General features: G+C 44.9%; 1 protein-coding gene across 2 annotated transcripts; it reads right to left on the bottom strand.

The window, feature by feature from the left end:
- Positions 1-41723: 41723 nt before the first annotated feature.
- CNTN3 (contactin 3) lies at positions 41724-139804 on the bottom strand. Of its 2 annotated transcripts, none has more exons than XM_050979437.1 (21): positions 139693-139804; positions 117225-117360; positions 94651-94746; positions 80826-81029; positions 79655-79757; positions 78526-78710; positions 71598-71734; positions 69524-69653; positions 68248-68398; positions 59881-60008; positions 57855-58029; positions 55745-55863; positions 54487-54645; positions 54218-54367; positions 53315-53385; positions 51648-51882; positions 50734-50849; positions 49848-50034; positions 45866-45978; positions 44200-44368; positions 41724-43669 (listed from the first exon to the last, which is right to left on the bottom strand). In XM_050979437.1, the coding sequence occupies exons 2-21, from the start codon at positions 117280-117282 to the stop codon at positions 43566-43568; spliced, it is 2790 nt and encodes a 929-aa protein (XP_050835394.1). In that variant the 5' UTR covers positions 117283-117360; positions 139693-139804; the 3' UTR covers positions 41724-43565. The 2 variants fall into 2 exon arrangements, with proteins under 2 accessions (XP_050835394.1, XP_050835395.1); XM_050979438.1 differs by having other exon boundaries at positions 55745-55862; positions 57863-58029.
- Between the last annotated feature and the right edge of the window lie 4375 nt (positions 139805-144179).

The following is a 144179-nucleotide window of genomic DNA, read 5'->3' as shown; positions in this document are numbered from 1 at the left end:
GGGGGACAGAGGAGGGAATTGCCTCTTGGTGGAATTCTTTTATTTAAGCCTGCAAATAATATTTAAGAAAAAAATAAAATCCTTCACAGGTTTAAGTAATTTCAAATATTTTATGTCAAAGCTGGTGAGGGCCAGTCCTCTCTGCCCTTCTGCTCCTCAGACTTTCTGTTCTTCATGGGTTTCATTCAAACCTTGGGATTATCTTGGCCTCAGGGGGCTTTGGGTCATCATTTGGGGTCTCTTGCAACCTTTGGTCAGCTGTGCCACAGCTGGCTGTCCTGCCTGTGGCTGCCATCCCTCTTTTTCTGCTTTATTGTCCTTTAATTCCTGTTGCTCCATCCAGCTGGCCCCATTTGCTCCCATTATTGCTCCAATTCCTCCCTACTCCAAGCAGCTTTGAGGGATAAGCTTAAGAAACAAGCTAAGTACAAAAATGAAAATAAAATAATCAAGTAAACTCACCTCCACAATATTTTAAAGCCTTTTTGTCTATTCTTTAATTACATTTTGGTTAACAAATCCCTGAGCAGCTCCCTCAGTTATGTCTGCCTTGCTCCACGAGTATCATTGTGGAATAAATAAGAGTAAGGTTTCCTTTAAATGTTTCAAAGCCTTGTATCATCAGTCATAATTTTTTTCCTGCTTTTTGTCAGCAGCCCTAAATTCAATAAGGCTTTAGAGGGAGCCAGTCTGACCAGCACGTGATGCTTTAGCAGAGACATCTCAGTGCTCTGGCCATCCCTTTTCCACAGCACCTCCTGAAGTAGTTTTGGGTTGAGGATTACAGAATGCAGTTTCTTATATTTCCTAGGAATTCCTACCAATGATTTTGTGATACTTGACGGGAATATTTCACCTCTAAATTCCCAGGTTTCTCAGTCCCACCTACACTGAGTGCTGTGATGTAACAGTAGCAGAGATTTTTGAATATTTGATGCAAATTCTGGGCTTCTAATGGGCAAAAAATAATAATTGTTAAACACCAAATATTTTCAGCTGCTGCATTGTGAACTTCCATTGGCAGCTGTGGAAATGCAGATGTGCTCAGCCCAGGTTTATTTCTGTCAGCTCACTCACCAAACCACCTTAGGGCATGGATGAATGTTCAAAAATGAACTAGGGGATGTCATTCCAAATCTGCAATTTGTGGTGGGAATCCTGCTGCCACCTGCTGTCAGACAAGAAATTGGGTGGTTCCCTGCAGAATCCTGTCATTCTGAAGATTTTTTTAAAAGTTCCAACTTTTAATTTCCACATTTTTTGCTTATTGAATTTCAAGCTCTTTGCATTTCCTCCCTTAAGAAGACATTAGTTTCATAACTTCTAATTTGTTTTCTTATCGAAGCAGGTCTGTGGAACATCTGTTTGGCATTTCATTTTTAATATTTCCATAAACTGCAAGTGTGGGTAAATTGCAGGGTGTGATGTTGATGGCTTGCATTTACTGCAGGTGGGATGTGGGGAAGTGGAGGGCTCATCAGCAAGGGAATTTGTGTCTCTGATTTTGTATCCCAGAGCACTGAAACACAAAATGTAAGACTGCCAGATGTTGGTTTAGATGGAGCATTTCCTACATGACTCAGGAATGTTTCTGACTGCTGGTTGTGTCCTGGGCTGGAGCGTTGGCAGAGAGGGGGGGAGAAGGAAGGGGAGAAGGAAGAGCTGCTGCTGTGGCAAGGGGTGGATGATGGCATGTTTTCAGGAGCTTGGGCTTGATATCTGAGCCAAGGAATAACTGTGATACCTCTGATTTCAGGCCTGGGGTCAGCGTGGATGGGTGCAGAGAGCAGAGGGTGTTAGTTACCCTTTGTGTTCCTCCTTCAGACCCAATCCCAGTGATTTTACCTTGGCTTTTGTCTCTCAGCACTAACACCCACTGCCAGAGAGCACTCTGTCCTTTACACAGAGAAATGGGGCATAAATTCAGGAGATGAAAGGGCATGTGATCACAAGGGAGAGTCAGCACTGGCTTTGTGCATGGGGTGGATGGGGTGGAGGGGATGGATGGGATGGATGGATGGATGGATGTGGATGGATGGATGGATGGATGGATGGATGGATGGATGGATGGATGGATGGATGGATGTGGATGGATGGATGGATGGATGGATGGATGGATGGATGGATGGATGGATGGATGGATGGATGGATGGATGGATGGATGGATGGATGGATGGATGGATGGAGTGGTGGATGGAATTGTGGATGGATGGATGGATGGATGTGGATGGATGGATGGATGGATGGATGGATGGATGGATGGATGGATGGACGAATGGAATCATGGGTGGATGGAATCATGGGTGGATGGAATCATGGGTGGATGGATGTGTCGTAGTTGAGATGGTCACAATACAAAGCAGCACTCCATTTTCAGAAGTCTTCAAACCTGTTTTATTACAGCATTCCTGCTTTTTATACATTCTTACAAAAGTCTTAAGTTCACTCATTGGTCATGAGAGACAAGTGCTCAATGGAACAGGCAGTTGCAGATTTCTCTTATTTATCCTTCTTTCTTTCTTAGTTTCTCTGCCTATGACCTTGGTAGAAAATTCTTTCAGGAGTAAACATGGATCCTGTTATCAAACTTCTATCTGGCTGACAGAAGTTGCTGTAAAACCTTTTCCACAGGGATGGATGGATGGATGGATGGATGGATGGATGGATGGATGGATGGATGGATGGATGGATGGATGGATGGATGGATGGATGGATGGATGGATGGATGGATGGATGGATGGATGGATGGATGGATGGATGGATGGATGGATGGATGGATGGATGGATGGATGTCCCATTCTCCTCATGGCATCAGTGACTGTTGCAGCAGGACATCAGCCTGTTCCTGCACCGAGGGGTTTAAGCTAAAATGAGCTGCAAATTGCTGCAGATCTGTGCTGAATTCGTCTTTGAGGCAATACAGGCATGGTCTAGAGCTCCTTGAAGCCATTGAAAATGCTGCCTTTGGCTTCAGCAGATTTGGCTGAGACCCTGAAAGCTGGAGGAGCTCAGCTCTTTTGTGTGGTTATCTTAACAAGCAAAGCTGAAAGGAGAGGATCTGTCGGTGTTCGAGATGGAAGGTGCTATTTAAACACAGAAAGAATCTCCTTCCTCTTTGCCTTTTAGGCTCTGATTTCTGATGGTCACTATAGCAACAGGAAGCAAAGAGATGAAGAACTGGAAAACATGCACTTCACTATGACAAGTTCAATTTACAGCCAGCTCAGCAAGGTAACAAATCTGTGTCATATTTAATGAGAAGCTGTGCACAGGTAAGGGAGCAGCAAAGGTTGGGATGTGCTCTGAGGTGGGGAAACCTGAGTTTGACTACATACTAATGAGTCTTCCTCATTAAAGACCTCAGGATGAATGAAACGTTGTGATGGAGCCTGGACTTCTGTCAAAACGGCTCAGATTGGGCAGGGAGAACACAAATTTTACATTTTGGGATTTTTAACTCAGCGTTTTTGATGCTCTGGGTAGGGCAGCAGGAGGGCTGGGGGTTCTGGGCTGCAGCAGTGCCTTGGCACAGAGCTGGGCTCTCACTCTGTGTCAGGGGATCCCAGAGGCACCAGGGCATTTCAAAAAGTAATTTACTGGTACAAACAACTCATCTGTGGAAACGTGGCCTAAAGGCAGCTCTTGCTCTGGAGACAAAGGCACTTAAATCTTCCACCCTGGAGTGCTGGGAACTCCCAGTGCTGGGAACAGGACAGGACTTCCCAAGAGCAGGATAAAGAACTTGGAAAATCTGCCTTAAGTACATTTTGTATCTATCAAAACTGGATTTTTTGGGCTGTCTTATACCATGAGCTGTCAGGGGCTTTGTTGGAGAATGGTTCTGCTGACAGAAAATCAGATGTGTGTGTTGCAAGGGGGGGCACAGGATCCGTGCCCATGAGTGTGGGGTTCTGGTTAATGTGTCTCACCCAAAAGAAATTTATTATTTTTGGTTTTTTGCTTCATTTTTCTTTCTCCCTCCTGCCAACAGCCTGATTTTCTCTTTGCTGATTAGGCCATTCTGTGCATTTTTGACTGTTCTCTCCAGCACATCTCTCCTGCCTGTCCAACCCCCTTTTCCTTGTGCTCCCTGCTGTGATATGAGCACTACAGATCAAGAGGACAATCAGCTGGAGAACAATATGACAGCAGGTGGGGATTATTCTCTCCCTTCTGATGTGACTCAAATATGTGTCAGTCACCAAACAAAACCCTCTTTCAGTTTAGAGGCAAAAATAGATTAGTACATGGGTAAATCAGCAACAATAGATTTTTTTTTTCTCTCCACAAATCTGCATTTTTTTCCCCCCTAATGCTGCTTTTATGCATCTGACTTTTAGCAGCTGTGATTTCTGTTCCTGGTGAATGTACATGGACTTTATTCAGCTAGATCAAGCACTTTTGTGTCAGTAATTGCTGTGATGGAGCAGTTGAGAACTGGGCAAGGTTGTGCATGCTGTTAATATTGTGCCTTACTGGGAGGACTGTACTTGTGCAGAGTCTTTATAGGCTGAGGAGTATAATCAGAAGATAAAGTGGATTCTGTGTGAACACAAAAAGGGTTTAAAGGGTTTGCAGGAAAGCAAGCTTGCCTTCAAACCATCAGTGCAGCAGATGTGAGAGTGTGGGTGAACTGGATCAGCCTGAGCTCGTGTGTAACCTCTCCCCTGCTGTCCTGGCACTGCCAAGCTGAGCAGCACTGAGCTCTCTCTGGGGCTGAGGGAGCTTTCTCTCTGTGGGTCAGAAGGTGCACAGTGTGCAGCTGGGCTTGGGTGTTGGAGGCAGCAGCATCTCACCATCCCAGCGTTCCAGCATCCACACATCCCAGCATCCCATCATCCTATACATACCAGCATCCTATGCATCTCAGCATCCCATACATCCCAGCATCCCATACATCCCAGTGTCCCAAAAATCCCAGCATCCCATGCATCCCATACATCCAAACATCCCAGCATCCATGCATTCCAGTGTCCTAAAAATCCCAGCATCCCATCATCCCAACATTCCATACATCCCAGCATCCCATCATCCTATACATCTCAGCATCCCATAGATCCCGTACATCCTATGCATCCCACACATCCCAGCATCCCATACATCCCAGTATCCCATCATCCTATACATCTCAGCATCCCATAGATCCCGTACATCCTATGCATCCCACACATCCTATGCATCCCACACATCCTAGCATCCCATACATCCCAGCATCCCATCATCCTATACATCTCAGCATCCCATAGATCCCGTACATCCTATGCATCCCACACATCCCAGCATCCCATACATCCCAGCATCCCATCATCCTATACATCTCAGCATCCCATAGATCCCGTACATCCTATGCATCCCACACATCCTATGCATCCCACACATCCCAACATCCCATACATCCCAACATCCCATCATCCCAATATCCCATCATCCCAATATCCCATACATCCCAGCATCCCATATATCCCAACATCCCATCATCCCATATCCCCCATCCCAGTATCCCAGCACAGTCTGGTGCTGCTGTGCCCGTGGATGTTGCCCTCCTTTATGTGCCCTTTGTACCTCAGCCTCTTTCCACTTCCATGCCTTGTTTTTCCATGGAAGTGTTGCTGTTTCACCCAGTTTCTGCTCTGCTCTCTCTGCCGTGTCTCTGCAGCCTGCTCTTCCCCTGTGTTTGGGTGAGTGGCATTTCTCAGGAGCACTCCAGGTGTCACCTCCCTGTCCCACTCACTGGAGCTGCCAAGGTGCTCCTGACTCTGCCTGACTTTGCCACCTCGACTCTGCTCACTCACATTTTCCACTCCATCACGCTCAGATTCCTCACTCTCCCTTTTATTTCTTTCCAAAATTCTACTCTTTCCTATTTTAGCCATAGAAATTTTCACGTCTCCTGTTTCCTTTTTGTTCCTCTCCATCAGTGCTGCTGCCTTTCTCTCACAGAAGCTTCAGACCCTGCTCAGAAATGCTCCCCTTGCCCTTTGAATTAATAGTTTGATTTCCTTCCTCCTCTCTAGCCCTTGCCCTGGTGAATATTTGTTGATTTTACCTTACCTAATGAGCATTTGATGTACTTAAATAATCACTGGAGCACTGGTTGGGACCCCATGTGTGCCCTTTCCTGGATGAATGCTCTGAAGAGGGGACAGATGATGATGATGATAAAAAAAAAGTAAAATAAATTCACTCTAGGCAGCTCAACAAATCTTTAGCTGTCCTCTCCAAAGTGGAGCAGCTTCAGCACAGCCTGCAGGCTGGCAGCCAGGGCTGTCTTTTGGGAAACAGGAGATATTTTGACCCAGCAGCAGAGAGAACAGAACCCAAATTGCTGAGCTATTAGCTGAAGGCAGCTCTGCTGTAACACATCACTGATCTCCCTGGCTCTTTTTGTCTCTCAAGAAAAGGTCTTGGCTCTGTGCTGTGAGGAGTTGGCTCAGTTCTGCATGTCCTGAAGGGAGCAGTGAGCTCCCTGCACTCTGCATCCCCCCTTTCATCCCCTCTCCCTTCTCTGGGCTGGCTGCTGGCCCAGCAGCAGCTCCTCAGGTCACACTTTGGGTTCCAACCCACCCTGGTGTCCCCAGGGACCATCAGAGGGGCAGGTCCATCCCAGATCCAGCCTGGGGAGGATGCTGAGCTCAGGGTTGGTTTCAGGGCAGATCCATCCTGGATCCAGCCCAGGGAGGATGCTGAGCTCAGGGCTGGTTTCGGGGCAGGTCCATCCTGGATCCAGCCTGGGGAGGATGCTGAGCTCAGGGCTGGTTTCAGGGCAGGTCCATCCTGGATCCAGCCTGGGGAGGATGCTGAGCTCAGGGTTGGTTTTGGGGCAGGTCCATCCCAGATCCAGCCCAGGGAGGATGCTGAGCTCAGGGTTGGTTTTGGGGCAGGTCCATTCTGGATCCAGCCCAGGGAGGATGCTGAGCTCAGGGTTGGTTTCAGGGCAGGTCCATTCTGGACCCAGCCCAGGAAGGATGCTGAGCTCAGGGCTGGTTTCAGGGCAGGTCCATCCTGGACCCAGCCCAGGGAGGATGCTGAGCTCAGGGTTGGTTTTGGGGCAGGTCCATCCTGGACCCAGCCTGGGGAGGATGCTGAGCTCAGGGTTGGTTTCAGGGCAGGTCCATCCTGGATCCAGCCCAGGGAGGATGCTGAGCTCAGGGTTGGTTTTGGGGCAGGTCCATCCTGGATCCAGCCTGGGGAGGATGCTGAGCTCAGGGCTGGTTTCAGGGCAGGCTCAGTGCTGTCTGCGCCTCATGGGTTTGGGTTTGGATGTTTCTGGCACAGCAGGGATGTTCCTGGTGGCTCTCAGCTCCTGGAGCACTGGGCTGGACATCCCAAGGCTTGTCCATGTTCCAGCCTGTGCCATTCACATTCTCTGAACAGAGAGGGAGGGATAATTCTCTCTCCCAAGTTTTTTCCTGGAGAGGCACAGAGAGAGAAGAAGAGAAAACAATTTTTATCCCTATTCTCCTCTCCATGTAAAGACATGTTGTTTTTACACATGCAGAATGCCTTAGGAAGATTGTTTACCTGCAGGGACCTGGTAATTGAATTCTGGTGATAGTTATTTATATTAATTAACCAATCACTGTGTCCTGGCTGTAGCAGACAGTCACAGCTTTTTCTTTAGTTTGTAATTTAGTATATAGCATCTCTTTAATATAGTATAGTATAATGTAATATAATAAAGTTTTAATAAAGCAATTATTCAGCCTTCTGAATCAATAGAGTCAGATATCAATAATTTCCATTATCAGGGGTGCCTTGCCTTTCAGCACCATCCCCAGCAGTGCTCAGGACTGGCAGTGCTGCCTCTCCCTGTCCCCCCAGCCTTGGGACAGCTCTGTGCTCTTTGCCACTGTCCCTTCCCCCCATCAGGACCAAACTTTGCATCTCCTTTACATCTGCTGGGGCAGATCCCAGCACTGGGTTGGGGGTGAAGGCAGAGGCTCCTGGGGGGGAAATCCTCCTTCCTCTATCAATGTCTGCCCTGCTTTTATCTCTGCTTGACATTTTCTCTTTCCCACATTGTGATCTTCAGCCTGAAATAATTGAAAAGCAATATAAAGTGTCTTATTTATCTTTGCTCAAGATAGCAGCTTGTTCTACCTTTAGATTCTCCGAGGACTTGGGGGCAGATTTTTTCCAAGCCCTGCTTTATTTTTGGGTGAGCAGTACAAACTTTTCTAATGTCTATAAAACTTGGGATTGCTTTCTGCACACTCCAGACAGGTGATGGTGCAGCCCTCCAATCTTTCACTTCTTTATGGGGTTATCATCTTGTGCCTCTCCAATTTTAGGGATTTTTAAAGTGCTGCTTCTCTGCTGTACTTTCATTTTGTCAAAATCTCTTGTTTGCTGCAGGTTCAGGACTTGGCAGACCTTGTCTTCCTGCCACAACTTTTTGGGATCAAAGCAGCTTTGTCTTTAAAAATGCAATTGGTATTGAATTATTTTATTTTTATTAAGAGTGTTGAAAAAATAATCATCCCAGCAATAATCTAAATGGAACATTGCAGCTCAGTTATGTAAATATTTAAAATTTTTGTCTCATTTTAAGTAGAAAGAATCCAAAATGTCTCATTCTTGTGGAATGAGGACAGCTTTTAGGTATTCATTCCTGAAAAACCACATTACTGATTAATTGTGTGTTTTACTTTCCTTGATCTTTTTTTTTTATATCAGCAACAGGTTAACAATAATCTGTGACATTTTTTGGTTGCTCTTGAGCCTTGTCTTCTAGTTTTAGCAAGATACTTTAAATCATATATATACACACATACATCTATCTATATCTATGTCTATCTCTCTATATATATCTAATCTATATATATATATATTTCTATATCTATCTATATCTGTATCTAATCTATATCTGTATCTATCATCTATATCTATATCTATATAAGTATATCTTGGTATTTTGTGTCTGTAATTACAGCTTTACAATATTTACCAAACTAACTTGCCTTCTTACTAAAAATGAGACAAAGAATTGGCTGTGTCATGCCTCAAGGTCTGTGTGGTTTTTGGGTATTGTTTTTTGTTATGCCCTAAAAATGTGTGTGTGCCTCTGATCCCTTACAGGCTGCTGGTTTTGTTGTTTTTCTTTATAATTTTTGTTTGGAGATGGATGAGCAGGATCCTTGCCCCATAAAGTGCAGGTTAGGTAGAGAAGTTGAAGAGGAGCTGAGGAGCTGTGAAGTGGAATAGGGAAATGGTGAGGTTTGTTAATCCCAAATAAAAACCCTTAGCAGTGCAGGGAGAAGACAACTGTGTAAAATCAATCATTCAATCAACCCCAGCCCCACGTGCTCTGCTGGCACCACTTAATGCAGCCATAAAATTAACAGCTCAAATAATGAGCACGTCAGCTCCAGTGGGGGAGGCAGAGCAGGAGCAGACTGGTGGAGGAAGCTCAGCCCAAAGGGAACCTCCAGCCCTGAGCTGCTGGGAACTGGGTCTTGGAATGGTCTGCACAGAGCCTTGCAGTCCTGGGATGGGAGTTCTGTGCCCTGTGGAGCTGTGGAAATGGAGTGAGCTCTGAAGAAATGTCCAAGGAAAGGGCTGGAGGGCCCTGAGCAAAGCAGGAGGTGCAGAGCCAAGTCCTTGCAGGTGCTCCATGGTGCAGGTGTGGTCCCAGTCCTGTGTGGGGCTGGCATGTGGAGCAAGGATGGGTTTGGTGAGGGAAAAGCAATGGACATGTTGGGTCTGCCCTTTTGTCTGGCTGCTCCGTGCTGTGTGTCATGAAAACAGTTTAAAACCAGCTCAAAATGGTCTCAGATTCAAGAAGAGAACAAAAAGTCCTTTGGCTACTCTTGCTGGCACAGGTTCCTGCAAGGGGGATGAAAAGCCACAAGGTTTGGCAGAAAGAGGATGCAGTGATTTAAAGCAAGGGCTTAAAAACCAGGAGAGGGAAGAAGGGAGGGCTTCTGGCAGAAAATCAGTGGATTTGGTCAAAGTGTAGATAGCAGTGGACATGAACAAGGAGAGGTGGGGATCACCCTTGGTGACACCTCTTTGGAGCAGGGGAGCCTGTCAAAATGTCCGTGGGGTTGTGCTGCCAATTTCCAAAATGGAAATCTGAGCCATGTGATACCTTGCACATTCTCACTGCCTGTGTCCTCTGTCTCCTGTGATCTGGTGGGGAACTCAGGATCACTTTAAAGCACATTTCTAAGTCTCCTAATAAGCAAAAACCTGAATAAGGCAGTCTAAAGCCAGGAGGCAAAGCCATTGAAAAGCTTTTAGCTAAAATCCTCATAATTCAGGGGTTTCATTAATGTTTTTTTTTTAATTCTTCTCTCAAGTATTTAATTTCACCCTTTGGTCTTCCTGCAGCCATCATGTTTTAGCCATGCAGCATCCATTTGCCTGTAATTACAGTCATGTCATTCAGCTCTCAAACACCCCCTCAGACACTCTTCTGGCAAGTGGAATTTGAAATATAAAGGAGAGTTAATCAGCAGCCAGATTGAAGCGTTGCAGAAAGACAGAGGAGCTGCTTGATATTCCTGAGAACTCTGGTGGCTGTTTTATGTGTGCTTTAAAGCACGCTGTGCTCGATGACCTTGTAATGATGAAGTCTGAAGGGAAACAGGGACTGAATGATCCCTTCTGAGCCCGATGGTTTCAGCAGAGCCTGGTGCTCTGCGCACGGTCACGGAGAAAAAAAGCTGTTTTCAAAGGTCAGGACGTGGATTTGGCACCGGGCCCAGCTACCTAAAACATCTGCAGAGCTGCTGTGGTGCTGCTGATGAGCAGCAGGAGGTGAGATGCAGAGCCAGATGTGCTCATTAGCATTTGGGGACTGAGCTCCCCCAGTGCCTGCATTTCCCAGAGCTTTGCCAACCCCCAGCACTCCGGGGTGCCCCAGGAGTGACATTAGCACAAATCCAGAGTCACTGGCTGGGCACAGCTGCAGAAATTGAAGTTGTTGGTGGTGTTAGGTGGGGAGCAGAGTCCCACATCCTCAGGGATTCAGACCCCCCTGGCTCAGAACAGGCAGGTCCCAGCTCCTGAGAGCTTCACCTGCCCTTGCTCAAGAGCACAGCACATCCAGCACTGCTCCAGTGGCAGAGCATCGAGGCACTGGGGGAGCTCAACCCCAAATCCAGCCCTCGCTTCTGGCACCTTCGGTTGCCCCAGTGCCCTACCCCAGACTGCAGTGCCAGCCTCGACCTTTCCTGGCATCTCCCGTGCCCTGGCAGTGTCCAGCTCTTCCCCTGGAGCTGCCAGAACTGCCCGATGGCACCAGGCTGGCTCCAGGCTCTGTGCCATGCAGAGGGGTTGCCAGCCTCAGGTGTCTGCCTCCAGGCTGATTGCAGCTTTTCTATTTCCCATCCATCTGTAACCCTGCAGCTCTTTAGTGTGGAACTCCAAACCCCACACTCAGTGGGAGCTGCTGCTTCCCCATTTGGGGCAGACACAGCAATTCCTCTCCAGGCCTGGCAGCCAAGGACACCTCACTGCCCCAGGGCCAGAGATGGGAACAAAAGTGAGTTGGGGGAGCAAACCTGGGGTCAGTGACTGCATTCCCTGGAGCTGGAATTGGCAGATGAACCCCCAAAGTGCAAATGGACCAAACTTATCCAAGTGTGCAAACCCTGACCCATCATCCATTTCTGGGTGCAGCCCCTGGGGCTGCCCTAAATGTACCTGCAGGCCTTCAGTAAATAGAACAGCTTCAATAAATAGAACAGCTTTTTATTGCCTTAATTCTGCCTGGCCTCTGGTTTTAGATGGCCCAAAAGGCACCACTGCCAACCCCTCCATCCCAAACAGCTGTAGGCTCCTAAAACCAGTGCAGGGAAAGCTCTGATCCCTCTGTGTCTGCCCTGGGCCCCAGAGGAGCAGGTATTTGGGCAGGGGGATGATTGCTGCCGTGGTGAGGCAGAGCTGGCACTATCCCAGGGAAAAAGTGAGGGCAGGGAATTGGGAGCAGAGTGCCCCAAGCTGCCAGAACGTGCCTGGAGGGAGAGCAGCTGCTCCAGTGGGCAGCCAGTGCCTCCAGGGAAGGAGTCCAAGTCCCAGACAGCCTCTGGGAAAGGCAAAGATGCATCACCTTGAAGGCTTGTCCTTGGAGATGCTGGCTGCTCTCTGGTCTTGAAATGAAACAACCTGCTTTTCCTGTTTTTCAAAAGAGAGCTGAAATATTTTGGATACTTGATTATATAATTAGCTTTTAGCTGCTCTGAATACCGTGGCTTAATTATTCTGGGTTTCACTGTTAAATAATTAGAGCTGTCTTGTTTACTAGGAAATGTTCTGTTTGTTGCTCCAGGGTGATTTGTTTTATATTAATTTAAGTACCCAGGGCAAGTAGCATTTAAGTGTCCCAAATGCCAGCAAAGAGCTGGGTTGGTTTGTTTTGCCTCTGGGCAGGTTTGAGATGTTCTCAGAATGGACATAACTAACAAACTGTCTCTTGGTTTAAGATCCTTCTCTTTCCCAAAACCAAATCTTTCTTCTGGTTTGGTTTTTTGTCTTTTTTTTTTTTTTTTTCTTAATGTTTTGTCTTGAATTCTGTGTTGCCCGAATTGTACTTGGAGTTACTTCCAAGCTGAGGATTGACATAAAAACTTTGGCTTTGCCCCCTGCACCACTTGGATGAGTTGGGATGAGACTCTTCCCCCCTGGGACATGTGCTGTCAGCTCTTCTAGCAGTTCACTGAGTCTGCAATTTCTTTGTGTTTTGGGATCACCACTGCAGCCCCAGCTGGTCTGAAACACTTGGAGAAAACTTGTAGGGGAGAGAGGAGGATAAAGGGAGGGTCAGGATTCAAACTGTAAGGATCACAATAATTTTTTAATGAAGGTTGTGGGTGAGAGGAAAGTCAGGTGAGCTGATGGTTGACCAGCACCCCCAGGTCCTTTCCCAGAGGAGAATCACAGTCATTAAAACATGAGTGTGTTTTGGAGAGGCCAGGTTTTGTCACCCAGCCAGCTCTGACTGTGGCTCTCTGTTGACAAAACCTGTACAAATACACTTCATGTTTTATCTTAGATGAGGAGGAAAACAAATCAAGAGAAGCAATTGTCAGGAGAAAAGCCTCTGTCCCTCATTTATAAATGTCTGTGCAGAAAACAGGGTGAGAATAAAGCAGCCACCCTGCCCAGGTCAGGGGCTGGGTTTCATACCAGGTGCAATAAATGAACCAAAGGCAGAATATTGACACATTTTCAGGACCAAACCCATTGCAATGCCAGGTGAGACCTCCCTTCCCCCACAGTGGTCAGCAGCAGTGGCTTCTGAGAAAAACAGGGAAATCTACAGAGGATTTACATTTTTTCTCCTCCTACATGGAAATTTCTGTGTCACCTATTCAGCTGGGGTTTTTTCCAAGCCTCTGCAGTCTCTGTTTGCTGCCTGGAAGGGGGAGGAGTGTGTGTCCTGTGAGGCTTGGCAGGCAGTTTGGAGCTGTACAGGCAATGTGCTCACTCAGTTATTTTTAGCCCGTTATTACTGGGCTGCTTTGGATTATTTAATGTTTGCTATCGACCCCCAAAATCCTCCTCCCCTGCAGGCTGGACTGGCTGGGAGGAGCTGCCAGAGGGGAAGAGCATCACCCATCTCTCTGCCTTTTGCTGAGCCTGGAATTACAGAATCACAGAATCCCTGGGTTGGGAGAGACCTGCAAGATCATTGAGTCCACCCCAGCCCCAACACCCCAACTCACCCCTGGCCCCCAGTGCCACATCCAGGCTTTGTTAAACACACCCAGGGATGGGCACTCCACACCTCCCCGGGCAGAACATTCCAGAACTTATCACCTTTCTGTAAAACACTTTTTCCTGCTATCCAGCCTGTATTTCCCTTGGTGCAGCTGGAGGCTGTGAGCTCTGGTTGTGTCAGTCCCTGGAGACAGAGCCCAGCCCCAGCTGAGCACAGGCACCTTCCAGGAGCTGCAGATAAGGTTACCAAACCTTTTTGCAAAAATGCCTGTCTGAAAGAAGATCTTCACTTGTTGAAAGCCATGTGGACTCAGTGAATATTTTCAAACAAATGGGACTTGAAAATTAAGCCTTTAAATGCTGGATATATAGAAGAATTTAAAAGTTTAAGGATGCAGATAGTCACCTAGTAGGGTTTTTATTCTGATTGTTTCTGTCAGTATTTATCTATGAAAACCTCATCAAAGGCTTTAACAAAGCCTGGATGTGGCACTGGGAGCCAGGGTTGAGTTGGGGTGTTGGGGCTGGGTTGGACTCAATCTTGAAGGTTTCTTCCAAGCTGGTGATTCTGTGATTCTCTGATTCTAATCACTGTGATAAGACCCTAAATTTGAATTTATTTGAATGGAATTCAAGTTTGAATTTTCTTAGGAGTCTCCAGTGCCAATGGACCCATCCCAGGGCAGAGGGGGATGCACCTGTGGGGTGCTCCTGGTGGAGGAGCACCACAGGGCCCTGGCCCTGCCCAGGTGGGACCTGCTCCTGGACAAAGGTTTGAGTTTGGTGCCAGGAGAAGGATTCACCCCTGAGAGGGGAGAAAGCTCAGGTAGAAAACCCCAGGTGTTTGGGCAGTTTTACTTCTTTTCTGTCCTGTGGGGCAGGTGCAGGTCTCTCTCTGACTGCAGGCTGAAAACTTCTGCTCAGTTGTGCCTGTGAATTGCCATAAATTGTTACCAACACTAAGCAGAGAGAAATGTGACTTTTTTATTGTTTATTTTTTAATCAACCCTGTGTAAACCTGTACACACATCTGTCACCAGAGACCCTCTTCCTTTTGCCCTTAGTGACATTTCTGCTGCCAGCCTGCAGACTGACTGTCCTGGGCTGGCATTTATCCAGTGTCAGTTCTTCTTCTTGTCAGCTTTTCTCTTCTTTCTTTCCTTTTTTTTCCTTCTTCCTCCCTCTTTGGTGACAGAATTTCTCTGTTCAGCCTTTTTCTGTGCTAGACTCTTCCCCATGCTGGGATTTGGCTGCACGTGCTGAGGAGAGATAGCAAAGCCTGCTTGCAAGTGGCTTTGAATGCTCAAACACATGGGAGATGTCTGCTAGCAAAGGAAGTGTTTAACTGCAGAGAAATCTACACTTCAGTGGATTTATGGGAATCAATTTGACTGCTAGTCAGGCCTGGAAGGTGTAAAAGTGTGCTGGAAGGAGAGATTTGTCAGAGGGGAAGTGCATGGAATGGCTGTGCTGGAGAAGGAAGGGCAGGGCACGAGGATGTGGATTTGGGGCTTTGTTTTGTTGTGCTTTCATCCATCAGGGCCTGGACTCGTTATTTTTCCCTGTTCCACATGAATAGCAGTGTTTGCTCCTGGCCTGGCAGCCCCAGTGCCCAGCTCTGTGCCCCTCCTGCCTGGACCAGGAGCCTGACTTGTGCTTGCCCAGCCTGAGCCCTTCCTCCTGCTCTGCTCTTTATAGGGCAGGCCTGGGGCATGGAACACATCCACACAGGGGATGTGCTGCCTGTGTAAGTGATGTGGGAAGCTTTCAGGAGTGCACAGGGCTGGAGTGTGTCTGGCTTTCCTGCAGCCCCAGCCTGCCATGTCCTGGCACAGGGCACGGGCTTGTCGCGGAGGAGGAGAAGCTGCTGTGCTCCCCCTGCAGAGCCTGCTGAGGGTCAGGACAGCAGCTAGAAATGATCACAAGGTATCCAGGGAAATGGGGAGTGGGGAGCACCTTCCAGCTGTGAGGATGGAAGCCCTGAACATCTCTGGTAGCTGAGTTTTTTACCTGTGTCAGGCATGGCAGCGAGCGGAGCTCGGGCTGCACCGTGAGCTGTCAGCACCTTCATCTGCTCAGACCAAAACCAATCTGCCTTGGCCATTTGCTTCAGACCTTCCCGACTTTGCTTTACTCCTCAGGGCAGCCTGCAGGGATCCAGCCCTGCCTGTGCAGGCCCTGCTCAGCGTGAGCAGCTGCCTTGGCAGGGTTTGTGCTGTCCTGCGCTCAGGTTTCAGCCCCGTGCTGGGTGGGAGCTGCAGGCAGGAGCTGCCCCCCTGACACTGAGATGTTTTCTAGGAAAAGCACTGAGAAAAGTGCTAGCAGCCTAAGTGCATGAAATTCAGTGTGTATTGTACTAAATAATGAGGGTTTGTTGGTCTTTGCTTGGGCACATCATGGAATTTATGGGGTGTAAAACAGTCCCAGAACTGACAGTGCAGAGAGCAGAAAATGTTGTTGTGCATCTGGAAATGCAAAGCAGGGGGAGAGTTTTGTGCTGGGAGAGGGGTTGTGCTGTCAATCCCTTCCCCAGCTGAAAGCAGAATTGTGACAAAGAGTGACAGTCATGAAATCATCACAGAATGGGCTGGGTTGGGAAGAGCCTTAAAGTTCATCCCATTTCCATGGCAGGGACACCTCTCACTGTCCCAGGTGCTCCCAGCCCCATCCAGCCTGGCCTTGGGCACTGCCAGGGATCCACAGCTGCTCTGGACACCTGTGCCAGGGCCTGCCCACTCTCATGGTAAAGAATTCCTTCCTAAAATCTGATCTAAATCTCCTTTCCAGTGCTCCAAGTGGAGCAGCCTGCTCAGTGGCTGTGAATTTTCCAGTGGATGATGCCCTTTAATTGAGTTCAAATGTTTAATCACCTCTATGGAAATACCAGGTACACAAAACAGAGCTGCAGCAATCAGGTGGCAGCAGCAGCTCTTGCCTTTTCAGATTCTTTCCTGACTTGGTAATTTAGGGGAGAAAATCAATTATAAGCTGATGGAGATGATTTGAGTTTGGCCTTGGGGGGATGAGGTCTCTGCTGCAGGTGTTCTGGACACTGGGAATTTCTCTGTCCTGGTTCAGCTGATCAAGCAATGGTTCCTCCTTGTAGTAACCTTTATTTTAAACAATGTGAGTGATAAAATATTTGAAGTCTGGCAATTTAGGGGAGAAATGGGGCTGTTTAATCCAGGCAATGAGAACTGGCAGCAGTAAACTGAAATATTGGGCTGGTGTTTTCCTGCAGGTAAGGCTGTAGGTAAGAACAAAGACAAATTTGTGACTGTTGCAGTAAAACCCCTTTTCTCTGGAAGAATTCCTTACACTCTCAGAGCAATACCTCAGCAGAGATTCAGAGCTGCACCCCCAGCCCCAGCAGAGGGGAATGGGTGCTGGTAGGGCCAGGAAGAAGGGGGGATGTGGCAGAATGGGAATGCCTGATTTGGGAATGCCTGTGGGGTAATGATGTGAGCATTTCGCCTTTAATAGAGAATTCAAAGACTCTTGCTGGTGGAAAGAAACTTAAAATAGCCCAAACAGGTGAAATTAGCAACAGCAGGGGAAGCAGCAGAGATTTCCAAAGCAGGCACTTGGGAAGCAGGGACAATAAAACTCAGTAAACAAAATGCAAAGCTGTTTGGAAGGTGGGTATGCTCTTGAGAGGTGTTTCCACAGTGGAAAGGCTCATTCTGCATCTGCTTGTGCATTTCAGATGGCCCAGGGCAAGATTCAGAGGAGGATTTAAGTGCTGCAGCTTTGTTGAGTGCAGCAGAATTTAGGAAGCTCATCCTCACCTTGAGCCTGCTGGGTGCAGGGGAAGAGTTCTCTTTTGGTTAATTACCTGTAATTGTCATTAAAGGAATGAGCAGATCTCATGTTTTCCTTGGCTGTGCTGCAGAACACCTCCAGTCTTCCCCTCTCAGTGGCAGAGAGTCTGGAATATGGAAATATTCCATTTATTGTTCAGTGTTACCTCTCCTTCAACACTCCCTGCAGGAGCTTTTCCTGAGGGAAATTTCAGCCCAGTTTTATTTTCTCAGAATGCTCCATTACTGCAAGGATTTACCCTGCAGAAGAAGCTGAGGAACAGCTTTTTTTCAGCTTTTGGTAGTCAATAGATTCCCACATGCAGATTTTAAATGAAAATAAATTATTCTAGTAAACGATCCTGTCAGAAATTAAGTTGCTGCTAAATGTGGATGAATTATTATCTCATTTTAATCCTTGTTTAGGCTATGTAGGGAGGAGACTAGCAACCAAATGTGCAAAATCACATGTTTTCATGTATGTATTTTCATGATGGGCTTTAGCTGCTGCTCCCTTTTATAGGATGAAAGCTTTCACCTCTTCTCCACCCCAATATCTGCAGCTGTGTTTGATTTCCCAGGGCCAAGCATATCCCAGACCTTGCCACCCTCAGTCAGGCAGAACAGTCAGGCCTGGAGAGGAATTGCTGTGTCTGCCCCAAATGGGGAAGCAGCAGCTCCCACTGAGTGTGGGGTTTGGAGTTCCACACTAAAGAGCTGCAGGGTTACAGATGGATGGGAAATAGAAAAGCTGAAATCCTGAGGTATCACAATTAACACCCAGCCAGTTTTGGCCCAGCCAAGCAGGGGAGGTGACAGCTCTGCTGGCTCTTCCTGCCCCTGGGCTGGCACCAGGCTGGCCAGGAGGAGCTGTGGCACAGTGCCACCATGCCCTGCTCCTGCAGTGGCAGCCAGGCTCCTCACCAGAGTGGGACTGTGGCCAGGAGGAGCAGGGATGTGCAGACTGAACAGGCTGTGCCTGCCCAAACCCAGCAGTGCTGAGGTTGAGCTGGGCTCTGCTGGCTGTGTGGGCAGCCCCTGGCACTGCCCCAGAGCTGCATCTCCACACAGGCTCTCACTCCCTGCCACCATCTGTTGGGAAGGGCACTGGCTCCTCCTGCATGCCCTCAAGCCCAATTTGCACATGAAAAATTGTGACCCAGCTGCCCATATGCTCCTGCAGGTGAGACTCTGCCCTCAAGCTTCTGAAAACAAAGCAACAAATTCTGGTGGCCCTCCAAAAGCTGTGTTCTGGCTGTGCCACCTCAGTGCTGGGACTGTGGAGCTCTCCTGGTTCTGGGAATGCTGCTACAGCCAGCCCAGACATACAGAGCTTCATCCTGATCCCAAATGTTCTGGGAATGCTGCTGCAGCCAGCCTGGCCCTACAGAGCATCATCCTGATCCCAAATGTTCTGGGAATGCTGCTGCAGCCAGCCCAGCCATACAGAGCATCACTGGGATCCCAAATGTTCTGGGAATGCTGCTGCAGCCAGGCTGGCCCTACAGAGCATCACTGGGATCCCAAATCTTCTGGGAATGCTGCTGCAGCCAGGCTGGCCCTACAGAGCATCATCCTGATCCCAAATGTTCTGGGAATGCTGCTGCAGCCAGCCCAGCCATACAGAGCATCACTGGGATCCCAAATGTTCTGGGAATGCTGCTACAGCCAGCCCAGACATACAGAGCATCACTGGGATCCCAAATGTTCTGGGAATGCTGCTGCAGCCAGCCTGGCCCTACAGAGCATCATCCTGATCCCAAATGTTCTGGGAATGCTGCTGCAGCCAGCCCAGCCATACAGCATCACTGGGATCCCAAATGTTGTGGGAATGCTGCTGCAGCCAGGCTGGCCCTACAGAGCATCACTGGGATCCCAAATGTTGTGGGAATGCTGCTGCAGCCAGCCCAGCCATACAGCATCACTGGGATCCCAAATGTTCTGGGAATGCTGCTGCAGCCAGCCTGGCCCTACAGCATCACTGGGATCCCAAATGTTCTGGGAATGCTGCTGCAGCCAGCCTGGCCCTACAGAGCAGCACCCCAGCCCCCAAAGTGTGACTGGTGTTGAAAGCAGTGTCAATCAAAGTGGTGGTTTCTGCCATATTGTGTGATCCCCTTGGAAATAACCTGCTTGCTCCTAACTCAGAAGGGAGCAGAAGAAGGGACAGAAAATTGCCTTTGTGCTGGATTTAATATTTACATCTCCGACTTTGCCAAATGGGTTTGTTATTTATAGCAGGAGCAGCAGGAATATTCATCAGTTGCCATGGACATACTAAGCTCACCCAGTACAAGAGTGGAGCACAATCTGCACTGGAGTAATTTTAAAATGCTTTCATGCCGAGCGAAATAGTTTGTGTTAAATTTTAAGAGTTAAATGCTGGGTTCCTCCAGTGCTGTTTCTGGGGTTTCAGATATAAAAATGGAAATGCTTTATTGGAAATTTAATGGGAAGAGCAGTGCTGTACACAGGAACCCTAAAGAACTCCCTGTCACCAGGCAGCCTTCAGGATCCCAATTTACAGGGCTTAAAAAGCAGAATATGCAATGAGGGTGCCCAGAATCCCATTAATAGGGATATATTTTTGATGAGCTGAAATACTAAATGTAAAATAACATTTTGTAATTTAAATGGAAGCATATTTAGGGGCTGGGTACTGCCTGATTGCTGTGTTTGAAATGTTGGTTGGTGTGTCTGACCTGGGACAGCAATCACACATGACCAAATCCTCCTGCTCTGCTTTTGGGCAAGCAACCCTCATTTCTGACTTGCCAGGCTTCCAAAATATTGCTGGAGATGCAGCTTTTCCTTTCTTGGGCTAATTTAGGGAAAGAAAAGACAGAGAAATTACCCAAGGCTTTGTAGTCAGAGCCTGTGCAAGGGGTTAAATCTCAGCAGGTATTTACTGGTTCTGACTGAACCTGCCCTTGCCCAGCCCAAAGAACAAATCCAGCAGTAAAAGAACAGCTGAAATAAAAGCTGCCAGGCTTTAATACCCACAGATAAGGTCATTCCTTAGGGGAGACCTGCTCAAATGCATAATAATATAACCAGGAACTGTAAAAGACACCGAGATATATTAAAAGATAAAATAAAGCAGACTGAAGTTCAAACGTAGAGAAATCTAAGCTTTATGTGGTGAAAGGTAAAATATTCTCACATATAAGTGGAGGCTCTTGAGAGAAGTGTTTGAAAGGCCTGGAAGGCTGGGGAAATCCTTGGGGATGAGAATTTGAGGGCTGCCATGATCCAGATAATGCAGGAGAAGGGTTGGGAGGGGATCTGTGGGAGGCTGAACCCACCTGCCACAGTGGTCAGGGGGTCTGGAAGCACAGCAGGGGCTGGAGCAGCACTCTGGCCAACTGGGGGAGCAGCAGGAACCTGGGGAGAACACCCAGGTACAGAATAATAACTCTGAAAGCCAAGGAGTACAGAATAATAACCCTGAACTAAAGGAGTGGAGCCCCCCTCGTGGTGTGGCACAGGCACTGGAGGCCAGGGCTGTCTCCAGGGCTCTGGGATTTTCCTCTCCATTGTAGTTTGTAATTTTTCTGTTCAAACTGAGAGAGTCTGAATTGGATTGTGGGTATCTGTTTGGAAGGGATTCATCTCCTAAGCCTTTTTGGCTTCACGTTGGCACTTTTTTGTTGTTGCTTTTTGTCTTTAACGTGCAGTTTTTTTAACGCAGCATCATCCTGTAAATCCTCTCCGTGGGGCTCCAGGCTGGGCTGGAAGCTCCAGCTCAGAACACACCTTTGCTAAGGTGTCAATATTCCATCTGCCCTGGAAAGGAGCCTGCTGCTGCCTGGATTTAAACCCCTTCCCACCACACAGCTGAGGGGCAGCCCAGGGCTGGGTTCTCCTGCCTTTGGGGGGTTCAGTGCAAGCTGTGCCCTTGGACAGCATTTTCCACCTGGTGTTTGTGCAGGGACCAAGAAACTGGTGGTGGGATGGGGTTCAGCATCACTGGCTTTTGGGGGATGGTGCTGGGGGAATCCTCTGGTGTCTGGGAGAGCTGAAGGCAGCCTGGGTGCCTCAGCACCAGGGCTGGAGCAGGTTTTGCTTTGGGACTGCAGCACAGGGAGGAGCCAAGGATCAGTTTTGCCAATAAAATTACCTGCACTTGGTCCAACACTGTGGAGTTTTAACAATTCTGTACACAAAAGTGATTATGAGCTGGACTGGGGCAAAACGAGCTTCTGGAAAGTGATATTGCAAATGGAATTGCAGAGTTGGGAGTGTTACACCCTGTTAATTAAACTTTTGGTCCTTGTTAATTGAACTTTTGGTCCTGGCTAAGTGGTGCCCCGGTCCTTGCAGGCTGCAGGCTGCTCGTGTTCCTCTCCAAACCTTCCCTGCTGCCAGCACAGCCTGGAACCCTCCAGAGCAGGTTTCTCTTTTCTTTCTCAGCCAGACCAAGATGTGCTGCAGGTATTTGATGGTTTTAGCATGGATGGTTGTGCTCAATGTGCAGCTGTTATTTCCTTGCCAGCAGTACCCTGGAATGAGCAGCTCCCCACTGCTGCTGGGTTCCCCTCCCTCCCATACAACGAGGGTGGGAGGGATTACTCCCCTGAGGCAGACATGAAATCCCACACTGGGCTCTTCAATGTGTTTTTCTTACAAAGAAAACAAATATGAAGAAGAATGGGAAAAAAAAGAAATCGATGTTTCAGTTGTTCAGTTTTGTATTTTCTCAGGGAGTTTTTTCATCTACCATCTTTCAAGTGTGCAAAATGAAAGCAGAGGGAGAACTGCTCAAAAAACCTACTTATAAAATTCAGCATGTCTTGATCCTTCAAACACTATTCCTCCTCCCTGAAGTGCAGGGCAAAGGGGCTGAATTAACTCTCCAGATTATTAGGAAAAAATGATAAAACACAGTGCAAATGATCCCTCCTGGGTGTGCTCACTGCATCTCCTGAACTCCTCCTGCTGCCCTTCAGGGCCTCTTTGTGCAGCAGAGAACTCCAGCAGGACCAGCTTTCCTCCCTGCATTCTGTCTTTAGCTGTTCTCCCCAAATATGAGTACATTTTGTCTAGACAGCTCACTTTTTGCTCTAATTTTAGAGTTCACCTGATTTCAGCTGTCCTCCAATATTAAGCATGTCTTCCTGAAGGCTGGGAAATCCCAGCTGTGTGTGATTTAGTTAAAATGGCTCTTGTTTAAGCAGGAATGATCTGAATTGGGGAAAAAAAAATATTTATGAAACATCTGTGGAAGCAGGGAAGCCATCAGTGAGGTCTGTGTGTGTTCAGTTTCCATTTTGCATTCAATAGGCTTAGCCCCAGCTACTGCAGAAAAGTTGGGGAATTACCACTTGCAGATAAATCTTGTGTCTAAATTGTACTTCTTGGTTGCTAATTTTGCTAATTAAAATATCTATCACCCATGCAGGGCCTCAGACCAATTTCAGATAGGAGCATCACTGTCTGTAATTTAATGAGGAGCTGTACATGATCCTCAGTTCTTGCCTCTGCTGGATTTTATCCTTGTGCTGGGTGGATTTGGACAATAATCCACATTTTTGTGGAAGGGTTTGGTGGTGCCATCCCTGAGCCACAGGGAGCAGTGACAACAGGGCAAGGTTAAGGGTTTTAAATTCAAAGAAAGTAGATTTAAACTGGGTTTAAGGAGGAATTGTTTTATGTGACGGTGTTCACAGGGGTCCCAGGATGAGGGAAGAGATGAGAAAGTTGACTCCATGTTTAGAAGGTTTGATTTATTATTTTATGATCTATATTGTATTAGAACCATACTAAAAGAACAGAAGGAAGGATTCCAGCAGAAGGCTGGCTAAGAATAGAAAAGGAATGAATGACAAAGGTCTGGGACTGACCAGACAGTCTGGACAGCTGGGCTGGGATTGGCCATTGATCAGAAACAACCAGATGAGATCAATCCCAGATCCACCTGCTGCATCCCACAGCAGCACAGAATCCTTGTTTACCCTTTGTTCTTGAGGCCTCTCAGCTTCTCAGGAGGAAAAAATCTTAAAAAAGGGTTTTTTCATCAAACATGTCGGTGACAGCTCTACAGTGAGGGTTGTGAGGCACTGGAGCAGTTTCCCAGGCAGGTGGTGGATGCCCCATCCCTGGATCCATTCCCCATCCCTGGAAACGTGGAAGATGAGGTTGGGCAGCACACCCTGATCTGGTTGGAGCTGTCCCTGCCCATGGCAGGGGTTGGACTCAGTGGCCAGTAAAGTTCCTTCCCAAGCCAAGCCAAGATTCTCTGGTTCTGGTTCATGCTTTGGAGCTTCCAACAGCGACACCAAAATGTGTCACTGACTCTGCTTGCACAGCCTGGAGCCTCAGAGCAATGGCTTTGTGGGAGCTCTCATCAGATTCCTGCTGGATGTCTCCCGAGGGAGGAGGGCTGGACCCTGCTCCTGAGCAGGATCTGTTCACCTCAGGGGCACCCTGGGACACCTCTTCTCCCCCTGGGAATGTCCACACTGGAGCCCACCCTCTCACCCTCACTGCCCTGGGCACCAGGAAATGTTTTCTGCTCTGCCTTCAAATGGCAGCCAGCATTCCCAGTGCACTAATGTGCATCATCACTCTTTCAGAGATGCTTGATTTCTGTTTGATTCTTAATTATTATAATAGTTAAGGCACTTAACATGCTTTAGTGATTTACTCCATTTAATTGGATGTAGTGATTAGAATATCTTTTATATTGCCCTCGCTGCAGTTTTAATTTAAGATTATAATCTCGTGGTTCTTTTCAGCTCCTCTGGCTTTCATTTAGGTACTGCTTTTCTTTTCTGATTTCATTTTGTTTATTTGTTTTTCCTGCTGATTCAGTAAACATGCTGCTAGGATGATTTCTTGGGAAACCTGAGTGTGGTTATAAATTCTTTCATTCAGCCCAGACATTAATTAATTAAAAAAAGATATGAAAATGATGCATGAGCCTGTGCTCCGCCTCTGGAGTTGTCTGTTGCTTTTTGCAGTAATTTGCTAGAATTAAAAAAAAAAAAAAAAAAAAAAAGAAGAAAAATAAAAGAAATTATTCTGCTGATGGGGCATATGAAATGAGGAGCTGGAAAGGGGTAATGTGAGACACACTCTGTGTTGTGCCAGTGAGGCAAGCCCTGCCTCAGCAGGTTGTGACCCAGAGCCTGAGATTCTGGCATTGGTCCCCAGAGGAGGAGCTGCCCTGGTGAAGGAAATTCAAATCTGAGGCTGAGGGTTGAGGAAAGAGGGAGAGGGAGAGGAGATGAGAGTGCTGACCAAGCTCATTCTGTGTGATTTGAGGAGCAAACAAGCATTTCTCTGCAGGGACAGTGGCAGATTCTCCAAATGAGTCTGACATGCACAAAAAGCATGTTCATTTTTCCTCTTGGTGCTGCACAAAATCACACAGATATTCCAGCTGGTTTGTCACTGTACCAATATAGAGTATCTGTATTTTTTTCCCCTGCTCCAGTGCCAAATTCCAGGAGTCCTCCAAGGCTGTAGTGCTCCTGTCAGAGGGGAAGGGCCAGCACAGATTCACACATGGAACTCGGAGGAGCAGCAGGAGAGGAGTGGCTGCTTTGTGAGAAATTCCCACTTGCAATTAGGCTGAGAAAGCTGAGCCATCCATTTTAAGGGCTGCTCAGTGCTTGGGGCTTTGTCCAGCTGAAATCCATGGAGGTAGAGAAGTGTTTTATCTGCTTTCCCTCCTGGCAGCACAGCTACTGCAGCAGGAGCAGCAGGGTTTGCTTGAATCCTACCACAGACCTGAAATTACAAAACCCCCAAACCTTCTCTTTAAAACACACCAGGGATCTGTTCAAAGAGAATAAAGGATGGGGTGCCCTGTGCAGGGCTCCTGCTCCTGCCCAGCAGTGGCCACTCCAAGAGGGGAAGTTCCTCATCCCCCAGTCCCTCTGGCACTGGCAGTGCCCAGGGCTGGGAGCAGCTGCAAACACAGGGGCTCCTTTTCCTGCCAGGCCACCTAATGAGGTGAGAGCCAGTGATCCATGCAGGGCATGGAAGCAGCCTTTGATGAATTAGTGATTCAGCCTGGCTCAGCACACCTGTGTGCCCTGCTGGACTGTGGGAATGAACCTTCCCAGCCACAGCTCCCTGCCTTTCATCCCTGAGAGCTGAGCTCTGTTCTGGGAAGGTTCCCAGTGAAATCAATTAGGTTTTGTGCAGATCAAGGTGCACCTCAACATGATTTCAGGTACCTGGGCCTGGCCCTGGGCCACCACAGCGTCTGCTCTGACCGTGCTGGAGCATCCCAGGCACTGCCTTGCCATGAGCCATCAAAATAGCTCCGGTGCTTGGAGCTGCCAGCTGTCAGGCCTATGATACACAGCCTAAAGCACTTAAAGTGTTGTTATCAGGGCAGAAATATTAACAAATCGTTGGTTATTTAAAGGGAATCATTTAGGGCTCATCTGGCTAATGAGGAAGAAAAAAACAGAGCTGAGCACTTGCTCTGAGTTGTAGGGAGACGTCTGAGATCAGCTGTGGTGGGAAACCATCAGGGAGCACACCTCGTTAGCTCCCTTGTGGAAAACTCCTTATCTGCCTCCTATTAGTCTTTCATTAATTAAAGCTCCAGAATGCAGTATTTTTTGTTAGCTGTTCTCTCAGCATGAAATTCAGCTAATTCTTCTACAATTGGAAACAAAGCTCCCAGGATGAAGTTTATTCTTGCAGTGTTCTTGCAGTTATTTATTTCATAGTGCTGTCATGCATGGATGAATTTATATGATGCTCTGATGACCTTTAGAAATTCTTCTGATTAAATGCTGTTCTACTTCATTATGACATTTCTGTACTTGTAGTACCCGATTTGATGTGTACAGCTTAATAACACAACTAGACATGAATGCTAATAACTTTACAATTCATTGCATTGCTATTTTTTAATGTAGATGAATTTTAAAACAAGTTTCTCTTGCTGCAGGCTTACATGAATCATATAAATTAGAAGGTAACAAAAGAACATATTAGCATTTGTTAGCCTGGATGTACAAATTTTGTAGTAACCATTTTAATATGTACTACAACTTTTCCAGCCTCAAGTTTAATATGTACTACAACTTTTCACCCTCGATTTTTCAACCAACATCATAATTGAATTGGTTTCCTTCTTGCCTTAGGATAATGATTTTACACTGATGGAATCATTATTAGATTCTAAGGATTACACTGATGATGCCTGTTTTACATAGAGCTAAAAAAAAATTAAAATTATTCAACCGTAAAACACTTTTCTACACCAAGGCTACTGTAAGTTGGAGATAAATGAATTAATTATTGTGTTTAGAGTTGCTGTTAATATCCAGCATCCATAACTGGAGCCAGCTCCTGGCTGCAGCTCCGTGCAGGGGGTGTGGAGGACTTTTGAAAGCCTCATGCCAGGGCGTGCCCTTGAAGGGCTGCAGGTGGGAAGGGGCTGTGGTGGAGCTGCTGCTGGGCAGGCATGTGTTCATCGAGGCAGGAGAGGGCTCCTGCAGGGCAGGCAGAGCAGGCAGCAAACTCCTCATCCACAGCAGCAGCCTCCAGCAGCAGGAGGAGGGGCAGAGGAGGGGTGGGAGAGGGGAAGGAGGAGGCTTTGCCGAAGGGTTTTGTTGGGAGGGAGCTGGGTGTTGGTTTGGTGGGCTTTGGAAGAGCTGCCCCTGCCCCACCTCACCTTGCTGAGAGGTGAAATGGCTTGAATTGGTCCAGAGTGGGTGAGACCCAGCTCACCTGCATCCATCCCTTCTCCCTGAACATCCAAGCACTGCTTCTGGGATGGAGGGAGGGGAAAACAAGCCAGGTTAAGCATAAATGATGAATTTCTGCTATCCTGAAACCCATCAACATTTCATGGGTAATTACACTTCAGGCTGCAGAAATAGCTGTTGAATTAATTGATTTTGCAGTTCCATCCTGATGTGCTGAGTGGGTGTTGGTCTGCGTGGACGTGTCAAAATAACATCTTCAAAAGTCTCTGGGGTGAAAGACATTTGCCTCTGTCTGTTGATTCATCAGCAATTAGAATACAATATCTGAACAAGAGGAAGAAAAGCCTTTAAATGCATGAAATATTTTTTGCAATTTTTACCTGTCAAATATAAAAGTGCCTGGAACTGATATTCAGCAAGTAGTTCTTTTCCTCTGGCTTTTTTAGCTGGAGGTTAACCTCAGTTAAAAAAAATATTTTAAAATCATGTTTTTTAAAGCATCTGTTTAAAAGAATTTTAAATCACAGGTGAGAGAGAAGTCAGCATAACTCCAAGGGACTGCATGGTTTTAAAAAGCCTTTGTGCTTCATGATTGCTGCAGGATGTCACTGCTGAGGTCAGGGAACATGATTGCTTCCCTCACCTCAGCTTCAGTCAGTTTTATTCACTCCAAAAAACAAGAGCAAGGAGCTGCACCAGCTGTAAACCTGCACTTGCTCCACTAATTGTGTACAGAGTGATCAATACATGAATCAGATGCTCTGTCTGTGCTGCATTAAAGCATCATCCAACTCCTGTGCTCCCCAGCTCCTGAACGGGGCTCCAGGAGCAGCACTGAGCTCCTGGTGTGCCTGGTTCAATAGTTTCCCTAAGCTGAGATGTAAACTTGTCTCTAAAAGAAAAAACAAGCTGACCTACAGGTAACAGAGCTGCACTGAATTCATCTCGAGCACATGTTAAATTTTCTTGACACCATTACCCTTTTCCTTAGGAAACTTCAGAGTGCTTTTGATTAATAATGAAAATAAGGAAAAACAACCTGTAAAAGCAAACCAGGAGAACTCAGTGGCCCTTCTACTTTCAACCTTTTGCTCTTTGTATTCTCAGCAAAAGAAACAAAATCTCATCAAGCTTTCTTTTCAGCACGGCACAGGGCTTTAGACTTCTTCCTATGCTCAGCTCTTTGGAACAACAAAACAAAATAATTAAGGTGTTTTCAGCAATGTTAAATCAAGTCGATAACAGGAGACAAGATCTCCAGATCCCACCCCAGCTCTGCAAAGCACTTATTGAACAACCTGGGCTAAATTGTTTAACCTATTTGCTGCTGCTCCCCTGTCTTTAAAGTGAAGGCACACAAAACTTTCCCTGCCCTGGCATCCATCACTGGGGCTGTTGGATTTTGTTTTGGGGGCTTCTGCAAGCCCAGGGCCAGACACATCCCTGGAAAATCCTGGAGCTACTTCCAGCTGATGGAGGTTTTGACAAGGACCAGGCTCTGTGGCACAAGGCACAGGTGAGACACCCCTGAGCTCAGCTGAATTCACTCCTTTCAGCTCGAGGTGTGAACCCCTCCCTGCCTGGCTGCTGGGAGCAGGGCAGCCCAGAGGGCACAGCCCCACAGCTCTGTTGCTTCACCAGCTTCTTCAGCAGCATCACCTTTTTGGGGTTTTCTTGCTCCCCAGAGCTTGAATTAGTCTAAAAGTCGGCCAGATTTCTGTGGATCTCTAGAGGCAGAGTGAGATCTGTTGTTGCAGTAAAGCCTGGTTACAGATGTGGGGCTGTGTTTCATGAGGGCTCAGTTTGGGAGCATCTGTCATTGCTCTGCCACAGAAGGTGAAGAGTGGAGCTGCACAGGAGCTCCAGGTTGAGTTTGGGGGATTGGGCATGATCAGGGACTTGCTGAAAACTTGCTGTAATTAAAACTTGCTGTCAGAGGCCAAGCAGGCAGAAAAATGTTCCTTCCTCAGCTGCTGTGCTCTCTGGTGAGTTCATCCTGACTTCCAGCCTTTGATGGAGAATTAAATCTAGAGGTGGAGGAGGGGATGCCTTGTCTTAGGGATGCTGTGGTGACTTGTGAGGGTGTCCAGTGTGCACAGGCATGGAGGAAAGGAGCTGATCTCCCACCCAAACCCCAGATCATCCCAAAGGCTCTGCAGGGAGAGTGCTGTACCCCAGGCTCTGACTGGAACAGCCAAATCTGCTGCCCCACTAGAGAAATCCTGGCCCCCAGGCTTGGAGAAGAGCTTTTCCTTGGCACAGGTGATCCCAGTGGGATCTGTGTGGGGAATGCCCAAAGGCAGGAGGTGTTCCTGAGGACCTTGGGCACAGCAGATCCCTGTGTTGCTGTGGTTGGGATGTGTGGGACTGGCCAGGATGCTGCAGCTCCTGCAATGGCCACGGTTCAGCAGTTTCTGCATCCTGCAGCTGCCTGCTGGGGCAGGGAGAGCCATGCCCACCAAAATGCCCCAAAGTGGGCAGAGCTGGCACTGATTGCCCTCACGGAGTGACCCCAGCACAGAGATCTCCTGTCCCTCTCAGACCATGCCTTGAATCATTTGGGAGCATTCTGCTGGGCTTGTGGCCTCCCTCTTTGCATTTTTAAGAGAAAAGATTAATTCTCCTGGTGTTTCCTTTCCAATCATTTCCTTTGGTGCAAGAGTGACTGTTACCAAGTGGGGCTCAGAGTGTGGGAGCTCATGTTGGGCTGAGCTGGTGCCTTTAATGTACAATGCACACAGCTTGGATGGATGCATTAATCATATTCCTATTGCCTTTGTTATGGTAATGGCAGAAACAGGCTCTTGGGGTTTTTTTTAATTAAAAAAAAAGGAAAATGGGTTAGGTTTTTTTTTTTTTTTTAAATATGTGTTATATTTCAGCAGCTAATGAAGAGGAAATAATGATGACTGTGCACTGTAATGTGTATTAGAGCACTAATTAGACTCTAGCAGAACTGCTTACAGATATCTTTTAAACACCTGCCTGGTAATTCTCAGCCCCACGTGCTCCTCCACTCACCAGAGCAGGCGTGGTGGGAGGACTGAGGGAGCACTGGATCATGAAACAGAGCCCACATCAGCCTCCAGCCCTGCCTTTTGTTTGCCCTGCTCCCTGTACCTGTAAGAAAAGGATCAGGGGGTGGTCACTTTGTGTGGGCTGGGATCTGCACTGCCCGAGGCAGGTATTGGGAAAGGAGTCAGACACATCTTCTGACTTCCTTGGGACCACCCAAAGGCAGTGTGGTGTCAGGACAAGAATTCCCAGCTCAGACTCTGGTCCTGCTTGTCTGTTACTCCAGAATGTTCTGTGTTGTGCCTCCAACCTTGTCGTTGGTCTAGTTGTGAGTGTGTGTTTTTGAGTCCATTAAAAGCTCTAAATCTAGAAATAATGTTGGCCTCTGTTTTTAGGGCTGTTTTGAAGTTGTCTTTTACTGCCACGAGAAGCCAAGAATATTTTCACCCTGTTATCTTATTTGCTTTTACGTTTCTGTCAATTATGTAAATAGTTGAATTCTAAACATGAATTACAAATGTGCCCAAAGTCAAGCAGGCATTAGAGTTCCCAACTCAGCCATAGCTGTGATTCAGCTTGTTTCTCCCAACTCTTCCCAAAGGAAACCTTCCCTGGCTCCATGTTCAGGTGTTGGAGGATGTGGAGCTGTTGGTGCCTGAGATCTGAGCCCAGCCCAAGTGAGGGTGCTACAGGTGAGCAGTTCTCATTCAAAGCCTTTACATTTTTTTTATCTTTGCAATGAAAATTTCCAGCAGATGCACTAAATCCTGAGATAGTCACGTGTTTAAATGGATTATGACCACGTTTTTCATGGGATAATGCATTCAAATGTAACCAGCAATATTTTCATTCATATGTCAGACTTATTTTCTGTATTTTGAGATTTTTGGTAACTCCCTGCAATTTCATAAAAGCCCATTTCAGGTGGTCATTGAGAGCTACAACTGATCTCATCCCCTCTGAGGGATCAGCTCTTCCTTGCAGAGGTGCTGCTGCTTTATGTAACTTCTGCTCTGAACCCTGAATGCAGCAGGAAAATTTGGGTAACTTAATGCAAGCCCCACAGACAGGACAGAGCTGAGGAGGAGAAGAGTTCTGGGGAGTTCAGCTGTCCTTGGCAGGACTGGGGGCCCAGAAGAGGAAAAGACAAAAGGACCAGGTAAGAGGTGAATACAAATAGCATCAGATGCCATAGGCAGGTGTGGATTTGTGGAGAGAGCAAAGGAGAATCTCCTTTCCCCTTCCTCCCTCCTCAGCAGGGCCTGTCCAGGCTATGTGGCAGAGGTTGACATTTATACCTGCTGCAGTGCCTCTCTGGGAGGCAGACACCTGGAATTTCTCAAGGTGCTTTGGGGCTGGTGGCAGAGAAAATCCCCTGAGATTTGACAGCTTCCAGTATTGATTGTCCTGAAGGGATGCCCCAGGGACTGCAGGAATGGACAGGGCTGCCCTTGGCTGGGAGGGTTACAGGCAGAAAGTAGCAAAAAATTCACTCCAAAAATAAGACAAGGGACTCATTTGCATACAGCAAGTAGCTAAAAATCCCAGAACAAAGCCCCAGCAATTTTTGTCGTGTTCCTCACTGGAATAAGCGACGCTCTCAGCACCAGCAGTGCTTGTGGAGGCAGCAGAGCAAAGCACAAATGCATTCATGCAGGGTACCTGGGAGGCCAGGAGCCGAGTCTGGCAGAGCCCCAGGTGGCTGCTGTGCCTTGCTGAGGCTGCCTGGTGGCTCAGTGATGCCAGCTGCCTGTCCCTGGTGCCCGGGTGGCACTGGTGGCACCTGGGAGCCAGAGCCGAGCTCGCCCGCTGGGCAGGGACCTCCAGGGCTTCTGAGAAAGGCAAACTCATCTTTCAGTGGTGCTGCTGGGGCTTCCCTTCAGCTCTGGGGGAGGGGAAGGTGAGGGAACTTGAAAGGGGCCTTTTAAATGCCTCTGTGTGCAGCTGTGCTGGGAATCCGAGGGGGTTTTGCCTCCACTCTCAGTGCTGGGGTGTCACTGCCTGGGTGGATGTGAGACAAGTCTGTCCCCACCTCTCCCTCCCTCGTGGCATCAGAAGTCGTGTCCCCTCTCCAGAGGAGATGGAACCATGTGCCACCTCACCACCATGAGATAAATGACCAGTCCAGAAGAGCTGAACTAAAAACCCTCTGGAGGGTGTGCACTGCTTTCTGGGATCAGATCAGCTCCTCCAGGGGCCCTTCCGTACCAGCTCCCCAGTGCATTTCAGGTGAATCCAAGGATCTTGGCCTGTGTTGCTGTTTAATTGCTCACTTATTCTAAGACAGAGCCATATCAATCTAATCACAAACCCAAACAAAGCAGCAGTCACTCCAGCCCTTTATCTATTGGCAGGCAACAGCAAGCCCTCATCTCTTATCCACTCTGCATACACACAATTTTTCTGCAGCCTTCACCAGCACCAGGAATTCAACAGCTGAGACCAACATTTATCTCAGTAAATCCAGCATGTGTGTCTGCCCCTGCCCTGACTGTTCAAACACACAGCACATCAGAGCTGCTCGTTTGGAAGGCCATGACAAGGGTCATCATTTTCTTCTTTATCTCCAGCTCCTGGATGCCAAAGCAAGGCAGGAAACAGTATCCTGGAGAGCTCGGGGGTGTGGATGACAACCCTGCCATGCCTGGCTGTTCATCAGGGTGTCACAGGAGGATGAGGAGCAGCGGGAGGCAGAGCTGAGCATCCGCACCCGCAGCCCTGGTGCCAGCCCTGCCAGCCCCTCCAGCCACGTGGGGAGAAGCCAAAGGGCAGAATTGCCATGTCAGGTAGGAAAGCTTCAGCCTGGTCAAAAATCTGCTTAATTTCTGAAGATGAGACAGGTTTGAATTGAGTTTGAATGTCTCACACTCCCTTCAGGGCCGCGTTTTTGGGAAGAAGGCTTCGTTGGGCTGCTTTCCACTCACGCAGCATTTACGTGCCTGAAAGGATCCAGCTGTCAGAGCCTGACAAGGGCTGCAAAGCTCTTGTTAAGGTCACTGGTATCAGAGAAATGTCTCTCCTACAACATCCCAGTGAGCCAGGGCCACTGGCACTGGGAGACAGGGACTGATGTCGAGCACTGTGCTGCAGACAGGACCGTGCCCTGCTGTCCCGGCACGGCGCCTGCTCCCGAGCAGAGCCGTGGAACTCTGCTCCAGCTAAGTGCAAAAAATCCCCAGCTCTAAACATCCCTGACCTTTAAATTCAGGCTGCAGCGAACAGTTCTGCTGCTAACCAGCCATCCAGGCTTGCTTTCATGTGCCTGAGCGTTCAGGGAATAGATGTAGCTTAACATGCAAATGCAGGGCTTCCTGCAGCACGCCGCTGCTTTTCAAGCTCTCTCATTTCATGCTGTTACCTCCATCCCTGCTGTGTCTGTGAAAAGAGCCTCTCTGAGGAGAAGTTTCCCACAGACACAAAACCTGACTGAGGCTGTAAAAAAACCCAGCAACCAGTGACTAACAGTTTAATTTCTAAATGCAGTGTCCATCTGCAGCCTGGCAAGCGGCAGCATCTCTGCTGCTGGCGTGTGGAGAAACCAGCCCCTGGCTCCCTCAGGTTTCTGGGTGTGTGTTTTATATATCTGAGTGAAGAAGTCCTGAATCTGTGAGCCAGGAGTCCTGTCCTGCCACAGGTGTGCAGGGGAAGGTTTTTCTCTCTGGAGCAGTGATGCTCCAGTGCCCTTTGATCATCTGAGCATCTCTGTGTCCGAGCTCCCGTGCTCACAAAATTCAGTGTTCTACACAGAGTGGGAAATAGATGTCTCTTGTCCCAGGTAACGAGCCATAAGAGAGGGAAAATGGCTTCAAGTTGTGCCAGGGGAGGTTTAGATTGGATATTATGAAGTATTTCTTCCCTGAAAGGGTTGTTAAGCCCTGGAACAGGCTGCCCAGGGCAGTGGTGGGGTCACCAACCCTGGAGGGATTGAACAGAGGTGTAGATGTGGTGCCTGGGGACGTGGCTTAGTGGTGACCTTGGCAGGGCTGGGTTAATGGTTGGACTTGATGATCTTAAAAGTCTTTTCTCCCCTAAATGATTCTGTGGTTCTCTGTTCAAATGCTTTTTTTTCCTTATCACCACTGAAAAATGCCCTTCAAGCCCATGTACAGCAGCTGCTGGGCAGGTGGGACTCACCAACAAATAATGTTTTCTTGGCACTTCAAATATCTTCCTTCAACCTTTCTTGAATCCTTACAGCAACACAGGAGGCATTGTTGACAGGTGAAATAGACAAAATGTTCAATATTTCTCTAATGCTCTTTTTATTCTCATCTAATTTCAGCTTTTTCCCATTCTAAGCCACTACCATATAATCCAACATTTTAAGCATATTGTCCCTCATAGTGTCTGCTTAACTTTATAAGCTTGTCTGGTTATTTTGGCCACAGGAGACGTCATGAATTCCATCAGCAATTGCTCTCCTTGGGAGCTGGTCCCAGCCCTGTGCTGCCCCACAAAGAGCAGGGAGTCAGGAGCTGCTTTGGGAACAGCAGGACTGATGGGGCTGCACCTCAGCTGGGCTGGGACTGGAGAAAAGAGCACGTGGAATATTGGAAATCACCTGAAACGTCATAGAAATGGGGTAAAAGCCTGAGTTTAAACCTGATTTTCAGCAATTCAGTCTTGAAGTTGTGGCTGTATGTAAGGGAGCTCGTTAGCAGCTGGTCCAGGCCTAGAAATCAAAGAGTGGTCTCTGAAATCTGGGCTTCCATCCCAAACAGGCAGCTGGGTGTTCATGCTCCCCAGGTGTAAGGAGAATTCTGACCCACGAGCCTTCAAGAAAATCAAGAGAATTTTGGTTAAAAGCCCCTGAGGAGGGGCCTGACCCTGTCCCACACTTTCTAGCACAAATTCCAGTCAAGCAGGGAAGTGGCTCCGAGCTGCAGAAACTTCTCTTGAGCTCCTAGAGCAGGAGTGCCTTGCTCAAGGACAAGGAGGTGCTGGGGGCAATGCCTGGCTCTCAGGGGGCTTTTCTCAGGCTGTTCATGCTCACAGGGCAGCACTCTGACCCCTCAGTCACCTTTTCCATCTGAACAGCCACCATGGGCCCCTCCTGAGCTCTGGCAGCACTCACCCAGCACAGCCCCTGGCAGCTCCAAAGCATCCCAGAGCTCTCATCTTCTGAGGAAAGCCTTTCCCAAATGGCTCTGGTTTAAAGCATGGCCTTTCCCAGAGGACAGCTAATGAAGTGCAGAAGGGACAGCTCTGCTCCTCCCAGGGCAGGCACAAGTGGGTGTTTGATATCAGAACATTTATGGTTTGGGTTGGTTCCAGCACATCAGAGAGGAGAGATGATGAACTCAGCAGAAGAAACATCAATAAATGTTTTGAACTCCCCATTTTGTCTGAGTTAACCAGAGCTGGCCAGAAAGAGGTGAATTCTTGAGAAATATCTTGGGAAAAAATGTCTGTAATTTTTTACTGCAGAGGCCAGCCCCAGTTCAATCTGTGTTATCTCCCATGGGTTCTGTTAAAGTCTGCTGCCAAAATTGGTGCTTGCAGCTGAGGAGCTCAGAGGAGGTTGAAACAAAGCTCTTGTCTTTCTTCCCAAGCTCTGCCTGCTCCTATCCAGTTGTTTCTGGCTGCCATTTCCCAGCCAGTTCTCTGTGCTGGGAAACTTGATTCTTTTTTCCTCTTGTGCATCAAAATGGCTCCAAGAGATTCTTCTCCTCCAGGCAGGAAACCCTGCAAACTCTGGATCTGTTCAATTAGCTGCATCACAAACTGATTTCCAGCCTTGTCTCTCTTCTCTTACATGAGCTATAAAATCCCTTCTCTCCTCCCCAGCTGAACTAAAAATGGCCAATTTTTAACCTGCTTTTTACAGGCCTGTCCACACGGTAGAGATGAGGAGTTCTGGCTTATCTTGTGTTATGTAAATATTTCTGTGCTCCCCAAACAAAGTTTTTCTTTCCCTTTGATCTGGTTTTCTTGTAGCCAGTTTAACCTCCAGGAAGAGTCAGGGATTCACAGAGATTGCCACTGGCATTAGTCCTGAGGAAAACTGGAGAGAGAAAACTCCAAATTTCTGCAGTAAACAGCTCCTTTAGAAGTGGAAGCTCACCAAATGAAAAGGTTGTCTTTCAGTGTCCTTTTTAAGCAAAATTTTGCTTAAAATAGCTGTGACCAATATAAAAATAGCATTTGCTTGTGCTACAGGATGAAAGTGGTGCTTTTCCAGGGAGGTGGCTGTGCCCCAGACTTGTGCTGTGGGCAAGAGCTCAGAATTACTGGAGTTATTTTTATCCTTCCATCCTTTTTGTGCCTAAAGTTTTCCCTGATTGCTTTGGGCTGTGCTGCCAGGGGGGTGGAGCATTCCCAAAAGAAACTTTTATGGCAGCTTCAGACTCCTACAAGAAGGGGCTGACTCCAGTTTCAGTGATTTCACACTGTTATTTATTATCAGAGTTATTTCACAGAGGTACCATATAGAGTTATATTTCCTAATTACAAAACTAGCACCAAAGCAGCAGTACTAGAAGGAGGAAAAACAACATGTGCATTTCTATCTGTAGATAAAAATGTTCAATTCCACTTAAAAGTTGTTATTATACAGAAGATGTAACAGAAAGATTTTGGCAGCATTTTGGGTAGGATGACAGCAGGTCTGGCTGAACTCCTGGTTCTGTGTCAGTGGCCAGGACTACCAGACTGGTTTTTGTCATTCTAGTCTGTTTGCATCCTATATCCAAAGAGTAATGATGATCAGATGCTGCTGCTGAAATGATCTGCTCTCACTGCAGAACTCGTTCAATCAGCAGAGAGCTCTGCTATTCAAATAGATAATTAGTGTTGTGACAGGGGTGACTGTAAATGCCTCAGTTTGGTGGCAATGTTAGGAAGTGTGACAAAAATTAAATTATTTGTCTGCCTTAAGCATGGCCCTCCTTGGATTGCTAATGAGGGGAATTCTTGTTAAACACAAGTCCTGTTCAGACTCCTTCACAGGTGCTGGGAAAATGATTTATTCTTTGTATCATCAGGGAGGGATTTCCCCTGTTTTCTCTGACTCTTTTTTTGTGCTTTTACCTGATGGAAAAGATCATTGCTTGTGTTCCAGCCTGAAAGAGAGATCCCCAGGGACAGCAATGCCAAGGGACACCTTCCCTGCCCATCCAGAGCCCCTCTTGAGAAGGAATTGGCTCAGGGAGAGCCTTTGGGTGCTCCAGTCTCAGGGGAACAGCCACAGCAAACCAAAGCCACCTGCAGCTCTCTCTGCCCCAGAGTTCCTGCTCCTGCAAGTTCCTGCCCCATTTTGCAGGATCAGGTTCTTCCCAGAGAAAAGCAAGGCACAATTCTGCCCAAGAATGTTTCTGGGTTCCACATTCTCTGAACCTCAGAGAAAGAAAAAAAACAACTCTTGTCTCATTTGCTGTGCCTGTGTTTGCTCACAAGTGGAATGCATCGTGGAAGATTGTTTACCTGAAGGGAATTGATAATTAGATTCTGGTGTCAATGTTTTAATTCACTGACCAATGAAAGCCAGGTGTGTTTCAGCTGACAGTCACAGGATTCTGTGCAGTAGAGTTAGAGGGAGCTGAGTGCTTGGCAGATTCAGTTTAAATGTAATGTAATATAATATGGTATAGAATAATATAGTAGAATAAAATAATTAATTAGCCTTCTGATAAGATAAAGTCAAATGCATCATTCTCTCCCCCCTCGTCAGAGGCAAAAATATCCCCTACAATCAGGAGGCTCCCAAGGCCCCTGTTCCTGAGCAGGAGGATGCTGTGGAAGCAGGGAGCCCCTCTGGAGCTGCCCATGGCTCTTGTTCCAAGGAATCACTTTTATTATTTTATGCATTTTCATCAATGGCCACGTGCTTTGGCAGCTGGGTTTGGGTCCCACCTTTGCCCAGGGGGGTGCAAACCCTCCCTGTGTGCTGGGGCAGCCCAGTCCTGCACCCCTGGCTGATGATGGAGCAGATCCCTGTCCCTCCTCTGTCACATTCTCTGAGAAATCCCCTTGCCCAGGATTTATCTCCTGGGAAGCTGAGAAGCCTCAGAGAAAAAGAAAACAATATTATCTGATTGCTGCTCCTGTGTTTTGCTGCTTTGGGATGTGGCTTTTGGAGATTGTTTATCCACCAGGTGAATTGTTTTTACTCCTTGGCCAATGACAGCCAAGATGTGTCGAGGCTCTGCAGAGAGTTTTTCATTATCATCTTTCAGCCTTCTGTCTGTACCCCTTCTCTATTCTTTAGCATAGTTTAGTATTCTTTAATATAATATAGATCGTAAAATAATAAATTAGCCTTCTGAGAAATGGAGATTCATTAATTTCCTCCTCTGACAGGGGACCCAGAAAATACCACACTGCTCCTGCAGTTCTGCATCCCAAGGAGTGCAGGATTTGGGAGGATCAGGGCTGAGCAGGCAGCAAGGAGCTGGACTCCTCACAAATTTCTCATTCCCAATGGACATTTTTGGCTGTCCCAGCTGTCCCAGGAGCTGTTTTGAGTTTAAGTTGTCACGGGCTGAATGAACCTCCTGAAGTTGCATCCTTTCACAGGCTCCAGTGTGATGCTTTGGATTGTTCCTTTTCCAGCCTCTGCCAGTGCCTTGATGTTCTCCCCCGAAGGGAATTAATGGCTGGGAAGGAATGGAGAGCACAGCACGAAGAGCAGGCATGGCCCAGGCCTCACAGGACTAATTATGCTCTTCAAGGGTAAGAAAATAATCTTGGGTACATTGGGAAGAAAGTGTCTCAGTAATGCTGCATGAGGTTACAGGCTTGGCTCCTATTTTTGTGCATTTGAAAAAAAAGAAAAATAAGAGAGTTTCAAAGACACTTCTGACCTCAAAAAGATCAGTGAGGAGTTCAAGAAAAGAAATTTAATTCCAAGTTGAGTTTATCACGTTTTCTTGACCCTTAAGGATGGAAAAAGCAAAGGAAGGATGCACATGAAGGTCCTGTGAAATTCTAATACTAAAACACTCTCATGCACAAAGTGTGAAGTCAGAAAAGAGAGTTCAGACCCAAAGCAGGCGAGGAGCAGGGTCTGAATTCCAACGAGGGCACTGCAGACACTGCAGCCTGGCAGCTCAGGCTCTGCAAGAGCAGCCAAAGGAGAGCTGAGAGTCTCTCTACTGAAACACCAAACTCTGGGGGCAGCTCTGTGCTGCATCTGAGAGCCAGGGCAGAGGACTGGCACCCAGGGGAAAACAGGGAAATGGATCCCAGATTGGGGCAGGGTTATTTGGGAGGGACAGTGGGACGTATTTGTGACAAATACTCGTGCACAGACACACTGGTGCCCTCTGAGGGCATCTCCAGGGACAGTCCCCTGGCTCTGGCACCACCTGCCAGCAGGAGAAAGTGGCAGAGCTGGCACAGGACTGCCCTGGAGGGGATGCCCAGGGGTGCCAGCGGGGTGTCTCACCCTCAGCCACCTCTGGAAACACTTCCAAGCCAAAGGTAAGACTTCAGTGACTGCAACAGAGCTTGCTGAGGCTGCTGAGGAGTTCACAGAATGACCAAACTGAACTCACAGAATGACCAAACTGGAAGAGACCTTCAAGATCATTGAGCCCAGCCCAGCCCCAACCCCTCAGCTGGGGCTGGGCTCTGTCTCCAGGGACTGACAGAACCAGAGCTCACAGCCTCCAGCTGCACCAAGGGAAATACAGGTTGGATAGCAGGAAAAAGTTTTTTACAGAAAGAGTGATAAAGTTCTGGAATGTTCTGCCCGGGGAGGTGGTGGAGTGCCCATCCCTGGGTGTGTTTAACAAAGCCTGGATGTGGCACTGGGTGCCAGGGGTGAGTTGGGGTGTTGGGGCTGGGCTGGACTCGATGATCTTGAAGGTCTCTTCCAACCCAGGGATTCTGGGAATTCTGTGAGTTCAGCCTGGAAAATGAGACACTGTCCTCTGGGCTGCTCCCTCCTCCTCAGAGCCCCCGGCTGTGAGCTCTGGGATTGTCAGGAAATGCCTTTTCCCAGAGCTGCTGAAGATGCTCCACATCCACCCCTGGCAGCTCCCAGGTGCCTCTCTCCATCCATCAGCCCTGATAAAGGTGCAGAAGGTGCACTCAGGTCTGCCTGTGCTCCACACATCCCTTTTTATTGATTTGCAGGAGTTCACAGCATTAGCATAAAACAATCGAGGTGCTTGTTTCCCCTAAGAGAGCCAGGGCCTGTTTACAAACCCATTTTATTTTCACAGTTTTCCATTGTTATTTATTGCAGGCAGAGCTGTCAGATGCCTGCACTCCCTCATGCTGGACAGCTTGCTTTATTGCCTGTTATTAAGACATAACAGATATAACCTGACAGGCACTGCCCACATCTGCCTGCCACCACTGAAAGGCAAATTAAGTAGAAAATAGAGATCTCCAATATTTCTTTGGCCTGAAGTGATATTAGGTTTTAACTCATTTTGTATTCATAGAGGATCCTGCGTGTTTGTACCATATCCCCCAGTAAACTGTTCAAAGGGAAAGTTGGGTTTTAAAGAAATTCTTACTCCAAGCACCTCTGAGAAATTCAGGCTTGAGAATACAGCTCTGATGTTGGATGGGGAATTGAAAAGAATGCAATTTTGAAAACTGTGACTGAAGCCTACCATTGTTCCTTATGAGATTTCAAACATTAGATGTGACAAAGTGCTGGTTATTTGGGGAAGCCCAAGTCCAACGAGTGGCAGAACCACTTTCCCCACTACCTACAGTTCTTGTTGTGTAAATAATTCTAGTCACATTTTTCATTATTATTTCTCTTTTCTTTTTTTTTCACCCCAGGACTGAGTTGCTAATTTGGGATGGTCCCAGGAGCTGCTCTGGAAGTGCCTGCAAGAGGTAGGATTATCCCTTACTGCCTCTCCACCTTCTCCTCCTGCACTTTCCCAATGCCAGCTTGTTTTTTATCAACTCATGGGAGAACCAAGACACTTCTGTTAACGCAAACAACCCTGAGCTGCATTAACAGGATAGGAGGAAGAAAGAGAGATCAGTTTAAAGGAAGATTAATCTGGGCACTGGGGGAGGCAGAGCAAGGCAGGAGTGTCCACCTACAGCCATCTGACAGGAAAAACCTGATTTAAACCTGATTTACTCCAGAAAAATCCCTCCAGTCTTGTGTACACCCTTAGGATTTGTTGGGATCATTATTAACCCTAATTGCAACATCTGGATCAGCTCCCTGTTATGCAGGTAGAACCCTCACTTTTAAAGTTTAAAGTAAATAGCTGTGCTGCCCCTGTGTTCCCAAGGAAAAGGTTTTAGTGCTGGAAAATCCCAGGTTTTAAGGGAAGCTGCAGTGTGTGAGGAACAGGCAAATGCAGCAGCAAACAGGAGCTGCAATTTAATGCTAAACAGTGATACAGTGAATAAATTATTATAAAAAACTAACTCTAGTTCAGTATAATTACAGTGGGTTTTTTTTTCCCACTTTGGGGAAGGGGAAAGAGCCTGACTGGACAGATGGGAAATGGAGGTGGATTTTTGCCCATCCTGCTGCAAACCTAGGCAGAGGAGGAGCTCAGCAGCTTGAGCGCAACCATTTTTAGCTGTATTAAACCCCCAACGTGTGCAAAAATGTAACAGAACAAGCAATAACACTTTGAGATATTCTATTATCCCTCAACGTAATAAATATTTTATTAGAGCCATAGAAAAGAATGCATACAGATAACCATAGGATACACACACAACTGGAAGTTCAAGGATAAATCTCAACCTTTTCAATATGAAACAAGGTACTGGGTACATATCTCATGGAGATATAGAACTAGAAATCAAGTAAGAATACAATGTAAGTGCATGAAAAATGGGCAGGACAGGAACCTGGACTAGAATTTTGTGAAAGAAGAGAAAGAGTCACCCTTTGTTGCATGAAGTAGAACTATTTACTCACTAGGAACACCTGGATTTCCATGTCCCACCCACCCCCCTGTTTGCAAGTGTCTGAAAACAACACTGGTCAGCCACATGGAAAAGCAACTAATTTTGAACTCATTTATAGCTCTCTATGTACAGTATATACAGCTCCTGCTTTCCTCAGCAGCACTTTGTCTCATCTGGAGCTCATCTGCCAGCTGAATGCAGAATACCTGCAGATCCAGGTACTTTTCCAAAGTGCTACCCTCATTTTATTAATCCTGGTTCTCCCTTTGTACTTCTGTGTGCTGTAGTAGCATTGTGAAATTTAAAAACCCCAGTCTTTAAGAGGAGATGCTTTATGCCACGTGAAGAGGGATGCTGTGACCTCTCTAAAAGGCTGATTTGACTGAAGCCACAACTCCAGAAGTCAAATGGACCAGGCTGAATGTATCTTTCATTTACTGCCACGAAAGAAAGCACAGATTTCTCTTCAGCAGCAACTCTGAAGTGTTGTTGTATCATTTTTCTGATATCCCAATATTGCCATGAACTTCCCAGACTCATGTGACAGCACTGGGGTGCAGCTGAGAGCCAGAGCAGGTGAACAGTTCAGAACTGGTTCAAGAGCAGCAGGAAGGAGAGGTCTGACTGTAAGTCTGGATTCAGGGGGTTTGCAAGGCAGTGTGGCACAGAAAGGAGCAGGAGAATTTGGGGCTGCAGGTCTGGGAGCAGCAGGTCACAAGGGAAGGAGGGAGGGAGGGAGGGAGGGGGTGTCTGTCCCTGCTCCTAAGGCCATGGTGCCCCTGCCCCTCACCAGGGCTGCCAGCTGGGCACCTCAGCCCCTGGAACAGCGGCAGGAGGGCAAGCACAGCACCCTCAAGGTGGGAGAGCTGTGAACAAAGAGCCTGGTCAGGGAAGGCAGGCTGGGGAGATGAGGAGATGAATTTCAGAATTTACTGAGAAGGGGCAGGAGAACATCCTCGAAGCACAGCTGGGAGCTCCTTCCCCAGGAGCAGCAGGGGAGGCCCTGCCCCTGCCCTGCTCCAGATGGGACCTCTTGGAAGGAGATTTCTTTTGGGATTTCTTTCCACTCAGAGCAACTCCCACAAAGGGCAGCAGGGAAATGATCCAGACTCCTGGGTGATGGCACTGCCTAGGGAGCAGCCACGTGGTGGTCGTGTTCCCCTCCAGCTGGAACAGCCACAGCTCCCATTTCACCTTTTCCATGTCAAATGGTATTTTAGCAACGCAGAACAGACCCAGAACAACTCAGGGCTGCTGCAAAAATGTTGTTTCTCGCTCTCCCTCACGGCCCTGACCTCACAGTGCCATCCCTCCCCCTCTCTCTTACACTGGATCTGAAGTATGTAACATGTAAACTCCTTTGGTTCAAGTATTAAGGCATTTCAGATTCCTTTTTAAAGGATTTGCTAAACTTTACATGGTATTTTTACTCCAACTTACAGTGAAATATAAAGAATTTAAAAACACGTCAGGATAGAAGAAAAAACATGCATTAACCACTGCAGTTTTTTAAAAAAAAGCACTTTAGTAACCAATTTTTTTTCCCCCAGCAAATGCAAATATATCAGCACAACACAGAATTAAGGGTCAAGGAAAATATTGTTGCTAAGAAGCTGGAGACACTGAAGATACTCAAGACTGATGGGCCAGAACCTCTTGCATCCATACCTGTGACAAAGGAAAAAATGAATTTAGTGTTAAATGAGAGCAGAAGTATCTGCTGTGCCACATGATTACTCTTCCTAGACGCCAAGCAAAAATGACTGTAATTTTTTCTTACAAGCATTAGAGAGCTACAAAAACACAGGAAATATTTAAATATTACAGAGATGCTGTGATCATGAATGGTTTTGGGGCTCTGGTTTAGCTGACAAGGTGGTGTTTGGTCAAAGGTTGGACTCAACGATCTTGGAAGTCTTTTCCAACCTTAGTGATTCTGTGAGTACACCTTCAAGGTGATAGTTTTTTATAAAAAAAGGAGAAGAAGTAAAAAAAAGGTAACATTTTCAATACCAACTTCCATGGCAATTTACCAGTTGAGCAGAATGGAGTTTGCCATGCATGAGGGCATGAAGATTTAATTGCTTCCCTTTTATGACCTTATCACCACACAACCTCTAACCATTAATTTTAGCTTTTCCCCCCATCACCAAAGGAAGCACAGACAAGCTGGGACAAAGCAAAGTGGTTCAACCTACTGGCCAGCCTGGGGATGAGGATCTGCTGGCTGCTGCTGCCATCTCCCCCCTCGGTGGTGGCTCTGACCTCGATGAGATAATCGTCCTGCAGCTGCAGCCACAGCTCGGCCGTGGTGCTGGCCGTGGTCAGCACCTCCACCCCGCCCTGGCTGCTGGTCCTGTACAGCACCTGCAACACAGCCCGGCCTCAGCACGGCCCTCTCTGCCTCCCACTCACCAGGCTTCTGCTTTTGGAACTGATGGCTGAAGGAAAAGAGCTCATTTTTGGTGCATATTCCGGGGGGGAATTGTATTTAAGGGAAGAAGGGAACATCAGTCACTGCTCTGTTCTGAACGTTGACCCAAAATGTTCAAAAACATTTTTTGGAGTGTTTTTCGTTCAAAAAAAGAATGAATTTTTCATTCCTTTTCGAACATTTTTTCACCTTTTATTCCAGATTTAATTTCAAATGGCTCAAAGGATGCTAACACATCTGTATTGTATTATTATAAAATGTATATGCACATATAAAATGTATTCCAGATTTAATTTCAAATGGCACAACGGATGCTAACACATCCATACTGTATTATTATAAAATGCATATGTACATATAAAATGTATATGTACATATGAAAGGTATATGTACATGTAAACTGTATCTGTACATATAAAATGTATTCCAGATTTAATTTCAAATGGCACAATGGAGGCTAGCACATCCATACTGTATTATTATAAAATGTATCTGTACATATAAAATGTATCTATACATATAAAATGTATGTGTACATATAAAATGTATCTGTACATATAAAATGTATCTGTACATATAAAATGTATCTGTATATATAAAATATATTCCAGATTTAATTTCAAAGGGCACAACAGATGCTAACACATCCATATTGTATTATTATAAAATGTATCTGTACATATAAAATGTATCTGTACATATAAAAGGTATAAAATAATAAATATTATGTATTATTTTTATTACAATCATATGAAACAATGGGACATTGTACAAGCAGTAAACATGTACTTCTTGCCAATACAACTCTGGGTCATCAGATCTTCAGCCTAAATCTTTTATCCAGGATTTTATCACGTGGGATCCAGCATCCTCAGCAGGAGCATCCTCAGCTGCTCTTTTGGACACCCTTAGATGATAAATTTAAACACTTCTCCATTTGTGTGCTGATCTGATTTAGAGCAGGAGCAACTGGGTAATTTCTATCAGGGAAATGAGCATGGCCCACAGCAGGAAAGAGGAGAAAGTTTTAAAAATATCAGTTTAATATATGTGTTAATAAACTCTAAATATAATATATACACCTGGCCAGCAATGGAAGCTACATCCAGCAGGCTAAATGGTTTTGGTTTCTTTCAAAGTTTTATCCATGTGGTAAGTGTTACACATTTAAAATAAGAGTTATGGATGTGGTTGGTAGGTGTTTAAATGTTCTCAGATCCAGGTGTGGGTGGGATCCCAGGAGCTGAGCAGGGGAGGAAAGGGAACTGGGGGACATTAATGGTGAGACACTGTTAGAATACATATTTAAAATACTCAAACCCCTAAAGGGAGACCCCAGTGAAGTGGTTTAGGGGTGGGACTGTGCTCTGAACATGCAGACAGACAAGGAAATTCCAGCCCTGGGCTGTGCCCAGCTCTGTCCCACTGACCTTGTAGCCCGTGACCTCGGACTCGTTGTCCATGGCTCTGACCTCCTCCCAGCTCAGGACAACCCTGGAGTCTGTCACGTTCCACACCACGTTTCCTGGAGGCTGGCTGGGTGCTTCAAACACACAACAAAAGCAGGACTTTAATTTAACTGGTATTTTATTGGTGATGGATTCACCAGCTCAGGTGATTGGCTGCCATTGCATCTGGGATGCAGAGCCAGCTCCAGTGCAGGCTCCCCTCTCTGCCTGTTATGGTTCAGAGGCTAAATTTGAAAAACAGAAGGAAGGAAGAAGCCAGAATGGCACAAAAATGTTGTTTCTGAAGCTGAAATGTCTGTTGCTGGTCCTTCACTCAATACAGCCAGACAGAAGCATGTGCCTTAGGACAAGGGTGATTAATTAGAACAAGCTCTAATGATGGTAACTGACAATTTCTAGGTCAAGAATAAGAAAATTCTTCACAATAGATTTTTAGACAGATTTAGTGTCAGTGAATATTCATATTTACCCACTATGTTGATTTACTTTCAGATGTTTGTTATGGAAAATATTTGAAGGGTTTTTTTGTCTTTTGGCTCTTCCAACTCGAGTTGTGGTTCTGAACTGAGCCTGTGCCAAAAGTGGGCTTTGGCCATGGAAATCAGCTGGGATTTCTGGTTCATTAGCAGCCCAAGCCTGTCATTTGCAAAGCAGCTGCAAGCTTTGGGCTCTGCCCCTCTCATGTACCTTGGAGCTGCCAAGCTTTCAGGGAAGTACAAACCTCCTCAAATACCTCAGGTTGCTTTCCCAGAAAACAGGTCCTGCAGTGACACAAATCAATGATTAAAATCTTTCCTAAATGTGTTAAGGAAAACAATTTACTGTTGCTGTCACCTAGTGGAGGCAACTGCTGCTTAGGTGGGCTGAGCTGTGCTTTGAGACTGGAGGTTCCAGCTTTCAGCACTGAGAGTGGTTTTGAACACTTGTATCCATGCCCTAAAAGGGTTTTTCCTCTTTTTCCCCCCTCCTCTTTTCAATTTTCGCACACAGGAAGATCCCTGCCTTCTTTCCATAAGCAGTCAGATCAAAACCCACCTGATTATACTCAAAAAAACAGAAAAAAAAATCCCCTGAGACTTAAAAGAATTATTCCAAAGTCAACCAACCACCCACAGCTATTTTCTTTTACTATTTGTCTTGTTCTGTGTACTGAGGAAGGTTTAACCTGATGTTCTAATAATAACCACTCCTTGTAAATGTAAGAGGAGATTGTTTCACTCCTGAGAATGAGGTGTTACAGCGTGTAGGAATTGTTTTCACACTGAGCTATTACAGCTGAATTTCAAAGGAAATGAGTCATCCTTGAAATCCACAACAAAATATTAAGATGACACGTGGAAAAAAGATGAAGAGTAATTATCTCTAAAAACTGTGAGCCTCTGTCTGAGGGATTCAGAAGCTCCATTTGCTGCAGACACCAAAATCTGAACCAGAGTTCAGAACTTCCCTTGTGGCAGGTCCTGATCCATCAGTCACATCAGGACATGTCCCAGGAGCTGCAGGAATTTCTGAGCTGCTCAGGGCTGAGAGCTGCTCTCAGGCAGGAGCAATTCTCAGAATTAAAAGCTGATGGACAGAACGTTGGGTTGGATTTTAAGACTTTCAAAATATGAAATAACTGTCACAACTTAGGCAAGTCTTCCCCACCCACGTGGCATTTTACACAGCAACATCTAAACCTCCACTTGTTATTCTGGGCTGTAAACATGCATATTTCAAATTTTAAAGCAAAGATATTTTAATTGTCAAAGGCTTACTTTCAATTTTGAAATACCCACTGCCAACAGAACTGAGCTATTTGTATTCCTTGATATGGCAACAATTCCTGAGATGGACCTGGCAGGTCCTGTGGGGGAATGCAAATCCTTCCCAGTGAAAACCACACCAATCACAAATATTCAAATTAAACTACAATCCAGGATCGATGAAAAATTACAGATTTGAATGAAAAATCAGTTTTTACTGCAGCAGCACAGAGAATTATTTCTCTCAGCAACTCAACTAATTGATCAAAACCTGCAGACTGACAGTACATGGCTTTGCTCTCCTTATTCACCAGAAATATCCATAGCCATAATGCAATTAATTTTCCTTTTTAATTATTCCAAACAGCAGCATTTTGCTCAAGGGCCTGATCCTTATCCTGCTCACACCAGTGAGATCAGGGGCTTGTCCAGGTCTCAGCCACACACCCTAAAAGCAGGGGGCACAACAAAAAAAAAACCTCAAAATCCCTGAGCTGACCAGCCTGGCACCACCTCTAGTGAGCAGCCACAAAGATGATTAATTAGAAAAAAATTCCTCTTCCCATGTCCTGTCCAGGCTGCAGGCAGTGAGTCACTCCAGATCAGCCAGGTCATGGTAATTGTGCATATAATATATTTAAACTCAGGCAAATCTGAGTTGTTTTGGTCCTCAGTGACAGACTGACACTCATTTCTGCACAGAGTAATTTCTGATAAACCAGCTTATTTCATAATATTAATGCCACAACTCTGTCTGTTCGGGGGATGCTAATGACTATTGCAGGGAATTTGACCCTTCAGACAGATTTAATTGTCTGTTCTTGTGCCTCTGACAGAAACACTTCAAGACTGATGACCCTGATTCTGAGCTGTATTACAACAGAGGGGCACACTAAAAATATTTCCACTTGTAGAAAAAATTAGTGCAGCCTCTGACAATCTGTTCTCCAGCCTGATTTTGCCTGTGCAGCAGCAGAGTGGCCTCTTGTGCAATTTGTTCAAGGGGAAACAGTGGACATGAAGGATTGTTTTGCATGAACTCCAGGAGGTTCATTGCATTTCAAACCCCGTGCCCTAGAGAACTTATAAATATGTTATAGAACACTGAAAAATTCAACAAGTCTCTTCTTTTTTTTTTTTCTCTTCTAAGTAACAGAGATTTTTCTTTTCAATTTCTTCCACTCATTAGCAGCATGACAGAAGTTCAGTGCAGAAATTACAGATCTTCCCTGGGCTCCCCTGGCTTGGCTGGGTTTCACCCACCCTGCTGAAGGAGTGCTGGAAGCTCTGAGCTTGGTTCATGTGCTACACAGAAATTCAGGTCACTCAGACCGGGATTCCCAGCAATTCCACTGATTCCTTTCCCCTCCAAGGTCATATTTCCTGAAAAATCCTCTCTGCCCAGGATGCTCCTCCTGGCAAGCTGAGAAGCCTCAGAGAGGAATGAAAACAAGAATTATCTGATTGCTTCTCCTGCGTTTTGCTGCTCTGGAATGTGCTCTGGAGATGGTTTATCCAACAGGTGAATGTTTGATTGGTTCCATGTAAATTCTTTTTACTTAATGACCAATCACCATCAGCTGTGTCAGACTCTGGAGAGGAGTCACAAGTTTTCATTATCATTCTTGTTAAGCCTTGCCTGTATCTTTTCTCTATTATTTAGTATAATTTTAGTATAGCATTTTATAATATATTATACTATCATATACTATACTATAATATACTATACTATATTATAATATACTATAATATAATATAATATCATATCATATCCTGTAATATACTATACTATATTATAATATACTATACTATATTATAATATAGTATAAATAACGTTATAGTATATAATGCATACAATAAATGAATTATATATAAATATATAAAGATATACTGTAACTATATTATTTAATATAATATAAATACATTATCATATTATAGAGATAATATATAATTTCATAAATATTATATAATAAGATATAATAAAATATAAAATAATATATTAAATATAATATAATAGATATACTATAATAGAATAGAATAGAATAGAATAGAATATATAGAATATAATATTAAATGAGCCTTCCAAGAACACGGAGTCAGATTCAATCATTCCTCCTCTGTCCTGGGGACCCTGCAAACTCAGCCCTGCAGGTGCTGCCCCCTGTGTGCCTGTGTCCCCTGCCAGCTGAGGCACTCACGTGGCTTTTTGGTGGTGGCATTGACGGTGGCACTGAAGGGCCCTGCCCCAGCGCTGTTGTAGGCACGCACAGCTGTGTAATAATCCAGGTTGCTCCTCAACCCTGTGATTTTTATTGATGTTTCATTCCCTGCTGCTTTTACTCTGCTGGAAGATTCTTCTTTCTGGCCTTTATTCCAGTACCTAACCTAGGAGATAAAAACCAAAAGCATTTAAATCTTGCATGGAACGGGCTCTGTTCACCCACAGCGTTGAACTCGGCTCTTTTAAATGCTTTTTTTTTTTTCCCTTTCAGCTGAAAAAGGTAGAAATACATTAAAGTTTCAGAAATATGTTTACTGTGCAAAAAAAAAAAAAAAAACAAACCAAAAAACTCTTATCCATCTGCTTCTCATGCTTGCTGCTCTTTTCAGTGAGACTGCAGGAAAAAGACAATTGGAATATCAGATCTGGCTTGAACTACAGAATGTCAAGAGGAAAACCATTACTTCATTAAGAAGGAAACAAGTTAAGCTCAGAAAAATGTACCTTATAAAGAAGTTTCTTTGAAAGTAAATGTAATTCTGAAAAAACGTTAGTTTGGAGTTATGTCAGCCACGTGTTTATCAGCATAAGCAGCAAAACACAACTTCATTCTGTTTTTTAACAAAATCTTTTTAGCAAAGGGTTTTTTAACAGAGGATTTTTTTAACAAAGGATTTTTTTAACAAAGACAGAAAAAATTATCATTTTTCTGGCTATAGGTGGGACAGCAAGAGCAAGATTTGGGGTGAATCTCTGTGGCTGTGCTGCAGCCTGCACGACCCTTGGCCCTTCCAAAGAGGAGTGGATTGTATTTAATAAACAGGGTTGATTGGTTGAAATATTTTTTATTTCCACAGACTCACCTCATAGCCCAGCAGCCTTCCATTGCTCATCTTCCAGGGAATGGCTGTCCAGGACACCTGGATGGCCGAGGAGGACAGGCTGGTGGCAGACACTCCTGAGGGGGCTGTGCTGGGCTCTGTTGGGAAATCAACATGGGAGAGGAGATTGGGAATAAACCTGGGAATAAATAAATAAATCCTCATCCCAACCCCTCCCTGCATCGAGCTGCTGCTGCAACTGATGCCTTGGATTTTAGTTTTTGTATTTTTTAGGTTCTGCAGTGCACTGGTGTGTGACTGAGCTGCACACCCAGAGCCAGCAGCTCTCCTCCCAGCTCAGCCCCACAGAACAATCCACACCCAGCCCAGAGCCAAGCACAGCTCAGTCCCACAGAACAATCCACACCCAGCCCAGAACCAGCACCAAGCACAGCTCAGCCCCACAGAACAATCCACACCCAGCCCAGCAACCAAGGACAGCTCAGTCCCCACAATACAATCCCACACCCAGCCCAGCGCCAAGCACAGCTCAGTCCCACAGAACAATCCACACCCAGCCCAGAGCCAAGCACAGCTCAGCCCCACAGAACAATCCTTTCCTGCCCAGGACCAAGGACACCACTGCAGCTCCAGCCCAAACAGTGCAAACAGCAGGGGATGGAGGAGAGCAGCCTGGGAGGGTGGGACTGCATCCCCTGGAGCTGGAACTGGACACTGAACCCCACATGGAAATGGACCCAAACCAATCAAAGTGAGAACTCCTGACCCTCATCCACCTCGGGCGCAGCCCTGGCTGGACTTTGCAGTGCCCAAGGTGCATCCTGTGAAGGCCTTCAATAAATCCCTGCTCAATCCATTGACTCTGCCCATTCTGTGCTCCAGGGAGCCTCTCAAGAGCAGCTGGGGGAAGGCTCTGGGGCAGCCCAGGGCTGTACCTTCCTCAGCTGAGAACACCGTGGCCACGGCACTGAAGGGCCCCTCGCCCTTGTTGTTGTAGACGCCGACCTTGACCTCGTAGGGCGAGAAGGGCAGGATGCTCTCGTTCCTGAAGACATATCTGGGGGTGTCAGGGGACGTCACCACCGTCTGGATCCACGTCGTGGTGCCCGAGGGGCGGAAAGCCACCACGTAGCCAAATCCTTCCCCGTTCTGCAGCTCCTCAGGGACGGGCTGGGACAGACCAACATCTGTGAGCCAGTGGAGAACTGGGCAGGAGAAACTCAGGGACAGAACAACACCTGTGAGCCAGTGGAGAACTGGGCAGGAGAAAACTCAGGGACAGAACAACACCTGTGAGCCAGTGGAGAACTGGGCAGGAGAAAACTCAGGGACAGAACAACACCTGTGAGCCAGTGGAGAACTGGGCAGACAAAACTCAGGACATGATGCAGGTGCTGGCACTGCACTGGGCATCAAACCCTCACCCAATTAACTCAGGGACAGAACAGCAAAATGTGCTCCCTATAACCTAAATTAGGGTTTGCATTTCAATAAGAAAACAACTTTCAGGTTTTCACTAAGTATTCTGCTTCAAGATGCTCTGCAGTAAATACAGCTTTTCTTTCATCAATCCACTGTTCATAAAAAATGAATGATTGCTTGGTCAGCGGTTGGAGAATCCAATAGCACCTTCATACAGGGGTGAAACCTTCTTCTGATGTCATTCTGATCAGGTAACCACACAGAGTGGTCAGTGCTAGGAACAGAATATTAACAGTTCTTTAAATCATTGAAAAAGGGATACATAATATAAATGGCAATTGGTTAGCATGTGCATCCAGATTTGATGGTGGGAAAGCAAAAACTGCAAATCTGCACTGCAAAGCTCAAATCTTTGGCTCAGCCCTCTTGCCCTGCCCTCCTGCCTCCTTTTTAGCACCAACATTTGTTTGAGAACAGAAGCAATCCCAGCCAAGCTGAATTCCCTGGGGATTTCCATCCGGCCCAGGGAGGCGTGAGAGTTAAAAAAGGCAGGCCAGTGTGCAGGGCTCACATCACACAGGGCCCAGAGCACCTGCACATCCCAGAGGAGAAGCTGCTGCAGCCAGGGAAATTCAGAGAGAGAGAAGGAAAAGGAAAGGAAAGGAAAGGAAAAGGAAAGAAAAGGAAAAGGAAAGGAAGTGAAAGGAAATGAAAGGCAAGGAAAGAAAGAAACGGAAATGACAAGGAAAGCAAAGGAAAGGAAAAGGAACGAAATAAAGGAAAAGGAACGGATCATGCCGTGCCTGGACTTCCGTTATCTTTCATGTGCCGGACGTTCCTTTCCTGCCTTTCTTGGCCTTTCCTGTGTCCGTGCCTTTCCTTTCCCGTTCCGTTCCGGCTTCTCCTGTCTTTCGTTCCTGTCGTTCTTTCCTGGCCTGTCCTGCCGTGCTCCTTGCTGTTCCTGCCGGTCCCTTTCCTGTTCTCCGTCCTTCCTCCGCGCCGCTCCTGCTCCGCTCCCGTCTCGCTCTCCCTACTGCCTCTCCCGCTCCGTCTCACGCCTCGCCTCCCGCTCCTCTCCCACGCACCGCCCTGAAAGCACCATAGGAGCATACAAACAAGAGCAATGACAGAGAAGACAAGACGGATGTTCTGTGAGAGAAGCTCTCCCCAGCAAACTTACATCCCACGTTATGACCAGCTCAGACCTGCTGCCTCCTCCCCCACTGACCTCAGAGGGGGGAATTTCAGGAACTGTGGGAAGGAAATGCAGAGATGTCAGCACAGAGCAGAGACAGGAGCACACAGCACATCACCCTCATGCTCTGAGTTTAACCCACACTCATCAGGGGGATGGTTCTGGGGTAGGAAGTACTGGAGAGCCCCAGCCCTGACCCACACTGATCTCCCCTGGGCCAGGCTGGGGTTCCTCTGAGCTCTGAAGAACCTCAGCAGCTCACAGATTCTTTAATTATTTATTAAATAAAGAAATAATGCTGCTGTGTCTAGGAACTTCCAAAAACTGCAGACAAGCTTCGTTTTTCTAGAGTTAACTCTTCCTGGGTTGGAAGAGACCCCAAAAATCATCTTGTTCCAGGACACCTTCCACTGGACCACGCTGCTCAGAATTCCACATCCTTGGGATGTTATGGAGATAATTTGGGAAACAGCTTCATCCCAAGTGACCTGGGGTTATAACTGATGGGTTCTTCTGAGCCACATGCTTGTCTCATGGAAGGGTTTCACTGATCCAAGAGCAGGGATGAAAAATCCCTGTCCAAATGAACCTCTTTCCATCCATTAATACCTTCAGACTCTGCAGCACTGCCTGAACTGGCAGATTTTGCACAGTAAATGCAGTTTAAATGGATTTAGATGTTATGCTTCTGTGATGTTCAGTAATGCAACACAAACTGTCCTACAGCTAAATGGAAAAATATGAACACACTTGTTTCAGGCATATTTATATCCAATGGCAATTCCAAGCTTGTTTGCAAAGAGCCAATAAGATAAAGATATGAACACTCCTTTTCTTTGTTAACATTCAAGATTCTTGAATTAAAAACAAATAGAAGGACCCACTAACCTGCCTCTTCAGTTCTTACTTTTTCTGAGGGCAAACTAGGCTCTCCACCTCCTATTTTGTTAGTGGCAACTACACGAAATTCATATTCAACCCAAGGGTTTAAATCCACTACTGTGCTGGTGAAGGTTCTCCCGTCGATCACATCTGGAACTGGGGAAGAGAGAGGGAAAAGGGAGCTCAGGAACAGGAAAATAGGGAGCTCAGGAACAGGAAAAGAGCCCATGTGCCAGAGCCATTCCCACAGAGCCTGGGCTGGGAGCTGTGCTCACCTGTGGTGGCTCGCTGCCAGCCCACGGAGAAGGGAGTCCTGGCCTGGATGGTGTAGGTGGTGACGGGGCTGTGGTTGTCTGTGCCCTCCTGCCAGGAGATCTGGGCAGTGGTGTCCGTGATCTCGTCCACCCTCACGTGCTCAGGGGGCCCAGGAGAGCCTGGAATGGGGTGGGAAACCAGGCAGAGTCTGGTGAAGCCCTGGGAATCACTTCCCGTTTTCTTTTCTTCCTCAGGGAGGAGGAAAACAGTTCAGACTGGAATCAGAACGCTCAGAATTGTGGTTTTACACTCACTAACTCTGATAATTTCAACCTGAAATACTCTCAGGGGCAGAGCTGATGACTGGGTTTTGGTTTTCTCACCAAGAACCTTTGTTCAGCACATCCCTCTGTCTTTCCAATGCCTTTTCCTTTAGTCCTAAATGTCCTCTTTAATCTACAGACAAATCTCTTTAGTCTGGAGATTTTCTACCTAAAACTTCTTTACTGTACAAGGCACTGGGAAAAATTTCCAGCACATCTGACCAGCACCCCCAGCAGCAATTCAGTCACACAGACGTCCTGCTGCCTTCTGGACAATCCTCATTCTGGGCATTTCCTGGCCAAAACACTGGGTTCTGTCTCACCTGCACCAGCAAAGGAGGCTGGAATGAGTAACAGTGCATTAACAATGAGAAAATATCTGATATATTTTAAAATATATTGAATAAGTGCTGATCACACAATGTGCTTTTCTAGATCAAAGGTTTTACCTTGCAATGAATGGAGCTGTAACACCAGCAGAGAAAGCCACAGCTCTGGCTCAACTGTGAGCATTCCAGCTCGGAATGAAAAGGAATAATCCTGCATTATAGGCTTTAAACCCTAGGAGAAAACCTCTCCTGGGCTCTGGCAGAATTGCACATTTCACAGAAGGATTCTGGAGTCCCCAGCACTTCACTCTGCAGGGGCAGCAACTCCAGCTGCCTCAGAGCTGCCAGTGAGCTCCCTCTTGGCATTGACCTGAAGGAGTGGCAGTGAAAAAGGATGTGAAGTCACTATTACAACCTCCAGCTCCTCATTTCTCTGGGAAAAATCAGGCTTCACCCAAAAGCTGAGCTGTAACTCTCCCTAGCTGCAGGTCAGAGTGACAGAAATTCAACTCACAGCCATTCATCACCCCATTCAAACCATGCATTGGTTCTGTGACCTCCACCATCAGTTATTTCTGCAGCCTGCAATTTAAAAAGAGGTGGAAAACAAGGCTGTGGGGCTGTACCTCTCACGATGAGGTCGGCAGCAGAGGCCACGCTGTCCACCTCTGTCTTCACCATGCACACGTACTTCCCACTGTGCTTCAGCTGGATGTTCCTGATCATCAGATCCCCTGAGGCACTCTGGGGACACACAACATTCATTAATGCCAGCACTCCTCCCTTGATGTTTAAGGATTTTCTCTGAAAAGGGAAAAGAAATCCACCAAAAATGTGAAGTTGCTCAAAAGCTGCACTGCAGGACAGCAAATTCCTGCCCATCAGCAGCTCCAGGCTTGTCTGGGAGCACCTTCCCAAAAAACATGAGGTGTTCCTTTTTTGGGAGAAATGAGCTCCAGCATGGGGAGCTCACACTGGGAAGGCATCTCCTGCCTGGAACCCCCAGTTCCCTGTGATCATTTGTCTCAAAGCCCTAAAAAAGAGAAAAATGTGTTTTCTGTGGCCATTACCAGTTTGACTTGTAGACAGAATTCATGCAGTTTTTGTCTTGAACTTGTAAGTCAAGTCATGACAGATTGCTAAGGAGTTCAAATGTGTAAAAGACAAATTTCTCCCTTTTTTGGGAGAAATGAGCTCCAACATGGGGAACTCACACTGGGAAAGCATCTCCTGCCTGGAACCCCCAGTAACCTCAGTGCCCTGGGAGACCACTTGTCTCAAAGCCCTAAAAAGATAAAAATGTGTTTTCTGTGGCCATTACCAGTTTGACTTCTAGACAGAATTCATGGAGTTTTTATCTTGAACTTTTAAATCAAGTAATGAGAGATTTTTCAGGAGTTTAAATGTGTAGAAGGCAAAGTTGAATTCAGTCCATTCTCCAGGTTATTGTGAGCACTCTCATTTAAAGGTTGCACATTCCAGGCTCAATTTCCCATTTTACCCAAGCCCAAGTTCTGCTCTTTGCTATTCACTGAGTATTTAATCTTTACTCTTTTTTCCCTGTTGTTCTCTCTCAGATCACAGCATGTGGTTATTTCCTGGATCATGGCAAAAGAAATAAAACCTGAATGAAACTGTAACTTCCTATCACATTAGGGCTCTTTGTGCACTCTTTGTTTTCTACACCACTGAACAGAGAATTGACATTAAACCTTTGCTAAACAGTGTCCCTTAGCAAAAAAAAAACCAAAAAACAAAAAACTCCTCTTTGTGTGAGCTCAATTACTGCCTTAACTCAGTTCCAGTTGAATTTTCCAAGAGAAAAACGCCTCAGTCGGATATTTTAATTTTTAAATTACAATTTTTTGGACAAGCAGCATTTTCTTCAAGGACAGAACCCTAATTTGTGGGTGTTTTCAGCTACTTTGGCCACTGATTTGGGAGAAAGGCAAAGCCATGACTCTGAAGTTTATTTTAGTCTTGGAAAAGACATGAACCTTTGAAAACATTTTATTATTTTCCTTTGTTTCAGCATTACAATGTCTCAGTTCTTCACTCAACACAAGCTGAAGCCAATTCTGCCTGGTTCCCTTCCATGTGTGTGCCTGGTCTGCTGTGAAAGCACAGATGGAAGCTGTTTGCAGGACAATTCAGTGCTGATTGCTTACAATAAATTAAAAGTTGAGTCAAAAGCAATCTAAAATCCATCTCCTTGATTGGAAGTGGATATTCAGGGAATGCCCAACACCAGCAGAGGATGCAAGCAAATCACGTCCTACACAAATTTCAGCAAACTCAACTTGAGACTTCTCACCAGAGGGGAGGGGAGGGAGCTTCAAACAGAACAGTTTCGCTTGAAATAAACCTCAGCAAAATGTTAACTCTGCATTTCAGTAATCTGTGCATTTCAGTCATTTGTGGGGGTTTGGGAAGGGTCTCGAGGGACTGGGGGAGCAGCAGGGAGCTCCCCTGTGCTTCAGTAATCAGCTGGGACTCGGTTTGTCTGTGAGGGAAAAGCCAAATCTTGGAGGACTTTGTAGGGAAGGGAGAAGGGAAGGGAGAAGGGAAGGGAGAAGGGAAGGGAGAAGGGAAGAGAGAAGAGAAGAGAGGAAGAAGAGAGGAGAAGAGAAGAGAGAAGAGAAGAGAGAAGATGAATCGAGAGAAGAGAAGAGACGAAGAGAAAGAGAAGACGAAAGAGAAGAGAAGAGAAGAGCATAGGTTCTCGAGCTCATCCCCCCTCCAACCTTCTCGAAGTGGGAGGCATCCCTCTGGAAGTCTGTGAGGCTCCCGTTGAAATACCAGGTGAAGCTGATGTCCAGCAGGGGATCGTGCTGCACCTGGCAGGGCAGCACCACGCTCTCCCCCACGGTGACATCCAGGTTGGAAGGGGCCAAGGTGATCCTGGTTGGCTCTGCAGGGAGCACAGACACTGGCTATTGGATTTTTCTGCACTGCTGAGCTCTGCCTGCCACTGACATCCCCCATTCCTGGATGGGATCAGTGACAGCCGCTTTGGAAGGTGCAGCTGCACTGGGAATGCTGCCTGGAGCTTCGTGTCCTGGCATTTCCTTCACCATCACATTCTCTGAAAAATCCTCTCTGCCCAGGATTTCTCTCCTGGGAAGCTGAGGAGCCTCAGAGAAAAAGGAAAACAATAATTATCTGATTGCTTCTCCTGTGTTCTGCTGCTTTGGAATGTGGTTGGAGATTGTTTATCCAGCAGGTGGTTGTTTAATTGGTTTCATGTAAATTGTTTTAACTTAATGACCAATCACAGCCACCTGTGTCAGGACTCTGGAGGGAGAGTCACAAGTTTTCATGATCATTCTTTGTAGGCTTCTGTCTCTATCATTTCTCTATTCTTTAGTATAGCATAATAATGTAATGTAATATAATATAATATAATATAATATAATATAATATAATATAATATAATATAATATAATATAATATAATATAATAAATATAATATAATATAATATAATATAATATAATATAATATAATATAATATAATATTTTAGCCTTCTAAGAACATGGAGTCAGATTCATCTTTCCTCCCCACGACGAGGAGGAAAAAATCTCCAAAAATACCACAATTTCCCAGCAGGATCTGCTGGGCACTGGAAGGTGAATTGGAGCCTGCTGGCTGCAGCCAATCCACTGCACCAAGCTGGATCCACAGGCAGGAATTGCCAAGGGAGGCTCTCAGCAACCCCACTGGGTTTGAAGCAGCAGCAGCAGGCACTGGGCAGGTGAAGAGGGGGCAGTAAGGGAAGAACCTAAAAACCCCCAGAAACTGCAGGAAATCCACTGAAGGAGGAGCACACGGGGTACTTGGGTCCCTATATCACACAGAACATAAACAGTGTCACTAAGAACTGCTGTTTGTTCTCCCAGAATTACCATTAACAGAGAAAAACTTCAGCTACCATAAATACTGTAACAGTAAAATTTGATTCTAGGAATTCTCTGTATATAATTTCATTATTTGTATATACAGGGATATGAATAATATAAGGGCACAGGCTGAAAACATGAAGCTGTTAATTCACTGAACAAAATAATTGTGTTTGGAGCTATGAGATATACAGGATATGTAATGCAGTGGGATATTGGATAATTCTGAGTTTGGAAGATCTTTCAGGAATTAAAATCTTTCAGAAATATCATTACAAAAGAAGACATTTTTCAGATAAACTTCACAAACTCTTGGCTGTTTTTCATCCAGTATCTCAACCAGCAGCCAGGAATGGATGACTTGGAGGAAGGATCCCTCTGAACAACAATTCTGTAGGAAATTTGCTTTTCAAAGACTGTGTTCTGCTGCCCGTGGAGTCCCTGAATGCTCCCCTGCAGCTGGAGTTTCCACCACATCTTTTTCCATAAGCAAACAGCATTTAAACCACTTTTGGGCAAAAGATTTTCCACGGGAATACAAAATTACCTCCAAGATTTTTTTTTTTGATTGACATGTTTTTTTCATAACAAATTAAAAACCCCCACGAACTTAAAAGCATAATTGCACTATTTAGTGTTTAGAGAAGTGAGAGGAGGGAGAGAAGTGTTCAGAACTCCCTCACATCTGAGAAATATCTTTGTCAGAGACAGAAAAAATCCCTCAGCGTCTCTGACATGACTAAAAGAGCTGTAACAGCTATCCTTTTATCTTTGTACATTAAATAAATAACTTCTCACAGCCTTTACATTCTGCCACCCCACTGCAGGCTGCTGAGGCTGCAGTTTCATCCCCAGCTCACCCACCTGTAACCACCAGGCTGGTGGAGCCCCTGGCTGCTCCAAACTGGTTGGTGGCCAGGCAGGTGTAGGTGCCAGCATCCCCCTTGGTCACGTTGGCCACCCTCAGCCCTCCATCCTTTAACAGGCTGATCCTGGAAAACAACCAGGAGATTTGGGAAAGTCACAGCATCTGCAGGCAAAATTCTTTCCTGCTATGTCATCTCTGACATATCAAACTGTGTCAACAATCAGGGAGAAAATGAGCTCCATGCCAGCTGAAACCAGGACAATTACCAGCCTGGGGTTTGAAAACGTTGTGGCCATCCACAGATTTGAACCCAACCACTTTGGATTTGTATTGTATGAACATATCACTCTGGATTTGTATTATATGAACATATCACTCTGGATTTGTATTACTCTGGACACATCACTCTGGACACCACTGGAACCAATCTTTTAAGAGATGTGGGCACATGTAAGGGTGTGAAAGAGAGAAACCCCACGTGAGCTCCACCTTTTTTAGCTGCACCAATTGAAAGTGGAATAATTTTCAGCTCTTTTGTTGTTTAGCTCAAGAGATCTTGCACAGCAACTCTGAAGTAACTGTGATTGCCATGACAACTCCCTAGGGCTGTTCATGAACGTCCTTTGTGGAGGGACTTGCAGGACAGAAAATTCCCTTCACCCCCCCCAGTGAGAGCATGGAAAAGCAGGAAGGTGCTCAGTGAAGGTGTGGACAGAAGAAAACCCACAGAGGGACAGAGGAGCAGGGATGTCCCCAGAGCAGAGGTGACATCCCAGACTGCACAGCTAAGGCTGATTTCACTCCCTTTTCCCTATTTTTTGTCCTCCCATCTGTTCTGTCCTGCAGGGACTTTGACCCTAAGATAACCTGCAGCAGCAAAATAACTGAATATAAATAAAAATGTCCACAGTATTAACAAATTTGTAAAAAATCCCCATTTTCCTGATGTGCCCAAGTCAAAAGAGCTTCAGAGCTTTTCTCTCACAGCCCATCAACCCACCTGAGAGGCACCAAGCTGGAGCCCAGCACCTTGGCTGGATGCTGATTTGGAAAAGCCCTGAGCTGAGCTGCAGCGTGAACAGAGCAGCAAACACACACAAACCCTCTCCAGGCAAAGCCCTGCCTGCATTAGCTGAGTCTTGCTCCCTTTTAGGGGAAGTGCCAGCTGAAAAGGCAGCAGATGTCACCAAGCCTGACACTGCCACCAAGAGCTGGGAGGGCTCTGCCTGCTCACTTCCACCTGCTTCATTCAGAACTAAAGGAGTGAATCCAGCACACACCTCTGCCAATATTTTTATTTTCAGCACTCCTGAGGTCCAGCAATGCCAGTCCATCCCCACCACTCGTCCCAGCTGAGCTCTGCTGGGCTGGGATCTGCTCTCCACAAGGTGCCCGTCAGGGCTGGCTCAGTCCCCTCTCCCAGGTGACAAGTGACAAGGAATGGCCAGGGAGGCTTAGACTGGATTTTGGGGTAAATTTCTTCATGCAAGGGTTCAGTGATGTTATCCTGCACTCTGAACTCCTCTGACCCAAACCCACATTCCCCAAATGCACATCCCAGCAGTGGGACAACTCCAGGGCTCTGGAATTCCACTCCCTCCCTCCCTCAGCAGCAAACCCTCCTCATCCTCCAAACCTCCTGGAGGCTTTTCCACCCTCTGAAGGCTGCACTCTGCACTCTGCCACAGCTGCACGAGGAAAACAGAGCTTTTGGAATTGAAACACAGAAATACACACAACTTTTCAAGGCTTTTCTCTTGATCAGTCCAAATTGCATTCTGCATTTCCCTAAAAGGGGGTTTCAGCTCTCAGGGCTGTCTCTGAGCTGCTCCTCCTCTGGGCAGAGGTGGTGCAATAATGAAATTAGCAGATGCAAATTACAAGAGATAACAAGTCACCCTGCTAGAACAACAGACAAAAGCGGTTTATTGGGGTGAGAAAGAGAGCTATAAATAGGCAGTTTAATCCATTTACAGCCACACAAAGCATCCCGAGGTACCTCAGCCGCCGAGGTGGCATTTGAGGTGTTTTTTCAGTGACTTCCCCGGGGTTCATTAACTTGTTTTGGAAAATTCCTCAGTCGTATTTGGCTGCACTTCATGTTAGATGGAACATTTAAAATTAATTAAAGCGTGCCATATGGTTTATAGGTATTTTAAATGTGTTAAAGACATGAGCGATACATTTTACAGGTAATTAGAATGACATCAAAAAAAAGGTGTTAAAATATATCAATTATGGTTACAAGCAAGTGCTGTTGCACTTTCTAGCTGAGGCTTCATCTGCTTTGATGCAATTTCCAACAGAAAAAATACAAAACTAAAGAAACCCCAAGTGTTGACAAAGCCTAAGATCAAAGAGAAGAAAAAGCAGGATCAGGGAATAAACCTGAAAATGTCTATTGTTTAATTAAAATGAATCATTTTTAGAGTGCTCTGAGCTACCTGCAAGCCTAGCTTGGCCTAAAATAATTAAACAGAAAGCTTATTAAAACCCTGATATAATTAAGAATATTTTTTTTTCTAGAATGAAAAAACAAAAAGCAAACAACACATGGAAAAAAATCAATTAGAGAAAAATAATATACCTGGAATAAAATCTTCACTGGTAAATCAGAAAAAGAGCAATGCTCCACTTTTTCCAATTACAAACCAGTAAATACAGCTCAGAGCCTGTGGAAACCCCAACCCCAAAAAAGTCCTGAAGCAGGAGACAAACCCCAGCTTTTAGTTTAACTGGAATTATTCCATATTCACACGTGGTGCTGGAACAGTGCCAGGGAGAGACCCAGACCTGTGACACACACAAATAACAATCCAGCCCCTGGCACTCCTGTATCTACAGGTGTTTCCCAAAACATTTTGCTTAAGGGCAGCAACTTCCCATGGAAATTCCATTTTCCACCCCCAGCACCCTCCTGGCACCCTGGCAAAGGGCACAAAACCTTCAGCCCTGCAGAAGGGACCGTGGGGGGAGTGATGCTCCTAAATCCAGCTCAATTCCAGCTGGAGATGGATTCAGGGCCTGTTGGGAATCAGATCACAGCTCACTGACAAACTCATCATCTCTCACTGACTCCTGAGCAAAACTGGGGAAATTGATGTCTGGGGAGATTCTTTTCCTCTCCAGTCAAATCAAACCCCCTTAGCTCACCCCCACACCCTGCCACTGAGGTCAGCAGGATGGGGAGAAGGATTAAACACCTTCAGGAGTCTGGGGTTCCCAATGTGAGAGAAACTATAGCTCTTTATACACTGATTTTATAATTACACCTCTTTATATATCGATATTTAGAGAGAGAAGACAGACTGTGTCTGCACTGAAACTTGGGGTCATGAATGCAGCTGTTGATGGCTGCAATCCTGCCCATCCTCCCCAGGCAACTTCTTATCACTGAACTATCAAATAGCATCAAACTCAGGAATCACTGCCTGTTTCATTTCTCAGATTATTTAGGAAAAAAAACCAACAACTATTTCAGATCCCTATTGATGTGGTAATAACACAAACACATTCCTTCCCAGCTCATAACACCTCAGTGCCAAGGAACAGTGGAAAAGGGGGTCAAAAGTGTCTTTTAATGTATCAATCAAATTCCAAGTAAATTAGAGCAGATTAATTAACAGGCAAGTCAGCAAAATTAAATCCTCTGCAAGTACTGGTAAGGAACTGCATTACTTTTCACATCACAGCATTCCAAACTGTAACACAAAATGAATAAATATATTGAATCCAGATTGCAACAAGGCAAAACCATGAACTAACACTTCTAAGTACAGTGCCATTTTTTATCAGGAATTATTTCTTTCCTCTTTAATTTGCCATAATGGAAGCTGCTAAAACTGGAGTTTTCCTAAGGGAATCCCACTGGGAAGTATTTCAGTGAAGTTTGTGCAGCATCTTCTCATCTTTTTCTAGCCTTGGTACAGACCAGATGTAGAAACATCTAGGAAACACCTAGTGAGCTTGTTTAAAGGTGAATTATTTCTAAATGCAGCTCTGCATTTAGACAAAATCCTGGTTTTTAACCCTCTTCCAGTCAGGTGTCTGAGCCAGGAGTTCAGAGCCACTACAGCCCACAGGCAGTGACTGCCAAACTGAAAATTAAAAGTCACATATATACATAAAACATGAAGGAAACCTTGGGAGAGGTTATGTCTGGACAAGAGTTATTTTAATATTTATTCTGGTTTTGATGAGTCAAACCAGCATCAGGAGCATTTAACCTTGGTTAAGCATCTAATCCTCCTTTTCTGGAGGATAAAAAGACAACAAAAATTCATCCATGCAGAGGTGGAGGGGTCTCAGGCACTGAATTTAATTCCCATTTTCTGTCTTTCCTTCTGCATGTTATCCTGTGCTTTCACTGCTCTCTGCACTCCACTGCTCTTTCATGTTTAGCTCTCTTTATTAAAGATACTCTAGAAAAAAAAATATATAAATCACATACTTTGCAAAATTAACAAGAAACAAGATTGCTTTCTTCAGTGCTGAGTGATTTCTCAGCCCAGAGCTCATGAATCCATTTTGAATTACATTTTCTCCCCTCCACAAGACACACTATATTCAGCTCATTTAATTAAAATTTACTGAGTCATTATCCCAATCTTCAACATAGGGAAAAGGCAGCACCATTTAAAAATAAATTAAGAACAGAAGCAAGAGTGCCTCAAAATGAAACTCTCTCAAGCTTTGCCAAAGTGTTGTGGTCAGTACCTCAGAGAAACCCAAGTTCTCTGATGCCAGGAAATTCAAAATTTGTGCTTTATCTTTATGATTCAAATAGGAGTTTTCTTGAGACAATAAATTCTAGCTGTCACCATGATTTTTCCTGAAAAATCTTTGCCCCGGATTTTTCTCCTGAGAAGCTGAGAAGCCTCAGAAAAGAAATGTAAACAAGAATTATCTGATTGCTTGGGATGTGGGCTGGAGGCTGCTCACCAACAGGAGCAGCTTTGATTAGTTCCATGGGAATTGTTTTTAATTAATGACCAATTCCAGTCCAGCAGTGTCAGACTCTCTGGTCAGTGATGGGTTTTTATTATTCATTCCTGTCTAGCCTTCTGATGGCTCTTTTCTCTATAGTTTAGTACAGATTAATATGATATGATATAATATATATAATGATATAGTATATATGACATTTTATATATATAATATAATGTAATATAATGTAATATAATGTAATAATGGAATATAATGGAACATAATATAATATAATATAATATAATATAATATAATATAATATAATATAATATAATATAATATAATATAATATAATATAATATAATATAATATAATATAATATACTATAATATAATATAATATAATATAATATAATAATATCAGCCTTTTTAGAACTTGGAGTCAATTCTCATCTCTCACCTGGTCCTGGGGACCCTCACAACAACACCACAACATTTTAGCCATGCTGCTAGTTGTAATTAAATGTAATTAAAATTCAGGTCCTTTTGCCTCCCCACCTCTCCCAGGTGCTGCCCATGCTGGACCTCCCTGGTGGCAGGAACTCATTCCTCCTGCTTGCTGCAATTAAAGAAAGAGAAACCCTCCCCAGCAGAATTCTGCACTGGAAATGGAGTTCAGGGCTGAGAAATGTACTGCTAATTTGAAACCCTTTCCCTGAATTGCAGGAATTTGTAGAACTGCATGAAATCCAGGGGTTGCCATTATTCACAGCAGACAGTAATGAACTCCAGGGCTTTCTGCAAAGCACCTCCCTCTGCTCTTCTCCAAAGGCAAGTTTATTTCATTTAGATTAATTCAGGATTCCTGCCTTGTTCCTGTGCTTCCTCTGGAAGCATTTACAGGATGTTGTCAGAAGCACACGCTCTGGGTCACATTTTGGAATTACCTGCACTTGGCAGAAGCATCAGCTGTAATTTATGTTCATAAACCTAAGGCAGGCAGCATCACATTCAATTCATTTTTGCAAACTGAGGGTTGATTTCTTCAGCCTGGTACTATCACCCCAAATGAAACTGACACCATTCTGCTTTTTATGGAGATGGAACAGGACAAAAGCTGGGAATTTCCCTAAACAGACACCATCAGGTGCTGTGTGTTTTTTGCACACACCTCACAAAAGCAGTCATAAACATAAAACTGACTGAGATCCATCAAAAGGCAGCAAGTTTCACATAAATTTTAGAGGTCATTGTTTAATTTAATACATTAGGATTGTTTAATTGAAGGCTAGAAGGATTCCATAACCAAGCAATGCTGTTTTGAAAGGGATTTTGCTGGCCTGCTTGCAGGCAGGCAGCCAGTGAGGCTGTGGCAGCACGTCCAGCTCTGCAGCAACAGATGCCCCAACTTCTGCCAAATGGTCACATTTGACAACACTTAACACCAGAACTCATGAAAACTCTTGAGGCTCCCATGAGCCAAGAGCCAGGGCAGAGATGGCAGTGCCCAAAGCTGCTGGGTACAAGGAGGCAGCTCCAGCCCATGATGGCACAAATAGAGCTCTCCACTGGTGTTCTCCAGGCTTTGTTTATCTGGGAGCAACTTCTGAGTTTAAGAACTGCAGGAGAGAAGCAGAACGTGGTGTTTTACAGGAACAGGACCAGAAGAATTTTGTCTAATTGAGAAGCCAGGCTGAGCTTTGCACAAATCACCCCCAGTCCTAGAGGAGCAGGGACACACTCCTTAAATCACACCACCATGACAATCCTCCTTCAAACCCTCATGTTTGCTCTCCTCAGAGTCATGCCTGGCCCTCTGGACCCTGTCTGGCCGTGAATCATCCAGCCAAGCACAGTGTGACACCAGAGGAACGCACAGCCAGCCTGTCCCCTCTGCTCCCAGCACATACTGGGACCTCCAGAGCTGCTGCTGGCACGGCAGCCTGTGTCTAACCCAGGAACAAAGGCTGACCTGGCCCAGGGAGAGCTCCCAAAAACAACTCTGGCTCCTCTGGGCGAGCACAGCCTGTCCTGAGCACTGCAGTGCTGCAGCTGGGATGCCCAAAGTGCCACCCTGGCTGTGGCCATGGCAAATCACACCTGGAACCACCTCCATCACACCTGGAACCATCTGAATCACACCTGTGGAACCACCTCCATCACACCTGTGACCACCTCCATCACACCTGGAACCACCTCCATCACACCTGGAACCATCTGAATCACACCTGGAACCACCTCCATCACACCTGTGACCACCTCCATCACAGCTGGAACCACCTCCATCACAGCTGGAACCATCTCCAGCACACCTGTCACCACCTCCATCACAGCTGGAACCATCTCCAGCACACCTGTGACCACCTCCAGCACAGCTGGAACCATCTGAATCACACCTGGAACCACCTCCATCACAGCTGGAACCATCTCCAGCACACCTGTCACCACCTCCATCACAGCTGGAACCATCTCCAGCACACCTGTCACCACCTCCATCACAGCTGGAACCATCTCCAGCACACCTGTCACCACCTCCATCACAGCTGGAACCACCTCCATCACAGCTGGAACCATCTCCATCACAGCTGGAACCATCTCCATCACACCTGTCCTCCAAGGAGCTCCTGTGCTGCCCCAGCTCCCCGCCTGGAGCTCCCAGTCTGTAAATACTGAAATGCAGGAAGGCTGGGAGTCAGCAATGCCCAGTGTGGGAGAGCCCTGGGTTGTTTTTTTATACAGTTTCACCAGCACACTGGTGCAGTTTCAGTTTATGACTAATTCAATAAGGCTTTAATGGCTATTGCTGGAAACAAACATTTTTATGCTGTTGGAAATCAATAGCTGGGGGTGTGTGTGAATCCCAAACTGTCCCCTGAGAGTTACAATCCCAAAACACATCCCCTGTCACCCTAACCCTCACAAATAAACATAAACATGGCATCTGCTGTCCCTGGTAGGATCATGGCTGCTTGGAAAGAACCTGCAAGTGCATTTTCCTTTTCTTTTAATGCTTTCCTGTGCTACTGTTGCCCTCCAACTTAACTTTTCTTTCTTTTCTCAGCTATACCATCCCCATGGCTGTAACACACCTCACTGCCCCTTTGCCAGCATTTTCAGAGCACTCTGTTGAAGCCTTTTAGTATTTTTGTGCAGGCTTTGCATTCCCAGTTCCCTACCAGTACCTGGCTCTCTCTAAATCAGGCCTAACTCTGCATTAAACTGAAAACAAAATCTGACCCTTGACCTTAGAGAAGGCAGCACATTCACCCTCTCAGTGCTCTCATGCCATCACAACAAAAAAAAACAAGCAAAAAACCCCAGGCCAGCCAGACTTCAGAGACTTTACAGGTGTTGGATCTACAGCTGACAGCACTGCATAACAGGACACACAAAAGCTTTTTGTAAGATTAAAACAAATAAACCAATGTAAGGTGATACCTTGCATTTTCCTGTAGCTGCTCACCTCCCTTCTTCCAGGAACATTTGGCCTTAGGAAAAGCTTTGGGTTTGCACTCAAAATCAACTGTGCTGCCTATCTGAACCTGGATCAGTTTCTTCATTGGACTCTTGGAAAAATCTGGAGCAGAAGCTAAAAGAGAAGGGGTAGTAGCAGTGAAATAAAGCACTTTTAGTGACATTAATGACACCGCTAGTTAGCACTTACACGAGCACTTCTCAGACTCCAAACATAATTAACACCATTAATTAGTTCAGACAGATCTTCTATTGGGCAATTAGGCATTTTCTCCTTTTTTTGTACCTCATCCTGCTACCCAAGGTCTCAGCTGTGCAGCTGAGCACCCAGCAAGGAAAGCCCAGAAGATCAAAGCCACCAAAGCTCAAGGAGCCCAGCTTCAGGCTCAGCACCTGCCCAAGTGGATGCTGTGCTGAAGGGAGCAGATTTATGTAATTAATCTAATCAACATCACTCCAGGAGTCTCACTGAACCTCAGGGAACTGGAATGTTCCCAGTTCCATGTGCCAGTGCCTGTCAGAGGACAGGAAATGACAGTGCAGCTCATTCTGGGTGCACTTTCCATGAATTAAAGAGTTTTGAGAAGGCTCACGGCCTCTCCCTGTGTAACATCAACTTGGAAAGGAAATTCAGTGTTTGAGGAGAGCGAGGCTGAAGGAGCCTTGTGTGCTCATCCACACCACAAAGGGAATTACCTGTGTCCCCAGAACTCAGCTAGAGCTCAGGCTGGGCTGGGCTGGAGGGAGAAATGGCACGGGTGTGTCTGTCCCCAGCTGTGCTCCCTCCAACCAACAGCTGGGACTATTCCAGCCCCAGGCACAGGCTCAATGTCACAGCCTGTCCTCAACAGTGACAGGCTCAATGTCACTGCCTGTCCCTGGCTCCTCAAGGGCTGCACCCAGAGGTTTTTAACCCCAGGCTGTCCCTGAGCCCCCCACAGGAGTGAGAGCAGCTGATGGAGCCAGCAGCACCTCCACAGAGGTTTTAATCCCAAACCCCCATCCCTGCTCTTCCCCTTGTGAATAATTTATCCTGTTCTGCTTCAAATGAGTGATTGGCCTGAAAATCCTCTGGCAGCAGATGACTCAACTCCTCAGCTCTGCAGATAAAGACACCAGGTTGACAAAAATGTTTTATTTCAGCGACAGCAGCTGAGTGAGTTAAATCTGAGGTGCAATCTGAGGGGGTGTGGAGAGGGATAATGAGGTTTGTGTTTTAGTGAAAAAAGGAACATCTTACCTACAACCCTGAGCTCTGCACTCGAAGAGATGACACCATGTTTATTTTCAGCTATGCACTGGTATCTGCCAGAATCTGTCAGATTTAGATTTGATATTGTAAGTGCACCATTTTCAATTTGGATCCTTCCCTGAATATTAAGAAAAATATCTTTATTGATGATATATTTCCTGTGAAAAATTTAAAATCAGTAAGGAATAGAAATAGGACAGCATAAATACAATGAATAGGGTAAATGCAAAAGCAAAATCATGAGAACAGTTCTAAAAGGAGTGACAGGACTTCAGCATGGTGCAGCAATGGTGATCAGATATGGAGATTGATGCAGAGCATGAAGTAATTCTTCTAATTTGCCCACTTGCACTGAGGTCTGGCAATCTCAAATGCCCTTTTATTTCTCCAGAATCACTGTCAGAATCCTAGCAGCCCCCTCAGACAGACCAGAGTATCCAAACTGTGCAGATGGCCCTGGCATTTCACACTCTTTAAGGGATTTCACTTGTGCCACTTGCTAATGAGCTCCAACACTGCAGAAAAAAATTCCAGCAGCCATCAAACCACAGCCACAAACTGAAGGGCCTGGAGCCAGCACAGCCACTCAAGTACCTGGGGCTCCTCACCTGGCTTGTTTTGGAAAGCTCAGTTACAGCAGGAGTGACTGATCTGAGGGGCAGAGCTGGTGACAAAAGGGGAGAGACAAAACCAAAGGAGCAGCAGCAGCGCTGGGGAACAGCTCTGGGGGAAACCAGAGACCCAGGAATGCACAGAACCCCAAAGAGCCTGCCCAGAAGTGTTCTCTGAGGGATGCATTTTGCATCTGGGGTGACTCCAGGACAGCTCAGCTCCTTCCCTGGCAGCTCCTGAGTGCGAGGGGCTCAGACAGACAGACAGACAGACAGACAGACAGACAACAATCCCAAAGGGGAAAGAGCTGAGTGCCCACGCCCAGATCCCCCCTGCACATCCCAAGGTGCTGCTCCTAGGGAAGATCTGCTCCTGAGTGGAAGATGTTTGTGGAGGAGACCCAAGGAGCAGAGGACAGCTGATCACTGCACACACAGAACCCCTCTGCTCCCCTGCTCCCCAAAGAGCTCCCCCCTGCTCCAAGGGAAGGCACAGCCAAGAGGCTGCACAGCAACACTCCAAACTGGAGAAACAGGATTCTGAATGATTCCAAGGTATTTCTGTGCTCCCTGAGGTAAAAGGAGCCCCTTGCCTCAGTGACTCTGTGTGGCACAGCAACAATGCTCTTAAACCTGCCAGAGACTTTGTGCTCCCTCATTTAGCCTGTCCACACAACACCAGCACTCATTTTAGCCAGCACAGACCTCAGAAAGGCTTTCCAGTGCTCTGCTCACTGCTCAGAACCACCCAGTGAATTCACCTGAGCAGGCCCTTTCTCCCCCAAAATCCAGTGCTGAGCACAAGGCACTGGCCAAGGGCAGAAGGGCCTGAGTTCATATTCCTGATAACCTGAAAGGGGCTGCTTTCCAAAGGAGCAGTGAGATTTAAAATCAGTAAATAAGGGGTACCAGATCCTGTTCTGCATTTCTGACCTTTCCCCTTCTGAGTTCAACCTCTCTTCCCTGTTACCAAATGCATTCCTTTCAATTAATTTACTGCATTAAAGCAAATATCTATGTAATGCTGCTGTTTGTATTCCATTCTTTGCAACAAGGAGTGGTAAACCCCTGAAGCTTCAGGAGTTTTGCCAAGAAGTTGGAAAATATTTTCTTACTACCTTTAATGAAATGCCAGCTGCAAATATAGTAAAATAATTCAAGCTCTGCATCCCTTATTTATAGTTATTTATAACATTATTAAACTTCTTCTGCAGTCATTCCTTCCATGTTTCTTTCTGTGGTTCTGTTGGTTTTCAATCTGCTTTTAGCTGGAATATTTTTGTACAGCAAAATTTGTCTTTGCAGCTATTGAGGCTTCATCAGGATGCTCTCAAAAAATACAAACCCAGTGTCAAAACTTCTCTTGGCTAAGCCCAGGGAACTCTGGACTCTCCTCTTTGCATGGACATTGTTAATTTGACACAGCTCCACTTTTCCCCACAGGATGTTACCTCGATTGCCAGCTGCTCTCCATTCTTCAGCCACCTGTAGGAGGGTTTGGGCTTCCCACTGGCTCTGCAGTCCCAGGACAAGGTGTCCTCCACAGCCACTTCCACATCCTGTATGGGCTGCACCCAGTGAGGCTTTGCTGCAGGTGAAGCACACAGCAAACACCCCCAAGTTACTGCTCCAGATCACAACCAGAGGGTTAATGGGCACACAACTCATCCTCATCTGCACAGCCTCATCTGCACCCACACAGCTTCCCACTGGTTCTGCTCAGAGCCCCCTGATGAAATAAATCACTTATTACTCCTCTTACACATTTTTATTATGAGCACTGAGCCAGAAGGAAACTGAGAGTACAGATCACTGCAGCTGGACTGGGGAAACCAATATTAAAATCACTAATGATTAAACAACATCACTTTGCAATTGAGGCAAATGTGAGAGAAAGACTTTAATGGGAGGACTGAAATTAAATAAGTGATGTGGCTAAATCATCAAATTAATGCTGGAGAGAATCCTTTCAGTCCTAAAAAAAAATAATGGTATGTCAGTCTTAGTGCTAAATACCATTTAAATTGCTTTCTAATGCAAGGCAGCACTTAACTGGATGAACACATGGATAGATGAGATTGTTTTTGAAAGCAGAAGTCCTGGCAGAGAATTTGGGTAATGTAAACCAGTAGAATAAAGTCCATAAAAATCACTATTTTTTAAAGCCAAAATTTGAAGCAATATAACCAGACATCCTTCAGAATTACCCAAAATACAGTTAAAACTGTAAAGATATTTAAAACATCCATTACAGCTTTCACAGGAAGTAGAAAGCTCACTTGGAAAATAAACATCAGTGCATGAAAGACAACAGTAATTTATTTTTATTCCTTTAGTGCTGTTTCACACATCAGTTCCACACTATCTTATAGGTAATTTGTGCATTTTTTTTGAATTTATTTAATTTACTAGAAGGTTCATCATCTCAGCCTATGCTGTTTCTCCAAGAAAAGATAAATTCTGGATATGGCCTATGGAAACAAACAAAAAAAAACAGATGAAAGAGCAGGGTGAAACTTGGCTGCAAACATTTAGCTAGAATTTTCCAGAGTCAATTTGCTTCTCTTAAGTCAGTAATTCAGGAAAATCTCCTACCACCCTCAGTGAAAGCAGCAGGGAGAAAACAAGACCCTGGTGATGTAGGAAAACATTGTTTACTCCATGAGCTGAGGAAGGACAGAAGGTCAGATTGATTCCCACTGAACTCCCCCTACCATGGAGCTCAGCAGCAATTAACTCAGGCCAGGAAATTAATGAATTGCCCCTGGGCACGAGGGAAGTGGGCACAGCTGAGAGCTGGAGCTTCCCCTGCCCCAGCACCAGCCCAGCACGGCTGGCACCAATTCCATTTGAAAAGATTCCTTCTTTCCTAGCATGGACATTTCCTCTCAATGCTCTGCAATGCAGTGAAAAGACCTCAGCACCACCATGTACAGCACCAGGCTTTTATAACAATGATTGTTAATCTAGTTATGATTTATGGATCCATATTTAGGGTTAACTTCTAACAGAAAACTTCCTAAAATGTATTCACTGAGGTTTGAACTACTAATAAATACTGGAATTCAATCAGTATTTGCTAAAAACCTCTGAATATTTCTTTTTTTTGTTTGTTTTCTCATCAACACCTTTCACAGATTTGGGGATAATTTGTTTTTTGCACCCTCTTTATCAAGGTCAGCTGCCAAAGACAGGATGACCTTTGTGTCACATGGATGCACATTTTCACTGGTGTTAACTGGGGTTAAATCCTCAAAGCCCATGTCACAACACTGGAGCTGAAGCCAGCCCTTGCTTCACCCCACATTGTCACTGGGGGAATTTGCCCCACATGTGTCAAGGGAATGAAAGCTCAGGGCTCCTTGCAATGAGCTCTGTGCACACCTAAATATTTCTGCAACACTCAGCAGTGCTTCAATTACTGCTGGATCCATACATGAGGATATTCAACATCTGCTGCCCATCTCCACTTGAAAGCAGGGAAAATATAAACTATTTTCAAGTTAAAATAGACATTGTCCTGTAAGCTGAGAGGGTGGAAGTTAATTTTAAAGGAGTTCACAGTGCAGGGTTGGAGGCTGTGACGGGAATCTGTATTTTAGGATAATATTAAGAATTCTTGGGAACTTGCTGTGCAATCTTCATGAAAGGTTCATCTGGAGCTCCCCCAGGACGAGATGCTCGTAGGGAAGTGATTTTCTGAAGCAGGTTAGCCATCAGCTCCATGGCCAGTCACTTGGAAAAGCACCAGCCTGGATTGTGCTTCAGCTGTTTTAGCCTAAAATATTCCTTGCAGAGCTCGTGGTCCCAGAGGCAGGGAGGGAACAAGTGTGTAACTTCATCAAAAGCATCCCAGGGAGAGGCTTCTCATCTCTCTTGGTGCTTAGCACCACCCTGCTCTTCCAGCCAGGATACAACTGCTGCTCCATTACACTCCAGGCCTCCCCTGTAGGCCAGAAGGGAAGGAAAACCCAATTTTTCAGATTTTACAAAGTCCTTTGTGATGTCCTGGGGGTTGATGTGAAGGAAGAACAACCGCCAGGATGCTTTTGGCTGAAGAAGTGACACCTTCCAGAGGCTGTGCTGGGATTTGGGAATTATTTGTGGGCTAACCATGCACAGTGCATCACAACATGAGTGAGAGAATCCAACAAAAATCTGGTTTTAATTCTACAGGAATGGAGTGAAGGGAAGGCAGAACTTCAGGGCCAAGATTCCTGCTGGGGGCCAAAGCCCCTGGGGAGCTCCTCCAGAACAGCATTCACACAAAATCTTCCCTTCTTACACTTGCAATTTTGCTCTGCCATTTCCACTATAAAAGCTGGGCTGGAACTCTCTGGAACACATCTGGGGAGCTCAGCAGCTGGGCAAGAAAGTCAGAGCAGAAAGAACTTCCCAGAGCAGAAGAGGGGGTGATGTGAAGGAACCAGGAGAGAAAAACCCACCCCAAAAGAAACCCCCAGTTTTCCTGTCTCAAAGTCAGGCCTGGCACTGATGGCTGCAGCAGGGATGAACCCTTATTTCACCTCAAACTCCAAGGATTCAAGCACAAATCACTTCTGTTCTGCTGAAACAGCTGGGCCTGGAGAAGCAGCTGAGACACCTCTAAAATATCCATTTTTTGGCTCCCACTGGAAAATAAGAATGCCCTCAAGCACCAGGTAATTCCAAATCACTGGGAAAAGCTTTGGTATGTAAAAGAAGAAAAACTATTTGTCTGGGCAGCAAGAAAATTCTATTGTTTGACAGCATTAGCAATTAAACTCCAGGTGATCAAACTCAGCAACTCATTGATATTATTCAGTCATGTGTAACTTTGAAGACATGTCAAGCACAAGACCATCAGATCCAAACTTTGAACAGAGATATTCTTCCACATACACAAATAACTGCTTCAGTTTAGTTTTGCTGATAGATTATTAAAAAAAAAAAAAAAGCCCAAAATACACCAACATTTGTTAACAAACTAAAAAATGAGGTAGATTCTGCTGATTCCTGGGGGATTTTGTCTTTGTTACCACAGACCAGCACTGCAGAGCAAAAGGAGAACAGCAGCAGAATTTCTTTCTCCCTGTCAAACACTTTTACCTTGGTACTGCCAAGCAGGACTTTTGGTATATCAGCATGGGCTAATTAAGAATATATTTCCTTCAATTATACCTTAAATTAATTGCTTTACATATCTTTCCTGTGCTTCATGTTTAACCGCATCCTAAAAGACAAAACCACAATTGTTTCCTCTCCTCTCATGTTTCTCTGCCATGAAACACCTCTGTGGATCCTTTTTTTCCCCTGTTATCTCTTTATGGGAAGCTAAAAGCGATGACAAACGAACACGCTAATAAAGGGAAAGCAAATTATTTAAATCTTCAGGTTCTACATTCAATCAAAGCTGGATAATCTGCTCCTATTTTTAGCACAATCTGAGCTCTCCTGAGCAGAAAACTGGCATTTAACAAATGTTGGAACTGTAAAAAGGACAAAAAACCTGAACATTTGATGTCAGGCTTTTCCTGATAAAATCCTTCAGGAGAGAAAAGGAAGATTAATGGTCTGTGAGTATTGCACTGAACCCAGAATATCTGGTCTAGAATATCTATTTTAATTATCAACTCCAACTATGGGTTGAGAGCTATATTTAAAACACACCATTATTACAATAAAACAGACTCATTTCATTTCTTTCAGGAGCTACAGATGTGACAGATTTATAGGAATTCTTGGGAAACTGGCTGTGGACAGGAGTGAAGGTGTTCAAGGGCTTTGTGGCTTCAAGGCTGTGACTCATTAATGGATGAAAAAGGAATGCTTTTAACCAAACTATTTATGAACTGGAAAACCTGATTTTCAGATTTTAAACTTTGCAGTTGCAGCTCATAAAACCAATCAGAATGGGAATGTTTCACTTCATAGCAGAGCAATGAATGTTTCAAGCTTTGGCTTAGGACCAGCTTCATGTTACATTTAAAAAGAATCCTTAAAGTTTGCAAAGAAAGAAAAACCTGTTTTTCAGGCACATGAACGATTTTTATCAGTATTTTTTCTGCCTAAAGATTTCTTTTCCATATTATTTCACCACGACAACTTGCAAAACATTAACCCCAATCCTTCTCATACTGGGTTTTTTTTTTTTTTTTGGGTCAGGCAGAAATGTGCTTTGTTCTGCCCAGAGGAAAATGAATGTTGTCACTATTGAAATAAAAAGACATTTGTACTTTTGCAGTGTTTCTATTTTTCTACGTTTGATAAGCAGACACACCTTAAACTTCTAAATGTTCTAAGAGCAGCCACCATTCCCTAAAAGCAGCAGATTTGTGCATTTTTGACAGTATTGGTACTTTCTGGCAGATGGCTGTTTTTTTACTCTATGTCTTCAGTTTATTGCATTAATTTCCCCCAAATCCTCATCTGCTTTTAGAACAACTTCCTGAAATATTGATTTTTTACTGGAATCTGAGTGGGATGTGGTTAGATTTCTTCACCAGACAGATAGAGGAGGTGGCAGCCCATCAGAAGAAATTATCTTCAGTAATAAAACTTTGAATGATCAAAAGAAGTTATAAATGCTCTTATCCTGAATCCAGGCTTGTTGGAATTCCAAGTGCAGCAACAAAGCAAGCACCAAAATAAGAAGGATTACTTAAATCTGTTTAATTCTGCAGAATGGGTTCCATGAAGCAGAACAAATGAAAAAAAACAGTTGGAGTGCCATTACTGCCACTACAGCTCTCATTATTCTTCTCAAGATAAACATCCCTATCAGGGATGGCTCCAAACAGGGGCAGCCACTCCTCCTGGAACAGGAACTCCCATCTGAGGGCTCAAATCCCTGTCCAGATTTGCACTGGAAACGTTCTCAGTGACTCCACTGTCACAGGACTGCAGCTGGGTTGCTTTTGTTCATTAGCAACATCCTTTATTTCAGCTCTGTGGCCCCTTAATGAGCAAAGAAGATCTGGGGCAGCAGGGCAGGAACCCCAGGAATGGCACTGCTGGAATTACAAGGCCTGATGAACAAATCCACTCTATTTTATACCTAATTTTTCTATCTATTTTTATCTATTCTAATTTATATCTAATTTCCAGTGATGTATCTCCCAACTGCCCTGATGTAACACTGCCATAGGAATGTTGAAACAAAATCATGTACAGACCCTAACTCTGGAACTTTCAAGCAAAAAAAAAAAAAAAGGTCACTTAATAAAAAATTTTAAATTTTATTTAAAAATAAAATGCACAGTGCCAAGTTTGGCAGGGCAGGGGGCACTGGCAGGTGAAGCAGCTTGGATTTACTGCCCGGTGTCAAGCACAGGATTTCTCAAAAAGTCGTAATTACAATCAGTGCCTGGAAAATTTGTGTTGCTTCAAGCCCCCTGCCCAACTTGACCTTGGACATTCCCAACAGCAGGGCCTTCATTCAGTGTAAAGATTAATTTGGAAGTTGGCAAGGAGAGAACTTTCCCTTCCTCCTTACAAAATCTATTGTGCCTTAAAGTAAAATGTTCAAGGAGCAGAGTGTGTGTGCTCCAGCAGCCAGCTGCTCCCCGTGGAGAGGCACTAAAGAACTTGCTCCCAGCTGCAGAGGAGCTGTGCTCTGTGCCTGTCTCCAACTCAAAATCCATCTCCTTGCTCAAATATTCCTCCATGAGGGAAACATTCCCAGGCAGAGTCAGAATCACTGTTTAAATTGCCATTGAAGTAAAGAAAATGATATTTGCTGAGATCTGGCTTTAACAAAAATTGCCAATTACCACTTTGTTGCAAATCACTCTCGCTTTACACCACCACCACCAGTGTGCTTTGCTGATACTCATTTCATTCTATAGCCTCAAATGCACAAGAGACTGCTTTTTTTCCAGCTATAAAATTTCATATTATTTCATTTCCTATACTGGATTATATCCTCCCATTTATTTACTCATTTTAAAATAAAATTGGCTGTTTTGAAAGCACAGGATTGAGAATATCCATCAGTAATCTTTTCACAAAGCAAGACAAAATTTGTACTTCCCACAAATGGGAGGCCTAAATGATCCCCCAAATAAATCCAATTGACTGAAAATTGAAGGTTTCACCAATGGACCAAGAAGAAATGTTCTTTAAAAAAAAAAAAAGTCTTTCCATCAGAGAAAAAAACCAAGCAGAAGCACACTGTGCTTTACTCTCAGCAATCCTTGTGAGCTTTTAAGCCATTTCTTAGAGACTTTACCAAGAAACTGCTGCAGAAATTCTCGTTTTCTGGAGGCACTTAAAATGCCATGGATTTTTAAGCCCAAATGCCCGATGGAAGTGCAGAAAGTGGAAATTCCAGAGTACCCCAGAGCAGTTTGTGTTTCATGAGTGAAGAAAGGTGGGAGAGACAAACCAGAGGTCTCCTACCATAGTAAGTGAGACGTCCTCTTGCAATGTTTTTGCCCCTGGAGTTTTCAGTAATGCATTCATAGAGCCCTGCATCCTCCTGCTGGAAATTAGGGATTTCAATCATGCCATTGGATTTCCTCAGCTTTATTTTACTTGGAAATGGCAGCCCGTCAGTTCTTCTCCAGTTAATCTGAGGCACGGGGCTAAAGAGAGAGTAATGAGATTTTAAACAGTTTTGCTTAAAGTCCTTGATTGTCATAATGAGACACTTAAAGCAAACCAAATTCAGCAGTGACTTCCAGGCTGTGTAAAAAGCAGGAACCACACTGCACATGACAGATGGTCAGACACTCAGGCACCTGATTTGCATTCCCTGCTGATTCCTATGCTGAATTTGTGGTCCCAGATTTGTCAGGAATAACTCTGTGAATGCCCAATAATTCCAACATTTCTTGTACTGGCCTCCCCAGAGGATGGGTGAGATTCACCAGTGGCTTCCAACGAGGAGGAATCCAGGCAAGTCTTTTGGAACTGCCATCCTCCAGCAGCCTTTAATTCTCTGATTTGCAAACTTTCCCTCCCCTCTCCAGGAGCCAAGGCAATTGTGTGTGATCAAGTTATCAACCTGACATGGGCACCTGACAAACTGCCTGCAAACAAACCCCACACTGGTAAATAAATACATTTACAGAAACACAAATGCATTCTCAGATCATCTGGGAAAGAGAAAAGGTATCAGCTGCCAGTGAAGCATCACTCAGAGGAGAAATGCATTTCAATCTTTATTTTGCCTATAAAGAAAGAACAATATTATGAAAGCATCGAGTGCATTTAAGGGGAAAATTCAGACAACATTCTCACAGGCTTCAGCACCATATCCTTGCACAAAGAAAAGAGACTTAGCTCAAAGGTCATATGCAAAACCACACTGAATCTACTAATCTGAAATGAAATGTGAATTCCTGTGCTGCCAACAGACATCCTAATTCTATACAAAATCAAAATACACTCCAAGAGTCTTTGCCCTCTCATTCCAAGGCAGGAGCTGTGATGACCAAAATCAGGTGCTGGGGAAACACCAGAGTCCCACAGCTCTTGTGCAGGTGAACCCAAAGTGCTTCAGCTTTCAGTGAAGATGAACACTTACTTTCCCAGTGCAAAGCACTCCAGCTTCACAGTGGAGCCTTTGGCTGCTGCCAGGGTCTCAGGGAACTGAACTTCTATTTTGGGCTCGTATTCCCCCATCACACCTGTGAGAGACAATTGAGAAGGTCAAATTTCCAAGGTGATTTTCAAAGGGTTTTCTTTCTGTCTTTTGCAATTCAAGATTATTTCTCCGACAATCTGCTTATAAAGGGAAGCACAGTGATATCAGGGACAGAGATAGGATGCAACAGAGTTTATCTTAGAAGAAAGCTTGAATGTGGGAATTGGAAAAACAGAAACTTCCACAGACACTGAAGGGTTTGATCTGCAGCCTTGAGAGACGCTTGGATTGATGCAAAAATGAAACACACAGACATTAGGCAGAAAAATCATAAAGTTATGTTTCTATAGCTATAGGTGAGAATATGCCATTAGTAAGTGAGAAACTGGTAAGATGGTGAAGGGTTTATAATTTAGGGGTGGGGTTGTATGGAATAAACTAAGAGAAGTTCTGACAGAAGCACAGGTGTGTGCATGTGATAATTGCCCACTGCATAAAAGTATCCCCAGTGCAGCAGAAGTCAGTAAAGGTGATGGGTCAGAAAAGCAAAATAAACCCTGTGGCAACTGTGTATTGGGTTAGAAAGTTCTCTACTGCCTTGTAACAAAGAACTTGTGACTACTCTGAGCTGTGGCCGAGTTCTTGCTCCCCTAAAACCTCTCAGCCTCTGAGACTGATGTTTATCTGAGCAATAAATCGTTCTTAGCCCCATGGCGGTCCCATCCCTTCATCACAAAGGTGACAACGACAGGACAACACAGGAGAATTTATGCTGCAAGAGCCAAGAACTCTGGGAACTGAGTGATGCTGGGAATGCTCCCAGGCTCCTGGTGGTTCCCTGTCACCCTGTTCCTCTAAAGTTCTCTTAAACCTTCTGATGTTTACATTTTTGTAACAGAGTGTAAATAACAATCGCTTTGATTCCTTTCTGGAGGAGGAGAGAACTGATGGACTGCTGGCTGGACCAGTGTGCTTGGAGAGGTGCCAATTTCCTCCTCCAACCCACGCTCACTTCTGGAACTCTAAGAACACCGAGGTCCAGAAATGCATCCCCTTTCTGCCCAGGACACCCCAGCACGTGCGCGTCACTCGTGTCCCCTGGCTCTCGTACCGTCCGTGCGCAGCACCAGCGGCGTGGGGGAGCCCAGCACGGGGCTCCTGCTGGCCCTGCTGGTCACCACACAGCTGTAGTTGCCCACGTCCGAGGGCTCCACCTTGGCTATGTACAGGTGTCCTGTCTCCTGGGACACGAAGCGCCGGCTGTCCTCCTGCACGAACGACGGGTACTCGTTGAAGATCCAGGCAAACGACAGCTCTGGGTGGGGAAAAACAACACAAGCAGAGGGGTTTGGTAGGATTATTCCACGTTTTTTGCCTTCAAAGAGCGCTTTATTGCTGTATTTGACAGCATTGCTGTGGCATTCACATTCTCTGAACATTCCCTTTGCCCAGGGTTTTTCTCCTGGGAAGCTGAGAAGCCTCAGAGAAAAGGAAAACAATTCTTATCTCATTTGCTTCTCCTGTGTTGTGCCCATGTGGAATGTGTTTGGAGATTGTTCACCCACAGGTGATTGTTCCATTGCATTCTGTGGGAGTTGTTTTCACTCTTTGGCCAACCAGGGCCAAGCTGTGTCAGGGCTCTGGAGAGAGTCACGAATTTTCATTATTATCTTGTTAGCCTTTTCTGTATTCTTTAGTATAATTTAGCATAGTATTCTTTAATATAATATATTCTCACAAAATAATACATTAGCCTTCTGAGAACACAGAGTCAGATTCATCATTCCTCCCTGCCACGGGGATCCCTGCAAACACAACACCCTGCATGATTTACAGTTCTGTACTGTGCAACAAAGAGCCAAGGACTGAGAAAAACACAGTTTAAAAAGTACCAGAAACCAGCAAAACCCCCCAGGTTTTTTCACCATCTCTGGTGTGGGGAAAAACACACATGCAAAGGTGGTTGGTAGGATTTTTCCACCTTTTTTCACTTCAAAGAGCACTTTATTGCTATATTTGACAGCACTGCATTATTTACAGTACTGTACTGTGTAATAAACAGAGCCACTGACAGAGAAAAATACATCTTAAAAAGTACCAGAAACTAGCAAAACCCCCATTTTTTTCACCATCTCCTCCAGCAGATGAAAAAAAGGCAAAAGAAATCCAGAATATTAGCAGGTTTGCTTAAATCTCCTTCTTTTCTCTCTTTTATTTTTAATTTAATATGCACGGAAATAGGAGCAGACAGCAAAAACGAGAGCAAACTTTGCTAAAATGGAAAGATTATTCATTCAGTAGCTGCTCAACTGCTCAGCCAGATGATTAGCAGGTAGAAACAGGACAGCAGAATCCATGTGATAAGAATGTCAGAAGAAGCCTAAATTCCCAGTAGGGCTCATCACTCAGCAAAACTATTTTTTTCATACAAAAATCCATAAAAACTCCATTAAAACCATTTCTGTGTGATGTGGCAAAGTAGCCCTGGCTACCAGTCATTATGATTATTTGAAAGGGAAAAAACCAAACCCACACCTCAAAAGAGAAACCAAGAGATTTGGCAAAAAAAAAATCCACTGAATTGGTTTTGTTTCCTGAGCATCACTCTGAGCCTTTTTTAATTGGCAAAAGCCCCTTCCTGTGCCAGGCCACGTGTTGGTCTCATTCACTTCCTACAGGATCAAAGGAAAATAAATTTTTAATGGGGTTCTAAGCAAGGAATAATTTTTTCACCCACGTGGCACTTACACAAAGATTACAGCTTCTGGAAGTGCTAATTAGCAATGATTACAGCTTGATTGACCCCTCTTGTGTTGCAGTGTCTGCAGCACTGGCACTGCCCCCACGGAATGGAGATCAGCCCTTCCTGCACAGCTTTAATTTGAGGGTGCACAAATCTGGGTGCACCATGAAATGAGAAGGTGACACAAGCTGAGCCCTCCACCCCTCCCCAGGCTGCCAAAGCCAACGGGACAATTTAACACAAGGTAACACTGTGCAGGTGAAAAAAACCACTCAATAAATGAAATTATTAAGATATGTATAGGCTGCCTGCTGCAAAAAAGGCATCAAATGAAATGGCTGATCATTAACCTGCATTTAATTTTCTTCTATCAATATTTAAACCTCCTCCATTATAATAATTTTGCAGCAGTGGCCTGGGCCAACCATTAACAGGCTCAGGAGTTAAACTTCGGTCATATTTAGAAATATTAGAAAGAAAGGAAAATAAAAAACTAAAAATAAATATTTTAAATAGTATTTACAAACAAATAAATATTAGGAGTATTTACTGCCAAAACCAGAACCATAAGGAGGAAAAGACCTGCAAAGCCATCACCCTGTGGACCTGCAGGATCACCGATGGCTTTCACCACAATTCCTTCCTCCAGAGCTCAGGGGTGCAATTAATTCATGGAAAGGAAGGCAGCAAGGATTCATCAGGAAACAATGGGGGAATCAGTGCAGTGGGAAGCTTTAAATGATTCCAAAACTAAAGAAAAAAGAGAGCACACCTGAGGAGGGTGAAGGGGACCACATGGTCTGAGGGAGCAAGGAGTGTGGGGTCTTTCCAAATGGGAAAGGCAGGGAACAGAGGGGAACTCTTTCTGCAGAGGAGCTGGGGGGTCACAGTGATCACAGGGCTGATGGAAGGGCTGCACACCAAGGTAGGGACCAAAAAACCCCAATTTTCACCTCCACACCAAACTCAGACACCCACGAGGCAGCCGTGGGGGACACCAGGCTTGACTGCTTCTGGTATTTACTGAACCACCTGCTCAAAAATATTATTTTCCTTGCTCAAAATATTATTTCATGCTTTAAAAAAGGAGAAAATAAAAGGAAAAAAGTTGTCCAGGACAGTGTGGAGATCTGGAGATGCAGCAGGAAAAGAAGCAGCTTCATTTTCTTGCTGGGATGTGGGGTTAAGTCCAGAATAAAGCCCCTGAAATCAGTCACTGGGATTCTGGCAGCCATGCAGAGTGAGTTCCAGTTTAATTGAGTCCTTCAACCCATGAATAAACACTCTTAATTCCCCATTCAACACTTATTTTCACTGACTCCCTTAAAAAAGTGGGGTATTTCTGGCCCCGTGCCCCACCACCTCATTTTATATTTATTGTCCTTAAAAAATTGCACTCTTATTTTCCAAAAAAAAAAAAAAAAAAATCATATTAAACAACTTGTGGTGTGATTTATTATGTTTACACCATTTGCCTGTTGCTGATCTTAGGGCACCTCCAGGGACACAAACTCACTCCCTTTCTGTCAATTACAAGTTTTCAGTTGATTTTCTGTTATAAATGGAAGTAATATGTCTCTCCTGGGCTTCCTCTGAGTTCCAAGCCTTTGCTTTCCAATGCATTTTTTCCTTATTTGGCGACCATACATGGATAAGGTATTGGAAATTACAGTTATTACTCAATTTTTATTTGTTTACTACGGCTTGGTTGGCGGCTTCTCTTTATTTTGCATTATTTGATTATTATTTACTGAGCAGTTTCCAACACACTCAGCATGTTCACACTGTTCCAGGCCTTTTGTGCACCTAAGTGCTCAATTAAAAAAATGCTCATGAAATTACCTGTCATTTTTAAACCTGAATTCTTTGTGAAATTCAACAATTAAATCACCACGGCCTTTGGGGTTTACCAGGGTCATTTCCTGCTACTTATGAACCTGAAAAAAACCCAAATTACTCTTGGCTGAAGGAACACAATGGGGTAAAACCCACACATTTATTGGTTTTTAACTATGTTCAAAGTCAAGGCTGAAGTTTATGCACATCCTTTTGAAAATTTGGTTTTAAATAACATTTAAAGAATTTTAGAAATATAGAACTTAAAGAAATTGCACATTTCTTCTGAGTGAGACAAACACGTCACTGGAAGATCACTTACAGAACCAGGGTGATTTGACTTCTTGTAAACAGAATTTAAGTGACAACAGCAGTGGTGGAAACCCCAAACTGTAATTAAATTCAGGAAGTTGGAAAAGCAGAATTTAGGGGGGGAAAAAGGCACGCAGACCCATAATCAAAAGGAGAAAAATAATTCAAAAAGTTCATTTTATTCACTATTTGCATAAATAATGCCAGCTTTTGCTCCTTGTCTTCTGGGCCATCACTTCTTTACACCTGCTTAATACCTGCCAGCCCCATAATTCACACAAAACTGAGACTTCTAAAATAGCCCCAAGTCAGGGAAGTGAACAATGTTCTTCTGAAACACATTTAAAATCCTCCAAACTGATGGGATTTGAATTAGCCAAGTGGGAGTTTCCAGAAATAAAACTGGCAAGAAATGAAAATTCTTGATTTTGGGGAGCATGGAGCTGACTGAACAATACTTCAAGGTTAAAAACCCCCCAAAATAAAAAAAACAAAAAAAACCCAAACACACAAAAAACCAACCACCAAAACATAAAGAAGTTTCTTGTCCATCTCTGATACCCAAATCCCAATTATTTGGGATTATGCACTTCTCCAGCTCTGATCTGACAATATTCTGTAGCAGAAACACCAGGAGAAGCTGAAATATCCTGGAATTTTTTGTCCCCCAGTGGCTCTCTGCCTATCCCACAGGATGGCACGTGGCTCCTGGAGAACTGTTTCCAAGAAAGTCATCAGACAGAATTTAGCAATGACAGAAACTGCAATTAAAACCACGGAAATCTGCAGCAAAACAGCTATTGGGAATGATCTACCTTAGGTGGAAAGGGATGGAAAAGTAACACTGATTTGGAGAGGATAATAACAGACTCCCTAATTAAGGCAGAAACCAATTAGTTCATCATTAGTTCATCATTTCAGCTGCAAGTGTGATGGAGTGGCAGAAAAGGGAGCAGTTTGGGGATGAGCACCCCTCACTCTCTCAGGAGGAGCTCTGAGTGCTCACACTGAGCATTCAGGCTGGGCTTTGGGGGACAATCCCCCACAAAAATGTCCTTTTTTCACCCTGCTGCAGCTCTGGCTGTCTGCACAGCAACCTCTGGGAAAGTGCAAACAGACCACCCCAAAAGCAGGAGATTAATTAATGGGGTAAAAGTGCATTAAGGTCCCAGAGGAGGCTCTGGGGTGCAAAGTGCCCTCACCTCCCTGCAGGCAAATCCTTGGATTACACTGCTGTGGGACTGGGATAATGGAATGTCAGTGCTCCCAGGGGTAGAACTACTTTTATTTTACATAAATTAATTCAAGCTGCTCCTCAATACTTTTCCTTCCTGACTTGGGCCAATTTTCCTGCACTCAGTTCAGCAGCCCATCCTCCCCTGGTCTGCCCCCACCACCAGCTGCTCTTGGTGTCACCTTCCCTGTGCCACAAACCAAGCAACATCTCCCTCATTTCTCCTGGAAAACATTAAAAATTGCTTTCCAAATAAAAATCTCCTGCTCTGGAGGACAAGGTGTTCGTGTGCTCCCATAACATTTGTGTAAACTGGAGCTTAAGATGTCACAAGGTGCCTCTGTGAGGAATGGCAGCATTTTGGCAATGAAAAACCAGTTTAGAATATTATTTGAGAGAAACTGTAGATAATTTCAAGGATTTGGGGCACATTCCTGCACACAATCACTGCTCAGAAATTAAAAACTACCCTAGGCTTGTGCAGCTGGGGAAAAGAAACCAAACCAAGGTTTGCATTTCCAGGGGGATCCTGGGCATTCAGGTAGCTCCATCACTGATAATGAAAAAGTCTTTAGCTGCAGTCACACTTCAGAGAACAAATGGGGCTGGTATTTACTTTTGGTTCATGTTCTCTCTATAAAAATAATGACAATTACAAAACCTCTGTGCCAGGCTTGACCTGTGGCCTGCAGGAGTGCCATGAGACAGTGAGATCTGCTCAAAATAGGTGCAGTGTGCTCCCAGCCACTGGGATTTCACAGGAACTCTGCAGGAGAACTCTTCTGGCTGAATTTCTGTTTGCACCAAATGCAAACTGCGTGATGGGAATGCAAGCCCAGCTACCAAAAGTGAAAAATGTATCCCCAGAAATTAATTTTATATTCCAGAGTCTAATGGCAACACTCTGATTTGAAACTAATGTATAACATTAATTGTTTTGGCATAAAAGGTGAATTATTTCATAGCTAAAATATACCAGATCAATTTTCAGCCTGCTGTGCAGGTAATCAGGCATGCAACTTGTGTGTGTGGAACAGCCCAGAACAATGAGAGCAGTGAGACACAAACACACACAATATCTTGCCATTCCAATCTACTCACTTAATGAGAATATTGAAATGTTTCAGCTGAAGCTGCAAGGTTCCCACTTCAGGCCAAAACCTGATTTTCATTTTTAAACGAAACAGGGTAAGAGTCCACTTGTTATTTTGATTTTGGAATGAGCTTTAGTTTGATGCAAAACCAGATGGAGTTCTTCAAAAATACTGAATTGTCCTTTTTTCTGCTGTCCCCCAGCCACAGGGGAGGTAACTGCACACAAGGATGTGTCACCCATGCTCAGCTGCCACAGGGATGTCACACAGACACTGAAGGTGGCTGAAGCCCCTGAATAATTCTGGAGCTTTTCTAAATCATCCCAAGCAGTGCCACAAGCAAGGCTCACCACTGTAATTAAAGCACCAGCATTTCCCAGCTCATCCTTGGGAAACAGATGCTCCAGACTGGCAGCTGATTTCTTTCCTAACACCAACCCTCTCCTGGTCAGTCCCACCCCAAAGTCTCCTGGCACTGTCACATTTTCTGGAAAAATCCCTTCCCCAGGATTTCTTCTCCTGGGAAGCTGAGAAGCCTCAGAGAGGAATGAAACCAATAATTATCTCATTTGCTTCTCCTGTGTTCTGCTGCTTTGGAATGTGGTTTGGAGATGGTTTATCCAGCAGGTGGTTGTTTGATTGTTTAGTGTGAATTGTTTTAACTTAATGACCAATCACTGTGTTGGGACTCTGGAAGGAGTCACAAGTTTTCATGACCATTCCTTGTAGCCTTCTGGCTGTATCCTTTCTCTATTCTTTAGTACAGTTTAGTATACGATTCTTAATATAATATCATAAAATAATAAATTGGCCTTCTAAGAACATGGAGTCAGATTCATCTTTCCTCCCCATGACTTCTGTCTGTATCCTTTTTCCATTCTTTAGTACAGTTTAGTATAGAATATAGAATAGAATATAGAATAGAATATAGAATAGAATAGAATATAGAATAGAATAGAATAGAATAGAATAGAATAGAATAGAATAGAATAGAATAGAATAGAATAGAATAGAATAATAAATTGGCCTTCTAAGAACATGGAGTCAGATTCATCTTTCCTCCCCACGACTTCTGTCTGTATCCTTTTTCCATTCTTTAGTACAGTTTAATATAGCACTTAATACAATATAATTAATATTATATCATAATAAATTGGCCTTCTAAGAACATGGAGTCAGATTCTCATTTCCTCCTCTGTCTGGGGGGCCCCAAAAATCCCACGGATTCCCTGGAGAAGGGCTGAGCACGTGGGACCATCATGTGGCCAGGGACCATCAGCCTGAGCTGATGCTGGCCAGGGACCATCAGCCAGGAGCCTGACCATGACTTTGCACCCCCAGGTGCTCCTCAGCTGGCAGGGAACCACCCCTGAGTGCTCCCAGGGCAGCCCAGATGTTGATGAGAGCCTGACAGAACAGCTCTGCTGCTCTGGGCTCCCAGTGCTGAATTAAAATCCCCGTTTTGCTCCCCCTGGAGCTGTGCAGGGCATGGACTGGTTCCTCCTCATCACATTTCTGCACTAATTGTTCCAGACTGGCTGTGTCATTGCAGAGCCCCAGCTCTGGAGGCAGGCAGAGAAGTAAGAAAGTGCTTTAGGAAGCAATATGTAAATACATCCCCATTAGCCACATCCATTCCAAGTGACAAACTGTTCTTTTAATCACCTCCCTAGAACTTTACATTTAATTGCTGAGAGCATTTCCAGAACTCTGTTGTGCTTTTTCAATAGCTGGAAGTATTTTAAAATTGCTTCCTGCCTGTAATAATTTTGAGGATAAAAAAGGCGATCGTTGAGTTTATTGCTGAACTAAAATAAATCTGATTTCTTGTGAATGTTAAATATTAGGGACATAAACCAAGGGAAACTAATGGAAATAACCCAGGAGTCAATTTTCAAAGTAAAGCACCAATATTTATATGTGGAAGCAGTACTTAGTGACACTTTCATTTGGTACTTTGCACTCTTTTAGGAGAAGGTGCTTGATAAAACCCTCGTGTAAAACAAAAATTCCCTTCAGTACTCTTGTTCTGAGTGCTGGGACTGCAGCCACCTCCCTCCTGCCTCCTCCTAATCAATTATCCTCTTTGCAAAGAAAAACCCAAATATTTCAGTAGAGAAGATAATAAAGAGTTGGAGGAGAAACACCCCACAGTCACAATTTAGGGATAAAAATAAACTTGGTGGAGAGCCAAATGCAGTTATTGTCTCCAGTTTTCTCCTTTTCCCCCCAGGCAGAACTGAGATACCTGGCACTGGGAAAGTGAAAAGCTTCAACCTGAATTTTTTTCTTGCAATTTGGTTCCTCCTAATCAACTTCTCCCTTTTTCTTTCCATCCCTCCATTCTTCCAAGAGATATTCCACACTGGAATGTGGAGCTCAAGAGCTCTGTAAGGTTTTGGGGTAAGAAACTGCTAAAAGCTTCTAAGGTCATTTATCCACCTCTCTGTCAGCTTAAAAACATGCACTATAAAGCAACTGAAGACAGTGTACAAATGTATAAATATATAAATATATATTAATCATAATATTATAGTATTTTTAATAATAATAATTCTATAAAATTACTATATATTTAAAAATAAATTTAAAAGTTTATATATTTATAAATTCCTATACATTTATAAATAAGATGTACTAATTTCAGCCTGGACTACCTGTCAGCTTAAAACAAGCACTATAAAGCAAATGAAGATGGTGCACAAACATATATATATATATATATAATTAAAATATTATAATATTTATAGTAATAATAATAAATCTATAAAATAGATATTAATTTATAATTTATAAATAAGATGTACCAATTTCAGCCTGGATTACCTCAGCCTGGAAAACAGGTTTATCAAAAGAAAAAGGTGCTTTAGAATGACTGCATATGACAAAGTGCCCAGCAGAGTGTCTCTGCAGCACTGGTTTGGTACTGGTGGTGAAAATAATGCTCTGGCAGACAGAAATCACTGGAAGATCCAGCTGTGAGCATGTATTATTTCCCCTCATATGGACAAACATAAGGGTCTCTCAGGTACCATTTGATTTCAAACTGTCAGCTGAAATTTGTGCAGATGATGATGATGACACCAGCAGGACTATTGAAAAATATGTTTTTAAATAAAAATGCCATTTCTCCTTGGCAGATTGAAACAGCACAGGAACACTGTGGAGCCATTTCTAAGGGCAAAGCTCTTACAATATTCCAGGTACCACTCTCCTCAAAATGCATTTTTGTGCAGGAAGCTTTCCAAGTGTGATTTATTCCTGATGCCCAGGCGTGTGTCATCCACAGGCTGCAATGACAGCAGGAAGCAGAGCTGCAAACCAGGATGGGGAAGGGCAGTTTAGATGGGATACTGGGAATTGTAACCTGTGAGAGGTGGGCAGCCCTGGCACAGGTGCCCAGAGCAGCTGGGGCTGCCCTGGATCCCTGGCAGTGCCCAAGGCCAGGTTGGACACTGGGGCTGGAGCACCTGGGACAGGGGGAGGTGTCCCTGCCATGGCAGGGGTGCAATCAGACCTTTAAGGTCTCTTCCAACCCAAAACACTGCTGTGCACTGTGGTGCTGCTCACAGGGGTCCCAGGACGAGGGAAGAGATGAGAATCTTGACTCCATGCTTCAGAAGGCAGATTTATTATTTTATGATATATATTATATTAAAAGGAAATGATATATTAAAACTATACTAAAGAACAGAAGAAGGGATTTCATCAGAAGGCTTGAAAGGAAGAGAAAAGAATGATGATAAAATCTTGTGACTGCTCACAGCCTCAATACAGGTGCTGTCATTGGTCATTGAGTAAAAACAATTTCACATGCTGGGTCAACAATTCTCCAAATCACATTCCAAAGCGGCAAAACATGGAGAAACTGAAGCTTCTCAGGAAAAAAGATCCTAATGAAAGGATTTTTCATAAAATATGTTTGTGACAGTGCAGTGGGACAGAAATCCTATTCTGGAGTTGCACCTGTTTAACTTCACTTTGCTTTAAAGGTATAGAACATTTCCAAATTCAAACACATACAATTAATTCAGCTTATAGCTCCCTGAAAGAACAGCATGCTGCTATTCAAGAGTTGCAGGAGAGAAGCAATCAGAGCATCCAAATATTTCTGGCATCTGAGACTCTTTCCATGCCATGTTATTCATGAAGCAGAGCCCTGCTGGAACTTGCAGGTCTCCAAATGGCAATGCAAGAGGCACGAGCACAAATTTGCAAGTCTAAGCACTCATTTGGAACAGACATGGCATTATTCAGTGAAGGATTTGTCACAGCAAACAGTGAGCAATAAACTGGGATCTATTTCTCCATGATCTAATATAATTTCCTATCAGCATGTCACAACTCTGACACAATATGCTGTGAGCTGAATTGATCCCTGCCCTTCAAATCCTGCCTCATCTATGGATTAAACCTCCACTGATCAGGGAGTTACACGAAGAGGGAGGACAAATCCTTGCTGCTTTATCCATGTAGGAACAGCCCTGCCATACTGCATGAAAAGGAGCACAGAGCACACATGGCTAATTAGGGATAAAGCAGAATTTCCTTGCAATTTCTCCAAGCAACAGCTCCACAAAATTATTGTTATTTATTTAAGTTCTCCTGGGTTATGGTCACATTTCCCACGGGAATAATGCAGCAGGAAGAACACCCATGTAAAACTAATGTAGGGTTTTTCCAGGCAAACCAAAATTTGTTGAAGTGTTCAAATAACCACCAAGCAAATCTTCACTTCTACCATTAAAAATCATCTTTTTCTCTGTGTATAAAGCAGCTTTAAACCCCCCCAGACAACACAAAAGGACCATGCCTCATTGCCTGCTCCTCTCTCAAAGAGCAGAAACACCTCATAAATCCAAAATCAATGTCAGCTGAGGAAAACTGACTGTACTAACCAAATATAAATCACAATACACAGGAACAGAAATAACAGCTGAAGACAAGCTACACAATAATCACAACACAGTACAGTGGTACCAGGAGGTAAAACCCTGCAGGAACTCAGCTCTGCTTTACTGAGGGCTTTGTCACTCGTTAGATACCAATTTTGGAACAAAATCAGTAGCAGAGAAAAATCATTTTTAGATCTCCATATGTCTCGCTTTTCCCATTCTTGGCAGAATTGGCAAAAATTAGCATCCCATGAATGTTTTTTAACCAGCTGCACATTAACTGTGTCCAACATCAAGTCTGGGATATTGAGATGTTTGTTGGATCGACAGCCCTTTAAAACCATTAAAGACATCACAGTAACACAGCAGAAAGTCAAAAGAGCTGCAGAGATTTCAGTGCAATTTAAAGGTTGTAACAACTGGAAAAGTAGCAGGAGAGCTACTTAAATCCATTTTTGACATTATGTTACCTTTGGAGCATGTGGGTGAGACGAATTTCTGATTTTTGGTGGCAAAAAAAAAGGGAATTTTAACAGGTTCCCTGCAACAGAATTCAAAGTTGCAGAAGTATGGCCATGCAGAATGATGACAGATGAGCATCTTAATTATCCAAACATCACTGCTCAATTATGAGACAACTCAGGGTATTTAACATAAAACCAGCCTGGATCAGAAAAATATTTGGGGGAAAAAGTCTTCACACTCAAATCCAGTCATTTACCAAATCTTCCAGTCAGTAAATCCCAAACAAGACTGCTAAAAAAGGGAATTTTATTTAACTTCCAGAAAGGGGAAATGTGGTAACTCTAAATAAAGTACTGGAGTGGTTTGTGATTCACAAATGGAGTTTCATTGCTGGTTCAATGCTGGATGTCCAGAGCCCAGAGGAGCTGGAACTGCACACTCAGAAGGACAAAACCACTGCTCACTGCAGGAATAATTTGCTCCCTGTTGAAAAGGGACATTCATATGACTTATGCAAATATCTGTGCCTAAGATAAGCAAGGAAAAAAATATGATAAATTGCAGAAGGGAAGCAATTTTCTTTTTCCATACTATGAGCTGGCATTTCTTTGGGGATGAGCACTGGTTTCTATTGTAACTGGGATGCTGTACATGGAGGAATAATCACTATTTAATCAAGGCTCTTCTTGCAGAGAATGCAAGAAATAAGTGCAATTAAGTTAGCAAGATCTTAGGAACTGCACAACACACCAGAAAACAAAAGCAGAGTATTTTGGGGGCTGCAGGGGGAGAGGAAACAAGCTGGTGGAGCACGTTTTTAGAATTAGTATTGTCTGGAATCATTTGATAGCTCAGCGCAATAAATACAGACTCCAAGTTAAAAAAAAGAGTCAGATCACTGATCTGGAAAGGGCTGAACATCCCTCAGGCCAGGTCAGCTGGTCCTAAACCATCCCTGCTCTTCCTAACAAACCACTTCTGCTTCCTGGCTGGATGTTTTATCCCAGACCTCCTGCCCTGCATCCCACCCTGAGTGTTTTGTGTCACCTTGCTACAGCTTTACTTCAGTGCAGAAAGGAGAGGGGTTTTTTTAGCACCTTGCTCCACGTCTCCTGAAAATTTTAACAGTTAATCCTCCAACTCTCAGAGAGATCCAAAGATTTGAAATAATTCTGGTACCAGTTCTCAACCCCATTTGGTAATTGTGGGAGAGCTCAGCTCTGTGTTTGCATGAGCACCCCAATTAGTGTGGGGGTGTCAATCACCTCCCATCTGCTGCCTGCAGGAGGAATTCTCACCTCTTCCAACCACTGTTCTCAGCACCATGAGCACGTCTGGCATCACCTCCTGTTCCACACCTCCAATTTAAACCCTGCCAGAGGCAGGCAGCGTTGCCTCAGCTTGGCCATCACCTCTGGGTGCAAAGCCACACACAGGGCACAGCTGTAGGCACAGCTGGACCAGTTCAGGCCTTGGGCTGCATCTAGAAGGAAAATTTAATCATTCTAATTCTTATAGATAGCTGGGAGAATGACCCATTTCCTCAGCTGCTGAAAGACAAAGCTGTTGCAAGGCTATAAAGATGATTTAAGAGTATGTATCAGTTTAGAGGGGAAAAAATTCTGCAAGCTCAGACAGTTGTAAAATTGCCACTTTATGGCTGTGTCTGCTTGGACTCTGCCAAATTTATGAGGCCACAACACCTATATTATTGAATATAATGTCTAGCTTTTATTACCTTGTCTTTGCAATCAGATCTAATGTTGAACATCACAGCCCTTCAATAACGACACACCGTATCAATTAAAAACAATAAAACCAGTTCCTTCCAGATACTACTTGAGGCTCAATAGCAATTAGTCAAAGCCTGAAGATGCAGAATGAGGGAAGAAATGTACTTGCAACTTTTGGTCCACCAAGAATCCATATATCCCCTTTTCTCCCCCCCTGAGTGCAGGTTTAAATTACACAGCATCATTCCACCCCACCACAGAATGTCTTGATTGCAAGAACACAGGCAGACACCAGCACTGCTCAAGACAACCTGCAATTCTCTGCTCACAGGGAAAACTGGATTCACTGAGGCTCAGCAATTGTGAAATTGGGCAGAAAGTAACTCTAGAAGATACTCCATTAATTACAGGAAATCCCATAAAAACCAGACACATTAAGTGCATAGGAATTACTAGGAATGAGAAAGGCATTCCAAGATAAAAGTAAATCCTCCTCAATACCTCCCTCCCCCCTCCTCTGCCTCTGGTTTCTTTCTCCCTGCTTTTACTCAGATTTTGTTATAATTCTGATTTTCAGCATTGCAGGGATGCTGCCCAGCCCCACCACCCCGAGGTCCCCCTTACCTCCAGCCCGGGGCGGGGTCCCACAGAGCAGCACGACCCCCTGGCCCTCGCGCACCGACACCGCGCTCCTCATCCTCGTCCTGGAGCTCTCCACATCTGCCAGGGAACACCAACAGACAGGACAGTGACACTCTGAAATCCTGACACTCTCAAACCATTCCCAAACCCTGACCTCCCCTCTCTCGGTCTGCAGCGGAGCCCGGCAGACTCAGCGCAGCCCCTGCAGAAACAAAGCCTGCCTGGCACCAGGGGGGGTGACAGAATCAGGGCTGAAGGGACCCAATCTGCACTGAGATCATTCAACAGATCCTGTGGCTAATTCTGTTCTCATGCCTGGCTTCTGCTGCCCTGACTCTGATCACCAAAAAGGAGCCAATGACCTAAAAATAGGTCCTTCATCAACTCTTTCTTTGGAAGGGAAAGCTGTGATGAACACAGCATCAAGCTCCCATGTCCAGTGTAAAATAATATGAATAACAGCTATTCAGAAAACAGACATGGATCTTTCCTAAGAGCAAGGAACCTTCTGGACCATATTCCTGCAGGAGAATCCCCTGGAGCATCACTGAGCCAGAGCTTTGCACCTCGGTGTGCTGACCCAGTGCTCTGCTCTGGCTGGCCTCGGGTCTCTGGGGTTATTTTAAACTGTGTTAGGATCACAGGGCACCCCAAAGTGGAAGGGATTATTGAGTCCATCTTCTGGTCTTGCACAGAACACCCCAAAAATCACACACAGCATTGTCCAGCACTTCTTGGGGGGAAGCAAACGCTACAGCCTCCACTGATGTAAATATTTTATCATAAATTTATACTGGCTTTCCCTCTAACTGGCGAGTCAAGACCCAAGAAAGTTGGGCCTCATTATACCCTAAACTAATCTAAATACAACCTGTAATACAAGCCAAGATCAAAGTCCTACACTCCCAAAGGCTTTTCCATAAATAAGCCATACATTTTTCCATAACAGAAGACATTTAAAAAAGAAAAATTTGTTTATAACCTTGCATAGGATGCTGAACTAATACAGCCTTTAAATGAGGCTGTCTTTATAACCAAGCATAATAGGAGCAGTGAGTTGACCAACAGCAGCTATTTCCCCAAAATACAGCATTTTTTATTACTGCAAAGCAACAGCTGTGACAGTGAGAGAACACTGAATAAGAGCTATCAGAATTTCAATGCTTCCTTTAAAAAAAGCTGCAGTAAGAGAGTGTTGTACAATCCTTTGTTAGTGCACATAAAGCTCACGGAATATTTCTTAGGCTGTTTTCAGCTCTCCAAGTGAATTTCCACACAGGTATTCTCAGAATAAACTCAGATCCTTTTGCAGGACATGATGGAGAAGTCACACAAAACCCCAGCCAAGGTGATTTCACTCAGGGATCAAAACAGCACAGCCTTCAATTGTTGTTTCAGGCCCTTCCAGCACCTTGCTCTTTCCCCACAACATTATACATTCATCAGCTGCCCCAACACCATTCCTGAGAGCCATGCAAGGAAAAGCCAGGAGCTGACAGCACCTCTGAGAACACACACTGCTCTGCTCCAGGATGAATCACACGCACAGCATTAATATTTTACATAAAAAATTCATTGAGAACACATTTTGCCCTCTTACATCACAACCATCAGAAGTCATATATCTTAAATGATACAATTTCCAGAACTGGAATGGGTTTTAAGCCCATGTGCTCAATTTATTGCAACTACAGACCTTCAGAACCTTCCTTGTCTTTGTGTTGTCCAACAAAGGGCAGGATGGGACTGGGTGGGAGCACCTTGGGAAGGGATGTGGGACATGCTGGAGGACTGGGAAGGCCATCAGCCCAGAGGTACCCAGACAAGACCCACCACAGTCCTGCAGTGTGAGTGCTGCAATGTTGTAAAATTGGAATTACTAACCACTGATTGCAGGTGAAGACTGTTGTCACAGATAAACAGTTTTTGGGGGAACAAGAAGCAATGCACACCCATCCAAAAATGGAGGATATCAGCCATGCTACAACAAAAGAATCATCTCCCAAGAATTAGCAGGAAGCTCCCCATCCCACCTTCCAGAGCAGCTCAACCCCCAGACTCATCACACAGCTGCCAAAATACCAGCACTCAATTTCTCCACAAACTTCTGAATTCTCTTGTCTGGCACAGCTTTGATAAAGGAAAATCAGCATGCAGAACAGGAGCAGGGCTCTTTGTTAGCATGACACAGTGGAGTGCCCAGCTCTGACCCTGGAGAGCACTGGCTGCTCCTGAGCACGGTGCTGCTCTGAGTTTCAGGTGCTCTGCAGCAGATTCAGAGCACTGAAGGTCAAATCCAGGCTTGTCTGGAAGTGAATCAAGAGTGATTGTTTATCTTTGAGCTTCTTGGTAAGGTTTTTGTTTGATTTTTAATAAAGCCACTATTCCAAGCACAGTAACACCAGGGAGGAGAGCTGTGTCTTCTGACAAAACTCATTATTACATGAACTCATTGGGAAGGGACATTAGGTCCTCAGGGTAAATAAAATCCCTTAAAAGGTGGACTAATAATGGCAAAGCTTGTTTACTTTTACAGATTGAACTGCATCCCTCTGAAATCAGAGGCTCTCATCCTGCTGAACTGTCTGTCTTGGCAGATAAAATATAACTGCAAACAAAGACCAGAGATCAGGACAGAAGATGCTTTTGAGGAGTGGTGAGTCAGAACAGGATTCACTTTCCAGCACCCATGGGATGACAATATCCCACTGACCAGTAAAAGAAAAGGCCAGAAACAGTCAAAGTGTTTCTGCATTTTATCTGCTGGACTCAAGACTGGTTTATCCATCAGCAGATCTTTAAAACTCCCTCAAACTGGTCACCAAACTGAAGTGCTTTTATTAGTTTCTCCTGCCTTAATCTTTTCACTTCTTCCTTGCATTTATTACACCTCACTTCTAATCTCCTTTCATCTGAGAAGCAACTATTCATGGAAAAAATTAACAATTTAATAACTTAACCCTACCAGGCAAAGGCTCTAATCCGGCCACTGAAAATAGTTTGGTAACAATGTTACAAAAACCCTGACTGCAAGGGAAAAAAATCCAACATAAAACCAAGCTAGAACTGTAATTTGCAAATTAAATGTTTTTATTGCCTGTTTATAGTTTGCCATATAGAAGGAAGTTTAAAATTAGCAGCTGAGACTTTTGACTCCTGAAGCAGCATTTTCTTCTCCTTTCCCCTGCTAATACATGTATTTTCCTAATTGCTTTAGTACCAAGCCCATAAAGTTGTACCAACTGAAATATACCCACCATTGCAATCAAAAGGAGAAAAACCCCACAATTCAGCTTTGTTGAAGTCTTTGATTCTACCCAAAGTGAGAACAACAAAACAAGTTCCTACCCATGCAAACAGGATGGGAAAACTGCACACTCCACTGGGTTCCCTCCTTTTAAGGAGTTCATTAAGTTCATTAAGCCAAGTTCTCAATTTCAAGCATTGAGACTGCAAGGGGCTGAGAAAGATTCCAAAATGTGGAGTGACAGTGATGTGAATATCAAACCTGTAACAGCTGCACTGGAACACTCCTGGGATCCTCAGGACAATTAAAAGATAAAATAAAAATCTGTGGATTCGTGATGGGAAAACAGGACCTGGAGCATCTCTGTGAGGTGAATGAGATTGAGAACAGTGACATTTTGATAGAAGAATAAATCAGAACCCATCCCAGAGCCTGCTGACCACGCTCACTGCAATCACCTCCCAGAGGTTTCTGTTTGACGATCTAGTGTAATTGAGAAAGGAAATGCCAAGATGACATCAAACAGCACAGCCTTGCTCTGGAGGGACACAGAACACGGTGCTATGAAAAATCCAGAGTGTTTCTGGTGACAAAGCTGCTCCACACACACACACACACACAGAGCTGCTGGCGTGGGGCACTGCTGAGTTATGTGGTGTTTTGTCAAGAGACCTGGGTGATATTTCACCCCCAGACATCAGCTCTGTACACGCGAACTCTGTCAGATTTGCAGGCACTGCTAGAACTTGCACCAAATCCTGTTTATTTTTTTCAGTAATACACAGAACACATTCACTGGGAGAGGAGCAGGTTTCAGTTTTCCAACTAGTTTTTTTGTTAAATTCAGGTTTCCAACTCCAAGTCCAGCAACACCCAAGCATCCCATCACGCTCAGATCAATTGCTCTTTATTGCCAACGTGCTTGTTAGCAATTCTACCATGTTCTGAAAACTGCAGAACAAGGATTCAAGCTCTACAAACATAATTGTGCCTTAATAGCCATGAAAATATTTATTGTATTGCTGCATCAGACCCACTGTTATTCAAAGGAGCAGAACTTGTTAAATGTACTTTAGGTATAATTCTGTATTGGATGTTCAAGTGCCTAAATGAGTCAGACAAGCAAATCTAAGCTGTTTTCTTGAGTGGGTAATTCTGAAGTGGGGACTCTGTTTGATGTCAGCCCATAATGAAGCACTAATTCTCAGCCCACTCACCCTGGTAAAAGTCACATTATTAAAGAGAACGGAAATTCCACTCCCTCAGCTCTTGAGGGCAAATAACAGCCTCAGCATGCTGTAATAGCTATGTTGGTGATGAGAACTGCTGGAGAAAACAGAGTCACACCAATTTGTTTCTTTAAAAAGATAAAAACAAACACAAAACCCATCAACCTTCAGCAGCATCCCTTAACTCACCTGTGTGCATGAACAAACCTTCTTCCCTACCCCCTAAACCCCAAAATTGGCTATACCCAGGCACTGCTGTGATCATGAACTTGGTATTTCTTTAGACAGACACCCAAAACGAAATGTGCATTTGGCATAATTAATTGCCACCAGGATATTTGGGATACACAGCCTGTTAACCCCAACAGGAATCACCACACCAGGTGAAAAGCCAGTGAAAAACCTTCTGCTGCCTTCCCAGGGCCTGGATGGAGCCTGGCAGAATCACACTGAGCTAGAAGGGAGGGGATGAGACCAAAAATTACCTCTCTAATCGATTTCTGCTGGGCAGAAGGAGAGGACAAAAATACCAACAGTGCAGGAGTGAACATTGCTCAAAGCAGGCAGGGTGGGGGGGATTTGTCACTTGAGGAGAGATTCAGAGGCATCTCCAGGGTTTCCCTTGGTCAGGCTACAGAGCAATCACAGAATTCCACACCAACAAAATCCCTTTCTCCTGTGCCACGTGGCTGAACTTGCATTTCATGCCCTGAAAGCTCCAGGACAGAGCAAGCAAAACAACCTCCACCCCCTTCAAGGCTCATCCTACACCCAAAATGCCACTCAGACCTGAGTTTGAAATACTGTCCCCCTCTCTGCTGATGACAGTCCCACCAGCAGAGCCCATCTGAGCATCCACAGAACACCAGAGAAATCCACTGAGTTTGAAATACAGAAATCCATAGGAATATTGCCACTAAAATGCAGCAGACCCCAGTGCAGAACAGACCCTGCAGGTTTTCCATCCCACAAAATGCTGAATATCTCACAGGTGAACCAGCCAACAGCAGCAAAAAAAGCCCTACAAATCTCTGAAACTCTTCCCCTTCCCTTGAATCAACTTGAGGTGCAGGGAAATATGAAACAGGAGACATTTAAATGTTCTTACATCAATTAAAGGAGAATAATTCAAAAGTCTGTGCTATATAAACACAAGCAGGAAAAGCTAAAAAATAAACTGGCACAGATGCATCAGAGTGTGGTGAGCAGGAGATGCCAGCATGGGAAGAGGCAGAAGAATTTGCAATAATGAGGGGAAAGAAAGGGATGAGGTGATTTGTGGAACTGAAGGAAAGGACCAGAGACAGGAGATCAAAAAAAAAAGGCAGTAAAAGAATATTAATAGCATAAAAGTTGAGTCAACATCTGATAAACAGGGAATGTTTCTTTTTAACATGTTTTACACTGGCAAAAATGCACTTAGAGAACTGGAAAAAAAAACCAAAGCAAGCCCTAACAGCGTTACCAGGGAAATGCAAGTTTTGAGAGAAAAACATTCTCCAGTAGGTATTTCCAAAAATATGCCTTCCATAAATTCCTATTATCTGGGAATTACCACTCAACTCCAGGCAAACACAGCACTGAACAAAGCAATCCAAGCAATTTGAGAAACATCTCAGGAGGCAAGGATGTTTGCTCAAGGAAATTATCCTACAGTCGACTTCTCAGATGCAACAGAGATTTTTTTTCCCCTCTAACACTTTCCCAAAACAAGCCCCAAGAACATCCTGGCAGTCTACTGAGCACCAGGCCTGGTAAGCACAAAGCAGGTTCAGTGCTGAAGAACACCAGGCTATTCACATTTCAATAGTTAAACAGATGGCTGAAGCCCTGCCAGATCTAGCTCTAATTATCTGAAGGTTTGTTTATTTATTAAATATGCAGCACTGTTCCCAAAAAGCCTTTCCTCAATAAATAAATCAATGAAAACCATCTTACAACAGCTCAGTTTTAAAGCTCTGGGAACATGCTGATGACAGTGGGATTTGGATTTTTTTTCCCTGCCACTGAGTTCAACCCTTTATGCTTCCAGAGATGGCACCAGAAATGCCCAGATTCTGCCCAAGTATTAAAAAATATCACCAGAAAGGATTCCTGGATGACCAGGATCTGTCATCTCCTCCTTCCCAAGGTATGGAGCACCTGGCACAGACCCCAGCTTTGACAGGGGCCACCTGGGCCAGCCCAGATGGGACAGGGACAAAGAACAGACCCAGCAGATGGAGAAGGCTCCTGCCCACAGATGTCCCTCCCCAGCTGCTCTCCACCCCTCCAAACCACCAACCTGAGTCAGCAGAAAAATCCAATGTTCACAGCCATTCCTGACTGCTGTGCTCTCACCAAAATGTGGGGCCTCACCTGGGCTGAGCCAAATAACATGAAATATTTTGTTGTATGTGCAATGAAACACATCATCTCCCCATCCATCAACAGTGGAATAATATTATTTCATTTCTATTATATAAAAAACAATATATTATAGACTATATATAATATATGATCTTTAATATAAATATATTATTATATTATTACTATTAATATGTAACAGTGGAATAATAATTATTTCATAACAGTGAAATAGAAAGCCAAGAATAAGACATCCAACCTCAACCCACAACTCACCCTGCCAGAATCACCTGTGCCATTTGCTGTTCCAGAATCAGCTGGGTTTTATTTCCAGGTTCCATTATTTCTAACTGGACATGTTCAACATTGGACATTAACACATGTTAATGGACTTTTATTTTTTGTGTTTATTTTAATAATTCTCCTCTTTACTGGTACTCAACCTCAGGTATGTTATGCCTCAACTCTTTAATAAAAGGAATACAAGGGACCTGGAGAAAGTGACTATTTCTACAGAACTGAATGCCATAACCCACTTGAAGTAAGCTGTAGAGAGGAGAAGGTGCAAGGATTGATTCACACCGTAACAAAAATCATATTTACAGAGGAATTGAGGAGAAATTTAAACTTTTAATTCTATTACTGCAGATGAAAAAGAGGCAGAAATAAAAGTAATATGTTTTCAGAGCACATTTGCCTGGCTCATGCAGAGGAAGAACAGCTATTTCACTTATTAACTACCCAGAGCACAATCTGAAGGCAGAGGTGGGCGAATTTCCAGGTGTGACAAATAAAGCCCCTCAGACTCAGCATTTGGGACTGACAATAATTGCTCCTGTGGAGTTCCAGCCCACCATTTCTGAACCAGGGACAGAATGTGCTCCTCCCTGGACTCCTCTCCAGCCCCAGCTCACCTGAGTGAGCGCCAAGGTGTCACCACAGCACAGAACAGGCTCTGCAAAACTGCTGCAAACGTTTCTGACTGTGAATCTCTGGGGTTACTCGCTGGGATTAGACCACATTAACAGGCTCAGAAGGACAGCAGAGATAAGAAAAATGATCTGTTCCTATCCCAGCACCAGACAGCTCACTGAGGTTGTAGCTTAATGGATGTTCAGGAGCACATCAAAGCAAACCAGAAGAGATTTTGTTCTCTTCCTTCACAGTTGCAAAAACGTGGCTAAAGCAGTCTGGACTTATTTCCTTCCAGACTTCAGGGAACAGGAATGCAGGGAAAGGCATTTCTTACTCTGATGTCATTTGCAGCTGACAAGCAAAACAGGTATTTTCTGTGGCAGATAAGGCAGAAAAATTGAAGGAAACCCCAGGTCACTGTGGTGTGGACAGTGGAGATGTTTAAAACAATGCTGATCTGCCAGGTTCACATAAAAATGCAAAAATGAAAATTAGAACTTTATCTCCAGGAGACAGCATGGAAGAGTCCATGAGGCAAAATCATTCCTCCAGTGCTGAAGGTGAAAGCCAAATGATGAAGTTTCTCAACGAAGCCACATCTCCAACCTGTGCACAAGCACGAGCTGTTAATTCATTATTTAATGAAAAGCAGAAGAAAACCACTGCATAACCTAATTCAGTATTGTGCAAAATTACTCTCTAGTCCCTAACAAAATTAAAAGAACACACTGAGGCTGCAAACTCAATTATTTGGAGGTAGAAAATTCCAGAATTAAGGCTGCCTAAGACCACAAACGTTGGCAGAGGCACAAGGCAGCAGCCCCATCAGCGAGATCCCAGCCCTATGGATCACACCAGGGCTTCCTGCTATAAAGCAGCCACTTCCCTGTCTTACCTGGAAACCTCTGAAGTGCTGCTGAGTGTGTTTAATTAGTTTTCAAGAGCCTGAGTGCTCAGTGGAAGGTGTGAGGTTATTCTGCACCCGGGCTCTGAGCTCTGGCTCCGTGCTCCTGGTGGGATGTTTGGGGGAACCAGAGGAGCAGGGGCCACGTGTGGCAGCTCCAACACACAGAGCTGGACCCGTGGCTGCTGTTCTACTGATGTGGAGCTGTGTAAACAAATTCCTCCCAGTTGTCCTTGCCACCAGCAGCTCCCAGCAGGCAGCACAGGCTCCGTGGTGCGGGGAGAAGGGATCTGGGAGCAGCTCCAGGAGAAGCCCAGAGAGGCTCTCTGCAGGATGCTCCCACCACAAGGTCAAAGCCACTTGATCCTGGTGGCATTTCTGAGGCAGGACAGAGCCAAAGGCTGCAGGCAGGCAAGGCCAGGTCAGTCACTGCAGAGTGGGGAAGGGCCAACACCAGGGTCATGCAGTGAAAGCCTGCTGTGATACCTGTGAGACCAACACAGACCTCTCATCAGAGGGAGACACAAATGACCTCTGTGAGCACCACCTTTATCCCACTGCTCCATCCCACTGATCAGCCCAAGCAGGGTGACAAATTCCACCTGCTTGTCATCAAGCCCAAATTCCCCTGGCTCTGCCACACATCCACTTGTGCCCCTCACAGCCTCTCAAAAACCACAGCAGCCTTTTCAGGACATGGGCTAGAGCTTCAGCCTGCCAACAAACTCTCTTTCAATATAAATCATTGCTCTGACCCAGATGTGACAGAGGCACTTTGGAAACCCAATCAGTGTAATCCCCAGGCAGATAACAAACGCCAGGTTTTGCTTTATCAACCATAATCATTAGACAATTAAGCAAAGGGGTAAAGAGATGACAAAACTGCATCTGGCCCTGCTCAGGCTGCACTGGGATCTGCAGTGTCTGCAGCAAGAGCAGGAGACCCTTGCAAGCGTGACTTGGAATAAATTAAATTCATTACACAAAGCATTTGTGGTGGGAACTCACTCAGGCCCTCCTGGGTCACCCTGTGCAGAGACAGATGGATGGCACCCAGGGCGTGTGGCACACGGGGACCTGGCTGTGCCCAGGTGCCAGGCTCCCAGCTGGGAGCACAGCAGCTCTCTGCCAGCCTCTCCAGACACTGGCATGTGACAAACCAGCCCCAGCCTGGCCACAGGGACAGCAAACACCAGTCTGGAAGGGTGTGCAGGTCCCACAAGTTTAGATACAAAGCTCAGACCTACAATCACAAGACAAGTTGGTTTTTTTTTCTTTCCCCCACTCATTTATTATGAGGCAATAAGGTTCCTTGAAGAAGTGAGACAGTAATTCCACTGAATCCTCATCAGGAAAGATAGGAGAAAAATAAGGGATGAAGAAGATGCAACTGGCTTAAAGAGGTGCTGAAGTTACTTTTAAATGGAAGCAAAAAAGATACAGAAAAAGATGAAAGAGTAAGTTAGAGCAGCATGTGTTATTAAGAGCTGAAGTTAGGAAATACTAAGGAGAAAAATGCTACATTATGCTAACCAAAGCAGCACAAAAATTCTTCTGAAAAGAATCTGAAATAAAATCAGGAAGAGAGATGTACTAAGAAATCAGAGGTTCAAAACCAGCTGAATGCAAAGGAGTGTTAACAACAGATAAGGAAATGCAAAAATACCTCTGTTAATATCAGATTATTAAAAATCAAAAGCTTCCTCTCACACACTCATACACTCATTTGATACCCAGGGAAGCCTCTGGCAAATCACAAGAGTTCAGCCAGCAGATGAGAGGCTGTGGCAGAGCAGAACCAGCCCCTACACCCAACAAATCCCTGGCTCATTTGATTTTTTAACTTAATTAGTGGGTAAAACGTGACAATGACAGTAAGTTCATCCAGGGAAGCTGCACTCAGGGACAGGATTCCTGCTGGGGCTGGCTCCTTTCTGACCATCCTCTCCCAGCTCTCATTCCCAAAATCAGGAATCCCTGTGAGCCCAGCAGTGCCACTGCAGACATCCCTGCAGGCTGGGGGTGTTCTGCAGTGGTACCACCTGTAAATGACAAATGCCTGTGGACAAAACACTGCTTCAACTTCAGACTAGAGTGATTCCCAGACATCATTAATATTTCAACCTGGCTCAGCTTCTTTTGGGTAAAGAGGTTTTGACTCAGTTACTTCCATTTCAGAACAACATTTTTGTGAAAAGCTGTAGGAATAAAAAGTGCTAGGAAAACAAATGAAGGCATTTGAAACACAAGTGGTAAAGAGAGCTTCTACCCAGCTGGTGAGTTCATCTTCCCAGCCTGCTCCATCCCCCAAAAGCCAGTCCAAACAGATTATCCAGGAGCACTATTTTATTTTATTTTATTTTTTTTTTTTTTGCTCTTCTTGCAACAAGAGAGCAAAAAGAAAAGGCAGGGATCATCTGAGCACATTAACCTCCCTGGAAGAGAAGGGAATGAGACAAGATCTTTAGAGAATTGCATTCTGTCTGCCTCCACAGTAATGGCATTACACTTGAATGAAAGCAAAATTATGTGGAAGACTGTTAGTTTACTGAGGGGTCAAAGAGATGACAGCTGTGGCAGGAGGAGGCAAACCTTTAATATGCCATGATGGACCAATGTGCACATCCTCCAGTGGATGAATAAATGTGGCTGAACAAGGGATTACACCTGAGCTAGCAGCAGCATGGATTAATAAATTCAGCATCAGACCACTCAACAACAGAGTGCAGGAGTGGGGAAAAAAAAGCAACTCCTGAAAAATAGCTGAGTTCTGCTACTCCATTTAGAGACATAAATACAATCCCAGTGCTGCTGAGCAGAGTTTAATAGATTGAGACATGTAAGTAAGGAGAAAACCCCCAAATGACAGGGAGACCTCAAATCTTTTTGCTGGTATCTGAGCAGAATTGTTCTGTGGCAGATGCTCCATGCACAGCCTGATCCCCAGCCTTGCAGGGTGATGTAATCCTCAGAAATATATCCTTAACTGCAATTGAATAAAAAGTCATGGGCTGAAAAAATACAGTTCCATAAAAAAAAGAGAGAAGACGTCTCGCTGCACAGGGCTGAGAGAAGCAATAACAGGAAAATAAAATCAGGTACTGCATCTCTTCTCATAAGTACAGAGAATTTCCTTGGTTATTAAATGAGACTCCCCACAAGCCCCAGCCTGGGCTCTCAGTACCTGCTCAGTGCCACCCTGGATGAGAAACAAGACATAAATACATAATCAATACCAGAACAGAGACACAAGCAATGCACTGCAACAGCAGCAGCTCTCTAACTTCCACTGCTTCACTTTCAAGATGCCTACCTGGCTTTGCAAGGAACATCAGAAAGCAAAGCACACAAGCTGGCAGCAAACTGGAGCTCTGAAAAAGTATCTTTAAAGTAAGGTGATACCCAGTGAAGGCACTGAAATTGTTATTTGCAATCTGTCCACATTTATTGGGCTGCAGCCAGGGCTTAATTCAGCCCAACTTTGCTGTGTATTTCTTGTAAATTCACTGAGTGTCAGAGTAATTCTGCAGCTCACAAGTGCTGTGCTTGTTAGAGAATGACAGCCTCATTTAGGCTGGGAAAGATCTCCAAGAGCCTCGAGTCCCACTAAAGCACATCCCTAAATCCCCCTCTGCACATCTTCCAAGGGACCTCAACAGAACAGGACAGCAGGACAGCTGCTCTATCTTATTCTAGGTGTTCTTTAAATAATGTAACATTGTCTAAAACCATGCCAGGGCACTCCTCATCTCAAATGAAAAATAAAAAAAGAAAAACAAACCCTACATCTAGTAAATGATGAAGTCAAATTCTCTCAGCCACCCAGCCAAGCCTTCCCTCATTTCAGCTCCTCATCCAAAGCCTTCCAGCAACACCCTTTTTTCTACATCACAGCTTGGTGCTGTCAAACACATCCCAAACTGATATTGTAAATCTTTATTTCAGCTGGAGGAGGCTCCAGATGCAATATCTTTATGAGCCATGGAGGGTGGGGCAGGGCACAGCACAGTCCTGTTCCTGTTGACTGGAACAATTTTCATGTTTGATTTTTTTTTTTTAACTTGCAAAAACCACAGCTGAGAGATCAAAGCATTCAGCTCCTACTGAACGTTCCTATTAACTTCAATGGGCTTTAGATCAGGCCCTTAATGGGGTATTAATGTAAGGTAAACATTTTTAAGTATTATCTTAATATTATCAGGAGCATGTTAAATGGGCTAACAAGACTCCATTAGGGTAATTCTGCCAAACAAATCAAGAGCTGAAATACTTTCCTTAGCAAGGACTTGCTTTGATTTTTTAGTGAGTATAACCTCTGCTTTCCCAAATAATCCATATTTCAGAGTTTGAAGAACAGTCCTGCAATGCAAAAATCCTAAGGAACGTCACTTCTTTCCTTAAACAAAGAAACCAAGCACACACACAAAAGAATTAAAGTATTTTTGATTTAAAGCTTTACCAGGTGAGGGGAGCTGTGCAGGAAATGCCACCAATTTTTTGTCAGTTATAAATATTTTTTACAGAAATGAAGCCAGCATTTCAGAAGGCTCCTGTTAAAAAAAAGATTTCAGAATTTAGGCATAAAGTCTAAAAATCTAAAATCACATTGGTGTCAAGTGCAAGTGCATTCCCTTGCACTTCAGGCACGTATTAAGCAAGTCCAATCAAGGGAAGTATTTAATAATATAAATTATCATTTATATTATTAAATAAAATATAGATAGAAAAGTATATAAATATAAAAAGGAAATATAATATAAATATTAATATGTTTATATTATACATATAATAATATAACATTAATATAATAATGAAAATAATATAATATGAAAGTATAAATATAAAAAGCAAAGGATGTAGGGAGGCAAAGCTGTGTTTTTTAACTTCATTTAAAGCCTGAAGCCAAGCCCAGCTGCCCCTGGCTGAGGATGTGCAGCCTTTGGGATGAGCAGGGTGGTGCTGGGATCTGGAGCCTCATCCCTGGCACCCTGAGGGTTCAAGCACCAGGATTCTCCCAGGGCTGCACCAACACAAAGCTGGGGGTCCTGCCCAAAACTCAACCTTCCCCTAAGAAATTCCATGTGGAGCAAAATCATGGCAAGGCCAGATTTACCTGTGCACTCTTCCCAAGTCCCAGAAACCATCATGCTACAGAATATTAAATCTCTAGTTCTGGCTGAGCACGTAGGCTGGCCTAAACTGGAGGAGTTAAGCTCACACAACATCCTAAATAGCACTAAAGCTTTGGCCTTCATGAACAAACTACAAGGGGAAATGATCTAATCAATAGCTTTGGGAGGAAAAAATGTGTTTTTTAAGCTCGCTATTTTTTGCTCCAAAATATTCTTTTCCCTTATTTTCGGTGCCAGAAAGTCTCTGCTCTCTCCTTGCCACACTCCTCTCCTTCACAAGCTATTCATGCACAAGCTTTGAAAGACAGTAAGAGACAAGCAGATTTACATCAAAAAAATAAAGAGAGATAAGGTTGCTATGGGAATAAGAAGACAAAAACTGTTACTTAATCCAACATAAAAAGGATGAGAACTGGAGAGAACTCAGATGGAATTGAAACTGCCACCCCAACCAACGAGGTTATGATCTGAAACAACTGCTTTTTCTCCCTCATTTCCTCTATGCCTTTATGTAATTTCATTTCCTCATCACAATCTCTTTACTGAATACAATATTTCATGTTAAGACTCAAAAAACTTGAAAAAATGAATTAGAAGTAGTATTTCCCAATATGTTGCTCACTACTGTCACTCACTAGGCAAACCCTTGCAAAAGCTGAATTATGTCCCCTCTGCAGCAATGCCATGGATGTAGATGGGAAGCTGGAGATGAATCTTTAGATTTTATATATAAATTATGTATAAAAAAAATCAATTCAGCCAAAGTAGTTGTCTCACTTTTAACTCCAGTCTATGGTCTACAATAAAGTTTTATACAGGCTAGCAAGCAGATTCAGATTTAGGGTTTTCCTACAGCTGCAATCAAAGGCAATTCTTATGAACTCTGAAGGCAGCAAGAACTGTCACACACCCCCTCTCCCCCAAAAGCCAAGGCACCATTAATGTCAGTAGTTTATCTCAGAAAACATCTCTTATCAGTGCTTGCTGGAATTGTCTCCCAGCCAGCACAAAACATCGTGGCAAGGAATCAATCTGTCCCATTTCCAAGTTGTTGATACAGGATAAATGTCTCCTCTCATTCTGAAGAGTGTAGGGAAAATGTCTTTCCTTCCCTTCCACACCCCCAGAGCTGCCCTGACTCAGTAAATCCAGGGCCATGGGATCTCCCTACACAGCAAACCTCAAAAATGAGAAATGGGATGAAACCTTAAAATACCCAATTCATCAAGTCTCCACCAGGGATACCTGGAAATAATCTGGAATAATCAAGCTAAAAACTTTTCCAGGCCATGCAGCACAGCTCTGGAAGAGGAACTTTTATTTGGCCCTTATCTCTCCCAGGCTATTGCCCATCATCTCCAGTACCAAAATCTGCCACTCAGGTGTTTCCAACAGTGAGATCTTCATGTGCCAGCCCGGAGCTACAGGAGAGTCCTTGACTCAATCCAACATCCGGCTTCCTGAGGATTTTCTTTACAGCTTTCAGACTTACAAAGAGCTGCAGGAGGATAAAACACACACTAATTACCCCTGACTATGCAGATGAAGCTATTTTTAATTCAGGTTTAAACCATTTTCAAGTTCTCACTGCACAACAACTGCCAAAGGCAAGGGAATGCCACACTTCTCTGTGCAGTCCTTTGCTTCTTGCTGCACGCAGGGCACCTGAAGTTGCCCCAGATTATTTTGCAAAGCAGGTGCAAGGTGGGACTTTGCAGCTCACAGTCTGTGAGGGTGGAGTGGCAGCCCTGGAGATGCAAAACTTTCTGATTACTTCAAACAGGATCCTGCTACACTCTGCTGTGTCTGCTGAATCAAAGTCATGCTCCTCACGTGGTACTTTTTACCAAAAAGATACCTCAGGAGCAAACCCTGATGTTATTTGGGATAATGTGGCAAGTCTCAGCTCTAGGACTCTTCACCCAGACCCTTGGGACCACACAGAAACTTTTAAAATGTCACTGGGCTTTTTCCTGGCAATTTAAATGGAAACCTGAGTCACCTGCACAAGCTCACAGCCATCACAACCAAACCCAGGTCTCCTCAACACTCCTTTATTGTGCTCTTATTCCGTGTTTCTGTGTCCCTGCCTGTGAAAGGAGGTGGAACTGGATGATCTTTAAGGTCTCCTGCAACCCACACCATTCTGTCATTCTCATTTTACACCACAGGGAAACACCCAGCTGGCTCCAGCATGGAATTCCTCAATTTACATCACTGCACAAAGGCACTCTGCACCTCCCCCTCTTCACTAAGGTTTTCTGGCCCCTATAATGAGTAAAATAATGCAAATACTCGTAGTGGCTGCTCCAAAAAAAAGTGGTTCCTACATTCAAATGCTCCTGAACATCTGACCCCCAAGTATACAGAAATAAAGGACAGCCAAGCACAAACACTTTTACCTACACATCATCTTCTGCTTTCTATTCCAAGGCAGCAAAACCTGCTGGAAAAAGTTCTGCTTCCCTGCCCAAAAGGCCTGGCTTTGAAATTACTTTGATTTTTCTTGAAAGACCCCTAAAAAGTCACCAAGGAAGTCGTAACTCCATGTTCCATCCAAGGAGGGGAAAGGCATCACGCTCTGCCAGTCAACTGTATTTTAATATTCTGTTTATAGTTATGGAAATTTGGCTCCTTTTAGCATCAATAAGTTCTGATTGTGCTAATCAGACAGGAATATAAATCAGCTTTTATTCGCTTAGGTTTTCAAACACGTTCAGTAAACACGGTTGAGGTTAAGCTTTAGCCTCTACAATGTTGGGTTATTTTGTTACTGAAAAAACAGAGTGTAAATTGTGTTTTAATCCCTGATAAATACTGATCCCTGGAATCTCACTGCTGATATGTACATCCTGTATTGGAGGAGCTAAAGGCTACCATTAACACATTTGTTACCACACAAAAAACTGAGAGGTTAATTATGGCACAAATAAAGCTTTTGTCCAAGGCACTGGCAGCCACATATTTAAAATCACCAAAAATTAAAAACCTAAAGCATTCATTTTGAACATCATCATTAAGAACAACAAGAAAAATCAGGACAGTTTCTGCTGAAGAGCTTTTTTTAAATACAAACTGAATTATTCTCAGTTCTGCTGTTTTGCTGAACATCTGCCAAATTATTCAGCTTTAGATTTCAACCCACTGTACCTCCCCTGTTTTTCAACTGTCAGTCTCAGCCTCTTTAATCTGATTTTTTTAACTCCACGGTGTCCAGAGCTTCCCAAGCAAAGGGCTGGAAAGGATGGAAGCAAAGAGTCTTGCAGCAACTTTCAGGACCTCACTTCTTCTGAAACTCTGACTGTCATTCCACACTAAAACCCAAAAAACACCCATGGAGAGGCTCCTGTGCTGTCCTTGTCACCAGGCAGGCAGGCTGGGAATCTTCAAAAGTCACTTTTTCCAAGGTGTCTGGGCAAAAAAAGGCTGAAGTCACACAGCAAACAAGAAGCCATAAACAGAATACCAGGCTATGATCTATCTACCAAAGAATGCAGCAAACAGAAGTCCTAAAGCCCTGGGATTTACCACAATTCCTGTTAAATCAATATTTATTTGTGGACTGCAGTAGGTATTCCAGTAGGGATTACTATTCAATGTGCTCAAGCTCCACAACCTTTTACATGAAATATATTGGAATTATTTGCTCTATTGTAGTGCACTTCAAACTGCAGCAGGCAGAAGAACTGCAGAAGTACAAATGTGCAGCCTTCATGCTCAGTAATATTTGCAATAACAGAATTTTATTGCAGGATAAACCACTTGGAAATTCCTTCTTGGTAATTTATGTGAAAATCAGAATTGCCACCAGCCAAAATCCCTCCATTCAAATGCCATCAAATCTGCAATGAGCTCAATTAATGAAGATAAAGGCAGCACTTGCCTCGTTAAAATGAGGCATTAATTGTCTGAAGGTGAGGATTCAGCTCTAAGGTTAGGCAGTAGCTGCAGCACCAGGGAGCTGCTTTTCAAGAGGAGCCTTTCCTCAGCTTGAAAGATAAAGCAGAGACCAAGGAGACCCTTCAAAAGCTATTAAAGGTCTCTCTTCAAAAAGAATTTGAATATAACAGCATTTTCTGCACTTGTGGAATTCAATATTGTAACTTGAGAGCACACCCACCATGAAACCCAGACTCCTGGAAATCCATGAACTTGGAGAAAGGCTGGGATGTCAACAAAGGTATTTTCATGGGCTTTGGAGTTAAATTTGTATCCAGCTCCAAGTTTACACTTAGCTTACCAGAAAGCACAGATCCTCATGAAGGAGCCTCTGTTCTTCCCCCCCCACCTAATTCCAAGTGAATGGATTAAATGTGGTCACCTCACCCAGGAGAGGCCAAGGCTGCTACAGGAGGAATAAAGGAGCTGCAGAGGAAGGCAGGACTTACAGCAAGAGGTGAAGGCCCTGCAAGAATCAGGAACTGCACGGAGTTACACCAGGAATTAATTCATGACTTCAGCCCAGCTTAGTTTGGCACTCCCACCGTTCTTCTTTTCTGCGTATTTTACTAATTTTTATCTTTGAAGTTGCTCCTCAGAGTTTTTTAAAAATAATAATTCTAAAGTGTGTGCTTTGAAATTTTGAACAAGGCAGACATTGTGAATATATACATACACATATAAATAAATACACATATGTAATGCTCACTAATCACCTTTTTGCTCCCAAAAACTTCAGGAAAACAGCAGAACTCTCAAGGCCAGTTTCTCATTTGGCAACCAACTGAACCCAAACTTTGTGGCAGTGCAGTGAATGCTGGCAGTGCTGCACAAGCCATCCCAGCTAAACAATTCTGACAGTCACTACTGGCATAGCTGCACTTGAACACGATGGCTGGGCATGTATAATGCACAAAAAGGAGATTACTATTAATATGCAAAAGCATTATGCATTAAAAGCCAGGCTGGCTCTGGCTGAAGGCTGTAACTCTTAATGAAAACTGAATTTGAACAAGAGTAGTAAATGATGTTATTTATTTTTTTTTTTTCTTACAAATGGACTTTTACCCATAAAGAAACTCCCCACCAAAGACTAAATCTGAAGGGGGCATTTCTGCACTCCTTGTGGCATGATTTAATCACAACATCACAGCAGTGAGACCACAGAAGGTTTGTTTTCATGCTCTTTGGAAAATAAAGAATCATGACTTCCAATTTTGTAAGTCTCCTAAACTTGATGCTCAAAAAGAGAACTGTGAATCTGATACATGACATTGCTGTGCCTGAGGGCTTAACAGTTGATTTCTGTATTAGACTGAGAAAACAAAATGAAAAAATGAAAATGAAAGCAATAAAAACACCTGAATTGACATAAAGAAATACATAGAATATGATCTAGTTTTAAACTCAAATGAACTGCTGAAAAAGGAATTAGAAGAAAAAAATCTCCCTATTGGCAAATTTTAGTATTATGTGACAGAAGAGGAACAAGGCTTTGGTTAAATAAATAAATAATTTCTATATATTACAGTAGTGCATTGGCTGGGTTTTTTGTTTGTGGTTTTGTTTGTTTTTTGCCAAGGCTTGCAATGGATGGAGGAAAAAATTAATAATTATTTTTTGTTTTTTCTATTTAAGTAAAGTGCAGCAGAGCCGGTGTTAGGATACTCAGTTTGTGATGGCAAGGAGTCAAAATTTCAGGAGAGAAAGTCAATCCAAGTGGTGTCTCCAGTCCCACCCTGGACATTTCAAACCCTGGATGTTTGAAATGTGCCCCTTCACCTCCTGAAGGAGAAAATTTTAATGCATTTACACACAGGGTCCTCCTTGTTTCGTTTGTTTGAACTCTTTATTCACAGCTTTCCTTCCCCTTCAAGCACCCTTCAGAAGACGTTTTTCTGTTAAATCTCAGAAGATTTAGGAAGGCCCATTTCTGGAGGAGAGCAGCTGGTTCCAGCAGAGAGAAGAGCAGAGCAGGGAGAGGGAGAGAGGAAAGCAGAGCCTGTGCTCAGCAGGGCTGGAGCAGCCCAGGCACTGCCCTCTGAGCCTCTTCTGCTCTCCAGGAGCAGCAAAATGAAGCCAAAATGCACAAAAGGGGTCAGAAAACGCAGCTGCCTCCCAAACTGCAGGGAGGTTTGCACACACTCGTTCATAAATGTATCAAATTGCTCATCAAATTCCTCCTCACACATTCCAGACAGGAATTCCACCCCAGTTCCCTGAAGACCAAGTGCAATCAGCACATTCAGGAGGGGTGAAAGCCCTACAAGAATCACAAGCTGCAAGAAGTTACACCTGGAATTAATTCATGGCTTAGTGCACAGCTTAGTTTGGCACTTTTATTGTTGATGTTGTTCTGCATGTTTTACTCATTTTTATCTTTAAAGCTGGTCTTCAGAGTAATTTAAAGATAATAATGCTAAAGTTTGAGTTTGGAAATGCCTCTCCTAACAAGGCAGACATTTGGAAACCCCACATATATATACATATATCTATATCTATATATCTATATATCTATATCTATCTATATCTATATATAGATAGATAGATATAGATATAGATATATATTAATACTCAGTAATCACCTTTTTGCTCCCCAAGGTAAATGGTCAAAAAAACCCATGGGATCATTAGTCATACAGATATAATCATACTTCAATAAACAAAAACCCAAGGGCCACTGGGGTTTTTTTTTTTTCATTAGCTCCTCTGACATTCTCCTCTTTGATGAACTATGAAGATTCACAACAGATAAAGGAAAAGCAGCTCAATACAGGACACTGCAATAAGGGGCCTAGTCTGAAATGCATTATCTGCAAAGACAGACAGTGTCAGGGTTCATAAGCCAAGATCAGCATCATCTCCTTTTCTGCAGCTGTGATGTTATTTCATAACACTGAACTGCCCACAGCTCTTTCAAGAACTGTCTTTTTGCTTATAGGCAAAGCACAAGTAAAATGGTTTCTATGGTCAGGCAGAACACCTGCTGATCTGTCTTAGTAAGAGGTTAAAACAAAATTGTCCAAATTGTTTGACAACTTGTTTCCACATTTACAGAGTGCTCTTACTAAAATCTGTTTAGAAATCAACTCAGCTCCAGGATTCCCACATGGATTTTAGGTCCACTGAAGAGATTCATGCAACTGAAGCAAACAGGTCATGGTAGCATGAACACATGCCCAAAGAACAGCTTTTCCTGTCAGGATTGAGCCCTTCTGCAGAGTTTTGAGGGAGAGGGGCCAGGCAGCTGGAAATGCTCAGTTCCTTGAACTGCATCTGGCTCAGCTCTGGTCTCTGCAGGTGCTGACAGGGACTGCACACACCTCCCCAGGGACAGCAATCCAACATTAAAGCTGGGATGTGCATCCCTGATGGGGGCTCCAGGCTCCCAAGTGTGCCAGCTGCCTTTTGGAAACAGGAAAAGCAGCTTTTCACTTGACTTCTTGCTGGCTCTCCAATTTACCAACTCCCCATGGCCACCAAACTGACATTTGGCGAGTACCCAGCTGCAGGGAGTGACCCAAAATAGGTGCACAGAAGGGCTGGGACGAGGAACACTGGCTGAACAACGTCACTTCCCCTTCTTTCAAGTTCCTGACTAAGCCAAAAAAAAAAAATTCCTGGCCCTCTGAGCCTCCATGAGAAGCTAAATCCATCCAGCTTGGAGCTGTGTGCAGGACTCCAACCCTCCTGAGCACAGCCAGGACACAGGGGATGAATGGCAATGGTGGCACAGCACAGGATCAGGAGGAGATGCCAGCCAGGGGACAGCCCAGGGCAGCCACAGCATTTCCCTCCTGCACTGGAGCTCTTGGAAAGCAAACTCATCCATCCACAGCAGGCCCTGGGGATAAACCACTCGATTTTCAGCATCCACAAAGTGCAGGCACTGCCCTGCTCCCAGAGCTGTGCTGGCCATCCTGAGGAGGATGCACAGAGGGCATCTGGGCACTGCCCTGCTCCCAGAGCTGTGCTGGCCATCCTGAGGAGGATGCACAGGGGGCATCTGGGCACTGCCCTGCTCCCAGAGCTGTGCTGGCCATCCTGAGGAGGATGCACAGGGGGCATCTGGGCACTGCCCTGATCCCAGAGCTGTGCTGGCCATCCTGGAGAGGATGCACAGGGGGCATCTGGGCACTGCCCTGCTGCTGGCATGCCTGGCCAAGCCAGGGGGCACAGAATTCAGCAGAGCCAAGCCCTGAGGACAGGGCAGGAGCTGCTCCTCTCCCCTCACAGCCCTGGCACCACAGGGGAGGCTGGGGCAGAGAGATGCCCAGGGTGAGCCCTGAGCTCCAAGAGGGAAAGGAAAAGAACTCTGCAGGGCTGGTGTGGCAGCAGAGAGGAGACCTCAGCAGCAGCAGCACAGCTCCAACCTCCCAGAGCTGCCTGACACAGCAAGAAAGGCAAATCTCTGCACCAATTCAGCAGTTCAGCATCAACCCAGGGCTGCTCCTCAGGAATAAACCCATTTCCAAAGCAGGGTTTTGGGAAAAGCTGCAGCAGTCAGCCTCAGCAAGAATCTGCAGCGTCCAGTTGAAGACAAACCCCCATTGCAGCTCTTCCATCAGCACAGCCACCATGCACTGCTGCCAACAGCATCCTCAGTGCATTCCAGCATATTCTGCCTGCTTGGGAAGCACATCCCCACGTGCCAAAGGCTCTTTCCACTCCCTCACTTTTAATATTTTGCATTATTTAACTTGTCTATTGCATGCTTGGTTTCTAAACTCTACAGGACCTGTGCATTTCAAAGCCTCTGGGTTCTCCTCCTCAAGCTCAGCTGAAACCTTGAATCTGGGAACTCATGCACAGTTCCAAAGGAGAAATTCAGAGATTATTGTTACCTGCAAGGCAGCCAACAAATGACACCAGGAACAGCTGCTCCCACAGCAGCAGCAGCATCTTCAGTCTCCTGAATTCAGTAATCCTGGCTGTCTCACAGAACTGTGTGTTTGAGCCTTTCAGGTGGCAAGGTTTAACCTGTTAAAAGAACAGACATAAAACTGAATCCCTGGATGGCCCTTAGGAACCAGCTTCCTTGATAAAGCACTTTTCAATAAACACAAAGTTGACCCATCCTTTCATGGTCCTCTTTTTTCCAGGCCTCAATCCCCAACAGAAGGGTGCATCCATATTTCACATTTTTTTAATGTACATGAGGTGCTGGAGGTTTTACTCTCCAGCAGGAGCAGAGCTGACAGCAAAGTTGATTTTGCAGTTTCCACTTCCCACCAAGCTCCAGCACTGATTTATTTGTGAGATACAGTGGATTGAAAGGAAGGCAGGAGATGAGGTACAACCTCACACAGTTCAGCAGCTGAACACGTCTGGAGGAGCAGCTTGTGCTGCACTTGCCTTGTGCCCAGAATCAAAACAACACAAAAACCCACCTAAAAAACCCCAAAGGGCAAACTGAAATAACAAAACATAAACCAAACAACATAAAAAACCCCATCTTGTTGAAGCTGTAGACCTGGAGCTGGCCACTCCTCACCCTGTGTTTCCAAGGAGCCTTCCCAAGGGAATGTTATCCATGGGTAACACCACCTCCATCCCAGCCCCTGGAACCCAGGAATTCCACAGCTGCCCAGAGCAGGGAGAGGGGAGGAGGTGAAGCATCAATTTTAAAGTAGGTCACTCTGGTGTCTCAGCTTTCTTGCAGTCTTGCAAGGAAAAAAATAAAAATGGAGAAACTAAATTAATTTGGTTTTGTTCTCCAAGTGCTCTGGGCAAAGCAGAACGTGATAGATCCATTTCAGGCCAGGAAAAAACTGCTTTGGTGGAAGTTTAAAAAAAAATTGAAAAATTGAAAGCTTTGTATGTGGGTATAAAGTCATAAAAATACATTTCAACCTCTGGCTGCATTATATTTTAATAAATTTTAATATCTAAAAGAGAGAATAGTAGCTACCAGCCAACACTGCAAGACTTAAATTACTTTAAACACTTCATTTTCCCTGTCTTCTGTGAGGTTTTGCTAATCTAGGATCTATTCCTGAATGCCACTGCTTCATTTTAAAAGCACCACACACTTAGGGAGTGCTCAGATTTCCAGCTCTAAGCCAGATAAATGCACCAGTAATATCTGTTCTTTAAAAGATGCAAACCCAGATGGACACCCAGAGTGGGGACTCACTGAAGCTCCTCCTCAGCTCATTCTTTCCTCTCTAGAAAAGGAGCCCTAAGAAGTTTTTCTCTGCAGAGGGGAAGATGAAGGGCTGCAAAGCAGAGCTGCCCCTGGCCAAGTCAGGGGGGTCAGGCTGTTCACAGAGCCTTGGTCAGTGCCTGGCACTGCAGAAACATTCTGACTTGGACACTGCTCAAAAAGGGAGAAAAAAATCAAATTCTGAGCACCACAGCAGCTCAGCCTCACTGTCACCTTTTATTTCTTACAGTGATCTAAAAATGAAGATGTTAAAATCCCCAAATACCGTATTAGAAAGGCTGCAGCGGGTTGCTGTTTGTAATATGGATATTCCAGTTATTTCTGACATGGAAATAGCCTGCATCAAAGAAATCCACAGCCAATGCAGGGATCCAAAACCCAAGGACAACGTGGAGCATCTCTGCCACCTTCACAGCTCCTCCACAGCCCCAGCTGTTCCTCAGGTTCAGCCCCTTGCCTCTGGATTTTGTGTTCAAAATGTCCCATTTTAATATTACATTAAAACTTAATTCGTAAAATATCCATATTAAAATATTAATAACTATAAAATACCTATTATTATAAAATTACTCTTAATATTCAGAGTCATTTTATGCCCCCCTTTATAGAAGCAGAGGGGCAGATCCACATCATTATCTGGGGGGTTCTGGAAATAAGATTTAAAGTGGCTCCTCCAAAATTCAGCATTTTGCATACAAAGGCCAGAAAGACAAACAGCACCTGATGTGGCTGGAAAAGACTGTGAAGAAACAAAGTAGTAGCCACAGAATATGCAAAAGGAAATAGAACCTTATTTTTAAATCAGAAAGCTTCCTATTGTTAAGTAGTGCTCTGTTTTCAGAGCCCAAAGTTATTTTGAGGCAGTAAAAAAGCAAAGCTGTGAAGTGGTGAGAAAAACACCAGGTAAAATGAACAGATTACCTTTCTTTATGATGAATTTCTTCAACTTTCAGAGAAAAGTCAACGCTCATGAGCTGCTCCAACCATTTTTGATGGAAACAACCAGTTCTCCAGAAAAAAAACCCAAACAAACTACCGGCCAAACAAATTAGGTAGGATAGGAGCACACATGTATTAAAAAATACAGCTTCATTTTTTCCTTCATTTAAAATTAGCCCTCCAGACCTTTGAACTTTCAGATCATATAATATGGCAAGTGATGCACACAAATGTCTGAAAGAAATAAAAAGTTTGGGAAAGGTTCAAGAGTCAGTATTTTTACTCAGTGACCTTAATTTTTACTATACAGAGTCAAACATAAAAAAGCAGTAGTTCCCTAAAGGGGGAATTTTTATTTCTATATATATAGAACTGGAACTTGTCAGAGCTGGCTGGCAAGTTCATTTTAAACTTGGATTTTGAGCAGGAGGAATTGGTAGAGTCATCGAGTCTAAATTAATCAGAAATTCCTGGAACTCAGGAGAGTTGTGGAGACCCAGAACTTATTTTTCTGTATTGATCACAAAGCCCAGCACACAAAATCAAGGGATGTCCTGGCACTAGAGGTCAGCAGACCTTTGCTAAGGCAGGGAATTATTAAAATCTCATCAAATCATGGAATTATTTGGGTCGGAAAGGACCTTAAAGATCATTTCATTCCCACCTTGCCATGGCAGGGACATCTCCCACTGCCCCAGGCTGCTCCAGCCCCAGTGTCCAACCTGGCCTTGGACATTCCAGGGATGCAGGGGCAGCCCCAGCTGTGCCAGGGCCTCATCTGGATAAAATATGAGATTTACCCTCCCGTTAATGCTCAAGCCATCTCCACAGCATGAAAAGATGAGGTGCTGAACACAAAAAGCTCAGGCAGCTCCTTTTATTTATTTTTCAGGGAGGGGAGTGCAATCCATTTCTGATTACCCTCAGAAGGAAACCAGCAGTTGTGAGAAGTGACCCAATCCACCATTCCATGAGGAAACAGCTGAGCTGGGAATTTCCTCATCACTGAGCCCAACCTCTGCCTCCCACTGTCCCTCTCCAAGCCTGGAGGCACCTGGGCCATGATGAAAATATTCCAGTTTTGAGTGGGAACTCCACATTTACCTCTCTCAAAAAACAATTAGAAAAATGCTGCAGCCACAGGCTTTTGAAAACCCAAAGGAAGGAGAACTAAGCCCCTGTGGTAGGTCCCATGTGGACCTCATTTATCAAGCTAATCTCTCTCTAACACCAGGGAATCCCCAGATTTTGCTTGGATACAACACAGCCAAGTTCACTTGGATCTGGGCTGAGATGAATCCAACTCAAAATTGCTGAAGGTATCTGCAAATACCCAGGCAAGGCCAGACTGCCCAGTGCCACAGCTGGGCACTAATTATTTACTGAAACCAAACTGGTGTCTGTCACCTGCTGCACTGAAGCAGAGATGGTGCCAGTTTAAGGGTTTAGAGTGGATTTTTGTCAGTTGAAGGAAAGAGTTAATTCAATTGGACATTATCCACCAGGCAGATCTAGAGAGTAAGATATGAGTAAATTCATGGGAGATTGGAAAGGCTCTGGAAAACAAAACCCAGAGGGAATATTGGCCAGCACAGAGCCAGCAGCTTTTGAGAGGAACACAAATGCATCCACTACACCTGCAAGGCTGTAAATAAAAAATTGTTAAAAAACGACCAGTTAAAAGTCACAGCAGCAAGACAAAGAACAGAGGGACAAAAGCTGCTCAGCAATGCTGTGCCCTGCTCCTGAGATAAGGTTAAAATGGTGCTCCAAGGAATATCAGGATTGCCCCAACTCCTCTGGGGACTCGTTAGATGCCAGCTCCAGGGCAGCAGCACTCACCAGGGAGCCCTGCCAGGTGCCCCTGGCTCTTCCTCAGCCTCCTGCCCCTGCTGGCAGCAGCCAAACCCCCCTGACCAAGCTGCAAGCACACAAACCATGCAGGAACTTCCACAGGAATTCTCCCTCCCCGAGCACTGAGCAGGAGCAGAGCTCTCTCCAGCGTGCCATTAGCAGAGGCCTAGTTAAAAGCATCGTTTTATACAAAATTAATTTACAACAGCTTAATGTGGAAGAAGCAGCAACTGTTCTGTGGAGAGTTTTATTGCAGCTTCTCCTGTCTGGCTGCATTTATGGGCTCTGAGGCTCGGTCCCCTGCCTCCCCAGCCCATCCATCCTCTGCACTTGATCCAAACCCCCCTGGAACCCGGCTCACACAGGTGGTTCTGCTCTGCAGAACACCCTCCCTGGCCCTGGAACTCATTCCAGTCCCTCCTTCTCCCAGAGCAGCAAAGAACATTTGTAGTGATTGAATGGCCACTGTGCCCCCAGCCAGTGCCACAGAACATTTCTGCTTTTTATCTCTCATTCCTGGTGACAGCCCAGCCCCTGCACACACCAGCAGGGTTTGCTGAGCTCCCTCCTGCAGCTCTGGGAGCTGGAATCACTAAAACACCTTCAGCTCAGCTCAGCCTCTACCACAGGGAGTTATTGCACCTCAGCAAAAGCAGCACAGTAGCAAGAAAAATAAAATAAAAATAAATTAAGGAGTGCTATTTATCTTAAAAGTCCTCAGCAATCCTGCTCTGTTTTAAGCCCATCAGCCTTTTCACATCCTGCCAGAGGTTTTTACTCTGCAGCACCTGTGGAGACAGCTCAGCTCCATCAATCCTGGCACACCCATGGCAAAGAACCAGCTCTGCATTCTTCCCAAAGTCTCCCAGGGAATGTTCACCAGACTCCTTTAAACTCTTGCCATTTTATCAGTTATGAGATCCAATTTAAAATTACTCAGTTTGAAGCAACAGCAACTCAAAACCCAGCAAACACTGAAGACCCATCCCCACCACAGTGACCCAGATCTCATGACAGGTGTGTCACAGACATATTTTATGAAAAATCCTTTTGACAGGATTTTTCCTCCTGAGAAGCCTCAGAGGAAAAGAAAAACAATAATTATCTGCTGCTGTGGAATGCAACAGGAGCATCTTTGATTGGTCCATGTGAGTTGTTTCTACTTGATGACCAACCACGGGTCCAGTTGTGTTGGGACTCTGGTCATTGACAAGATTTTATTATCCTTCCACTCCTTTCTTTGCCAGCCTTCTGACCAAATCCTTTTCTTCTATTCTTTAGTATAGTTTTAATATTTCATTTTCTTTTAATATCATATATATCATAAAATAATAAATCAGCCTTCTGAAACGTGGCGTCAAGGTTCTCATCTCTTCCCCCACCCTGGGACCCCTGTGAGCACCCCCACACACATGGACTTCATGGAAACTGTTTTTGGTGTTGGTGCAGTGAAGGTGTTACACTGCTAGAGCAGATTAATTTTTCATGCAGCTATTAAATTTAATCAGAATTCTCTTGCCCTTTCCTGCATTACTTAGTGAGACATCCACACATGGAGCTGCTGTGGATGTGCTTTTTATCTCACCTGCAGACAGACTCTGTGTTTAACACCAAACTCACTCCCAGGCTCCAACCAAAGCCTTCATTCAGTGCCAAAGTTGTACTTCCCAAACATACAGGAAAGAAGGATGTTAAAAACCAAATACCTGCAGGAAGAATTCTCTTCCTGTGGTAACCCAGAATTTTGCATATTTAGCACAAATATAAGTTTGAGATTCTGTCCAAGTGTTAATAAAACTGAAGAGTAGATAATCATAATCACCACTCATTGCCAAAAGCCAACTTCAGCTGCTACTTTAAACATTTCCATTTATTGCTCTGTACAGATACATGTCTCTACTTCATTAATTATTAAATGCCTTCCCAACCTGTGCTGTTTGTGACAGCACAAACTTGTGCATTTAAACCATGCTGATGAACACAAAAAAGGAAACTCTGCAATGCACCCCTGATGACATGACCTGTGCCCTGCCCATTAATTCCTCCTTTCTTAGACTAACAATATCTTAAACCAATAATCAACTTGAAAATTCTTTTTTTTTTTTTTTCCCAGAAGAGTGACCTGTCAAAAATCAAGTATTTCCTCTGTCATTTTCAGGCCCCTGTTGTTGTAATTTGTGTGCCTGAGGCTTTCCCCCTGTGCCCTACCAACTCCAGACTCCCTTTTGATAACAGTCATGGGTCAACACCTCCAACCAGGCATCCCAAGGCAGGTACCCCCAGAGGTCAGGAATTCTGTGACCCCACATGACAGCATGTCACAAATCACTTCAAAATAATACAGGGCTTGAGAATTATGATAAATAAATCAGAGCTGTTGGAATTTAAAAAAAAAATCAAATATGAACTTGGGTGAACTCTGGCTTGTGCAGCTGCAATGGGGGAAAAGGTGAGACCTGATTTTTATTTCCATAACAGGAATGACTCCCATGTCTGCATTTGTGTTCCAAACTCTCCAGGGCTGCCAGGAGCACAGGGAGCCTTGGGGTGGAGGAGATGCTGCTGCTGGGACAATTCCTAGTCCCTGAAGAGAAGGGTGACCATTGGAATCAGAATGCTTTGGGCTGGAAGGGAAATTGGAGATCACACTTCACCTCCTGCCATGGCAGGGACACCTCCCACCGTCCCAGGTGCTCCCAGCCCCAGTGTCCAGCCTGGCCTTGGGCACTGCCAGGGATCCAGGGGCAGCCCCAGCTGCTCTGGGCAGCCTGGGCCAGGGATGCCCACCCTGCCAGGGAGGAATTCCTTCCCAAAATCCCATCTGAACATTCTCTCTGGCAGTGTGAAGCCATTCCCTGTGTCCCATCACTCCATCCCTTGTCAATTGTCTCTCTCCATCTTTCCTCCAGGCCCTGCAAGGCCACCCTGAGCTCACCCAGAGCTTCTCCTGTGCAGGTGAGCAATGCCAGCTGTGCCAGCCTTTCCTCCCAGCAGAGCTGCTCCATCCTCTGCCCATCCTGGAGCCTCCTCTGGGCTCTCTGCAGCAGCTCCAGCTCCTCCAGGGCTGGGCCAGGGCTGGGGCAGCTCTGCAGGTGGGAAATCACCTGGGAGGGGCAGGATCCCCCCTTTCCTGCTGGCACCAGCCCAGGGTGCTTTCCTGATCCATTCCTCATTCCTGAGCCTGGAGCCTGGACCAGCACACTCAGACTGTCCCTGGTGAGGCACAAAAATCAGCATTTCTGTGCCAGCACCTTCCTGCCATCCCCTGCAAACCAGAGCTTCAAAAGCCTCTTTCATCCTGCACGGCTGCCCCAATAAAAACCCCTCACTTTCCCCTGCATACATAATTCCACTTTGATATTCCTTGGCCAGAACCAAGCAGCTCTGTGCCTGTCTGGTGTCCAGCTGGAATTAACAGCCACATCCCACACAGATCCCCAGGAATGCTGATCCATGCTGCCTGCCCTGGCTCCAAGGGTCACCTGCAGCAATTTGTCAACAGCTCCCTCCTCATCAAAAATTTACAGGCTGCAGAATTCCCAATGATGCTACAGCAAATGGTAAAACCACTCTCCTCAAATATGTTTTTTAACAGGTTCTCCCTCGTATCTCTACTCAAAAATCACAGGGTAGGACAAGATCCCACACCTGAGCAAATCCCAGGAAGTGAAATTCAAGCAGATCCTGAACTGAGGCATCCAGGGAGCAAAGTGACAACAGGCCAGCAAGCACTTCAATAAATGGAACAAAAAATCCGACACAAACCTGAAGCCTGTCCTCAACTCCCTCCCCAAAAAAAGACTGAAAACAAATTAAAAATGAGACAACAAAACCCAACCACAGACAGCCCATTAAATGCCACAAAACAGCAAAGCAGACACTCCACTCAAAAAGTGCTGACAGTATTACTCTGCTACTTAAAAGAATGTAACATTCAACACAAAGATTCTCCCAACATCCAAATGTACCAAAACTGACATCAGGGCAGTGTTTAACTTCTCCTAAGAGGTTACTCTGATTTTCAGAGCCCCCTGTTGCTGCTCTTAGTGCCAAAAATCCTCCTCAAAAGGAGCACTGCAGCCTGCCTGGTCCCTCTCAGGACAGGAGAGGCTCAAACTCCACCAGAGCAGGCAGGAACAGCATTTCCAACCCACTGACCTTCCCTTGCACTGACAACTCAAACTGCAACACATGAGGAACTCATTCTGTGCTGAACACCTCTAGAGCTGACAAATTAAACAGTCAGACACTCTGGGACTGGAAAACTCCAGAGACTTTTAGGGCAAACAGTAAAATGTGTAGCTACCTACATATACACACATATGTATTTACAGATATATATATATATATAGAGATATATATATATATGTATCAGTTAACGTGTGCTAAAGAGAGAATGGCAGAATGGCAGAAAAACCTCTCCCTTCTCACCCTCCCCTTCCTCCTCCCAAGTCTCACCAATGCTCAAGTACCTACAAGAAAATTTATTCCATTTAAATGGCATTTCTGTCCTATGACCATCCCAATACAGGAAGAGATCCCCCCTTACACCACCACATCTTTAAAACACCCCACCCAACCTTAAAACATGACCTGTGCACTGCATTAGAAAGGAATTTTCCAGAAAATGCAGGGCAGTCACTTCTTTTTCCCAAGAGAAATAAAAAAGAATCCCTGACAGAGGTGAAGATGAGAACCTGCACCTCTCCCACCCAAATGCCACCATGGAATTGGGACTTCCCACAAAGCCCTGGCCAAAATTTGCCTTTTAGATGGAAAATGCCTCCAAGACAGCAGATTTTAAACTCTTAAATAATGAATTTTAATGCAGACTTTTCTGGCCAATTTACTCAGAGCAAGACAGGACAGCTTTTCCCACTGCCCTGCAGATGATGTCTGGTGGCTGGGTTGGTTTTATTTGGGGTTTTTAACACTAGGGAGTCTAATCCATCAAAAACTCCAACAAATAAATGTATTACATGACACAAAGGCAGCTGATTGTCCTCTAAATTGATCCTACACATGGTGTGAATTGGATATTTTATTATTATATTGCACATTTGTTTCTTCCTGACCAACATCAGTGAAACTCCCCACACCAAAGCTGACATAAAATTGATGCTCCAGCACCACATTTGTTTACAGCCCAAGATGCACCAGGTAAGGAGATGTTTTGTCTCTGTTTAATCACAAAAGAACAATTAATTCCCAAGAAGTAATAAGGCAAGAGAGGAAAATGGGATAGATGCTTCCAGCAAGAGCAAGGAAGCAAACAAGAGGAATAAAGGAAAAAAATGTGAAATTTACATTTCATATACAGCTTTGCCAGCTTTTTCTTATTCTTTTCAAATATATATATATAGAGAGAGAGTGGGAATGGAGGAGCTTGATAGAAACATTCACCAATTTCAGCAAGGAACTGAGCTTTGGGAGATATGGCCACAGGTACCCTTAATCTATCCTGTCTGTGATTATCTCCCTCCAAGTCACATGCAGGAAAATAATCCCCTGCAGCACAGAGCACTGATGTGAAAGGAGAGAAAAGCTCCAAGTCACAGCTGAATGGTTAGAGCTGAACCCATTTCTGCACTTTTCCTTTTCCCCCCTTCTACTTCTTATTTGAGACCAAGGCAGCTTAATCTGCATTGATGTCTATGAAGTTTCACTTGAAAAGTTCTTCAGTCTGAGAGAGTTTCCTCTCTCTTATGAATAGGAATAAAATGCTCAAATATTTTTCTGAAAAAGTTTCTTTTCTTTTTTACAAAGGAAACGATGAGACATCGCCTGAGAACTTGAATACTGCATTTCAGCCAAATTTCCAACCAGTGGCACAGATATTAATCAAAAAGTGAGATTGTAAGAGAAACACCCAACCAGGAGGCAGAACAAAACCCACAGGAGATGATCAGGATCCCACCTGAGATGTTCAGGGATGAGTGGGGCTGATTTGTGTGCTCTCATATAGGAGAGAAAGGGAATCAAACCATTTAATGGTTATTATTAATAACACAGAATATGGTTTTTTAGTTATATTTTCATTTTAACTAACACTCTGCCATTTCTCCCACTCCTCACTTTCTCTGTTTTGTTGTCCACATCCCTGCTCCCCTTCATTAATCCACTTAATTCCAGCATTAGTTCAGATCCATGTTTGCTTCATTAACTCACTGCTGGAGGAGGCCAGCACCCTGAGATGGAAAGGAAAGGGAATTTCATCTCAGTTTTGTACAACTCTAGATATTACAGTTATTATTACTTGGGGATCTTCATTCCTTGTGTCTTCAGGAAAATGAGTCTCAGCAGAAGACCATAATTTGGAAAAAGCAGAAATCAGAGGTTAAATTCCAGTAAGTTTTCTTCCACTGACACTAAAAGATGAATTTTCCAGCCCAACCCAAGATTAATGCATGCAAATGTGGCTGATCCACCAAAAGCAGCAAAGAAAACCAGCTTTTTTAGCCAAACAACTGTGGAACACCTCTTTTATCCTTCCCATGTAATGAGGCCTCACTTTCAGGGAGAAAAAATAAAAACAAGCAAGTATTTAAATTACTTAACAAGATCTCTTTAAATATCAGTACAAGGTTAGAGGTGATAAAGACTCCACTGCCTTTGCTGGGCAAGTTTGACAGCTTTGGTTTAAAAAAAACCACGAAAAACCCAAACAAAACTGGAAGGAGCAGAGAGCTGCACCGAGATAACGTTCAGTGGGGATGAACCTAAGAGTATCTAAAGAGCTAAAAAAATCAATTTCTTGACTTAGGAACTAAATTCAAATTAGGAAATCTTTGTCTGACAAAGGTCTGAAAAACATGGAAGGAAAAGAAGATGGGGAGAGAGGTTAATTGGTTTGTAAAGTGTTGAAAGTACCAAGATACAAAATGCCCTGGCATGCTGCCCTGGCAGGAAAGCAAATCTGCAGAAGGGTGAGGCAGACAGAGCTCATGCAGGGGGATGGAGAAACAAGCACAAATTTAAATTCTGAGGCTCAGGAGCTTTATTTCATGATGATGATAATAATATTGTTGTGAGGTTCATTATGGCACCAAAGTGAGTTTGAGGTACAACTCCAGGTACGTTACACTGAGAGCTTTACTGACCAAAATACCACTTCCCAAATATCACTTTGCTCCAGAGAGTAACAATTCTTTTGCACCATGTCTAACAGGAAAGCAGCAAGCCCCAGGCCTGAGGAGATGCTGTTTTTCTTTCAGATCTCCAAGGTTCACTTCATGTCTTAATGCACTTGGCATTGCTCTCCCCATTAATCGTGTACTGCAGACCAAGAGAAAGTGCTTTTCCAGAAACGACCTCAAACTAAATTCATAATTCTTTAAAAACCAATAAACCCACTGAACCAGAGAGCTCAGCCCTTCTGCACTGGGCTACAGGCACACAAAGCTGCTTTCTTCCCTCTAGCAAGATCCACTAGCACCTTGATTTAAAGCACAGAGTGGAAACTGTTTACATGGTTTAACAGCAGTCCTGTGTTTGGAGCCAGCAAAGGAAGGAAGAGGCCAAAGACACCAGAGGTCCTTTAGAAACAGAGACCAGAGATGTGCTACATAAATACAATCCACCACTAAACCTGTGTTTTTCTCTGCTAAAGCACAGTCCTACCTAATACTTCTTCCCAAACCTCTCAGGTCTAGGGGCAGCAGCATCCCTGAACTCCTTCCAGCTGTTCCCAGAGAACTCCTGATCTTCTGCATTTCATTTTTCTGGAGTCACCATCATCAAGAGGAGAGATCCTCCCTGAAGAATGGATATTTGTGTGTGTCAACACTTATATTGGATGGGCTCTCATCCTCCTCACAGGGAGAAGTGATTCTAAGCTGAACATGGAATTTGAGGAGTCACATCTTTTTCACATGGCCCGAAAGAGGCTGCAGCTGCTAAAATATTTGGGACACCTCTGCATCCTTCACTGTACAGGAGTGAAGGTGCAAACAGAGCCCTGAAGAACACGTTGTGCCTGGCTTGAACTGGTGCCATTAACACAAGAACAAAGGATAAACTCATCAACAAAAAAAACCTTGCACAAGAGAACTTGAAGCTGTGCCTGCAATGCATGGTTTTAACTCATAAAAAAACCAAATTTAATTCTACAAAGGAGCCTTTAGCTTTTTTTTTTTTTTTTTGACTAAGCAGACCATTAAATTCACCTGACCAGAATGAATCAGAGAAGCAGGATTTTTCAAAGCCTAATATTAAAGGAGACTTTCAAGACTTCTTTCCCTTTCCTATAATATTAATTGGATCACCATATATTGGACTTCATGGAGAGGAAGAACACAACCAGAGAGCTTTGCCAATTGATGATAAAGCCTTGCTGGGATTTTGCTTCTAGAAGTACCAACCCCTTTTAATCAGGAGAAGTCTCAGGTATGAAAAACAAAGGGCTGGATTTTTTAGAAATCCTCCACACAATGCAAAGAGAACTCATGGAATTTATCAGAATAATGCATCCCTCAGGAGGGTTGGCAAGGAACCAGATAAATAACAAATGTGCCCAGAACTGCATCTGGAGAGAGGCACAGGGTGCTCAGAGAAGCTGTGGCTGTCCCTGGATCCCTGGAAGTGTCCAAGGCCAGCCAGGGACAGTGGAAGGTGTCACATGGATGGGAATGGAATGGCCTTTAAGATCCCTTCCAACCCAAACCATTCTGGGATTCTCTGCAAGTTCACTGTGAGTTAAACTTTACAAAAGGAAAGAGTAAATGGGTTTTCCATCAGTGAAACATTAACATTTATTTTGTGAAAGTAAGAAAACCACACCAGCTCTCTGCTGCCATCCCTGTATCTCAACCCCTTTGCACAGGTGCCATTGAACCAGTTCAAATCACTTTGCATAGGAATAAATCAATCTGAGAATGGAATGTCCATTGCCATCTTTAATTAGGCTAATTGGACAAGCTGCTGAGCCTTTTGGAAAAGAAAAATGTGGATCTTTACCAATCTAGAATTGAAAGAAATTTGCATTAGAATTACAGGCACTTCACTGTCTGCAGTGCTTATTCTGGGGAATAATGCACTTCACATTTTCCTGAAAAAACAGAGGAACTGCTGATTCCTCTGTCCCTGCTGCAGGGAGCCAAGGGCTGGCAGAAGATGGCCCTTGTTACAATAGTGTAAAGGGCCATCAGGACAGAGGAGACTTTCTTCTGCTGCTTGTTTTGCTAGGTTGACTGCAGAGGAAAAAGAAAAAGTCATTTTTATGTTCAGGGTGTTGTTGCACACGCCAAACAAAAATTCCGAGCCTGGTTTTCTTAGAAGTGTCACTCTGGACTATTTTCTGCTGGAAAGAGAACATCCTTGGCCACTAGAAGTATGTTTGTGTCATTAGGGATTTATAAATTTGAGACATAATTTTCCAGGCTGGAAACACCTACAGTGACAATGCCCAAGGTTTTCAAAAAGGCAGCAGGTACCAGGTGAGGAATTGAAGGGAATCAATGACCCAGATCAGAACTGATGCCTGTTCTGCAGGAAGTAATCCAGAGCCCATCTCAGAAGGAGATCAGAGTGGAGAAAGCTCCAGATTTAATGCCAAACCACAGCAGTTTTCTATCAGCTTCACAGATTTTCCTGTTGTGTTTTCATTCTGTATCCACAGCCACACAAAGGTCTGGGAGCTTTTTGTTCTTTCAGGATGCAGAGGCAGGAGGAGATAACAGACCAGGTTATCAGAATCTGCAGCACCAGGATGTTCAGGTGCTGGGGGAAGAGAGGACTGGGCTAAAACAGCTCCCCAAGAGAAGCACGAGGTGCTGGAGCTTTGCAACTTCCTTAAGCTGCTTAACTCCAGATAAGGAGCTTATGCAACTTTCTTAACTCTGGAGAGCATCCAGCAAGTGATGGCAAACAGTGCTCAGGTTAAGTTACATTTGGGACAGACACTTCAGGAGTCCTCCAGCCCTGTGACCAAGGAAAGAAGCAAAAATCCAAGTCCTCTCCCAAGAAAAATCTGACCAGGAAGAGTCAGGTGTGGTTTAGCAGAGGAGATGAGTTCTGTGCTTGTTTTCCTTGATGTTTCCCTTGTGTGACCTGGGAATGGCACAGCAAGCCCCAAAGCAGCTTCTGAAGCTGAGAAGCTCCAGCTTCCCAGCTGGAGAAGTCCCTGCATGACTTGGGAAATGGCACAGAAGCTCCAAACCAGCTTCTGAGCCAGAGATGATTTCACATTTCCAGGTGGAGCCTGCCTATGAAGAAGCTGCTTTGTGGTGGTATTTTTGAAAGTAGAAGAGCTTTAGAAAGGAGTTTAAACTCTGCAGCCATTCCAGTCCCCAAACACAACTACTGAGGGCAGATCAGACTCTTCATCTGGAAATAAACCTGGAAATAAACCTATCAACCCACAATGGGCCTCATCAAGGGTATTTATGGGACAGGACAGGGACAAGGTCAAAGCCCTAAGGACTTACAACAGGCTTGATTCATTTCCATCCAAGCTGGGAATTGAATGAGTAACAAACAGGAGAGAGACACTCCAGACCTCTCTAGCAGGTGTTGAAGAAAGCCTGAAAAAAGCTCAGAGAAGTCCTTTCTTTCACCTCAGTGCCTTCTGGAGAGGCACCAAGTGCCAGCACCAGCACTTCCAGGGGTGTCACTCCCAGGCCAGGGCTCAGCAAACACCCCAGGGCTGGCAGCACTCCCCTCTGCAGCCAGGGGCTCCAGGGCTGTGCCTCTGAAGATGAAGAGGAGGGGGCATTTCCTCATCAAGGCCCAGCTTATTTCAGCTGCTTTGTAGGAGGACAGATGTGCAGAGTAACTTTCCAGTCTCCAAGTGCACCTGGTGAAGGACTGGAACTTCCTAATCTCCGGATTTTAGTGTGTGAACCACAGCTCTGTGGCAGGGAAGAACCTGCTACAGAAAAAAAAGTGCCAAGGAAAATCCACAATCTCTTATTCCAGGAGCAGAGGGCATGAAACTTGACTTCTCCTTCATTTACCAGTTGCAGAAGAACAGCACTGTTAGATGCAACACCTCTTCTGTTTGCATTTTAAGTTTATTGAGGAAAAGAGATGCTCAAAGAGACTATAAACTACAGCTTTTAAAGCATTAGAAACACTGCTCTCCACAAGGGCCACAGCAATTTTTATTTTCTTCAGCAATACCATAGCAAAAATAGTCAATGTGAGATTCAAAATCAAATAGCTGCAAAAATTATAGTGAGAAATTGAAAAACTGCAAGATCTATAACCAGATTAAGCTCCACAACTAAAAGGAAAACTACCACATGTATGCAGGCACTCCAAGAACTGCAGTTGATTCTACAAACAGTTTGCCAGCTCTCTGTAAGGCTTCACTGCTTTCTCCACTATAATTTCAACAGGGTTTTTAGATGAGGAGAGATGTGACAATCAGTGAGAGGAACAGTGCTTTGGGAGAATGCAGCCCCTCAGAAATGGGGGGGAAGAGGAAATTAACTCTGGCTTATATTAATTCAGCTCTTTCTAGGAGGAAAGCTAACTCCTGCTTAGGCAAGAGGAGAAAAGAAGTCAGTGCCCAGGAAAGGGAAAAGGTTACACAGGAGCAGCTGCTGCCCCTCATCTTTTCTAGAAGGATAAAAACCCATGTGAGTGCATTTCCCTGCAGGCAGGCAGGGATGGCACAGAGCTCCTGGGGGCTGTCAATGCAGCCCTGGGCTAGCACAGGTCCAGCTGAACTGCAATTCAGCTCCAACACACAAAACTCAAGTTTTCAGCATCAATTTAGGCAGCCAACTTCAGCAGGAAGACTTTAGGGCAGGTAAATCAAGGTAATCTCCCTTCTCTCAGGATCAATGACGAGATCTTGAGTCTGAAACAACAAAACATTTTCTGTGGGGTGGAAAGCTCAGTGTGCAAACAGGTGCTTTTCATACACCACTGACACACACACACAAACATAGCAGCTCTGCAGCATCAATAAATCTTTATCCAAAGGAGGTGCACACTGCTGAAAACATGCTCTTAAATGCTCAACTGATGCACTTGAAGGACTGCAAACCATAGAAACTGGGCTCTTCTCCTGATCCTAACAGTGCAAGGGAAAACACCTCTGTCAGGGTAGATGCTACTGGTTCTTCATCCTCTTTCTTTAGAGTATTTGTTTCTAAAAGTGAAAAAGGTTATTATTTAAGTGTCCTGCTTGAGCACACAAACTTCAGAGGTAAAGAGGGGCTGGTGGTCAAGCAGTGACATGGCAGAAACGTTCCAAATTACACCCTGATTTATAAATTACCCTGACAGAGCAAACATGCATATACAGCCATTTCTTGAGATTGTCATTTACAAGCTACACCAACACACTGGGCTGAGATGTTAAATTCGCCAGGGTGCTGCAGAGAGCTCTCCTCCCACTCTGCTTTGCCCACACAACAACCTGCACCCCACTCACAGCAGCAGGCACCAAAAATTTCCTATTAAACAAAGAAAAAGTCATCACAGGAATGCTGGTGTTTCACTAGGGAGCTTTTGATGTGAGAACTGCACCACCCAGGACCACACCAAGGGCTATTACCTGCTCCAGCATCCCACAAAAATCAAGTATCTTCCCCCACTCTGGCAAAAACAGACTCAGCTTCCATAGGATTACAATCCAACTCTCCTCAAGCAGCAGGACAGATGGACAGGTGGGACAGACACATCCAGGTAACCGCACCCAGCTTTAAGAAGGCAGGATAAAAATCAAAATATTTTGCAATATCCAGGGGAATAAACAGTAGTTTCTGCAGCTAAATTTGCTGGTTTCTCCTGTAAAACACTCCACAGTAATATGTCATTAGAACAGTATTTTTCATCTTGCACATTTCACCAGGAATGCTAAGAGATGCCAACTTCAACAAATGGAATGCCTTCAAATGTAGAGATGCGTGATCCTTCTGCAAATGAACTATGAAAATCTGTATGCTTGCAAGCTAAACAGAATTTATCATTCACTGATCCACCCTGGATTGGATTAGACAGGAATTGCTCCTTATGTAGTCAAGTACTGCAGTACACTGGAAATTACTGTCCTGACCTCAGCACAAGCAAAAGGGATGCTGGACATGCTTCACATGAAGCCAGACTGTGGAAAACCAGTTGATTTTCCCCACTAGTTTACTCCAATGAGAGGTTTACAGCTACAAACAGCTGTAATTTATTATATTTTACATTTCACAAAAGGCCTGAACATGTTGAGCAGTAATACTCTTCAGCATTGTCAAGGCCTATTGAAGTGAAATATGCTTCCCACATCAGGAACATGGCACTGTGATTTCAGCAGTGCTGGAAAAGCAGTAGGACTTTTATTTTTTTCAAAGAGTCAGTCACAAAAAAACAGGACTAGGGAGAGGAGAGTTTTTAGAATAGTTAATACCAGGGTAGCTCATTACCACTTGTAATGTTGGTGGGAAAAGAAGCTGGATTTAACCATAATGGTTCAACAAAGCTCAAACCACTTTTTCAAAGCTACAGTAAAATTCAAGATTTCTCCCTTCCCTGTTAGAATTAACTGTACAAGTGGGTTTTTCCTCAACCATAGATCTCAAAACCAAGGGAACAGGATCTAGGAATAGATCTGTAGGAATGGCAGGAGATCTGCCCTCACCTGGTGCCTCTTGCAGTGCTGTGTCCATCACCCCTCACTCAGACACAACAGCTCAGGACTCCACAGCTTCCTTTGTACACTACTAAGGTTAAGAACTGCTTTATTTCGTTTTCTTCAATTAAACCCTATGTAGAGGGACTAATCTGGAAGAGCTGAACCAGTTTAGCCCTTCTGGGCTCGTTCTGCAAGTAAGCTGGGCTCAGGAAAGCAGAGACAGCTGCTCACACACCTGCTGAGGGGCTGCAGGAGCCCTGCTCCGTCCTGGAATTGCAGAATATCAGGGAGCACAAGGCTCCCCAGGCCTCAGGGAGCTTGGTGGCACTGTCTTTAAGTCAGATTTCCCTTGCACAGGGATTTTGTCAGCACCTTCCTGCTCACACCTATTCACTGCCATCACAGGCACTGCTTCCCCCTCTCACTGCAGCTCAGAAATGCATTATTTGTATTTGCCAGCAACCAAGAACTGGCTGAAAACAAAAAAACAACAAACCCAGCCTGGTCATTCTGTTTTTCTGCTCCTACCACCACTCACTCCCAAGCCTTTTACAGCCCACAGCTCATTTTCTGGGAGCCCCCAGCTCTGCAGTCCAGATTTTAAGCATTTCATGATTTAGTCAAACAGAGATAAAGTTCCTCCTGTGTGCAATCAGGATTAAGAAAACACTAAAATACATGTCCAGGTTTCAAATCCTGGCTCTTCCTATAAAATGGGTTTCTCCAGAAGAGAATGAGCTGCAGGTGGGATTGTCCAGGGCCGAGCACAACTTCAGCAGCTCCCACTGCTGCTTCCCCCAGCTAGAACTGCAACACCTCTGCCAGTTAATTAATTATTCTTTAATTAACAGATAAATTTTTCAAGAGAAAAATACCTGGATGGTATAATCTGGGAAAAATTCCTATATCAGCTGTGCCAAAAAAAAGTATTACTTATTTTAAATATTATTAATTTACTTTATTACACTTAAAAAGTGAAATTTTAAGGGTATAAAACTAAGTGCTGTTTAAAAATAAAGCCAATGCTGTAAACACTATGACCTGTATTTCAACTGACCAAATTTCAACGTGCAGATTTTAACTTTACACTGATAAAATACCACCTAACTCCATTATTTCACCAGCCGCCCACCACCTTCACTCCATCATGAAGACTGAAATTCTATGTGATTTTTGAACTCCTGCCACTTTCCCTCACTCTGCATTGTCTTTTCTTTGTATTAGATAGTACACTAAAGAAAAATAAATCAATATGAATAAATTTCAGTTGGCTGTAGTCTCAAAGGTTTTTCCCCCCTCCCCACTCCTGTTACCCCAGCAGGGCTCTCCTGGGTACACTTCTGTGTAAAAGGCCATCAGCTCTGATCTGGTTTTCATCTGTCTCAGTGGACCAGAGACCTGAGTGCCTTTTTGAGCTCTGAATCAGGAAAGCACTTCTCAGCTCAGGCAAACCTGCAGCCTTTCCCTAATCCTTTCCTGCTCAAGGCACATCACAAGGTATCACTGATAATTATTTAATTATTTTCCTGCAATTCATTTTCCTACGGAACATCCTGCAAAATGTGGACCATCAAATCTCCACGAAAAGTCTGGGCTACAATTCTAAACAGCTTCACTAAGTCAAAGGTGGAGATGTTGGCACAGGAGGGAACCACAGCTCTTACAGTTCCATTTTTCTGCATTCCAGTTGTTTTTCAATTGGCCAATCACTGAGTGAACTATCATCCCTGGTTTGGCTGAGAGAGGGAAACTTCAGCTGTAGAGCTGCAAAACCAACCAACAATACCTGAAACAAGAATTGCTGTTACTGCAGATATATTTTAAAGACACCAGCAACAGAGCACCAAGGCAAGTCCATTTCCAGAGCCAGTTCCTGTGGCCCATTCAGTTCTGAAAAACCAAAACATTAAGTTCCTAAGCTTCTCCAAACAAAAGTTAATTTCCGACTATGCTGCTATTTAACCCATCTTGACATCAGCCATGCACAACAGGAGCTGAAGCAAGGCTTGCATCACACAGGTCCCTTGAAAAAGTCATTTCTCACCACTTGTATCTCCAGCAGTGTTCAGCTTCCATGGGTGCATGCCTCCCAGGGGACTCTAATTCACTGTTCCCAGATTTCCCAACGTGAACTGGCAGGTTATGGATCTGACAGCACAAGACAGACCTAGCCCCAAGCTGAGCACCAAGGACTAAAAATTACTTTATACATGAAAAAAAACCCCATTTTCCTTGATTTTCTAGTAAACCAAGACCAGGCTTACAATTCTTTCTCAAGTCATCCAAAGTCCAGCCCCAGTCACTCCTCATCACTGATCACTTCCCTGTCCCTGCAGGTTTGCTGGCTCCTCAGACTCCTCACACCACTGTGAATACACCAAAAAAATCTTGTTTGCAGACTGAAGTTAATCTGTGTCTTCTGGTATCAAAGTAAATCCTGATGATCACTTCCACACATGTAAAACCACTGGCTTATGTCACTTGTAAGACTCAGCCTCTTCCAGGAAGAACAGTAAAAAGATTGAATCTATTTGCAGAAACCTCCCGTTGCTGTATCACAACAACATTAAGATGTTCTTGTGGTATTGCAATGGGAAAATTCCCACAAGAACATAAACATAAACAACATCAAAGACAGCAAAGCTTAGCTCAGAAAAAACAAACAAGCAAAACCACCGCCCCTGCACAAGTGGTTGGAAGCATTTGTGGGTGGAAACTTCAGAAGCATTATAGAAAAGTGACAAGAAAATATGGCACTGCTCCTTAGCTACGGTGACGTGATCTTCAGGAATTTAAAGAACAAGTTGTTTAGGCAGGTCTATATTTCACATCCAGCTCAAGGGTTTGCAGGGTGTGCAGCCAGCTGGGTGCACGCTCGGATTTCTGAACAAGACCCCAATTTAGGTGACCAACACTGCAGCTGAGTGAGTGACAGAGCCACAAGAGTCACCACCAGAGCTTCCCACCACCCCACAGCAGCTCCAACTCCCCAAATCCAGTGGTTTAACTTCCTTAACACAGAAAAAACCAAGCTGCAGACCAGCTAGACAGCCCCTACCTGTTCTATCCATCGAGGTGACATCCACAGAACCCACCCTGGAAAAACCCAAAGCCACTGGCAGCTCACAGATCCTGTGCTCCCAGCAGCACCTCCCACTGCTTTATTCCAGAAAACAGCACAGTTCCAGCAGCGCTTCCATCCATCCCCTGCTGGGCAAGGGAGTAAGAGACAGAAGGAGCAGGGATCTTTGGGAGCTCTGGGAAGAGCCAGCGTGGCAGGACAGAGCTCACAGCACCTTGAGCTGCAGCCCCAGCACCATGTTGGCAGCGTTTTGGTGAGAGTTAAGCACCTTCACCAATCATTCCCCTCTAATGCTTTCACAAGTGCACTTGCCAGATTACTGTGGGAAGTCTCTTGCATGATAAACAACTTTCTGGAACAATTCCACACGGGTAGTAACACACTTTCAGCGCTTACAAGTTCAGTATTTCCATTCCTGATTTTAGTATTTCGTTCATAATTTCCCATATGCATTTCAAAAATACATCACTGAACAAGCCTGGCATGCAGCTTAAGCTAGTGCTCAAGTTTCTCTAGCAAAATACAGCAGTCGATACTTTGGAGAGTTTCTTGTTCTTCATAACATCTTGGTTTTGATTTTTGCACTCAAGAGAAATACTGACACTCTTCCCCCCCGTGTAAAACACAGCAAAAACTGAGTATTGATTCTGTGTGTGTGTCAGTAGCACCAATAAGATAAACCTAACTAACCAGTTCCCACCCAAGGCTATCCCTGGATCATCCCCCCATCAGGAACGGGCTGATCTCCCTCCGACGTATCCAACAAAATGGTTCTTGGATTTGGGGTAACCACAGCCAGGCACCACGCCGAACTGACAACAAGGTGACACACCACGGTGCTGGGGACACCAGCAGCTCGCACCCAGCCAGGTATGAACCATGAAGTTGCAAGGGAAGGCAGATGAGCGGTTAGAGAAGAAGCAGCAGAGCCGGCGAGCGCTGCAGGGGCTGCGGCGGAGCGGAGGCAGCGGCTGTGCCGAGCCACGGCTGAAACTTGGGGCCGGCTCGCTCTGTTCTGCCCGGCTGACGGCAAAGTTCCGCCGTGACCACGACTCGGTCAAACCCGAACGGCCGCGAGGGATGTGCAGAAAGAGGGAAATTCTCATTCGGGAGGGAAAGGAAAAAGCTTTTCAACGAGCCTTCACTGGCGCGGTGCGGGGGCTGTTTCAGACCGACACCGCCACCAGAGCTGGGGGCGAGCTCCCGTACGCGCCTTCTCGCATTCGAGACAATCAGCACTTAATTAAAAGCAAAGCCAGAGCCTCCCACATTCAGAACTTGAGCAACTTCACGCTCAGAACAATTTTACAGGGGAAAAAGCCCAAACCCCGTGCAAACGCTCAGACCGCCGGCAGCCGCACGCTCCGGCGCCGCCGGACCCGGAGCGCGTTCCCAGCCCCGGGGGAGCCACGGGCGCCTGGCGGAGCCCTGGCTCCCGGGACAGACGGACTGGGGGCGACACCAGCTCCCTGCAGGTGGGCGAGGAGCCTCGCAAATGCCACCAGCCAGGGTCACCCAGGCGAGCAGCGGCACGTACCGAGCGCCCGTGCCTGGCGCTGCATCCCCCGAGCCCGGCAGGGACGCGCCCGGAGCGGTGCCCGTGTCCCCGGGGCCGCTCCCCCGCTCCATCCCCCCGAGGGCTGCGGGGGGCTCTGCGCTCCCCTCAGCCGCTGCCCAACTTTGTTCCCCGAAGTTGCCCACCTGCAGCCGAGCCGTTCCGCCGCCGCAGCGCCGTCCCTTCCCCGCGGAGCCAGCGCCGTAATCCTGCGGCTCCCGCGGCTCCCGGCGCCTCTTCTGGAGCGGCGCTGGCCGCGCTCCCGGCGGCGGGGCGGGCCCGGCGCGATCTCCCGCCCACCGCTCCTCACGGCTCCTCACCGCCCCGGGGCCGTACAACCTGGTCCAGCCCAGCACGGCACAGCCCGGCCCAGCGCGACCCGGCACAGCCCCTCCGGACACAGCCGGGCCCGCCGGCGCCAGGGATGCTCCGCTGGCGGCGGCCGCGGTTCCCCCGGGAGCCCCGCTGGACCCACCCGCTCAGGAGCGATGCGCTGCCGGGGAAAGTTGAGGCGTTATGGCTTAAATGAAAACTGCATCTCGTTTCTGGGCTGGAAGCCCAGGGAAAGAGTCAGGTTCACGTAGGTCGCTGTGCAGGAGCCGGATGGAGGTTTTATTGGATCTGGCTCCGGCTGATCGCAGCATTAGAGCTGTGTGCTGTAATTACGGCTGAGCAGAATTCGTTTAAGTTCTTTTTTTTTTTTTTTTTTTTTTTTCTTAGCAGGTAGTATTGAAATTTCCTGAAACCTGTGTTATCTTTCAGCATCCCAAAGCACAAGCCACTTTTTCCCAAAGCACAGTGAAGTGTGTGTTATAATAAAGTGTGCATTAGCTCCCTGTGCCTCAGTTGAAGTCAAATTTTGCCAGAGACGACTTTGTCTTCAGAGCCACAGTGGAGTGTTGATATGAGACTCAATCATAGCACCACAGAATGGGTAGAAAGGGACCTTAAAGCCCTTCCAGTGCCACCCCTCTCATGGGCAAGGACACCTCCCACTGTCCCAGGTTGCTCCAACCTGGCCTTGGGCACTGCCAGGGATCCAGGGGCAGCCACAGCTGCTCTGGGCAGCCTGGGCCAGGGCCTCAGAGCCCTCACAAGGAAGGATTAATTCCCAAAATCCCATCTAAACCCACTCTTTGCCAGTGCCATTTGCTGTGTCCCATCACTCCATCCCCTGTCAATTGTCTCTCTCCAGGTTCCCTGGGGCTCCTTCAGGCCCTGCAAGGCCACCCTGAGCTCACCCAAAGCTTCTCCTGTGCAGGTGAGCAATGCCAGCTGTGCCAGCCTTTCCTCCCTGCACAGCTGCTCCATCCTCTGCTCATCCTGGAGCCTTCCCTGGGCTCTCTGCAGCAGCTCCAGCTCCTCCAGGGCTGGGATCTTCCCAGAAGGGAGAAAGGACTTAATGGCTGTGATTTTGTGCACAGAAGAATTTTGGACAGGTTGGTGATGCTTTGCTGTCATGGCATAAGGAGGAAGGATGTGAGGAAAACAATTTGCTTCTTCAGCAAATAAGATTTAAGTGACTGCCACCTCTGTTTCCCTTCCTGTCCAGTTGTGTCATGAATTATTGAAATGTGCTGGCTGAGAAACAATGACATCTCCTCTGGGGAAGGTAGAGACTTGACACAGCATCTGTTGACCCAGACTTGGTGCAGGAGCCCTGACCTGAAGAGATGTCCTTACTTCTCCAGCATGTGCAGGTTTATAATTAAGAAATGTCCAGCACAGAAGTGTAGCCACTTCTGTAATGAAATGTGGCACTGGTCTGAGGAAGGGATGTCAAAAAATAAATTATCTCAGGAAAACAAGATGCATTTTTAATTGGCAGAGTGTGATCAAATAGGACCTGTAGAGATGACAGAATTACAGGGATTTAATGAGCTACCATGAGCTGAGCTCAGAGATTTGTAGCAGCGAGGTCCAGCTCAGCCCTGGCATGGAGCAGGAGGGTGCTCCCAGCCTGTTTGGGCTGCTGTAGCACAGCCTGATCACTCCACCACATCTCTGAAACTCCACTTTGGGCTTTTGCCTGGAAGGTAATCCTAATTTCCAGTTACTATTGCACTAATCCTTAGCTAGGACTGGGCTCAAGCCTTAGTTGCCCACAAGCTGCAGCTCAGGTAGTGCTGGCTGTGAGCTCCTCCGTGGGGCAGTGGCTGAGCACGGGGCAGGAGCAAACCCCAGATGCAGATTTGGCCTCCTCAGAGTTGTGCTGCTCACGTACTCACAGCACCCCAGACTTATGGGAGCTGACAAGGTCGGGGACCTGTGGCACAGCTCTCCACATGGAAATAGCAGCTTTAGCTGTGAAGGCCAGCGTGAGAAGGAGAGCCTGTATTTTTATGCTTGACCAACCATAGAGGCTGTTCAAATTTTAAAAATGCGTTCTACAGCTTGCCTTGCCTGGTGTCCTCTGTCACCTCCAGCCCAGCCCCATTTTGGGCTCCTTTGGCCAACTAATATATTTTTTCAATTTCAGTTAAGTCAAGGACTTCAAATTCCTATCATAGGTATCAAGTTCGGCCACATAAAGGATCCTTTTATTTAAAGTTTGTCAGAGAGGCACTTGATGAGATTGTGAGGTTGAAAAGATGACTCTAATCTTTAGAATGACAAGTTAAAAAGGACAAAACCCACTTTTCCCCTCACTTATTTTCCAGCAACCCAGGCATGCAGCAATAGTGGGTTTGTAAGTGCTTTTCCTGTATTCATTTCAGAAAACACAGCAAAGGTGCAGTATCACCATATACTTACTGAAGGGAAGCAATTTGCAGACAGTGAATTCTCTCAGGTTTCTTGGAATGTTTTCACATGGCCCCTGAGCCTGCACTGCCCTTCTGCCATCTGGGGCTTCTGAACCCACTGCAATATTCACCTTCAACAATAACAACTGAATTACCAGCCTCATGCTCCTTCCAGCTAATGATTTTATTTCATTTCCACTTGTCATTCAGACATCACTGTCGACAGCTCTCTGAAATTACATGAGAAGAGCAGCAATGCTTCTGCTCTGGTGTTGTCTAATTAAGGCTTCCTAAGAATCAAAGTGGATAAAACACCCTGCACAGGTGTAAGCAGGTACATGAAGATCATCTTTAAACTGCCCAATTAATCATTTGTTTTGAAGAGCTGGCTTAACCCTGTCCATCCTGGTGGCAGCTGTAGACCTAAAATATCAACTGAGCTCTTGCTCCTGTTATCTCCACCCTCTGACTGTTCTCTGCTTTAGTTGCTGTGTCCTTTTCCCAGCAGTTTTTCCATGTTCATCTCTTCTCCACATGGATTGCCCACATAACTTTTGTATCCTGCTTTGACAAGCCTTGTTTTTCAAATTTGAGATGGAAATTTAGCCATCAGTAACAAGAAGACTCAGATATACCATAAATTCTTCCAGAAAAATAATTTTAAAAAACAATCAGTGTTTTTCTCCCAGCTGCTTTAGCTTTTGAAGAGTTTCTCTTACCACTGGCAGAAATACCAAGGAACTCACCTCAAGCTTAAGCAGAACTTGGTGTGTAAAAATCTCTAGGACATTGCCAAAGTGGGATTTGGCCAATGGGCCTCAGTGAAAGACCATTAGTCTGGCCTTACCACTGACAATCACCATCACTTTAAATTAACTGAAACAGCCTGGGAAGTAGAATATTAAAAATAAATTTAAAACCTGCTGAAAATTTAGTTTTCAGTCCTTCTAGGCATAAAGGTTAGAGCAGCCCACCTCTTCCAATCCCACTCTTCCAATCAGGCATAATTGTGTCAAAGGCAAAAATATATGGACAAAATATAAGATCCTTTGGATGCAGTGAAATGAGTAGAAAATCAACTCCTTCCAGTAATATTTATGGGATTCTTATTTAAAGAGAACTGCTTAATGTCAATTTAATCTTCCTAATTTTTAAGTGATGCTTCCCTCCTTAAGCTGACACTGATACCAACTAATCTGAGGCCTTGATGTGCAGGCACAGTTAAGGGATTGTGCATTTCTTTCGAGATTGAGGTCAGCTATAACTGAGTTGGTTGTTGGGTTTTTTTTTTGAATATCTGTATCACAAGCCCAGGGGAGATTCCTTGGTGTGGTGGTGCCACAGGAGAAGCTGAATTCACTCCCTTGCCTGGTGCATGGTCACCAACACTGACCCCAACATCAGCCGTGCTCCTCATGCCCATGGCCAGCTGGATTTTGGACAGTCCTGCTCTCCAAAGGCCTGGGAGGTGTTATCTTAAAATAATCCTGTTCTCAGAAGCAGCCAGCACAGCTCTGCTCCAATTTCACTGAATTCAATGGTAACACTTCTTTTGGCATGGAACCCAATTGATTAAATCACCAAGCATCTGAAAATCCCCATTTCATTGCCTCCATGAGCTGCTGCTGGTGCTAATAAATGGAGAGTGCAACTGGTGTTGGGAGCAGCAGGAGGAAAGGGCTGGAAGGGGAGGCTTAATGAGTGGCTCTGGCTGTATGAAGGAAATGAATTCTGTGGCTGGATTAAAGAGCAGCACTGGAAGCCTCGCTTTGCCCTGACAGAATCTGCATTTCAGGGTTTACACCTCTGTAATCACCCCAGTGGTGTTCTGTGGGTGCAAATGTCCTTCGTGCAGGCAGGACCTGCTGCAGGCCACGGTGACTATTCCA

This window comes from Serinus canaria, chromosome 12 (assembly GCF_022539315.1).
Source record: "Serinus canaria isolate serCan28SL12 chromosome 12, serCan2020, whole genome shotgun sequence".
In the NCBI taxonomy this organism is placed as follows: Eukaryota; Metazoa; Chordata; class Aves; order Passeriformes; family Fringillidae; genus Serinus; species Serinus canaria.
The sequence above is the reverse complement of the archived record's forward strand: the minus strand, read 5'-3'. Positions and strand labels throughout refer to the sequence as shown.

Bases quoted from the DNA above. Each gene is read 5' to 3' on its own strand.
- CNTN3 (XM_050979437.1), bottom strand. From the start codon at position 117,282: ATGCTGCTGCTGCTGTGGGAGCAGCTGTTCCTGGTGTCATTTGTTGGC. The intron at 58,030-59,880 runs GTGGGTGAGCTG...TGCTCCCTGCAG, and splicing joins CACCAGCCTGGTGGTTACAG to AGCCAACCAGGATCACCTTG. The intron at 50,035-50,733 runs GTGAGTCTGTGG...TTTATCTCCTAG, and splicing joins GAAGGCTGCTGGGCTATGAG to GTTAGGTACTGGAATAAAGG.